The 102980-nt window shown below is 63.3% G+C and overlaps 5 protein-coding genes across 18 annotated transcripts; 2 read left to right on the top strand and 3 right to left on the bottom strand.

Moving 5' to 3' along the window:
• The first annotated feature begins 543 nt into the window (after window positions 1-543).
• RNF207 (ring finger protein 207) lies at window positions 544-11836 on the top strand. 8 transcript variants are annotated; one of them, XM_045570545.1, is made up of 17 exons: window positions 544-1464; window positions 2353-2485; window positions 3750-3894; window positions 3982-4063; window positions 4131-4206; window positions 4378-4503; window positions 4900-4946; window positions 5164-5259; window positions 5344-5412; window positions 7358-7426; window positions 7545-7645; window positions 8101-8284; window positions 8410-8595; window positions 8851-9085; window positions 9244-9361; window positions 10435-10515; window positions 11325-11836. In XM_045570545.1, exons 1-17 carry the CDS (start codon window positions 676-678, stop codon window positions 11494-11496), a joined length of 2709 nt encoding a protein of 902 aa, XP_045426501.1. In that variant the 5' UTR covers window positions 544-675; the 3' UTR covers window positions 11497-11836. The 8 variants fall into 8 exon arrangements, with proteins under 8 accessions (XP_045426501.1, XP_045426506.1, XP_045426502.1 ...); XM_045570550.1 differs by having other exon boundaries at window positions 8851-8902; XM_045570546.1 differs by having other exon boundaries at window positions 5191-5259.
• A 1455-nt stretch (window positions 11837-13291) lies between these two features.
• Window positions 13292-20448, bottom strand: ICMT (isoprenylcysteine carboxyl methyltransferase). 2 transcript variants are annotated; one of them, XM_036460919.2, is made up of 5 exons: window positions 20164-20440; window positions 19357-19445; window positions 17849-18018; window positions 16720-16937; window positions 13292-16221 (listed from the first exon to the last, which is right to left on the bottom strand). In XM_036460919.2, the coding sequence occupies exons 1-5, from the start codon at window positions 20356-20358 to the stop codon at window positions 16039-16041; spliced, it is 855 nt and encodes a 284-aa protein (XP_036316812.1). In that variant the 5' UTR covers window positions 20359-20440; the 3' UTR covers window positions 13292-16038. The 2 variants fall into 2 exon arrangements, with proteins under 2 accessions (XP_036316812.1, XP_045426508.1); XM_045570552.1 differs by lacking the exon at window positions 16720-16937 and having other exon boundaries at window positions 20164-20448.
• An 8079-nt stretch (window positions 20449-28527) lies between these two features.
• HES3 (hes family bHLH transcription factor 3) lies at window positions 28528-30486 on the top strand. Its single transcript, XM_036460920.2, has 3 exons — window positions 28528-28952; window positions 29048-29129; window positions 29534-30486. Exons 1-3 carry the CDS (start codon window positions 28872-28874, stop codon window positions 29902-29904), a joined length of 534 nt encoding a protein of 177 aa, XP_036316813.1. The 5' UTR covers window positions 28528-28871; the 3' UTR covers window positions 29905-30486.
• Window positions 30487-31491: 1005 nt separating this feature from the next.
• On the bottom strand, window positions 31492-40179 carry GPR153 (G protein-coupled receptor 153). 2 transcript variants are annotated; one of them, XM_036460918.2, is made up of 6 exons: window positions 40040-40179; window positions 35981-36398; window positions 35462-35879; window positions 34558-34750; window positions 33966-34147; window positions 31492-33598 (listed from the first exon to the last, which is right to left on the bottom strand). In XM_036460918.2, the coding sequence occupies exons 2-6, from the start codon at window positions 36334-36336 to the stop codon at window positions 33026-33028; spliced, it is 1722 nt and encodes a 573-aa protein (XP_036316811.1). In that variant the 5' UTR covers window positions 36337-36398; window positions 40040-40179; the 3' UTR covers window positions 31492-33025. The 2 variants fall into 2 exon arrangements, with proteins under 2 accessions (XP_036316811.1, XP_045426509.1); XM_045570553.1 differs by lacking the exon at window positions 40040-40179 and adding an exon at window positions 36895-37031.
• Window positions 40180-42389: 2210 nt separating this feature from the next.
• On the bottom strand, window positions 42390-99230 carry ACOT7 (acyl-CoA thioesterase 7). 5 transcript variants are annotated; one of them, XM_036460924.1, is made up of 10 exons: window positions 99082-99230; window positions 73992-74109; window positions 69832-69988; window positions 67104-67195; window positions 65589-65703; window positions 63907-63993; window positions 63474-63554; window positions 57495-57611; window positions 53751-53935; window positions 42390-42765 (listed from the first exon to the last, which is right to left on the bottom strand). In XM_036460924.1, exons 1-10 carry the CDS (start codon window positions 99210-99212, stop codon window positions 42667-42669), a joined length of 1182 nt encoding a protein of 393 aa, XP_036316817.1. In that variant the 5' UTR covers window positions 99213-99230; the 3' UTR covers window positions 42390-42666. The 5 variants fall into 5 exon arrangements, with proteins under 5 accessions (XP_036316817.1, XP_045426510.1, XP_036316819.1 ...); XM_045570554.1 differs by lacking the exon at window positions 99082-99230 and adding an exon at window positions 93027-93218; XM_036460926.2 differs by lacking the exon at window positions 63474-63554 and having other exon boundaries at window positions 99082-99229.
• Window positions 99231-102980: the final 3750 nt, after the last annotated feature.

Below are 102980 nucleotides of genomic sequence, written 5' to 3' on the forward strand. Positions count from 1 at the left end.
CTCTCCTATCCTCTCCGTAAAAAAATCAATAAAATATATATTTTTTAAAGTTTTTTTTAATATATTTTATTGATTTTTTACAGAGAGGAAGGAAGAGAGATAGAGAGCTAGAACCGTCAATGAGAGAGAATCATTGACCAGCTGCCTCCTGCACAACCCCCACTGGGGAGGTGCCCACAACCAAGGCACATGCCCCTGACCGGAATCGAACCTGGGACCCTTCAGTCCGCAGACCGACGCTCTACCATTGAGCCAAACCAGTTTCGGCAAAAAAAATATATATATATATATTTTTTTTTAATCAATCTTTATTGTTCATATTATTACAAAGGTTCCTCATTTCTTAAATATATATATTTTTAAAAAGAGTTTATTGAGCACTTTATGTGGGACAAGCTCTGGGCTTGGCTCTTTGATTTCAGGAAGGGCAGGGGCTGTTTCCCGGGGCTCAGCGTGCAGAGGAAGCAGACCATGACCCCGGGAGAAGGGCATTCTGGAGGAACTCATCCTCGGATGAAGGAGCGCTCCCCGGGCCTAGATGGGCAGAGGGGACCTTGCAGAAAAGGTGGGCCTGCTTCCTTGGAAGCCTAGTCTGAATTTCACTTCCTGAAAGCCTCACCCCATCGCTGGGAGGCCTGCCCCCTTCTTCCCAAACTCGGAGCTTCTGAGAGGTCCATGACCTGCCACGCCCTCCCGCGCCCTCGCGGTACCGGCGGTCTGTGGGGCGGCACCGCTCTCTGGCGCCCCCAGTGGGCCGCGTTGGAACTGGGGCCACGAGGACCCACTCCTGCCCGGCTCAGGGCCGATGGATACAGCCCCGCGGGCTCCGGCGGCTGCGAACTCAGGGTCCTGTCTGCCCGGTGGGGCCTCGGACCCTCGCGTGGCGCATCCTTCAAAGTCGCGATGTCGCCGCCGCTCCTCCGTCCAGACTGGGAGGCAGGGGCCGGGGCGGACCCCACGGCCGGGCAGGTGGGCGGGGGCACCGCGCGGGAGGGGCGTCGCCGGCGGGTCACCCGGAGGAGGGCGGATTCCTGGGGTGGGGTGCGGGGAGAGGTGGAGGCGGGAGGGAGCGGGCCGGTCCAGCCGCCTGACCTTCCAGGGCACCGCGGGGTGCGGGCGAGGCCGGAGCGCGGGCCCCGGACCGACCTCCGCCCGCCGCCTGCCCATCCGCCGCGCCCCGCGCCCCGCGCCCCGCGCCCCGCGCCCCAGCCTGGCCCGCTGCGCCCGCCCCTGACCGCCGCCGCCCCGCGCGGCCCGGCACCCCCGCCGGCGGATGTCGGGGGCCATCTTCGCGCCCCTGGAGGGCCCGGGCGCCCCGGACGCGGCGGGCGGACACCCGCTCGTGTGCCCGCTGTGCCACGCGCCGTTCGAGCGCCCGTGCCTGCTGGACTGCTTCCACCACGTCTGCGCCGGCTGCCTGCGGGGCCGCGCCGCCGACGGCCGCCTGGCCTGTCCGCTGTGCCAGTGAGTCCGCCCGGGGCCCCGGCCTCTCTCCGGGGAGACCCAGGGGCGGGGCGGGGCGGGCTCTGACAACGGCGGCTCCGGCCCCTGCTGCAGGTCAGATCCGCTGAGGTCTGGGGTTCCCGCCCTGGGCTCCACAGAAAGCCAAAGGCCAGGGTGGATGTCACCTCCGGACTTCGTGCTACTGGAGCACCCCAACCGAGCACGGCGCCAAACCCTCACTCAGGGGTCCCTGAAATCCCCCCGGCCCTCACTCAGGGGTCCCCGAAATACCCCAGGCCCTCACTCAGGGGTCCCCGAAATACCCCAGGCTCTCGCTCAGGGGTCCCCGAAATACCCCAGGCCCTCGCTCAGGGGTCCCCGAAATACCCCAGGCCCTCGCTCAGGGGTCCCTGAAATACCCCAGGCCCTCACTCAGGGGTCCCGGAAATCTCCCAGGCCCTCACTCAGGGGTCCCTGAAATCCCCTGGTCCTCATTCAGGGGTCCCGGAAATCTCCCAGACCCTCACTCAGGGGTCCCCGAAATACCCCAGGCCCTCACTCAGGGGTCCCTGAAATACCCCAGGCCCTCACTCAGGGGTCCTTGAAATCTTAGGTCAATAGGAGCAGGGGATGCCGGCTGGGTCACGGGGCATGGCCGTAAACTCCCCGAGGCCCCGAGAGGGGCTGGAGGGCGGACTCTCGCCTGGTCATCCCAGGTCCCGGCCCCTGAGCTCCCAGGACTCGCCCAGGACGGGGTCAGAGTGAGCAGTGACTGGGATATTTATAGCAGATGCCAGCCTGCTGGGCGGCACCCACCCCCCACCCTATTTTTAGTTCCCGGCTGGAAGGTGGGGAGGGGGTAGGGAGCCTGGGGAAGGGGCCTCTGATCTGGCTGCACCGGCTCCGCAGACACCAGACGGCGGTGAAGGGCCCCAGCGGGCTCCCCCCGGTGGACCGGCTGCTGCAGTTCCTCGTGGACAGCTCCGGGGCCGGCCTGGAGGTGGTGCGCTGTGCCAACTGCGACCTGGAGTGCGGCCTGCAGGCAGGGCCCGGGGAGGCGGGGCCCGGGGAGGCGGGGGCCCGGGAGGCGGGGCCTGGGAAGGGGCCTGGGGCTGGGGCCTGGGGGGCGGGGCCTGGGATGGCGGGGGCCCGGGGCGGGGCCTGGGAAGGCGGGGCCTGGGGCAGGCAGCACGCCTGGGAGGGGAGGGGCGTGGGAGGGGCAGGCAGGGGGTGGGGAGGCAGGGGGTGGGGAGGCAGGGGCCCCTAGGAGGAGGCAAGGGCGCCAGGTCGCAGGGTCCTGATGCTGGCGGAGTGTACCCATCAGGGGGTCCTCCACCACCTCCTTAAGTCACCCCGGATTCCAAATGTAGGCCCTCCCTTACAGGTGGGGAGTCAAGAGTGACCAGCCCATAGGCAGGTTAAGGCCACTCACTTTGGGGAGAGCTTCCTGGTCCCCAACTCAGAGTGGAGCTGAGAACGCAGGGGAAGGGGGTCTCACTGCTACCTGGGCAGCTGTGGCAGCACCCGTCAGCCCTAAGGGAGGTGGGGACTGTGTGCAGTGGGGAGGGGTGACCCTGCCCTGAGTCTGAGGAAAAGCACAAGGGGCTGGGGGCCCAGGGACTCTGGCGGGGGAGGGGGGTAATTCCCAATTCCGGGAGGACGGCCCTACAGCTGGGAGGAGGGGTGCGGGCAGCGCTAGGACGGGTATGACGACCAGCTGGAGGTAAGGAGAGCAGGGGAGGAAACGCCCTTGAATGCCCACGTCAGCACTTGTGCTTCAGCAGCCATTGTGGTCAGTGCCATGCTGCTGCCTGTCCCTGCCCCCGACTCTCAGCCCCGGTCTGGCCTGGGAAAGGGAACAGCAAGCCCTCACCCCTTTCTCCTCCCAGCTACCTCTGGCCCCCACGTGGCCAGGGCGGGCACCGCCTTTTGGCTACTAATGAGGGTGACAAGGAGGTCTACACTCACACCTACACACTCACACACCTTTGTTGTAGGTGAAATGTTTTGCAAATGCGTTTCTGCCCTCTCTCCAACTGCATGTAACCGCCTCCCCTAGCCCATCCCAGGCACCTGTCCCATAGGGAGCCTCGTTCCGCCTCTGAGCCTCGGGGTTCTCATCTGTAAAGTGGGTACACTACAGGGTCTCATTGCATGTAAGCGCTGCAGGAGCTGCGCGCCGCCCGGGCTGGGACTGGCAGGCTCCGGACGCGCAGCGACCGCCGTCCTGCAAGGCGGGACGGGCTGAGGCTCCCGGCGGGGGAAGGGGAAGGGGGGCGGGGGCTGAGCCGGCGCCGGGCCCGCAGGACGCGGACACCACCTACTTCTGCAACACGTGCGGGCAGCCGCTGTGTGCGCGCTGCCGCGAGGAGACGCACCGCGCCCGCATGTTCGCGAGCCACGACATCGTGGCCCTGGGCCAGCGCAGCCGCGACGTGCTGCAGAAGTGCGGTGAGTGCGGCGGGCGGGGGCGGGGCGGCCGAGAGGGGGGCACGGGCCGGCCGGCCCCAGCCTCACCCCGTCCCGCCCCCTCCCCAGCGCTGCACGCGGAGCCCTACATCATGTTCTCCACCGACACCAAGGCGCTGCTGTGCATCCGCTGCTTCCGGGACATGCAGGGGTGAGTAGGGGAGCGGGAGGAGGGGCGCGGGCGAGGCTCTGAGCCGGGCTCACGGGAGGCCCCGCAGGGAGAGCCGAGCGCACTGCGTGGACCTGGAGTCGGCCTACGTGCAGGGCTGCGAGCGGCTGCAGCAGGCGGTGCTGGTGAGTCTGTCCCTGTGCCCCTGGGCCGGGGGAGGCGGGTCCCTGCGCCCCCAGGACGGCTGGTGAGCGGGTTCCTGCGCCCCCGGGACAGGGCAGGTGAGCGGGTTCCTGCGCCCCCGGGGAGGGGGGAGGCGGGTCCCTGCCCCCGGGGCTGAGGCCGCCCGCCCCCAGGCAGTGAAGGCACTGCAGGCGGCCACGCGCGAGGCCATCGCGCTGCTGCAGGCCATGCTGGAGGAGGTGCGGCGCAGCGCGGCGGAGGAGGAGGCCTCCATCCACTCCCTGTGCGGCAGCCTGCAGGTAAGGGGGGACCGGCCAGCCACAGGCTGGGCAGCCCCGTCGGCGGTGACCCGGTGCCCAGACAGAGGGCGCCCCCCAGAGCCCTTGCGGAGCTTCGGGCACCCGCAGGGCAGCGGCCTTGAACTCCCAGGCGTGGGCCACAGTGGCCAGGAGAGGTCAGAGGGAAGCCGGGGCGGAGGTGGGTGGGTGGGTGGGTCGGTGGGGAAGGAAGGGGAGACAGGAATGACAATTATGGGGAGGGCCTGGGCTCTCATGCAGGGGGCGCTGCAGGGGGTGGGGCTGGTATTGGAGAGGGCACCGGCCTAGCCAGTGTGGCTGGCCCAGGGAGTGGACGTGGTAGGAGGGAGGTGGGAGGGGGCCGGGCTGGGGATGTGGTCAGTGCAGCCTTCCCTCCAGGACAAGCTGGCGGAGAGAAAGGCGCTGCTGCTGCAGGCTGTGCAGAGGTGAGTCCCTGGCTTCCGCCCTGCCCCTCGGCGCCACACCCCTGGCTCACAGCCCGGGCCCATTCCAGGGAGCAAAACACCAGGTGCCCACCATGAAGAGGGCAGGGGGTTCAGGGCATGGCGAGGGGAGAGTGGCAGGGGAGGATGCTCCCAGCTGGTGGGGTGATGGGACCCCTGGGTCCGGCCCCCTGGGGGTGAGAAGCCCTCCCCCTGGAAGCTGAGGCCGCTGCCCCTCCCCAGCCAGTATGAGGAGAAGGACAAGGCCTTCAAGGTGCAGCTCTCCCAGCTGGCCACGCTGCTGCCCACCCTGCAGGTAAGGGAGCCGGGGCGCGGGGCTGGGCACTCTGGCACAGAGTGCCCCTCCCAGGCCGGGCACCGAGCAGTGTCCCTCACGCAGGTTCACCTGGTCATCTGCTCCTCCTTCCTCAGCCTGGCCAGCAAGGCCGAGTTTCTGGACCTGGGCTACGTGAGTCCCCAGCCCCTGGGGGGCCTCCCCCTCCCACACGGGGCTTCCCAGGCCACCACCGAGGGCTGGCAGCCTGTCCCCTGGAGGCTGGACCAGGGTCTCTGGGCTCACCTTCCCCTCTTCCACACCCTCACCCACAAACTGGTCAGGGAACAGCTGATCCCATTTTAGGGGGAGGGTTTCCCACCCCCGCAAGGGGCTGGACCTATTGGTTCCATCACCTCCACCAGCTCTGGTGTGGCTCAGTGGATAGAGCGTCTGCCTGTGGACTGAAGGGTTCCAGGTTTGATTCTGGTCAAGGGCATATGCCTGTTTGCAAGCTTGATCCCCAGTAGGGGGCGTGCAGGAGGCAGCCGATCAATGATTCTCATCATTGATGTTTCTGTCTCCCTTTCCCTTCCTCTCTGAAATAAATAAAAATACATTTAAAATAAGCCCTAGCTGGTTTGGCACAGTGGATAGAGCATCGGCCTGCTGACCAAAGGGTCCCGGGTTCGATTCTGGTCAAGGGCATGGACCTTGGTTGCAGGCTCCTCCTCAGCCCGGGTCCTGGTAGGAGGGTCATGTAGGAGGCAACCAATCGATGTGTTTCTCTCACATGGACGTTTCTCTCTGTCTTTCCTTCTCTTCCATTCTCTCTCTAAAAAAAAAAAAAAAAAAAAAATCAATGGAAAAATATCCTCAGTGAGGAATAACAAAAAAAATTTAAATAAAAAATATACCCTAGATAATAAAATCCTAATGTGCAAATTGATAACCGAAGAAGTGACCAGCGGAACAACTGGTCGCTATGATGCACACTGACCACCAGGAGGCAGACACTCAACGCAGGAGCTGCCTCCTGGAGGTCAGTGCGCTCCCTCTGAGGCAGCTGCTCAGCCAGAAGCCCAGCTCAGGCTGAGTGCAGCGGTGGTGGCGGGGCTTCTCCCGCCTTCGCTGCAGGGGGCAGCAAGGAGCGAGGGGTCCCAGACAGTGAGAGCCCCTGACTGCGAGAGGGGTGTCTGACTGCCCGTCTTAAGCGGGAAAAATCGGGCCTAAGCCAGCAGGTGGACATCCCCCCAGGCCTAGTGGCTGCGGATTGTGAGAGGCACAGGCCAGGCTGAGGGACCGCCCCGCCCCCAGCGCACCAGGCCTCTAGCATTAAAAATAAAGAATAAGTAAAAGGACAGCACAGCCTGGAAGGCCAGTAGAAGCCTCTGCTCCCCCAAAGTGCAGCGTCTAGTGGCGTCCAGCCACCCAATCTTTCCCTTGAGGCCTTCCCCTCCCTATGATCCTCTCACCATGCGTGTACACACATACACACACACGCTCACACAACACACTCACACATACACTCACATACGCTCACACACACATACACAGGCTCACACACACATACTCACACACACTCACACAACACACACACATACACTCACACACACACATACACACACACACACTCACACACACATACACAGGCTCACACACACATACACACACTCACACACACACAACACACACACACATACACTCACACACATACACACACTCACACACACACAACACACACACACACACATACACTCACACACATACACACACTCACACAACACACTCACACATACACTCACACACGCTCACACACACATACACAGGCTCACACACACATACACACACACTCACACAACACACACATACACACACGCTCACACACACATACACAGGCTCACACACACATACACACACACTCACACACACTAACACACACACACAACACACACTCACACACACACACGCTCTCACACACACACACACACACGCTCACACACACACACACACACACACTCACACACACACACACACTCACACACACACACCCTCACACACACACACACACTCTCTCTCACACACACACCCTCACACACACTCACACACACACAGCCTGAGCGCCCCCCCCCCCCCCCAGGAGCTGATGGAGAGGCTGCAGGGCATCGCCACCCGGCCCCACCGCCTCCGGCCGGCGCAGAGCAGCAAGGTGGGCGCGGGTGCCCCCCCATCCCCCACCCCACCCCCACCCCTACCCCCCACCCCACCCCCCACCCCCCACCCCCCACCCCACCCCGGTCCTGGGCTCAGACCGTGTCTCCGCCCAGATCGTCAGCGACCACCGCGCTGAGTTCGCGCGCTGCCTGGAGCCGCTGCTGCTGCCGCCGCTGGGGCCGCGCCGCGCTGCGGGTGCCGGGGGCCCCAGCACGTGAGCGACACCCCTCCTGCCCCCTTCCCCCTCCGCCCCCCGCCCCCTCCGCCCCCCGCAGGGCTCCCCGGAGGCCAGGACTGGCTGGGCGCTGCCATCCACCGGGAGCCCGGTCAGGGCAGGACTCTGTCCGCAGCCTGGGCGCTGAGGGCAGGGCAGCTGGGGGTGGGGGCTCCCCCAGGCCGGACACCCGGAAGGAGTGAGGGGAGGGGAGGGCTCAGCGTTTCCGGGGCCAGCCTGACAGTCTGGTATGGACCTCCACATTGACTTCACCGGAGGGTTTAACATCCCCTGCGGTGTCACTGGTCCTGGGTGCGGATTTGCATCCGCTTTTCTGGGGCTCCCAGGGTGGTTCTGGGTGCAGTCTGGGGGGAGGGGGCTGGGGCCTGGGGGAGGGGAGAGCCGCCCTCCCGGCCCCCGAACCCGCATCTGCATCCGCGCTGGCTCTCGCCCAGGTTGGCAGGGGTCTCAGGCCCCAAGGTGCTGGTGCCCAGCTGCCCCTCCCCGGTGGGGAAGCTGTTGGGGTCCCCGGTCCAGAAGCCCACGCTGCACCGGGCCATCAGCACCAAGGTGCTGCTGGCGGAGGGCGAGGACACGCCCTTCCTGGAGCACTGCCGCCGCTACGAGGACTCCTACCGGGTGAGGGCCTGGGGGCCGGGCCCTCGCCTCCTCACGGGGGTGGTCGGAGGGGTGAGTGGGGGCCCCCCGGGGAGGCAGGGCCTGCAGCAGCCCCAGGCGCTCAGGGGAGGCCCGCCCGCCCGCAGCGCCTGCAGGCGGAGATGCAGAGCCTGAAGGACCAGGTGCAGGAGCTGCACCGGGACCTCACCAAGCACCACGCGCTCATCAAGGCGGAGATCATGGCGGACATCCTCCGCAAGGCCCTGCAGGTGGACGCGCAGATCGCCTCGGAGTACGCCTCCGCGGAAGGGATGAGAGCAGCCTTCCAGGAGGTACGGTACCCCTGCCCAGGACCTCGCTCCCGGCCGCTCACCCTTCAGCACGCACACGGCCACCCCCAGACAGGAGGGGGGAGAAGAGGGCATTGGCTGGTGCCCCGGGGGGGGGGGCCGGGGCGGGTCTTTGCTGCCTGGAACCCCGTGGACTGGCTGGGGTGCCTGTGGCTCTGGGTAGCTGGGGGACAGGAATGCCACCAGTGGAAATTCCAGCTTACACCACACGCGTGCCCACCCTCCTTTCTCTTTCAGATGTGGGCGGAGTCCTACCAGCGGGTAGCTAACGAGCAGGAGATTTACGAAGGTCCCAGGCAGCTGCTGCTGGGGCACCACCCCGTCTGTCCCGGAGCTAACCCACGTCCCGTAGGGCAGGAAGGCAGTTACCCACTAACCAGACACAAGAATCCCCATGCTCTTCCCTTAGCCCTTGGTTTGGCCTCCCAGCTGCTAACTGGCCCCCACACGATGCACCTGGGGCCACGATCCAGTGAGCAGAAGGCCCCCCCTCTCAAGTCTGACTCCGCTCTTTAAGGAGCCAAGTAGTGAGGGGAGTGGTTGGGATGTTGCGATGGTGTGGAGCTGGGGGGGGGGGTGAGAATCTGGATGGAGGCAGTGAGACCCAACGCTCTGGCCTTGGCCCCACAGCCCAGCTCTATGACCTCCTCCAGCTGAAGCAGGAGAACGCCTACCTGACCACCATCACCAAGCAGATCACACCCTACATCCGCTCCATTGCCAAGGTGAAGGAGCGGCTGGAGCCCAGGTGAGCGGGGTGGGGGTGGGGGCTGTCCTCAGGGGAGCCCAGACACTTAGAATGTGTGGGAAAGGTGCCCCATACCAGGAAGAGCCCTCCATGAGGCCGCATCATGAGGTTTGAGGGGGGCACCTGGGTGGCCCAGGTGCTGGACCATCTGCCAAAACACAGAATGAGCGGGTTGCCCTGAGTTCCTGCTTCTAGGCACACGCTCTCCCGCCCTCTGGCTCTGGCGAGTAGGTCAGAGCAGAACACACTTTATGGGAGAGCGGGGAGGCCCCTCCGCTAACCCAGCAGGACATGGAGAGCACAGACCTTCCTCTGTGCACGGTCACTCTGGGCAGGGAGCCACACCGGCTCCCAGCACCAGGCAGGAGCTTCGGAAGGTGTTCCAGTGGCAGAGGGATCCTCTGCAGGCCCTCAGTGTGCCCGCCTCTTCAATCACAGCCTCCAGTGGCTGGTTGTTCTTTACATCCGGTGCACAGCAGTCAGCCTGAGCTCTCCATCCATTACGCTCCTGGGGATCCATTTGCCTCATTCCTGCCAGATCTCCTGTGTTTTACATCTCATTTGCCTATTTTTTTTTTCTGATTCTGCTTTATTGGCCTCCTAGCACTTTTTTAATAAATATATTTCTTTTTTTAAAATATATATTTTATTAATTTTTCACAGAGAGAAAGGGAAAGGATACAACCAATGTACATGCCCTTGACCGGAATCGAACCTGGGACCCCTCAGTCCGCAGACAGATGCTCTATCTACTGAGCCAAAACAGTTTCGGTTGCCTATTTCATGTTTTTAAAAATATATATATTTTATTGATTTCAGAGAGGAAGGGAGAGAGAGAGAAACATCAATGATGAGAGAGAATCATTGATTGGCTGCCTCCTGCATGCCCCCCACCGGGGATTGAGCCTGCAAAACAGGCATGTGCCCTTGGCTGAAATCGAACCTGGGACCCTTCAGTCCACAGGCCAACACTCTATCCATTGAGCCAAACCAGCCAGGTTTGAGTGTTTGAGTTTGGCTCTGGTGCAGAGTGAGCTTCGGGACACGCAGTGGCAGCTCGGCTTCCTCTGCAGGTTCCAGGCGCCCGCAGACGAGGAGTCAGAGCAGCTCCAAGACCCGGGTGACGCCAGCACGAGCGACGAGGCGCAGGCCAGGTACAGCTGCCTTCCCGCCCTGGGCGGCCGCCAGCTCATCCAGAGGCACTCCCGCCGGTCCCCCGAGGCCTGAGGGGGCCTCCATGTGCAAAATAGGGGCCAGAGAGGTTTGTAATCTGGACAGTGACTCGTAGAGGATGGATGTGACTTTGATAGACGTGACCCACGTTTTCTAACCTTCAGTGCATGGCGGCTGCCGGGCGCCGACACCACCGAGCGCCGCCAGCACTCGGCCTGGCTCCTGGGCACTCACACGCGTGGCCCCCGCCCAGGGGCGAGGAGGAGCAGTGACTGGGGACCACTCTGGGAGCACTGCTGCCATTGGAGCCGCGGTGTTGGCAACACTGCCGGAGGGAGGAGAGAGGGCAGCAAGACAGGCACAGGCACAGCGGGCTCTCCGCCTTCCCTCGGGGTGAGACGTGCCATGGGGTGGGGGCAGAGAGCGGAAGTGAGGGTCAGAGCTGAGAGAGCCCGGAGCCCTGGCAGGTCTGCTGCCGTGGCTGGAGACAAGGCGCGCGCGCACACACACACACACACACACACACACACACACACCAGGCGCCACGGTTCCTTCCGATGCTTCAGGGGAGTGAACTGAGCTGCTGAGAGCCGAGCTGCTGTGTCTGGGCAGCTACCTCTCGTCATAAGTGAACTAACCCTGAAGGAGGCCATCGCTCTGGCTCTGATGATGCAGTCACCGCGCGGCCTCCTGCTCCGAAAGCCTGGGCCGGGTGGATGCCAGTGCTGGGCATGGTGAGGCGGGCGGCAGGGGGCGCCACAGGCTAGAGCTCACGTCCATGATCTTCCAGGAGTGACCCGGTGTGCGGGGCGGACAAGAGGGAGAAGACCTCAGAGCCGAGAGGGAATGGCCGGACCCCGCACGGCCTCACGGAAGAGCCTCCCCTGCAGAACAAAGATCCTCACAGACCCAAAGCGCGAACCGGGGGTGATGCCGCCCCACGGAGGGAGCGCCCCGCCTAGCGGATGGGGCAGGTCCGGGGCGGGGCCTGTCACGGCAGGTGGGTGAGCCGGGCCTGTAAGAAACACGCACTCCCACCGCGATGTTTCCCCAGGTGAAGGGGGATCGCTTATCGGCAGGAACACCCAGAAACTCTCCCAGGTCCTCATTTCAGTCCCGTGTTCACGTGACACAAAGTCTTGGTGCTCATCACGGGGACAGGGGATGAGTCCTAGCCCCACCTGGTTGTTCAGTGAAGGGACACCCAGCCCAGCTGGTGTGGCTCAGTGGTTGAGCATCAGTCTATGAACCAGCTCACAGTTTGATTCCAGGTCAGGGCACATGCCCAGGTTGTGGGCTCCGTTCCCAGTAGGGGGAGTGCAGGAGGCAGCCAATCAATGATTCTCTTGCATCATTGATGTTTCTATCTCTCTCTCTTCCTCTTTGAATAAATAATAAATATCTACCTACACTGATAAAGATGCAAATTGACCGTCCCTCCATGATGCTCACCAGCCAATCAGGAGTGAGGACGCAAAATTAACCCAACAAAATGGCAGGCTAATTTGCATATGCAGGCACGGAGAGGAAGACAAGGCTCCATCCCGGCGAAGACTGAAGGCTCCACTGCGGCCAGACAAGCCTGAAGGCTGAAGACTTCGCTCCGCTGCAGCCCAGGTCCTGGTGCCCAAGAACTGGTGCCAGCAGCCAGGGGAAGGAAGGCCTATTGCCCAAATCTTTGTGCAATGGGCCTTTAGTTTTAAATAAATAAAGCAACATCCAGCCTCAGGCCTCTCCCCGGCCCAGTCCCTCCCCAGTTCCTGTGCTGCCCTGTGTCAGGATTACTGGCGTGCCCGGAGGCGCAGACCGCTCTGGCGAGACTCCAGCCTCAGAGGAAGCCAGTTTCTCCCGAGTCACAGCTCCACGGTTAACCGGGTGCCACTGGGATGTTCTACCCAGCAACCTGAGCACTGCTCAGCAGAGGGAAACCCCGTGCCGGCTTCCTCCCAGGCCAGGGCTGAGCTCCAGAGCAGGTGCGAGGCGGGGATCCCCCCCCCAGCTCCTCGGCTCCTTCGCAGGCTGCTGCCTGCACCTGTGCTCGCCTTCTGCTGATTATTGAAGCAGATTCAGCAGCAACTTGTCTCTGCTAGCTTCCCATTCCTACATAGCACCCTTTCTGCAAGAGGAACGGAATGTTCTTTAAAACGGAAGATTGCCCTGGCTGGTGCTGCTCAGGGGTTAGAGCATCGAGCATTGGCTTGTGCACTCAAGGGTCCAGGGTTCAATTCCTGGTCAAGGGCACATACCTGAATTGCAGGTTTGATCCCTAGCCCGGGTCGGGGTATGTGTGGAAAGCAACCAATTGATGTGTCTCTCACATCAACGTTTCTCACACTCCCTTCTCTAAAAAATAAAACCAAATCAATGGGAAAAATGTCCTCATGTGAGGATTAACACACATAAAAAAGGAGCATTAGCCTACAGGACCTAAAATTTAAAGTTTTGAGGCAAATGTGCCTGGAAAGTCGCATTTTAAGCAAATGCCCATCTCGTCAGAGGTTCCAACAGCCAGTGGCTTTTCTGCACCAGCTGGGCTTGCACGTCAATATGCCAACCCCCTGGACCTGCCGCCTCAGGGTCTGCTGTGCCCGTGCCAAGACCTCGGGAGCCTGCAGGGAGCGAGCGCCGGGCACCACCAACTGCGCGGAGGCAGGACGGCAGCGCGGAGGGGAAGACACCCGGCTGATGCTGTAGGTCCTCTCCTCTGAGCCCAGCGGCAGGGCCTGGAGTGGCCACACCCACACCATCACACTGCTCTTCGTAGTGAAGCTGAGTACAGTTTTATTTCAGATTTGGAAAGAATATCAGTTTCTGTGAGAGAAAATCCAATTTAAAATATTTAAACATTTCTGTGTGTAGAAAGAAGAGTAGAATAATTACTCCAGTAAGTTCTCCTCGCTAGGCCGGCTTCCCCAGAGCGGCCGCCGGTGACCAGGCTGGGACGGCCAGTGCCCCAGGCCAGGAGCTCAGAGCAGGTCCCACCGAGCAGCGATGCCCGGGCCGCCTACCCTGGCCACGTCTCTAAGCAAACACGGTGGGAGGGGGCAGCCATCTAAGGCAGTGGGTGGGAAAGTGCAGAGAAGGGACAGTGGGTAGCTTAGTGCACCGTGACGGAGCGACGGTTACCACAGATGAGCCGTGGCGGAAGCCTCACTGCGCCTCGCCTGTGGATGCGATGTATCACTGGTCTGGGAATCCTCCCGTCAGTCATCCCCCGTGCGGAGAGGCTGGCGGGCCGGTGGCCTGCACTCCGAGGCTCCAGCAGCGCACCAGGAGGACTGTGGGAGCTGCCTTCTGCCTCCGGCCTGGCCGGCTCTCCCTCACAGCGTTATTCTGCGCGGTGCCTGTGTCCCCGTAAGAAGCCGCAATGGGAGGAGAAATCTCCTGGCGGTTTAATTCGAGGGCAGCGGCTATGGCCTTGGCCCAGGTAGGTGGGGGTGGAGGGGGAGAAGTACCCAGACAGCCTGCACCTCATTAATCCGATTCCCTGCCCTGTGGGCCGTCCTGCTACATCTGAGAGGTTAAAAATAACCGACAACCCAGGACCGGATGAAAGCCAGCCACTTGCCAAACCCTGTCCCTCCCCGGGTCACCTTCTATCCCGAGGTAACCCCACGCCGCCTGCCCGCCCGCCCGCCCGGGATTGCAAAGGAGGGCGCCATGTTCTCCCCGCCTCCCCCTGCCCTGGAAAAGCCCAGCAGAATGCCAGCCCCCAGGCCTGAGCTCCTGAACTCTGGTGGGGGAGGGGAGAACAGATCATCACACAATCCCCCCAGAGCCGGGCCCTCAGAGCTGCTCTCAGCTGCTCAGGAGACAGACCCATGGCCCAGGAAGTGTCATCAGATGTGGCTCCACGCGGCAGGAAGTTTACCTCAAAGAGCTGGGGGTGCCCCCCCCCCCCCGCCCCCCATCCTGCAGTCCTAAGCGGAGCTGACCTCAGCCAGCGCGGCCTGGGGAACAGGCTGGCCCGGACCCGACGGAGGCGTGGCCGTCTGACCACACGCCCTGCGGAGGCCCAGGGCAGGGGCCTGGTCCTCACACCAGTCTGCGAACCCGCACCTCTTTGGTACATACAATGACGGAAGGACGAATGAGGCCGTGAAATCTAGAAATGAATACTATTTGAGTTGGTAAATGCTCTTGCACACACATTCCGGCATCCGGTACTGTTAACCGAATGTCCTTTTTGCGCAGTCTCACACGGCACAGATTCCAGCGTCCTCTGTCACCTAAGCGTTAAAAACGTGGGACGTTCTTCTGAGTCTTCACAACACCCCTGAGGTAGGCGGTATTGACCCCATTCTCGATGGGGAGGTCTAGGCACGGAAAGGTAGTGGCTCCTCGGAGGCCACGGGTCTGTGCTCCGCAGCAGTCCGGCTCCACGTTCGCGGTCCCGGCGCTGGCGCTGCCGCCGCCCTGCGCGGAAGGATCCCACAGACCACGCTCCTGTCTAGTCCAGGTTAAACGAGGGTCTTCACAGCTCTGTGTTTAGGCTCCTACAGACAGCCACTCTCCCTGAACTGGAAAGACAAAGCTAGGACTGACTCTCGGTCGGGACCATCTGCTCTACGTAAGACTCTCCCGAGCCGCCTGCACTGTGTGGCTGTGCGAGCGCCCACAACCCTTTGGAAGCCCGTTTGGGACAATGAAATTGAGAACAGAACATAAAAACCAATAGTTAATAGATTTCAATCAAACATAAAACTACACACTGTGGTAAAGGAAGAACAGACCCCAATTGGCACAGAGCAGCACTTCCCGTGTGACCTGGCCTCGCACACAGCAGGCGCCCAGGAAGAACACATCTCGGACTGCCTGCCACCGACGGCAGCCCCACCGGGGAGACGGGCAGGGGCCCGGGGCACCTGGTGACACAGCGCCGCCTGCCTGGGTGTGGATGCTTCCTTTCTGCCAGGTAAGAGCTGGAGCTGTTGACGCCCAGCCACTCATACAGACAGGTGTGTAAAGAGGATAACCATGTGGAGCGCCTCATCAGGACGTGTCTTTAAAACTGGACAGATGCTCATGGTCCACGGAGGATGGGAATGAGGAGGTTAGGGCTGTGCTGCTCGTGTTCCCGTTAAAATGTGTCTCTAATGCTAGAAGGCCGGGTGCCTACGCCCCTTCCGGCGGAAGAAACCTGATTCTGGGTACGGGGTCCACCTCCCGGGGGGGGGGGGGGGGCTGGTTACAGCCCAAACCTGGCGAGGCCTCACGGGGCCGCTGGGCCCCTGCAGCCCGGCTCGCCTGGCGCACTGCTGACATTGCTATTAATCTGCTCCCAGTTCACCTCATCCTCGTCCCACCTTGATTCAGCCCGAGAACAGACTGCTCAGGGAAGTTGGGGAGGGTCCTTTGGTCCTAAGGCCTCTGACCTTTGGTCTTTGGGGATGTCCCGAAGAGGAAGTGGTGAGTATAAAGTGGTTAAGAAAATCCATCCTGCACCGCGGCCGGCGGAGGCCGTTCTGTCCGGCTGCGCAGAGTGGAGGCGCCGTGGCCCGGGGTCATAGCTCCACCTTGACCCCCTTGATGAAGGGCAGGCCCGTGGGCACCCGCTTCTTGTACTCCAGGTACTCCTCGCCGAAGAAGTGGATCAGCGAGATCTCCTCCTCCTCCGTCCGGTCGCGGAAGAACCGCCACACCGTCAGCGCGTAGCCCACGCCGCAGATGGGGTTGCAGAGCATCACCTGGTGAGGACACGGGCTGGTCAGGGCCGAGAGACCCACACTGTGCGCAGGAGCGGCACCTGCTTGTCAGACCCACAGGACTCCCTGCCAAGGGCCCGACAGACTCTCGAAAAAAGCGAGCTGAGGTGTCTAGCCGGTGTGGCTCAGGAGCTGAGCACAGACCTACAAACCAGGAGGTCACGATTAGATTCCTGGTCAAGGGCACACATCAGGGTGGCAGGCTCATCCCCCGTAGGGGGCGTGCAGGAGGCAGCCGATCCATGATTCTCTCTCGTCATTGATGTTTCTCTCCCTCTCTCTCCCTTCTTCTCTAAAATCAATAAAAAAGTATTTTTATATAAATAATAGACAGATAGGACCAACAACCTTGCAAATACACCGAAGCCCATGAATGGTACACTGTGAACTGGCGGATTTTATGGTAGGTGAATTACATGGCAAATAAAAAAATATGTGAAGAACGCTTAAAGGAGGCCAGGGTGACTGCTGATACTTTACCTGGGTTCCGATACTCCAGTAAAACCAGCCCACGTAAGAAGGGTGCCGGAACCAGGCGTACACCCCGCTCGTCACCAGCGTGTGCGTTTCTGATTTCTCATTCTGCACCACGTGGTTGAAGTTGGAACCGGCCGTAAACATCGCTGCTTTCCTCAGGCATTCTCCGAAGACCACCATCAGCAGGCCCATGGCGCTGAGCCAGGTGACCTGCTTCAGTTCTGAGGGGACACGTGACAAACAGACCTGAGTGCTCCCTGCGGATGCTTACACGAATCTGTTTTTCCAAGACAGGACCCGAGGACCGCGCTGGTTGGGCAATCAGCATTTGTCATCAGGTTAAAGTTTCAGTATAAGCAAAACACACGCCCCTAAGTTGTGCTGTTCATCCATTTAAGGTGCCAGCAACCGGCCCAGCTGGTGTGGCTCAGTGGTTGAGTGTTGGCTCAGGAACTGAGGTCGCTGGTTCGATTCTCAGTCGGGCACATACCAAGCAGGAGGCGTACAGGAGGCAGCCGATCGATGATGTTCCTCTCTCGTTGATGTTTCCATCTCTCGATCCCTCTCCCTCCCTCTCTCTCTAAAAATCAATAAAAATATATTTAAAGGGCCAGCTACCCAGTTAGAGCATCACAGGAAAGAGCTGCTGGGCTCCTGTCCTTCCCCGGAGGACAAGGACCACCAAGGAAGCCCGGCAGGACCCGGTGCTCCCGCTCCGGCCACGCACTGGCTCCTGGAACTCCACTGTGTGGTTAACGAGCTGTGGGAGGGCCACCTGGGAGCAGGCCCCGGGGGCAGTGGTTTTTGCTAATAAATCTCCGTGCGGAATGCCTCAGCCACAGAAAAGCCATGGGTCCGAGTCTCCTCCGACTGCGAAGTCAGGGTGGCAGCCATCAGAGGGAGGGCAGCCATCAGAGGGCGCACCGCGCTCAGCAAGGCTTAGCGCAGAGGTCGCCGTGCCCTCGGCCTGAACACCCAGAAGCGGGCACACAGTCCGGGCCTCTGTAAAGAGCTTAGCGAGGACTGAGGTCAGAGGAAATCACCGGGGAGATTAGATCCGAGAGGGGCCCCCGGACTCACTGCCGTGATGCCTGCGTGGCAGCCGCCCCCTGAGGGGCGGGCAGGCACTGACCTGGCCAGAGCAGGTTCTCCAGGGTGAACTCGACCCACGAGGACAGGGCCGCCACGGTGTACTCCAGGCTGTGGTTCAGCAGGAAGGAGTCCAGGGACAGGCTCTTGGGGTTGTTGACCGCCGTGACCAGGTACTCGGAATAGTGGAACAGGGACAGCGAGCACATGTACCTGTTCACAACCAAGGAGAGAGGGGTGCAACTTGAGTTTTGGGGGAGAAATTTTAAAAAGAGATAGAGGTGAGCGGGGGCAAAGGAATCGCCACCACTCCCAGTACAGGTTCCGGGCTGTGAGATCACCCCCGGGCCTAGGAGGAGGCCCTGCACCCCGTCTGAGGGTGGGCCTCAGGCTCCCATGTCACGCCCTCAGGTTTGCAGTGACTGGCTTTTATGGGTTTTTAAGATTCTTTATCGCATTTATTTGTATCAGAGAGGAGAGCGGAAGAGAGAGAAGATCCATGTGGGTTGGCTGCCTCCTGCACACCCCTTCAGGCATGAGCCCAACCGGCCAGCGCGCAGGAGGCCGCCCACCCAACTGGCCGAGCCACACCGGTGGGGACAGAAGGGGCTTTTAAAGGAACTGCACTTCTGATGCCATAGGCAAAACAAACAAACAAACAAACAAACAAGTGGACAGGAAGGCAAGATGGGTCCTTCAGCCTTTTTAAAATCACACCACACACAGTAAAACATGAAAGTGGGCCCTGGCTGGTTTGGCTCAGTGGATAGAGCGTCAGCCTGTGGACTGAAGGGCCCCAGGTTCAATTCTGGCCAAGGGCACATGCCCGGGATTCGGCCTCAGTCCCCTATAAGGGGCATGCAGGAGGAAGCCAATCAATGATTCCCTCTTATCCTTGATGTTTCTCTCCCCCCCCCCAGCCCACTCTTTTTCTCTGAAATCAATAAAAATACATTACAATAAAAAAGCTTTAAAAAAAAAAGTGGGAACTAGCAAAATAAAGTAGCAATATATGTCAAACACACACACACACACACACACACAAACACAACCAGTTCCAACAACAACGAATGAGACGGATCCGTGCTGATAACAGGAGACAGCGCCCTTTACCTGGAAGCCGGGTGCTTATCTAGGTCAGGCCAGAGGCTCAGGGCTGAAATCAGTGCAGGGAACAGTCCCAGCCTGGCCGTGGGGGGTGCACTAGGTGTGACCTAACAGAAAGGAGAGCCAGGGGCCCCCTCCCCCAGGAGCCACAGCAGCCGCCGCCGCAGGTGTGGGCACCTGTGGGGAGGGTGCCAGGGAGACCTGCTTCCGACCGACCAACGGGCACCAGTGCTCCAGGTCCCAGATGTAGGAACCAGGGCGGAGGCAGACACCTCGCTTCCACAGAACCCTGCCGAGCAGGTGACCCTCGCGGCCGGCAGGCTGAGGCATGGGGCCCGCACAGCTCCCGGCCGGCCAAGGGGAGACACGGGGCGCCGCAATGCCACGACTGCCCTCTGCTCTGCCACCCTGGCCTCAACCCCGCTGCTCCGAGGACCCCCTTACCAGCCAAAGTGATCCCAAGAAGACTGGCTGAAGCTCAGCAGCACCCCGCAGCCGAACACGAAGCCCAGGAAGCAGGCTCGCACGGCGATCTGCAAGAGACCGGAGCCCTCACCGGCCGCTCTGCTCCGGGACCGCGGGCCGGGCTCGCACCCGGTCTGGCTAACAGCCCAGCCCAGCACAGCTGCCGGTGTGGCCGCGGGCAGTTACTTAACCTCTCTGGCCCCCTCTCCCCATCCGTGCCACAGGGATGACAGCAATACCTACCTGTTAGCACTGCGGGAGGACTGCCCGTGAGCGGCACTTAGGAGCACAGGCTAGATAAGTTTCTGCGGCCATTACTAGTGATTGCTGCTATTATCATCCAGGGCTGTGGGGAAGCTGTGACCCTAACTTATTGGGAAGGTTCTCCCGGGTCCCCGCAGCGAGTCCGGGCCGAGCACCGGGCACTGTGCCCGGCCCCTCCACGGAACAGCGGGGCCTCTGACCTCGGACTAGCCAGCGGGCAGGTAGGTGCCCACACCTCAAATTACATAAAAGGACTCGGGATTTTAACCAGACTGGGTGCTCCCTGCTCACCCCCCGCGCCTCCGCCGCAGCTGCCGAACCGCACCAACTGCGTGCGATTCCACACCCGCCCCGCCGGGGGAGGGCCCGGCCCCGCGCCCCTGAGCCCGGCGAGGCCGGTCCCCGCTGCCGCCGGGTGACCCGGCCACGGAGCCCCTCTCCGGGCCCCGCTCCCCGCCCCGGTCCGGCCCCCGAGGGCGCCGCCCGCCGGCCCCCGGCCCCGGCCCCGGCCCCCGGCCGCACCTGGTAGCGCGGCGGCCGGTAGAGCAGCAGCAGCAGCGCGTTGAGCCCGGCCACGTAGAGCGCCAGCGCCGTGCGGCCCTGCAGGCCGGCGCGCGTGAGCAGCGGCAGCGCCAGCACCGAGGCGCCCAGCAGGAAGGCGGCCAGGCTGAGCCGCGCCTCGGAGCCCGGCGGAGCCCGCGCCGCGCAGCCCGCCATGGCGCCGGCGGCGGACAGCGGGCGCGGCGCCGGCCGTAGCCCCGGGAAACCCGCCCGCCGCGCCTGCGCGCCGCGCCGCGCCGCCGACGCCGGCCGGGAGGAGCCGGGGAGCCGCGAGCCGCCGGGAGCTCTCGCGATATCGCCGCGCTGCCGGGCTGCGGCCGGAATTTGGAAGGAGCGCCCGGCTCCTAAGCCACGCCCCTCCCGTAGTCCCCGCCCATCTGGACACGCCCCCTCTCGCGGCCCCGCCCCCGGCCTCCCGGGCCCGCGCGGCGGCCAAGTCCCCGCCGAACTCCAGAATCCCCTGAAACGCGGAGCGACCCCACCCTCGGCGGCCCGCGCACGCCGCCCCCAAAGTCTCACCTGCAGCCGCTCGCGGGGCCGATCCCATCCTCCACGTCTAGGGGTCCGCACGCGGGAACCGGGCTCGGGGGTCCCCACCGGCCCTCAGCAGGGCTCCGACGCGCCCTGGAGCCCCCGCAGCGCCGCCTGGGGCCCTGCCCGTGGGCACCCTCAGCGCGGAGGACCGCCCACTTGGTCGATGGCGGAACAATCAGGATGATGCTACGTTTTTAAAAGGTAGAGATCAGGACTTGACTGTGTGATCTTGATTTCCTTTGGGAACCACAGGATCATTTTTGTGATTTAAAATGATGGAAATAGAAGCCAACATTATGTAACGGCGGTTATCTGCAGGTGGTAAAACTCCGGGCGACTTCGATTTTCTTCTTTATAGGTGTTTGTATTTTCCATATCGCCCACAATCAACTTATAGTACTTTAAAAAAAATTTTTCTTGATTTCAGAGAAAGAGAGACATCAGTGATGAGAATCATCCATCGGCTGCCTCCTGCACACCCCACACTGGGGACCGAGCCGGCAACTCCGGCCTGTGCCCTGACCGGGAATCGAACCCTGACCTCCTGGTTTATAGGTCGATGATGCTCAACCACTGGGCCACGTCGGCCGGGCACCTTATATCACTTTTATGATCAGAAATTGTCTTTTACTTTTTAAAGGGTTAATAGTGCCTCCCCGTCCCCCGGGAGCGAAGAAGCAAGGGTGCAGGAGAAAGGCATGTCCACAAAGGACAGAGAGCCTGTGGGGGGTGGGAGTGGGGAGGCAGCAGGTAAGGACGAGAGAGAGGGACCCCGGGGAGGGGGGAGGGGAGGGCCGCGGGGCAGAGTCTGCCTGGAGGAGACGCTGCCACCAGGTCGTGGGGCCCCTGGGACCTGGCAGCCCGCCTGCCGCTGGAAAAGAGAACAGGGCGTCTAAGGGTAGGAGGGGGGTGGCACCGCGGCGGGATAGGGGACAGGCCCCAGGGGAGTGGGAGCCCGAAGTCCTGGGCCAGACGTCGCTGAGGCCGGGCGGGCTGTGAGCTGCCATCATCCGGGTCCCACTCTCCTCTGTGCCCACAGGACCCGGCGGGACGCCTGGTGGGTTGGCCGCTGGGCTCAGGGAAGGATGGAACCGGTGCTGGAACCCGGGCCCAGGGCTGCTGCGGTCCAGGGTTGTGACCTCGGGCAAATCAACTCTCACAGTTTGTGTAAAATGTTTCTGTAAAAACCAGGGGTCCTGATTTTACAGGCCTAATGCTATGTTCATGTGGTGCTCAGAAGACAGGTGCTAAACTCGGTTGGTCAGAATTAAAAGTTTTATTTATTTATTTTTAAAATATATTTTATTGATTTTTTTACAGAGAGGAAGGGAGAGAGATAGAGAATTAGAAACATCGATGAGAGAGAGTCATCGACCAGCTGCCTCTTGCACACCCCCTGCAACCATGCCCCTGACCGGAATCGAACCCGGGACCTTTCAGTCCACAGACCGACGCTCTACCACTGAGCCAAACCGGTTTCGGCTAGAATTAAAAGGAGTTTTAATGCTTTAAAATCCAAAGTCGGCCGGCGCCACGTGGGAAGGAGGCCTGGGTTTATGTTGAACCCCTCTCCTGCCTCTGCCCCAGTTTATCAAGGTCTCCCCCAAACTCAGGACTTCCCCTCGGTGCCAGGAAGTCATGAGGCCACTAGGGGGCGCCCATTTCATCTTCGGTCCAGGGGGTGAGTCTGGCCCTGGATTCCCCCGGGGCCATCCCCACGCTAGGGGCACAGAATAATGTGACTCACATTGGAGGGCCTCCCCTCTCCTCTGCCCATCACTGTCCCTAAACCCTACAGCCCCGCCCCAGAGAAGTTGAAAAGAAAGGGGGAGCAGTCCCCTCCTGCATGGGGCCAGTCAGAGAATTTCTAAAAGTCACTGGAGTGGCTTAACTTATCAGGGCCCACGGGCCCGTGACGGAGGAGAAAGCAAAGCAAATGTATTCACACTGACACTGACATCGGCCCAGAGAGATACACACAGACACACAGAGAAACAGACAGACACACAGACACACAGAGAAACAGACAGACACACAGGGATACACACAGACACACAGAGAAACAGACAGACACACAGACACACAGAGAAACAGACAGACACACAGAGAAACAGACAGACATATAGAGAGACACTCAGAGAAACAGACAGACACACAGAGAGACAGACACACAGAGAAACAGACAGACACACAGAGACACACAGAGAAACCGGCAGACACACAGGAATACACACAGAGACACACAGACACACAGAGATACAGACAGGAACACACACAGAGATATACACAGACACCCAGAGATACACACAGACACACAGAGAAACTGACAGACACACAGGTATACACACAGACACACAGAGAACAGACAGACACGCAGGGATACACACAGAGAAATAGACAGACACACAGAGAAACAGACACACAGACACACAGAGAAACAGACACAGAGAAACAAACAGGAACACACAGATACACACAGTCATACAGAGAAACAGACAGGAACACACACAGAGATATACACAGACACACAGAGATACACACAGACACACAGAGAAACTGATACACAGAGAAACAGACACACAGGGATACACACAGACACACAGAGAAACACACAGACACACAGAGAAACACACAGACACACACAGACTGGCTTTCCCTCCGGGGGGGAACGTGATCTCACACACTCACCCTGCACCCAGCGCCCCGGGTCACCCCCAGCCCACAGAAAATAGAAGAAAATGCAGGAAAGCTGCTCAGCCCCAGGACGCCCGCTGGCCTCTTGTAAATAAGCATTTGAATGTGTTTTGTTCTAAGCTGCGGCCGGCACAAAGGGCGCTCTTCCTCCTGCAGGAGGGCCCTCCCTCCGCCCTCTCCTCCGGCCGCCCGCCCGCCAGCGGGGGCGGCTCCGTCCTCGGCCCCAGCCGGGGTCCCTCTGGTTCAAAAGAGCCCTAAGAACCACTTGACTTCTCCCCGTTAACCTGCAGGCTGAGATGAAAGTAGGTTCCCTTTCTTCAACAGATTACTAGTTCTTTTTTAAAAATATATTTTATTGTTGTTTTTTTACAGAGAGGAAGAGAGAGGAGTAGAGAGTTAGAAACACTGATGAGAGAAACATTGATCAGCTATTTCCTGCACACCTCCTCCCAGGGATGTGCCCGCAACCAAGGTGCATGCCTTTGACCGGAATCGAACCTGGGGACCCTCCCGTGGGTAAGCCGATGCTCTGTTCACTGAGCCAAACCGGTCAGGGCAAGGATCACTAGTTGTTGAGCAAGAGAGAGTGAGGTGGAGCAGGGAGCTGCAAGGCTAGGCCTTACCCAAGCACCTCAGCCCACATCAAGCTTGGCACCAAGTAGGAAAACGTCAGGGAGGCGGGCCTGCCCCCCACTGTGTGTGCGGGTCCCCGGTCATGGCTGTCACTCACAGGCTCCTCCAGTTCCCTCGGGAAGGTGGCGTGAGGCTGTCCAGAGTGGCTGCAGCCCTGCGGGGGCGGGGATCCCTTGGACCCCGAAAGTTTCCTCTTCCCGCCCTGGGCCATTCCGGCCTCCAGGTACTGGCGCCTCCTTTCCCTGGTCTGGAGACGGTAAGTGCTGGTAATTTACGAGCACATCAGCGGAGTGCAGAAGTCAGGCCGCACAAAGCACCGGGTAAATATTTAAAGATCGGAGCCACAAAGGGGAGCGGCACAAAGGCCGGGACAATGGCTCTCCGGAATGCTCTCCCAGGGCCGGCCGGCCAGCGCAGGGTCCATGCACTCGCCGCGGTCCCAGCCTTTGTGCCTGGAGGACCCTTGACGGCGAGCTATTGGGAGCCCCAAGCAGCTAAAGGGAGTCAGACAATCGCAGCCTCTCCAACCCCATCCGGAGACAATTGGCTGAGTCATTCCAGCGCTTTCGCTGTGTCCCCAGAGTTAATTACTTGGAGCAATCCCTCCATTCCGCTTTGAAATGCATCTGCGCGGCCGGGGCCTCCCCCCAAAGTGGCCTTTGCAGCACTCACCCGTGATGGGGAGGAGAGGGAGCGGGCCTGGGCTGCTGGGGGGAAGGGGTTCCCGCCAGGCAGGAGGTGCCCAGGCCTGCAAACCCCTCCCCACCTCGTGTCCACACCTGACTCGGTCTGCAATTTTTATTTATTTCTCTACCTATTTATCTATTCGCTTGTTTACTTATCTACTTATTTGTTTTTGTTGTTGCCGAAGTCAAGAAGGCCAGCCCAGCTGGCAAGGGTCAGTGGTTGAGTGTTGACCTCGGAACCAAGAGGTCACAGTTCCATTCCTGCTCAGGGGATGTGCCCAGTTTGTGGGCTCCATTCCCAATGGGGGCGCGTGCAGGAGGCAGCTCATCAATGATTCTCTGTCGTCATTGATATTTCTCTCTCTCCCTCTCCCTTCCTCTCTGGAATCAATAAAAAATATATTTTTTAAAAGTCAAGATAGCCTGGCCGGTTTGGCTCAGTGGATAGAGTGTCGGCCTTTGATCTGAAAGGTCCCGGTTCGATTCTGGTTCGATTTGGTTTCTGGCACATCCCCGGTGTGCAGGAGGCAGCTGATGCTTGTTTCTCTCTCATCGATGTTTCTGATTCTCTATCCCTCTCCCTTCCTCTCTGTAAAAAAGTCAATAAAAATATCTTTTTAAATCAATAAAATATATTTAAATAAATAAATAAACGTCAAAGCCAGCTTTAACCGGTTTGGCTCAGTGGATAGAGTGTCGGCCTTCGGACTCCAGGATCCCAGGTTCGATTCCAGTCAAGGGCACGTACCTTGGTTGCGGGCACATCCCAAGTGGGGGGTGTGCGAGAGGCAGGTGATCGATGTTTCTCCCTCATCCATGTTTCTCTCTATCCCTCTCCCTTCCTCTCTGTAAAAAATCAATAAAAATCAATATATATATTTTAAAAGTCAAGAAAGCCAAAGGGGAGAAAGGAGGGCAGAGACCCCGTGCTCTTGGCCTTCCACGCCCAGCGTGGGGAAGCAGGCCCCGAGCGGCGCCTCAAGCTACCGAAGGACTGTGCTCCCTGAACGAGCAGGCAGCCTCGGCCCTCCCCACCCCCAACCCCACGCGCGGCCTGGACCCGGATCCCAAAGACCAAGGGGCTGCTGGCCCACACCCCCGCTTGCAGGAGCCCGGCCTAAGGTGGCCCAGCCTTTCGCTTTGTCCCGAGTGCAGTCTGAGAGGACTTGGGGTGAACCCTGGCGCACCCCCACTTCGGAAACGCCTCCCCCGCCACTGCGCGCCTCGCGGGCCAGGCCTGCGGGGTGTGCGTGGGCCTGGCCAACAGCCAGGAGACGGCGGAATGGAGCCCCAGCCCGGGGTGGGGTGGAGACCCGTTTAGGACCCTCTCCCAGGGCGTCCCTCTAACTTAGCCGGGAAGTGGCTGCCCACAGGAGCCCGAATTGGGGTCCAGTGGGGGAGGGGTGGGGGGCGCTGTCTGCGAGCCCCGAGTCTAGGGGAGGGGAATGGGGAGAGTAGATGGATCAGCCCAGGCGGCAGGACCCCCGGCGAGAGGGCCCAGAGGGCGTGCGGAGGGCGGGGTGCGGGCTCGGCGGGCGCGCCCTCTGGGGATAGAGGTAGGGCTGGAGTGGGGGTGTGGGGGTGTGGAGGTGGGGGTCTGGGGGGGTATGGGGGTGTGGGTGAGGGGGGGTGGGGGTCGCTGTCTGCAAGCCCGGAGTCTAGGGAAGGGAAGCGGGGAGAGTAGATGAGGGCTCAGCCCTGGACCCCGGCGAGAGGGCCTGCGGAGGGCGGGGTGCGGGCTGGGCGGGCGCGCCCTCTGGGGGTAGAGGTAGGGCTGGGGGGGTGTGGGTGTGGGGGTGGGGGTGTGGGTGTGGGTGGGTGGGGTGGGGTGGGGCCGCGGCGGCTCGGATGGGGAAAGGGCGGAGGCGGGTCTGGAGCCCAGACGCCCGCCGCCGGCCTCGCCCCGGCAGCCTGAGCAGAACGTTGCGAACTGGAGCATTTTGCGGTCAATTTTCCACCCGTTAGGCCCCTGAACCGCCCCCGTGAGCAGCCGGAGAGGGAGCCGGCCGGGGCGGGGGGACCGGGGCGGGGACGGGGGCCCTAACTGGAGGGGGCGGCCCCGCTCCCGCCGCGGCCGGAGGGCCCGCCGCGGGCCATGGGGTTGCTAATGGCCGAGTTGAAAGGCGCGGCGGCGGCTCCCGGGCGGGCGGTGATGGAGGACAAATTGCCGCGGCCCGGGAGCGGCGGGGGGGCGGGGGGGGGGGGGGGGGGGGGGGGGGGGGTCGGGGAGGGGGGAGTGCGGGGTGTGGGGGGAGGGGTGCCTGGGAGAGGCGGGGGGGAGTGAGGGGTGTGGGGGGAGGGGTGCCCGGGAGCGGAGGGGGAGGGGCGGCGGGGGGCGGGGGGGCGGCGGGGACGGGGCGCCAGGAGAGGCGCGCGCCGGGTCGGGCAGATGTGCGGCAGCTGGAGGCCTGCGCGGCGGGGCGCCCGGAGCTTGGCCCGGAGGGGGCGCGGCTCGGTGGGGCGGCACAAAGCCCTCCACGCCCGGCTGCTCGCTTTGTGCCGCCGCCCGCCCTCCCCGCCCGCCGGGGCGCCTGTGCGCCGTCACCGCCCCGGAGCGCGAGGGGGAGCCGGGAGCCGGCGCTTCAAAGCCGCCCGGCGCGTGCCAGCGCCTGCGTCCCGCCTGCCCACCGCGCCCAGCCCGGCCCGGATCCGGCGGGGGTCCCTGCGGCCCGGCGGCCCTGCGGCCCGGCGGCCCTGCGGCGCGGGCGGAGAGAACCCTGAGCAGCTGTCGCTGCAGCTTCGGTCCGAAAGGAAGGCCGGGCGCCCTTCTCCTCCCGCCTGCGCCTGGGAGCCGGGCTGCCCGCCGGGCCTTCCACATCTCAGGGCGGGGCCGGCGGGGAGAGAGGCCCCGCTGGAGGGAGCTGGGGGGCCACCCCCCAGGCGGAGCTCTGCGCAGGCCAATGTGTCCATCCCTCTGCCGCGGGCTCCACTGCGGAACCACAGTGCACAGACACTGAAACAGGCTGAAACAGGCTGGGTCCAGGAAAGGGAGCTGCTTGTGTTCGAACCCAGTGTCTCCCACAGACCTCAGCCTTCCGGTCAGCCTCAGCCCCTGCGGGCCTGCTCCTGGGGCCAAGCCCAGGCCTGCCCGAGTCCTCGCGGGCCAGCCACCAGGCAGGCCCTCCTTCCCTGAGCTCCGTGGTGTCGGAATAATGAGAAGAGGCTGGGGTCTCAGACCTGCAGAAGCGCAATGACGCTCCCCCAGGCGGGACAGGTTCTCGGAGCCTGAGTCTCACCTGCCCCCGCAGCCCGCAAACCCCGAGGGCGGGGTGGGTGGGGGGAGGCTGGGCCCTTCGGGCGGGCTGCACGCTCTAATGGGACACATGTCCCTGAGCGGCCCCTGGGGCCCGGCCTGCGCCGGCTTTGAGCTGCCACAGGCAGAAAATTGCTGCATTGTCCGGGCATTAGGCCACCACGGCCGGAGCGTTAAGCCCCTGGGAGGCCTGGCCGCGTGCTCCGGCCTCCGCATCTTCATCAGATCTCCTCAGGCCGAGGCCCGGCTCTGTCACAGGCGCTGGCAGGGCTCAGAGCTGGCTGGGCCCGCGCACCCCCAGTGCGACCCCAAGAACACTCAAAGGCAAGAGCAGCAGGAAGAGGCAGGCGGGCCTGGTGGAGGGGCCCAGAGCTTGGGGACACTGGGAAAGGACAGTCATGGGGGGAACGGGCCTGGAGGGGCCCCCAGATGTGGGAAGCGGTGGGATGAGAGGGATAAGGGAAGACTGGGGCAGGGGAAGAGGGTTGCGGGGGGAGGGCGGAGAGGCCCTGGGGCAGAGCTGAAGCCTGGGCGGCGGGGAGTGGGGGGGGGAGGGGCAGGGGGAGGTGGGGAATTCACTCCGTGTCCCCCTCTCTTCCCCTCCCACTCAGGGGTCCTGGAGCCCCTATTGACATGTAAACGAGGGGCCCCTATAAAGGCTGAGCCGCCTCCCTCGGGGCACGTACGTGACAACATGGGCACTGAGCCCGGGCCCCAGGGCAGCTCTGGGGGCCCTGCGGGCAGATTCCGAAAGGTGGGGGTGCTGAAGAGCTCGGGGTGGGGGCTCTGCCCGCCGGCAGGGGCAAAGGGCGAGAGGGCCTTGAGCCCGCCCTCTAACGGCCCCTGGTCCGCAGATCTCCAAGCCGCTGATGGAGAAGAAGCGCCGCGCGCGCATCAACCTGTCGCTGGAGCAGCTGCGGGCGCTGCTGCAGAAGCACTATTCGCACCAGGTGAGCCCGGACCGGTGGCGGGTGGCGCGATCCACCCCTCGCCCCTCCGGCTGCGGGCTCCCCGCTGAGAGCCCCCCCCGACCCCCGCCCCCCAGATCCGAAAGCGCAAGCTGGAGAAGGCAGACATCCTGGAGCTGAGCGTCAAGTACATGAGGAGCCTCCAGAGCTCCGTGCAAGGTAGAGGGGCCTGGGAGGCTGGGCGTGGGGAGCCCTGGTCCCCCAGGGCCAGATCGCAGAGGAGCGGGGGGAGAGGAAGGCGCAGGGAGGTTTGGGTAGCAGAGGAAGAGGAAGCGCAGGGAGGGGCCGCCGGGTGAGGCGGGGCCAGACCACTGGCGGCGGGAGGCAGCGGAGGCCAGCGGGCTGCGGAGTTGTAATCCTAGTGGAAGGCGGTCTGGACGTTCAGGCGGCCTCGCCTCCCGCCCGTCCCTGCTCTTCCTTCCCCCTCCCCGCTTCTCCCCTCCCTTCCTCCCTCTTCTCTACAACCCCCCCTTTTCCTCCTCTTCCCCCTCCCCTCCCCTCCCCTCCCCTCCCCTCCCCTCCTCTCCCCTCCCCTCCCCTCCCCTCCGCTCTCCTCTCCCCAGGGCTCTGGCCGGTCCGCAGCGGCGCCGAGTACCCGCCGGGCCCCCGCGGCTGTCCGGCGGGCGTCAGCCAGCCCCGGCGGCGCGGGGAGGACGGCGGCGGGAGGACGGCTCCGCGGGGGCCGGCGCGCGCGGCGGGCAGCACCATGGACAGCGCCGGCCCCCGCCCCGAGGCGCCCGCGCGCTGCGGCCCCTGCGCCCCCGCCACGTGGGCCCCTGATCCGGGTGCGGGCCGCTCGCGGGGCCCGCCACCCCGGCTCCTCCTCCCCGGCGGCCTCCCCGGCCCGTCCACCGACCTCCCGGCGCCGCAGCCGGCGCCCCGTCACTGCGCCCAGAGCCCGGGGCCCGGGCTGCGCCTGTGGCGGCCGTGGTAAGGCCCAGGCGTGGCCTCGGACTCCGGGGTCCCCCGTCCGGTCTGCGGCGCAGACACAGCTTGGGGCGCGCCCGTGGGACCACCCGGACCTCAAACGTCCGTCCCGCCCCGCGGGGAGGGTGGCCGGGGGGTGCCCCGTGCCCGAGGGAGCGCGCAATGAGACGCGCGGAGCCTCGGTGGACCCGGGTCTGCGCTTCTAGGCAGCATCTGCCCCGGCCCCGGCCTCACCTGCTCAGGCAGGACCTGCGCTCTCCTTCTCCCGCCCGAAGGGGCCGGGGCGGTGTCCTGGGCGCCCCTCCCCAGGCCCCGGCGGCAGCCCGCCCAGTCCCGTGGCCGCGCGGTGGGAAGGCCGCGCCGGCGGCGCGCAGAGCAGACCCCTCGCGGCGAGGAGAATCGCGGCCCCGCCCCGGCCCATTCAGCCGCCTGGGGTCGCCCGGTTCCCACCGGAGCAAAGGGCGAGGGGCCCCAGCAACCCCCGCCCCGAGCTTCTCTGCTCCCACGGACCCCACCCCTCCGCGCGCAGCCCCCTCGGAGCTCCGCCTCGGCCGCGAGCTGCTCGCCCACCGCCCCAACCACCCGGCGCCCTGCCCGCGCGGCTCCGGGGGCCCAGCGCCGGGCCGCGCCTATTTGAGGGGGGCTGGGAGGAAGCTCCTCTCCCGGGAGGGCCCCCTTTCCCACTCGGCACGGACCCCGGCCCTGGCTCCGCAGAGCCCCGCCTCCGGGTTCTGGGCCGCCCAGAAGCCTGCATCCTCCCACAGCCCCCGGAGGGCTGGCACCTGTTCCCCGGGTCCCAGCGCGCGAGGGGGGCCTGGGGTGGGGGATGGGGTTCTCGGGCTGTGCCCAGGAGGAGATTCTGACACCTCCTCCCCCAGTTTGAAATAAATTCAGAATAAAGACAGTGCGAACCTGAGAAATGGGCTCTCCTCCATCCCACGCGGCCCACCGAAGTGCAGCTTTTTGAATTGCAAATAGCAACTTTGTCTAAAATTGTTCTCCTTTTAGGCTGCCCCTGTGCTGCTCCTGTGCTAAAAACCCACACAGGTCAGATCATAGCCGGGAGAGCGCGGCCGGGCCCCCCACCCCAGCCAGCCGCGTCTCGGGGCGAAGGTGGGGGCGGGGTTCCGGGCTGTAGGGGTTTGGGGGCGGCCTGTCCGGGTCTCGGTTTCCCACCTTCCTCCATGTGGCTGGTGACCCCAATACCTCCTCCGGACACCAGGTGGCGATCTCGCATCGCAGACCCAGGAAGCGGCTTCCAAACCCCAGCCTGGGCCAGGGGTGTGGTCCCCCGACACTCTGTGTCACATCCCGTGCCACATCCCGTGCCAGTAAGAAGGGGCAAGCCCAACCCTCAAGAATGCCGCTGGTAGAGGAATTCGAGAGACAGGTTTGGGGGCAGGCGGCCAGGTGGGTGCTGTTAGATCCTAGGGAGGTGTTTCCGTGAAACCAGCATAGAAATGCGAGGTGCAAACCCCAGGAGGTTTTATTGGGTCTGTACAGAGAGAATGCTTAGTTGTCAAAAACCAAAAAAACCAAATGGATCCCTGGCTTTGGGCTGCGGGGGTGGGGGGGGGGGGTGTGTGTGTGGGTGGGTATGAAAACAGAACCCTCCCCCTTAAGCCCAGGGTCAGGCTGCTGTCAACGCAGCCAGGGGGCCTGGGGCCGCACAAAGGATGAGAGGGATCCTGCCCCCAGGGCCCTGTGCTTGGGGTCCTCCCTCTTATTTTTGTAAAAACCAGGAGTAGAGAGACTCTGGGGTGCCAGGCCCCCCCTGTAAGTATTGCTGCTGGATAGGAAAGTGAAAACCCCAAGGTGACCAATGGGCCAGCCTGAGGGGGGAGTGGCTAGCCGACGACCTCACGATGGGTCAGTCCTAGAAGGCACGCAGTACTGGCCGGGCTGGACAGCAGTCCCCTGCCTTGCTCGCCCGTGGCCACCTCAGGGGCCTCGAGGCAGAGATGGAGCCAGGCAGTCCCTCTGTCCTCTCCCAGGGGCCTCCTCTGGGGCCGGGCCCAGTCTGGGGTGTGCGGAGGGAGGCCTGGCCCCAGGAGGGGCAGGGGCAGAGCGGAGGGAACGTGAGCAGGCAGGCTCCGCGCTGGCCCGCCCCTGCTCCAGGCTTCCTTTGTCCGGGCCGCTGCATGAAGGCCCGGCCAGGGCGAGGCAGCCTCTGCACTTGCCCTGTCTGTCACCCAAGGTCACAGCTGCCCGGGCCTCTCCTCAGCCTGTGGCCAGGGCTTCCCCCATGCGAAGCCCAGGCCTGCGAAGGGTCTGCCAGGAGGGAGAGCAAAGAGCCCTGTTCACGGGGGTGGGGGACCCCGGTCAGAAGCCAGGCCTTAACCCCAGAGCCTGGGAGGCTGTGGGCCACACCTGTAGGGCGGGGGACGGGCAGGGCAGAGTAAGGAAGCCCACTCCTTCGCTTCAGTCTGTCCCACCAGGCACCCACGCTTCCGGGTGGTAGTCAGAAGTGGCCACCGTGTGGGGACAGGCAGTGAGGACGTAACAGTGGCGGGTGTGTGTGTGTGTGTGTGTGTGTGTGTGCTAATGGTGAGGAGGTGTGCGTTGTGCTTTAGTTGGGTGTGGGGTGAGTGCCCAAGGGGCCAGGGCAGGGAGCAGGACGCCGCAGGCCTGGGGCCCCAGCCCGAGACTGCCTCCCTGCCCTGTGCGCTCCGTGGTCGGAGCGTCGGGACCAGCACTTCTTCGTCCTGAGAGTGACCTGGCCACCTGCCTCTCGGGGGGGACGCAGAGGCAGGACCGGCAGGGAGGCTGCTCTGAGCTGGGACTTGGGCCCGAAGACCCTGTGCTTAGACCTCCGCGCCCACCGCAGAGGCGGGACGGGTCAGTGCCGGGTGGAGAGCGGCGGTCGTGGCTCCCCTTCCTGCAGAGCGGGGCTCTCTTCTGTCTGGGGGTGTCCTGTCCGGGGGCTCCCCTCCTGGAAGCGCTGGGCACGTGCAGAGCCTCCTTTGCCCAAGCCCAGTGACCAAGGGCCCAGCCCCGCAGCCAGGTCAGTGTCCCTCCGCGCAGCGACCACATCATCCATCATCCCGGGACAATGCTTCGCCCCAGGCCCGGCCCTGCCCCGAGCCTGGGGGCAGCGGGCATCTTTGGTGCTTTGGCCCCGGGGCGGCCTAGGTCGCCGAGCCCAGCGAGTCCGAGTGCAGCGTGACGTAGCCCGAGGACTCGGACGGCGAGCTCAGGACGCTGCTGGCGCTGCCGCCGCCGCCCGCCGCGCGCAGGCCCGCGGGCTCGGCCCACGACGCGCTCGGGACCCTCTGCAGGGGCCGCGCGTGCGCATGCGCGGCCGGGGGCGGCCCGGGACTGCGCTGCGCGCCGGGGCCGCCAGGGGGCGCCGCGTCCTCGCCGGGCGCGGCGGGACCCGGGGCCGGCGGGCGGCGCAGGGCCTGCGGCTCCCGCTCGAAGGCCGTCAGCGCGAAGGCCTCGGGCAGCCGCGAGGCGGAGGCGGCGCGGGCGCCGGGCCCGGGGCGGCGCGGGCTGCCGGGGCGCCGCGGCGGCGGCAGGCTGTCGGCGGAGCGGCGGCGGGGGCGGAACGGGGGCGCGTCCTGCGGGGCCCGCGGGCCGTCGCGGCGCCGGGGCGGCCCCAGGGCGGCCAGGGTCTCGCCGGAGCCCCAGCGCGGCAGGAAGGCGGGCAGCACGGCCCACAGGCCCGCGTCCTCGTGCGAGAAGCGCCGCGCGGGCGGGACCTGCGGGGACGGCGGGTTAGCGGGTGCCGCTAGCAGGCGGGCCCACGGGGGCAGGGCGCCCGTGGGTCAGCCACGACCCATACCTGACCTCACACCTGACCTCTAAGAGCAGGTGCCAGTCCCTCTGAGGCCCAGAGTCCACCTGAGTGGTGAGGACACCCCTGGATTGGGGCACCGAGCCCCAAGGGAATACAGGCGCCGGGCGGACACTCCGGAGCCCCGGGGACGGGGCAGGGCCCAGGGTGCCCCCGCACAGGTCCCCCTCTGGCTGCCCGGCTGGAGGTGCAGCCACCGGGGCTGGCAGGCTGGAGAGGCGCTCAGAGGGGAGAGGCCTGGGACCAGGGACAGGATGCCCGCCCGCCCCTACCTGCAGGTACTGCATCTTGTCCTCCTGCAGGGGCGCCAGCGGGTAGAAGTGGGGCAGGCCCCCCTCCAGCGGCAGCTCATAGCTGGCCATGGGGTCCAGGGCCACGAAGTCGCCCCCGCAGCTGTAGTCCAGGGAGCGCTCCAGCACCAGGTCCTGGGGCAGGCCCCCCTCCAGGCTGGTGTCTGCAGGGCGGGTGAGGCTTAGGGTCAGGGGTCAGAGCAACCCGAGGGTACCGGAAAGCCAGCCCACGGTCCCCACAGGCACACACAGGGCAGAGGGCTGGTTCGGGGGGAAGAGGAGGGGCAGGGTCCTGGGTACAGATCCTGATTCCCCACCTTTTCCAGCTGTGGAGCTGGGGCTGGGGCTGGGGAGCCATTTTCTTGTCAGTGGGGGTGCGGCCTCAGGGCTTAAGTACCCACAAGGGGCTGACCGTGCCTGGCATATAGCAGGGTCTTGGCTGAGATGTTCGGGGATGTTTGGGGCTGACAGTGGGACCTCAGTGCCAGGGGTGGCCGCCTTACCGTTGTTATCCCAGTGACTCCAGGGACCGCCCCCAGGTGCCCCCTCCTCAGGGGCCCTCTGGGGTCCTCACCGTCGTCCGAGTCCTCGCCGTTGGCCATGAGGGCGGCGCACTTCTCCCACACGGCCCGCAGGTCGGCGCGGTAGCGGGCGCAGGCCCAGAGGAACACCGGCAGCAGCAGGGCCTGGGCCACCGAGCACCACAGCACGCACAGCACCATCCAGGGCGCCACGGCGTCCGCCCGCAGGCTGCTGACGCTCACCACCTGTGGGCACAGGCTCGCCTGGCACCGGCAAGACCCTCCACCGCTTCCCCTCCCAGACTGTCCTCCCGTCTGCGCCCGCCTGCCTGTCTGCGCCCGCCTGCCCGAGGGAGGGGGTGGTGGAGACAGCGCCAGACTCCGGGGCAGGAAGGAGGCAGAGGGTGAGGGCGGAGTCCCTGCCTGAGAGCTGCTGGCTGCCATGGTACAGGCACAGCCCAGTGTGCCTGGCCCCGCGCCATGTGCCAGCAGCCTGGGCAGCCTGAGGACAGAGGGTCCCACTTCCTTTCTGGGGGGAGGAGACGGGCTTGGAGAACTAGGTTTCCAGCCGCCCAGCTCGGGGACCGTTCTGTCCTGCTCACTCCTGCCCTGGCCTCCTCGGCCCTGCCCTGCTCGGGGGGTGAGGCCACAGGCGCAACTCCCCAGCAGACGTCCCACGCCTGAGGGCCAAAGCCTCACTCCGCACAGCCTAGGGCCTGGAGCCGGGACCCCATTCCCTCCTGCGGCCCTGACTGGGCCCCACTCAGCTGGGAAAGTCCGGCCATGTGGCAGGAAGGCCTGGGCTGAGACGTCCCTGAGGTGTCCCGCCATGTCCCTCTCTGAACCTTGTTCCCCAGGCCTTTAAGTGAGGATGGGGATAACACCCCCCCCCCCCCAGGATCGGGTGTGAGGACCCAAGCACCTAAAGCCCGCAGTGCACCTGCCCGGCTCACCCACCAGCACGGGAAAGCCCATGAGGCAGTCGTAGATGAAGACGATGGCGGCCACCAGGCCGGTGACCTGCAGCGAGGTCCTGGCGGGCTCGGAGCCCTCGATGGAGGAGCGGCGCTTGCCCTGCGCATCCTCCACCACGATGGCGGGCACCGTGAAGGCCCGGCGGCCCGCCCGCGCGGCCAGCGTCTGGAAGAGGGCGATGGCCGTGCACACGGCGCCCACGGCCACGCTGCCCCCCACCAGCAGCAGGAAGCAGACGCCGAAGCCCAGGCCGATCTCGGCCGCGATGAAGCGGCAGCCATGGGTGTAGAAGCGCTCCCTCGTGTCGTGCCAGCCGACGGCGGGCAGGGCCGCCAGCACGAAGGACACCATCCAGATGCCCATGACCGTGTGCACCGCCTGCTTCTTGGCGTTGCTGAGCCTGGCATGGGGGGGTGGGGCAGAGGGAGCCGTGTCACTCACCAGGCCTTGGGGCGCCAGGGCCCCCGCTCCCCCGCCCGCGCCCGCACCCACGGGGCTCACCTGTAGTTGACGGGCCAGCGCACCATCCACATGCGGTGGTAGGACAGCGAGGTGACGGAGAAGCAGGTGGCCAGCGTGAGCGTGTAGAAGGTGGACACGAAGACCTTGCAGAGGCCCTCGTTCCACTCGTAGCCGGGCCGCTGGCGCCGCAGCTGCACCACGGCGTAGGTGGCGATGGGCACCGCCACGTTGAGCATGTGCGTGGCCGCCAGCGCACACAGCAGGAACTCCAGCGGCTTCCACTTCTTCTGCGTGGCGCCCACGCTGAGGATGCCCCACGCGTTGGCCAGCAGGGAGAGGCCCCCGCACGCCAGCCAGCCCACGGCGCTGCCCGGCGGCCGCTGCTCCTCACTCATGGCGCTGGGGCATCCTCCTGGCTCACAGCCCGAGGCCCGGGGGCACCAGGGACCAGGAGCACCTGCGGAGCGGGGAGGGGCGGGGGGGACAGTGAGGCTCAGCGGCTCTCCCTGTGGCTGCAGGGTCCTGGGGAGGAGAGGGGAGGTGCCCAGGTGCCATCATGTTGGCCCGGCTTGGGTTGGGCTGCTCTCGCTGTGGCCTTCTGCCTGTCCCCGGCCCCAGGGCCATGGGGAGGTGCCTGATAAGTGCGGGTTCCTCCCTTCCAGCCACTCCTTCCAACCACCTGTGCCCTCAGGGAGCCAGCAGCTGGCTCAGACGGGCACTCTTGCCAGCGCCCTGGCCCTGGCTGGCAACAAGCCCTCTCGCCAGCAAACGCCCCAGATCCCAGGGCAGCCCTGGCAAGGCCTTCACTGTGCCTGGGAGGCTGAGTCCCCTCAACCCCTGTGCGAGGGAGGGGGGACAAGGCCCCATGTTCCAGCTGCTGATTCCAGCGAGGTCCCTGCACCACGGCCTACGCCGCCCCAGGACAAGACTTCTTCCCGGAGGGCACGTCTTACGCGGTGGGTGCTCGGGGTGGAGGCAGTCACGTCACAGACGCCTTCGGCGCAGTCCAGGGGTAGGCCCGGATGCAAGAGGAACTGCCGACGGCCTGGATGTGAGCCGGGAGAAAGGATGGTGGCCGGAGGCATGTGTCTGGAGGCGCAGTGTCTGCCGGAGGGAGGGCTGGGCAGGGTCCCTCCCTCCCCCTTGCCAGCCCACAGCCCTCAGCTGCCTCCCGTGGGGAGTGCTGGCCCCGAAGGCCCTCTGGCACAGCGGGGAGCAGGCAGCGCGGGAGAAGCAGCCGCTGCCTGAAGGCCCACTGTGCGCTCCGCCTACGCTTGGCCCTTCTCCCCCGGGAGCCTGATGGCCCACACCTGCGGGTGCCTCCTGTACCCCACACATCACGTGACCCGCAGGGCCTGGCCCAGCTTGGGAGGGAGGGACAGGCCACTGCGGGCCCCCAGCATGGGCTCGGGGCAGAGGGCACGCCTCCGGCCGCCAGGCTGCTCTGGTCGGGCTGTGGCTGAGCCCAGGACCCTGAGGGACCTGAGGGGTGTATCCCCCCCGTTGTGGTGTCTCTGTGGGCCTGCCCCAGCCCCGGCCCAGCGGGGAGGCCACTGGATCTCACCCCGGGGGCCGGGACTTCCTTCTCCACAGGAGGCGTCTGCGGGCAGACGGCCTTCCTTCCCCATCCCATGGCGGCCCCTCCAGCCCGCTACTCCGTGTCCAGCAAACCTCCCTGACCTCAGCGTGCAGAGGCCACCGTGTGAGGGACGGGCTGCCAGGCTCCACGCCAGCTCCCCGCCCGTTACTGCTCTCCGCTGGGCCCCTGTGCTCATATCTGCAAGCTGGCATGGCAGCCCCTGGCTGGAAAGCCCTGTGGGTGGTCAGTGAGCTCTGCCAGGGACGTGCTCAGCAGACTCTCGCCACGCAGACGCCTGCACCAAAGCGGCCTGCCTCTTAGGGGTGGGACACTGAGCGTGGCGGTGTGGGTGACCCTCAAACCTCAGACAACGCTGACTCCCTGACAGCACTTGGGACAGCCCAGCTTTGGAGGTGAGGTAGCCACAGGCCACCCCCAGCCCCACGGGGTGCCTGGCAGCCTGCTGGGGGCCCAGAGCAGGCAGATGTGGGTGCCCCCCTGGTCCAGAGACTGCCATCACCAGTGAGTCTCGCCATCAGACAGGACACTGGGACCAGCATGCCCTGTGGGCCAGCTCCTTTCCCATCTGCACAGCTGTGCCAGCCGGCCAATGGGAGGCCTTCCCTGGGGTGTCCACACAGCTGTCTGACCCTGGGGCCTCGTGAGGGGCGGGGAGTCCACAGGCTCCCACGGGCACAGCCCTTCCCGTGCCAGGTGATCCCCTGGCATCACAGTGGCTCCCTGCAGGGCGCGGCGGTGTCTGCAGGCGGGAACGCGCCCTGGGTGGAGGAGTTACCTTCCCATGGACAGGCACACACTCAGCGCCAGGGGTTCTGTGCACTGACACTGTCATCGTCCCCATTTGACAGATGGTCAAACAGAGGCAGGGGAAGGTAAAATCATTTGCCGGTCTGTTATGTGCCTGAGCGGGCGGAGCCTCGTCCGGATACACCCAGGCTGCAGGTTCCACCTCTCCTCAGGGCGCATACAGAAGCATAAGTGAGTGGAACACAAGGCCACAGGTTTCTCTCTCTCCCTGCCTCTCTCTCTAAAAAAACAACAACAACAACAACAAAAAAAACCACAAAAAAAACCCTGACCTCTCAACCCCCAAAATGCTCAAGGAACAAATTATTATTATTATTATTATTATTATTATTATTATTATTATTTTGTTCCTCAAGTTAAGAGGGCTTTTCTGAGCCTCCTACTTCTGCAGGGTGTGCCCTGCTGTGCCCATACCGCGGAGGGGAACACTGAGGCTGGCAGCCCGTGCAGAACAGGGGGGCAGTGTGAGGCCGCTTTGGGGCCCTGGGATGGGAGCGGAATGGCACCGGGTGAGGGTGGGGAGTGTGTACCAAGCACTCAGGGGGGCTGGCTCTGTGTGACCACAGAGCACACCTGCACAGACAGGGGCCATCGGGCCGCTCCATTGGGGTCCGCTCCCAGGGCGGGAAGCTTCTCCTGCATCACCCATTGCATCCCGCGGCGTCTCAGGATGGAGCTCCGGCTGCGCCCCGTTACCTAAGGGCAGGCTGACCCCCATCTAAGGGCAGCTGCACCCCAGGCCTGGGACCAGGGCAGGGACCACGGCCTGAAGGCCCCTCCCAGGGTCTGCGGGCGGCCGTGACGTCACGCCCACCGGCCAATGAGGCCGCGCGGCCCCGGCCGGATTGCGCAACGAAGACGAGAACTTGAAAGGATTCCCCGGGCCGCGGCGCCCCGCGCTCCCCCTCCGCCCGGATCCGCCGGGCCCGCCGCCTGTCCGGCCCCCGCGGCCAGCCCTGCCCGCGCCGAGGGCGTGTCCGCGGAGCCCCGCGGAGCCGGGCGCCGGGCGCGGGCCGGACCGCGGTCCCCGGACACCCCCCCCCCCCTCCCGGCGCTGCTCACCCGGGGGCCGGGGAGGGGACCGGCCTCTGGCGGGTTAACTCCCAGGCTCCCCAATTGGGGGTGCGCAGCCCTGAGCGGAGTTCGGGCCCCTCGGACAGAAGCCGCGACCGACCACCGCGGACAGCCGCTCCCCGCCCGGGTCCCCCCGCCCGGGTCCCTCCTGGTCCCCCCGCCCGGGTCCCCCCGCCCGGGTCCCTCCTGGTCCTCCCGCCCGGGTCCCTCCCGGGTCCCTCCCTCCCTGGTCCCCCCGCCCGGGTCCCTCCCTGGTCCCCCCGCCCGGGTCCCTCCTGGTCCCCCCGCCCGGGTCCCCCCGCCCGGGTCCCTCCTGGTCCCCCCGCTCGGGTCCCTCCCGGTCCCTCCCTCCCTGGTCCCCCCCCCGGGTCCCTCCCGGGTCCCCCCGCCCGGGTCCCTCCTGGCCCCCCCGCCCGGGTCCCTCCTGGTCCCCCCGCCCGGGTCCCTCCTGGTCCCCCCGCCCGGGTCCCTCCTGGCCCCCCCGCCCGGGTCCCTCCCGGGTCCCCCCGCCCGGGTCCCCCCGCCCGGGTCCCTCCCTCCTGGTCCCCCCGCCCGGGTCCCTCCCTCCCTGGTCCCCCCGCCCGGGTCCCTCCCGCCCGCGCCGGGCGGCTGCTCACCGTGCGTTCCCGCGTCCGGGGCGCCCGCCCGCCGCTCCCGCCTCCGGCTCCGGCCGCGCCTCCCACGCCCCCGGGCGGAGCGCGGGCCGCCGGGGCGGGCGGGGGTGGCTGGCGGCGGGGCGGCCCGAGGCCCGGAGCATCCCGGCGGCCGCCGTGGCCCGAGCGCCTGCTGGGCTGTGCGCCGGCCGCGGTCCCGCCCTCTCCCCGCCCGCGCCGCCCGCGCCGCCCGCGCCGCCGCTCCCGCCGCTCCCGCCGCTCCCGCGGCCGGCGGGGGCGGAGCGGGCGCCTGTCTCCGCGGGGCCTCCGCGCCGCCCCTCGGCCGCCTCGCCCCAGCTCCCGGTCGGTCCTGGGGAGAGGCCCCCATCGCCGCCCCTCGGGGTCCACACTCCGGCCTGACTCTGAGGACCCAGCGGGGCGGGAGGCTCACATCGCAGGTGAACGGGTGAGGAGAGGAGCAGGCGCGACTTCTAGGAACTGGGGAGTCTTTCGGGCCGGGCTCCGCGGCAGGGGAGGGAGGCTGGGTCAGCTGAGGGGGCAGGGGCTGCTGGGGGGCTGTCCCTTCCTGGCTCCCGCTCAGAAATGTTCTCAAACCGACTACTGACTGCGCAGCCAGGGGAGGCCAGGCCCCTGCATTCAGCACCCCTGACCCCCGCCCTTTCCCCCAGAGCCCCCCATTAGTGCTCCTGAGGGGGGTACAGGTGCCACCCACAGGCGGGGGAACTCTGGGGGTCATCCAGCTGGTCCCCTCGATAGGGGCCTTGGAGACCCTTGAGTCCCGAGAGTGGCCACTGGCCTCCTGTCCAGGCAGAGGACCCACCTGCCTCTTCAGGCCGCCTGTGGCCACCACACCTGTGACCACCACGCCCTGGGCCAGAGCCTCGGAGCCACTGGCGCTGCCTGGCTCCGGACCCCCTTGCCCAGTAGCTGGGACGTACCCGTGAGTGGCAGCCCTGTGCCTGGAGGAAGGCAGGCACCTGCCCAGGACACTTCCACAGCCTGGCTCCTGCCCGCGGCACACCAGCCTGGTCCACACGCTTAAGCAGCGAGAGAGCGAGGAGCAACTCCTGGGGAGGGGCTGGCGGGGACGGGTGGGGGGGACTGGGAGCCAGTCCTCTGCGGCGATGAGGGTGTGTGCATAGGGAGGCTGCAGTGAAGGGGGGCTGGGCGGGCGGCCATGTGCTCCGCGTGTGTGGCTTCGGGGTGGGCAGGCCGCTCCCTGCCCCGGTGGCCCTGGTCAGAGGCCACCAGCAGGGAGACCGGCAGGGAGCATGGCGTTCCTAAGGCAAACAGGCGATCCCGTCCTCCCAGCCTCGGGTCCCAGGGCTGCCCTGCTCCCCCGCTGAGGTCTGAGTGCCCCTGCCCGGCTCCCCCGCTGAGGGCTCCGCAGGCGCAGGGGCAGGTGGGCGGGGCCCCCACGGCTGCCCTGGGACCTGGGCCGAGTGCTCTGCCAGCCTGGGCTCTGCCCATCTGCCTTGGGGCGGCCTCCGAGTCCTAGCCCTGGCACTGCCAGTCTTCAGGAGGCTGGCACAGGGCGTGGTGGGCTGGGAGGCCCTCGGGCTGAGCAGGGTGGGCTGCTGTGGCCTGTGGCTCCCCTCCCCCCCTCCCAGGCAGGAAATAACCCGTCAGCGGGCCCGGGGCCCGAGACATTCCGAAGCTCTTGGCCCGGGCTCTGCACATCTGGAGCCCAGTTCCTCTCGGGCCTCGGGGACGAGCTGAGGGAACATCCTCCCCGGTCCAGCTCCAGCTGCTGGGGGAGGGGCCTTTCTCAGCTGGCGGGACAGCTGCCCCCGCAGTGGCCTGGGCGGTTTATCTGCCCTGAGGCGGCTGGACCGGGTGCAGACACAGATGTACACAGGTGTGCACACGGGCTGTGCACGCACACAAGCGCCCACCCTCACACTGGTACCGCTAACATACCGGCCCCCAGACCCTCACCCCACAGCCAGCCCCCCCCCCCCCCCCCAATGGCTGGGGCGTTCCTACATGCGCCTCGGGCCTACAGGCGGCTTCTTGCCTCTTGCTCTTGAGGAGCCCAGAGGCCACCGCGGTGGAGCCCAGCTGCCCCTGCTCCTGGGCCCGCCCCCCCCCCCCCCCGCCCCTCACACCCCGCCCCAGCCACGGAGGCCACACAGACTCGGCGTCACCGCAGGAGGAGCCAGATAGACCTCGGGGCCAGGACACGGAGCCAGGGCCGAACGGGGCTCTCCTGGGAGTGGGTTGCTGTGCCTGAGCGTCCGGGGCGCCCAGGCACCGGCGGCCAAGGGGCTGGGGTGCTGTCAGGCGGGAGGAAGCTCAGGAAGGCAGGCGGGCGAGCCCACGGAGCCCCAAGACAAAGACCACCGGGCCAAGGTCCAGCTGAACAGCAGCTTTATTGGTGAGGCTGGAGTCCTGGCAGGCCGCGCTGCGGGAGTGCTCCCCAGCCTTGGGGATGTGGGGGGGGGGGGGCGATGTGAGCACGGACATGGGTTATATAAATAAAGCTTTGGTGTATATTCAGGAAGGCAGGTTAACACTGCGAGACGACACTGCACGCCACACCAGCTCATGGGGAGTGGGTTTTGGCCAAGGGGTAACTTCTAAGTGATGGGGTGTGGGGCTGCTCCGAGCCCAGCGGAGGGAGGAGGTGCCTAGGCCTGAGGCTCCACCTGGCCCTGCCGCTTCGCCTTCATCTGCAGGTACCGCCCTTTGCCTTCCTCAAAGCGCTTCTTCTCGTCCTCGGTCTCGGGCTGTGGACACAGAAACAGCAGGTGAGAGACAGCAGAGCCCGGGACCTACCCAGTCCGCTGGCCGCCTGGGACCTCCCGGGCGCCCGGAGAGGCCTGCCAGCCAGCCGTGCCCCCTCGAGGCCGGATGCCTCCAGGGCAGAGCGCTGCAGCGGGGACACAGGAGCGAAGACAGCGGGCACCTCCAATCGCCGTTCCCACAGCCACACCTAGTCCTCTTGGTAATGAACTTCAGCTGATCTGGCCGTGGAGGGAAGCCCAGAGCGGAGCCGAGCGAGAGGAGGGAAGAGGTTTGCTCCACAGAGGATGCCAGCTGCAGGCAGTCTCGATCCCAAAGGACAGTGGGACAAACGTGGCCACGTGGCCTGGGGAAGGCCATTTCGTTGCACTGTGGGCACGGACACCCAGGAGGTGGCACTGAGGTCTGCGTCGCCTTGTCTTCCCTTCCTCTGAGCAACTTGAGAAGCAGGTCCCCACACGGAGAGGCGGAGCCAGCTGCCAGCGGGTTTGCAGGGGCCAGTGCTGGCTCAGGCCTGCTGACCTGGGGAGGGTGACCGGCGCCCCTTCATTCAGGAGCGGCCCAGCTGCTCACTGCGGGGCCCCTGGGCGGAGGGGCAGAGGGCACTGCCCGAGCCCACCTCCTGTGCTCAGTGCTCTCCGCTGGCAGCCCGGCTGGGATTTAGGATTAAAGAGCCGCGTGGTTCCCCTGGGAAGACGCTTGGAGTCTGAAAGCCGCCCTTCACCACAATGACACGCCAGCGGCTATTTTCAGGCCCGAGGTTTTAAGACGGCGTGTTGGAGAGAGCAATCCCCCAGGACGAGGAGCAATGTCAGGACCAAGCGGGCCCCCCCCCTGCCCGGCTGGCTCTTTAAGACGGAACTGGAGGCCCTGCATTGATGGGAAGCCACCCAGGAAACACGCCAAGGGCTCTTGTGGCTCAGGGAGCTGGGAGGGGCTCAGGAAGGGCGGCGAACGGCCCTGCAGAGCTGACGTCATGAGCTTAGGCGCTGGCACCAGGGGCAGGCAGCTGGCACTGGGGCTGAGGAAGACCCCAGGGGTCACCTCACTCTCTGCAGCCATCACTGTCCACCTGTCCACCGGCCGTCTGTCCATGCCACCACTTCGGTTCTTTCTCTTGGGGGCATGTCACTCTTGCACGTGTGTCCCCGACTCTGGACGGGACATGGGGCCCTCCTGAGGGTCTGAGGCCACATGTGCTTGGCCCCTCACAATAAACACGGCCTCTGGTCAAGGCTCTGAAGATCTTGAAGGTAAACCTGCTGACTTTGTGTAATCGATTCCCAAACTGACCTGGCAGGGACCCTTTCCTAAGAAACCCTTCTCGGCAAGTGCTAACCACACACTCCGCCATCAGCTGGCCAAGCGGGCCCTCAAAGTTGGCCTCACCGGGCAGTGGCAGCTCTGCCAGCCTCCAGAATTGGGTCACTTCAAACAGGCCAGCAGGGCAAGGCCAGGGCACAGCTGGACCACCTGGGTCCCCACACACCACAGACCTTCCTGGGGGGGGGGGGCTCTTCATCCTGCCCCAGCCCAGCCTCCCCCCAGGGCCAGCCCAGGGGACCAGCAGCCTCCCCCACTTCTCTCTTCTGGAAAATGGGCCAGTGTCCACCCCACAGGGTGCGGTGGGGACCAATGTCCTCCTAGCTTGTCCCTGTCTGACATCAGGAGTTAAAACTCAAAGCAGCCCTGGCTGGTGTGGCTCAGTGGATAGAGTGTCGGCCTGCAGACTGAAGGGTCCCAGGTTCGATTTCTGTCAAGAGCACATGCCCAGGTTGTAGGCTCAATCCCCAGTAGGGGGCGTGCAGGAGGCAGCCGATCTATGATTCTCTTTCATCATTGATGTTTCTCTCTCTCTCCCTCTTCCTTCCTCTCTGAAACCAATAAAAAACAAAAAGACACACCTCAATGCAAATGGCAGACTGTACGTGTGCGAGTCTCAGGAAAGCTGTTCTGAACCACGGCCGCCTCGGAGGCCAGGGCACGCTCCGCAGTCACAGCCGGCTAAGGGAAGGTTTGGGCAGTGACCCCCAGCAGAGGGGCCAGGGTGGAGGGAATGCTCACTCAATAAAACCAAGTACCGTCAGCCCTCGGCCGAGCCTTCACTGCCTCCCTCCCCATGTCCCCGCAGGCACACGCCTCCCCTGCATGTATGTCCCCGCAGGCACACGCCACCCCTGCATGTATGTCCTCCCAGGCACACGCCTCCCCTGCATGTATGTCCTCCCAGGCACATGCCTCCCTGTGCACAGGCGCCGGGGACCGCCTCTGAGAGTGGACCTAACTGGGCAGGTTCTGCACCGCAGAGAGGGGCAGCCGTGGCCCCAGGACGAAGCCCAGCAGTGAGGGGCCAGGCGCTGGGGTTCCTGGAAAGGTCCTGACCCAGGGTCCCCAGGGTCTCTGTCAACAGCAAATGGCAGAGCCAGGGCCTCCAAAAACAAGCCACAGGGCAGCGTGTCAGGCGCTCAGGGCAGGCCTCGGCAGCGCCTTTCCCGTGCTGTTCCCTCGTCTGTCCGGTGAGTGCCCCTCCCTGTCCACGTGGCCCCGAGGACCAGGGAGAGCGCCCACGCGGCCCCAACGGCAGGCTCCAGCCCGCGGTGCCCGGCAGCGGCCGGCGATCTGCCACTGGGGTGACCTCAGGAGGCCCAGGCTCCTGGGCCCTGCAGCCACCAGAGCAGGAGGCCCAGGCCCAGGCCCAGGCCGGCCACAGCCCGGTGCTCCGGGGAGGCCCAGTGCTCCGGGGAGGCCCAGTGCTCCGGGGAGGCCCGGTGCTCCGGGGAGGCCAGCCGTGGCCTGGTGCTCCAGGAGGCCCAGTGCTCCGGGGAGGCCCAGTGCTCCGGGGAGGCCCGGTGCTCCGGGGAGGCCAGCCGCGGCCCGGTGCTCCAGGAGGCCCAGTGCTCCAGGAGGCCCGGTGCTCCGGGGAGGCCCGGTGCTCCGGGGAAGCCCAGTGCTCCGGGGAGGCCAGCCGCGGCCCGGTGCTCCAGGAGGCTCAGCCAGTGACCGGAGCCCTGCTGCCTTCGGACACCCTCACTTTCGCCTTTGGCGCCGGCCGCACAGACAGAACCGCTGCCTGGACGGTGTGATGTGAGCTGGCAGGAGGCGGCCGGTGGCCCATGTTGATGACGACGCACTCTTGTTTTTGCATAAACGTGAATTCCTACTGTGAGAGGAAAACTGACTAGACAGAGGGCAGCTGCAGCCCAGGAAGCACGGCCCTCGCCGCCCCGGGCAGAGGACACAAGCTGGGGTGCGGGGCAGGCTGGGGGCGTCTGTAAGCGGGGGCAGCACAGCGTGGGTCTGGGGGTGAGAGGGCCCCGTTGCACCCGCAGGGTGGGCACCTCGCTCATCTCCCTTGTCCCACCTGCTCCCGAAGCCCGCTCCCCACCAGACCAGCTAGCCGACGGGCCACTCCCCCTCAGCACACACGAGTCCCAAGACTCTGGCTGCGTCTCTCGCTGGAGGAGGGGCAGGCAGTTCCAGTCTGTGCTGCTGGCGCCAAACACACCAGTCCTGTGTCCACCCCGTGGAAGGGGACACGTCCCAGCGCCAGGCCCACAGCTGCTCGGACCCATCCCAACACCCATCAGCCAGGATCCAGCCTCAAACAGAACCAGAGTCGCCAGTGATGGGGGTAGAAGCAGATGGATGCACTGGACACCAAGTGCCTGGAGGAGGGGTGGCTGGGCTGGATGTGGCCGCTTGAGGCATCAAGCCACCCCAGGGCGCTGCGCCTCCAGGTGCTGACAGCTGCCCCTGGGAGGTGTCTGGCGGGGCAGTTCATGAAGATGGCCAGGGCAGCCTAGCCCCGGGACAACGGAAGCACAGGGCGGGCACAGCCTCCCCAGGCGAACAGCCCGCCTGCCAAGTGACTAGGAGGGTCCCCACTCCCCGCCGGGTGTGGAGCTGACAGCGACACATGGCTCCCGCGCGCGCGCACACACACACACACACACACACACACACACACCCCGACCCACGGCCCAGCTGCCAACTCCTCCCAGCCGCAGCCGGCTCCCTCCACCCCAAAGTAAATAAACACTCAGTTGCTGGTTGTTGCTGTTTTTAAGGGAGAGGAAGGGAGAGGAGGAGGGAGAAGGGAAGGAGTAGGAGGAGGAGGGGAGGAGGAGGGAGAAAAGGCTCCTTGTAGGAAAGGAAATCACTGTTTCCAGGGCCTGAAGCTGGGCAGGGGGAGGGCGGGGGCCACCTGCAGTCACCCCACCAGTGTGAGCAGGTCCACAGCTGGGAGTCCCCGTGCACAGGCCCAGAAGCGCCTGCTGCTGGAGGGCAGTGAGGGGTGGAGACACAGGCGCTGGCCCCAGGAGCTGGCTGTGCCCCTCAGGGCGCTGCCCGCCTTCCCAGGCCAGCTGCTCCCGCTGACACGGGGACTCACAGGTGCTTTCTCCCCGCGTGGCGGTGCTCCTGGCTCCGCCACGGCTCAGCCCTGGGAGGAGGCGGCTCCGAGGCCATCCTAAGGGGGCAGGGCCTTTGGTGCCTCACACCCACCACAGGGACAGGAGAAAGCGCTCCTCCTGGCTCAGGGGCCCCGTGGCCACAGGGCCTGGGCCTGCTTATCCCCTTCCACCCACTCCTCCCGCAGCTGCTGCCTCGGCTCCTCCCGGGAGGGGGGGAGGGGGCGCGGGCGAGGCCTGTGGCTTCCAGAGCCGAACGGCGCAACCAGATGCTTTCACTCCCACCCTCTGTGCGGAGAACACGCATCGCAGCTCGGGGCCGAGGGCGGTGGCTGGTTCCGCCCTTGGCAAAGCGATAGCTCGTCCTCTAGTGACTCGTGGGAGTCTGTCTGGTGCAAAGGGGTCCCAGCGGTGACAGCTCCCCGAGAACGGACGCAGGCCTTTCTGATCAGACAGCCGCGCAGGCATTAGGTCTTCAGCCTGGCGAGCGCGCGGTGGGAGGCAGGCGGGATGGGCTCGGCCCCGGGACCCGCCGGCTCACAGCGGCCGTGGCCCTGAAGGGCCCGCCTCCTGGACCCTGAGCTCCTTTGGGAGCATTTCCACGGGCGGCGGCGGTGGCCCGCGCACTCACGCTGCCTCATCGGCCTTTCCTGCCGCTGTCCGAGGCCAGCACGCCGGGGACACGGAGTGGGGTGAATGGACAAATGGTCACAGAATGAAGACCAAACAAAGCCCGCACTCCAATCCCAAACCGTGTGGTGTCTGTGCCACCGGCGCTGTGCTCAGCGGCCACACCTCCAGGCTCCGCCATCCCCACTCCCAGAGGTGGCAGGGCTGGCGCTGGGCCACCGAGCGCTGGTCTCCACGTGGCAGCCCTGCCCTCCCCCCGGACACACAGGCCGCGCTGGCGCTGCTGGAAACCCTCTCGGTCCAGGGACCCCTCAGGCCTCTCCCGACCCCCAATTCACCTTCCAGGGCAGCCACCGAGGAACACGGATGCCCCGACTCCAGGGAGGCCCCTCTCTGCCGCCCCCTCTGCAGGCCCCCCGCCCCCGTGCAGCCGCCTGCGGGCACCACTCGGGCCTCACGGCGCAGGCCTCCCAGCCGCTCAGAGGGGTCCTGGTGGGGCCGCTTGGGCGGGCTGGTGCTGACGCTGAGCGGGGTTCTCAGGTGCCCAGGGCCATGGACCCTCAAGGGGCATCTGCAGAGGCACACGTTCCGCTGCCGAAGGGGGTGGAGGGTCCGGGCTCCCGGCCGAGCAGCGGAGAGCAGCGGGTGGGGGTGCGGCTCTCACCTGCTCCCTGTGGCCCCCACTCCTGGCACCAGGGGAGGCGGATGCGGGCCCCGGAAGTGGGTTCCGGCATTTCCCACCACAGGCAGGTCTGTGCTGAGCCTCCAACCCAGGAGGCACGGCGGTCAAGGAGCGTCAGGACCCTCCGGTCCGGCTCCCGGAGCACCGAGCAGGCCCACGCCAGGAGCAGACCCATCCGTCCCGGTCAGACCTGCCGCCCAGTCTGTGCGAGCTTGTTCAGGGAGCGGTCACACATCACCGCCACACAGAGTCCAGAACGCCGAGGCGGAGCCCCAGGTGGCACCGCCCTCCCAGACCCTGGGGGTGGCAGGAGGGTGGGAGCCCGCCCCGCTGTGGCCTGGAGAGGGGGTGGCTGCCTCGGCTGCTGATGGGCCGCGGGAGGACTCAGGGTCAGGCCGGGCCCAGGGAGCTTCCTGTCCGGTGCGTCACCATGACAGCATGACAGCCCGCAGAGCACCCGCAGCCGTGGGCTCCAGCGGGGAAACCGAGGCTCGGAGACAGGGAGGGGCCCGCCGGGGCTGGGCACAGAGTCCTGCAGGAGGTTCCGTGGCCTGAGGTGGCCGTTCCGTGACTGCGGGCAGCCGATCCCTTCTCGTGTCGCAGTCGCGTCCTCGGTCAGCAGCGGAGAAGCGGTGGCGCTCGGACACCCGCTCCCGGTGGCCCATGCGGTCAGGAACCAGGGCTCCGCCCGCAGCCGGCGCAGAGGGCTCAGCACCGGGACCCGCGTGGCCGGCCCAGGCCCGAGGACCCCCCTCAGCGTCCGCCAGCCCGCCAAGCGGCCCCACCAGTGACCCCAGAGCTGCGGGAAGCCTTGCTGCTGAGAGTGCCCAGCACACGTGACGGTTCCTGGTGGCCCTGTCGCCCAGCGGCCCCGCTGGCGGGCTCACATGTGACAAAGCAAACCTGCGAGGGCTGCCCCGGGGCTGCTGAGCGATCAGCCCTCACGGCGGCATCTGACCCCATCACGATCCACGGAAGCTGCTGTTCTCCAAACCACATCCTCCCGAGCTTGACAAGAGTCTGGGCTCCTCAATGCCAAGGGCGGGAGCGAACCCCCGTGTCCACGCTTCCTCCTGGCACCTCGCCCCTGACGTCTCCCGGGACCCTCAGCCCAGCAGCCACGGCTGGACCGGACGGCACTTGCTGTGGCTTCAGCAGACGCCACTGAGTTCTCATGCTCCTGGGGGGACACAGCCCCCGCCCCCCAGGCTGACAGATCACCCACCGGAGGTGCCAGGCTGCCAGGGAGCCACTGGGTGGCTTCCCGTGTCCCCGTGCACAGCCACTTTCAGCCTGGATCAGAGGGCACGGCCCCAGGGAAGCCGGTCAGGGTGGCAGGGCGGGGCCTGGCCTGGGTCAGAGGGCGCCTGGCTCCTAGCTCTGCCTGCGCCTCTCCTGATAAGCAGCCCGGAAGTGCCGGCAGCTGCAGGGAGCAGCGCCTGCCCTCCTCCACACCCGCCACCTCCGCATAAAATATTCACAGGAACCTCCAAACAGCACCGCTGCCTCCTCCGTGTCAGCGGCCCTGGGGACGGAGCTAAAAATAGGCAGGAGCTTGAAGAACTGCTGACAAGAGGGGGCGGGGGAGGGAAGAGGCAAGGAGAGGGGAGAGGCAGGGGGGAGGCAGGGGGAAGGGGAGAGGCGGGGGGAGGGGAGGTGGGGAGAGGAGAGGTGGGGGAGGGGAGAGGCAGGGGAGGGGAGGCGGGGGGGAGGGCAGGCTGGCGCTCAGGCCCACAGAGCACACGTGTGCTGAGACAGACGACACTCTCCCCGGAGGCGGCTGGGCCGAAACCCCTCTGGGAGGGACCCTCCTCCCACAGAAGCTGTTTCTATGAGCAACGGGGCCCAGGCCCTCAGTGAAGGCAAAGATGGCCGTTAACTGGTGAGGATGGGCCCCACCGGAGCAGGAGGCCCGGTCACCGCCGCTGGCCCCTGGAACTGAGACTTCGGTCACCTTCCTTCAAGCAGGTGTCGCTCCCCATCCCCTTCCTCCTCCCCACCATGCCCAGCACCCTCCTCCCCTCCCCACCGTGCCCAGCACCCTCCTCACCTCCCCTCCGTGCCCAGAACCCTCCTCCCCTCCCCTCTCACCTCCCCACTGTGCCCAGCACCCTCCTCCCCTCCCCTCCTCCCCTCCCCTCCGTGCCCAGCACCCTCCTCCCCTCCCCTCCGTGCCCAGCACCTTCCTCCCCTCCCCTCCGTGCCCAGCACCCTCCTCACCTCCCCTCCTCACCTCCCCTCCGTGCCCAGCACCCTCCTCCCCTCCCCTCCGGGCCCAGCACCCTCCTCCCCTCCCCTCCTCCCCTCCCCTCCTCACCTCCCCACTGTGCCCAGCACCCTCCTCCCCTCCCCTCCTCCCCTCCCCTCCTCACCTCCCCACTGTGCCCAGCACCCTCCTCCCCTCCCCTCCGTGCCCAGCACCCTCCTCCCCTCCCCTCCGTGCCCAGCACCCTCCTCCCCTCCCCTCCGTGCCCAGCATCCTTCTCCCCTCCCCTCCGTGCCCAGCACCCTCCTCCCCTCCCCTCCGTGCCCAGCACCCTCCTCCCCTCCCCTCCTCCCCTCCGTGCCCAGCACCCTCCTCCCCTCCCCTCCGGGCCCAGCACCCTCCTCCCCTCCCCTCCTCCCCTCCGTGCCCAGCACCCTCCTCCCCTCCCCTCCCCTCCGTGCCCAGCACCCTCCTCCCCTCCCCTCCTCCCCTCCGTGCCCAGCACCCTCCTCCCCTCCCCTCCGGGCCCAGCACCCTCCTCACCCCCCCTCCCCTCCCCCACAGGCCGGGAGCCCGTCAGGCCGTCCACAGGTGGCCCAGCCCAGGCTGCTCTGGCTCCGTGAAGGGCGTGGGCCCCCCCAGAGGCCCCGACCACAGGCGCTCCGCGGAGACCAGGCCCTGGGGCGAGGCCCTCCTCCCAGAGCCCACAGCTCCGCCAGCTGAGTTCTGGGGGTGCTGGGGAGCGGGCGTGGCGGGGCACCTCCGTACTGGGCTGTGGTGGGCACGGCAGACCTGGCCAGAGGAACTGTCAATCATTCACTCGGCAGGAGCCTTTTCAAAATGAGACATCACCCCCTTGGCTCTCTCTGGTTTGCCCACTTGGGGACCCGGTGTCACTGGGGGCGCAGGTGCCTGCCTGCTCCCCCCCTGCCCCCAGCCCTCGTGTCTGTGCTCCTTCCACCGGCCGGCTCCCGGTCCCCACTCCAGGCCCGACTGAGTGCCCTCTTCTCCCTCCGTATGAACGTTACGGTGTCCCCCAAAACATCCCCCTCCTGCTTTCCCTTTGCCCCTATCACGCTCTTCTCCCCCGTGGTGACTGCCTCTTCCCCGTGGGCGTACGCTCCAGAGGGTCCGGGAAGACAGTGAGGAGCCGCTGACAAATCAGCTCGGGGGACCGCCCCCCGCGTGGCCCACGGGAAGCACCTGCCCGAGATTACAGAGCAGGACTCCGGCCTGACAGCAGGGCAGGCCCACCGAGGGGGGGGGTGGGACGGAGGGACCTGCGGCTGCCGCTCCGATGTCTGCGAGGAGCCAGTCCGGATTCTAACTGACGCGCACGCCGGAAGGAGCCCCGGTGCGGGAAGGCCCTCCCCGGAGGAAACGTCGAGAAAGAGTGGAAGGAGCTGGCTCCCTGCCCACCTGCGGGGGGCTGTGCAGGCAGAAGAGCACACGCAAAGGCCCTGGGGCAGGAGTCTGGGGCTGAGGAGCAGAGGAGGCGGCCGGGTGGACCAGCCCAGGCTTGGGGCCGCTCAGGTGGCGAGGGGACGAGTCTGATTTGTTTTAACAAACTGGACGGCTGAGTGTAGAGGCGGAGGGAGGGCGGCTCGGGGTTGGGCACAGGGCCTGCGGGGAGCAGTGCGGGCCGAGGAGCAGAGAGCCAGCCAGATTCTGGGCACGAGGCACGGACACCGGAGGAGGGGGTTTCTCGGGGAAGTAAGACCTCAGTGTGGCTCAGTCGGTGTGAGACGCCCGCAGAGGCCCAGTGGAGAGAGGCAGAGCTGGCAAAGCCGAGTGGGAAGGGACAGGGAGGGGCCTGTGGGAGCCTCATGCTGGGGGGGGGGGGGGGGGAGGCGAGGGGTGGCCCGGATGAGTCATTCCAAAGGCAGGGAGAGGCGGTGAGATGAAGACGGGGTCGGGGACGTCCTTGGATGTGGCCCCCCTGCTGAGCCAGAGGCGGGAGGCCTGGGAGGAAAGAGGCCCAGGACCCTGGGTGGCGGGACTGAGCACACAGGACGGAGGGGCCGGGGGCAGCCTTGCACACAGTAGGACGCATGCATTTTTCAGAGCGCTCCCACTCTGCGCCAAGACTGTTCCAGGCCTCGTGGCCCATCAGGAGCAAACCCGTCCCAGCTTGGGGGAGACGCTACCAGCTGAGGACCGGCTCCCCGTCCTGCGGGGGCCGGGCTCCAGTGGAAGCAGGCGGTATGGGAGCGGGGGACGGCGTGCTGGATGGGTGTCCTCTGAGGAGGGGACAGTGGGGCTCCCGTGGGGCGGGGAGTGGGCCGGGGGCGGCAGGAGGTTAGGTACACGCACCGGGACCCAGTGGCTCTCAGCAGGGAAGGGAGCCGATGGCACAGCTGAGTCGTCCCCTGTGCTGAGGCAGGAGGGCGTGGGCAGAGGCTGTGGTGCCCGGTGCCACCAGATGGGCAGGGAGGAGTGAGGGGTGGAGCCTGGGCTGTGGGCTCAGGGACTCAGCTGCCCACGCGGACTGGGCTGGGGTGTCAGGGGGAAGTCATTACGGGCCCAGGAGCCCAGCCTCCGTTCAAACAACCCCAGGGAGCCCCGCCCGCCCCAGCACCCAGCGGGTCCCCATCGGCCCGTCTGCAGCCTCAGGTGAGGTGAGCGGCCAGTGACCTGGGCGGTGCCCTCCCGCCGGCCAGAGACTGTCAGCGCCAGTGCGGCCCAGACCCCCATGAGGAACCAAATGGCCTATAACTGGTGAGAAACCACAGCCATGGACACGCTCGGCTGCCCCGTCTCTTCTGCACACCCGGCAGAGCCCAGCCAGGCGCCGAGGCAGCGCGGGGTTGGGGGTGGGGGGTCCCCTGCCTGAGCGCCTGGGGGGTCCTCCCTCCAACACATGCGCTGGCAGGTGTCCTTAACACGGAGTTACCCCGAGGGGAGCCCAAGCGGGGGCGCAGGAAGGGGGCTCCCTCTGAGGGCCCTGGCGGCTACCTGCACCCAGCCAGGCCGTGGCTCAGGGTGTGGGAGGAGGCCCCGCTGCCCAGAACGGGAGCCCAGGGCGGGGCGAGGGGCACTCACCAGGAGCTGGGGCACCGGCAGCGACCGGCCGTCCTGGCTCAGGGACACGTAGGTGAAGAAGGCGCTGGCGGCCCGGTAGTGCCGCTGAGTGTTGTCCACCACGGGGTCGGCGTCCACCAGCACCTCGATCTCCATGGACTTATTGCTCGTGAAGGTCATGCGCCCCGAGATGGTGATGACGCAGCCTGCGGAGGGGACAGCGTTAGGAGGGCGGGACCGGTGGGACTGAGGCCGCTGAGACACTGGTTGGGCAGCGCAGGCCGCTCAATCGCTAGGACGTTCACACGGCAAACGTTAGCCCCGCACGCTCCCCAGCGGCAGGACACTGGTCTCACTCAGGGGAGAAGTTCGAGTGGCCCCAGCCCCTGCGAGGCAGTGTGTGCGGGGGCGGGGGGTGCCTCCCCACTCCTGCCCCTCAGGGCCAGCCCCACCCACCTGTGGGCAGCCCTGGGGTGCTGGCTCCGCCCTGAAGGCTAAGGCCAAGTCTGCAACCAGCACTGTCCACGCTGTGGCCTGTGTGCCCACTGGAGGCACAGGGCTGCTCCCCACGCTGCTCTGAGCACCACTAGGTGCTGTCCTTCACATCCCACAGCACCCCCTCCCCGGCTGCCATGTCCCAGTGCCAGTCTGAACGGCTCAAGCAGTGGGTCGGGCCAAGCTGCCACACTGACCCGAGTCCTGCCTCCCTGACTGCTGCTCCAGCCCCGCACACAGCCGCCCGCGTCCAGGCAGGCCCTCGGCCCTCCCGAGAGGACACCTGCTCAGAGGCCCCGGCCTCACCCTCCCGCGGTCTCCCCCGTAGAGTATGACTGAGTCTAAGTCACGTGGCCCCTAACCGTCCGGGGTCCTCTCCCCCTCATCCCCACCGCCGCCTCCACACCGCCCAGGCCCCGGCTCAGGAGCATCCGCCTGGCAGGCGCCTCTGCCCCCCGCCTCCCCTAACCCTGCCCCTCACGGAGAGCCCCGGGGGGACACGAGCGGCCGAAGTTGGGCCTCGGGCCTGGCGTGGCAGGGGGAGGCGCTGGCACAGCCACGACCACCTCATGGGCTCAGGACCACGCGGCAGCACTAGCCCTCGGGACACCGGCCCCTGTCCCCCCATGGCCTCCCGCTGGCCAGGCTCAAGGAGGTGCCTGCAGAGGCTGCACTGCTGGGACCTGCTCCCCAAGAGCAGTGCCGGCTGTGGGGCCCCTCAGGGTCCCCCCTCAGGGTCTCCCCTGCAGACATGTTTAGAGACCCCACCAGACAGACAGGTCGGGCAGCGGGGCAACTGTTAGGGGAGTCAGCGGGCTACAAGCAGAGCAGTTATTCCAGGTTATAAAGTTCCAGAACGTTCCATGCCACATTCCACGGCATACTTACAGGGAGCTCTGCGGGTCGGGCACAGCCATTTCTGGGGAAGGAAGGCCACGTGGTCAACGACGGTGGCATTGGGTGGGGGACAAGGGGACAGGCACACCGGGTCGTCCTGGTGACGGCCAGACTGGGACTGGTCAGCCAGGCCCCGCCGCCCGCAGCCAGACCCGCGCCAGAGCCCGGCTTCCGGAGGGCGGAGGCCAGCTCCTCCGAAGGCACGTGGCTGGGCGCTGCCTGAGTGTCCGCCTTTCAGGAGGCAATCGGTTCTGCCCGTAAGGGGCACCGCGTGGGGACGCTGACACTCGGGGCCCAGCACACGGAGGACCGACCCGGGAGGCTGTGCTCAGTGCCTGTCGGGGCTGCCGCCAGGCGGAGGGCGGGTGCGGCCTCGTTCACGCCTGTGGTGAAGGCCCGGATCACAATGGGCACCCGTCTCGCTGGGCTGGGGAGGGCTCGCCCGGGCCCGGCGGTGAGTGGGGTGAGGGTGAGAGCCAGGTAGGGGGGCTGCGCCTGAACCCTCGCCAGTTTCTGTCTCTCAGTCACTGCTGAGCTGCCCGCAGTGCACGGCCGGGCAGCTGGCAGTGCCCACCCTCCCCAGCAGGGTGCCAGGGTTGGAAAAAGCAAACAGAATAAAAACTGCTCTCACCAGGACCGGGAAGTTGCCAGATATTTCAAACGTTAAGAGCAGCTCAGGTTTAAGCTCCGAACAGCCAGGGCTGTGTGTCTCTTACTGACACTCCCAGCGCCCTTTCTAGAAGGCTCTGCGTTCCCGTCTGCAGAGACCATTCTCCACAAGAAAATGCAGCTTTAGGTTCCCGCTTCCAAACCACCACGTCTCAGGGCCCTGCTTTCTCCTCGCCCGCTCCCCCCGCTGCCTTGGCACGTTAGCGTCTCCACTAACAAACGCAGAAACGGAGCAGGTGCCTGTAGGAGCGCAGGACGTGGGGGGGGCGGGAGGATGGAGGCCTCGGCCCGTGGAACTGGACACAAACGCACAATTCTGGGTCTGAGGCGGCGCGGCCGGGGCACTGCCAGCGCTGAGCCCTCCACGTGGACGTGACTGTGGACGTGACCGAGAACAGAGCTGTGGTGCAGACCAGAGCCCACCCCTCTGGGCCGTCCCTCGAGGACACAGCAAACACGGCGTGACAGGCCACCCGCCCTGGACAATGCCCAGAAACAGGCGGGTCCGCTGCCATGTTAGCTCTGCCCCAATTCCTTCCACCAGAACAAGCCGTGGCCTGAGGAACAGACGGGCCTGCCCCGAGGACCCGGGGGCAGCCCACCTCCCCTCAGCGTCTGCAGGGACCCTTCCTCTGGGGAACCTGCCGGCCACCTGGCTGCCGACAGAAAAGACCCTTCCCCGCGTTTGGGCAGAGGAGCTCTGAGAAACGGGAGTCTGTAGCAGGCCCCACGCCGGCTGCCCCGGGCCCAGGCCGCTGAGCTGATCCCCAGACAAGGCTCCTCTGATTGGCGTCCCCGGTGGTTCCTGTGGAGCCTGAAGCCTGGACCAGTACTCCCACCGGGAGTCGTTCCGGACAGAGCGGCGTGGACCCTTCCCGCGTTCGCCGCGCCCCCGCAGCCATGGAGGACGAGCCAAGGACCAGGCTCGCTCGCTCGCTCGGGGCAGATCCCTTTCCGGAAGCCCCGAGTCCCAGGAAGCAGCCTAACTCGCTCTCAATGCGGCCAGGCAGGGGAGGAGACCTCTGCCCTTCCCGTCGCCACCCTAGTGCCCCCAGGCTCAGGTGCCAGGCGTGTGCAGGGCGAGCACCCAGGGTCGGGAGGCCTCCGCGGCTCGGACAGGCCTCGCTCCGGCCCATGGGCTGCTTTCGCGACGAGGCTCTTTCAAATCAACGCAGCCTGACCCCCCTCAACCTGTGAGGCTCCTTCTGGGGGCGCAGGCCTCACCCCAGGAGACACAGGACAGAACGGCCACGTGTCGGGGGGGACTCGCTGCTCATCTTCATGCAGCACGTGAGCCGGGCCGGGACCTGCGCCCGCACAGCCACATGGAGGCCGAGACCAACAAGGCTTCCCGGCCGGTCACCGGGCCGCACTGGTGTCCAGCACGGCCAGCACTGCCCCGGGCTCCTCTCCCCGGCCCTGCCGCTCACCCACCAGCGCCTGCTCCTCCGGGAGCGAGCGATGCGGGCTGAGGGCCAGGCCACAGGGAGCCCACATCTCCGCCGCCTCCGCCGGTGGCGCTTTAAGAGCCCAGCTGCTGCCGCTCCAGCGGGACGAGGGCTCCCCCACCGGAGGGACGGGCTCACCGGACGGAGGAGTTGTCGGGCGAGCCCTGGGCTCAGAGCCGCCCCCGCAGAGCGGACAGAGCGGAGGCTGGGTGAAGCAGACGCGAAGGCGCCGGACAGGCCCCCGCGGCAGCGTTACCTTTCCTGATCTTGTCGTGGAAGTTGATGGCGTCCACGGAGGCGGTGACGATGTTGGTCTTGCAGTGCCGCGCGGCCACGATGCCGGCCACCTCGTCCATGAGCTTCATGGTGACACCTGCGGGGAGAGGAGCGTGGCGGTGAGCCGGGCAGGACTGCTCCCCCGGAACACGTGTGAACACGGAGCCCTCCCCTCTCCGCGGGGGCTGCACGGCGCTGGGGCCGGCAGGGTGGGGGCAGGGACCGTGAAGCTTCCTCAGGAGCTTTATAAGATTGCTTTTAAATGTTTTTATTGATTTTACAGAGAGAGGAAGGGAGAGGGAGAGCAAGATAAAAACACTGATGAGAGAGGAACATCGATGGGCTGCCTCCTGCATGCCCCCTACTGGAGATCCAGTCTGCAACCCGGGCAAGTGCCCCGACTAGGAATGGAACTGGGGACGATGCTCAACCACTGAGCTACACCGGCTGGGCCTTCAGGAGCCTCTGATAACGACCCAGCTGAGGTTCTTGGTCAATTCCAAAGCCAGTCCCTTTTCCCGCCCTCTCCAGACATCCGCTGCCAGGAGGGTTTCCTTCCGGGGGCCCGAGTGCTGGGAGACGCGGTGGAGTGACCCCTCGAGCTGCTGGGGATGGGCAGTGGTGCCGCTGCAGCCACGGGGAGGCGAGGGGAAGTCCCAAAGGCTGGTTCCCTCCCCACTCCCCAGCGCCCCGAGAGCGGAAGCATGTCCCACCTGCGTGCAGATCGAGTGACGGCTCTCACACAGCCAGACAGGGATGTCACCCACTGATGTGGGGACAAAGGACTGAGCCATCACACAACCAAAACAGACAAGAACCGACACGCTACAACACGGATGAACCTGAACACACGACGCTGAGTGAGAGAAGCCAGGCACAAAGGCCAGACACTGCGTGACTCCATGTCTGCGAAGTGCCCGGGACAGGCAGGTCCAGAGACAGGAAGTGGATCGTGGTGTCAGGGGCTGGGGAACGGGGTAGTGCGGAGGGAGTGGGTATTGGGGAAGGCCTGCTCGGGGCAGCGCAGTGACTGCACTAAAACCAGTGACGTGCAGTGTGACTTGGAAGGTCTGTGAGTCCCACCTCCCAAAGCTCTTCCAGAAACACAGCCAGAAAGGCAGGCGGCAGGTGCTCTCCCGCCCGTTTGACAGAAGCCCGACAGCACACCTGCTGGCACCCGACCCCGCCTTGCACCCAGCACAGCTCAGCAGTGCGCACTTTCTTATTCACCTCAACACGCCCTTCGGTGAGCTGAGACTGCTGCCCTAGGAAAGCAGCAAAGGGCACTGATCAGCCCACAGCCACCCAGGACAGAGGTTCCTGTCAGGGCAGAGCCAGCCCCCCCCCCCGAAAAGCGGGCTCCCAGGGGGGCTGGCAGGGGCCTGGCAGACAAATGCCCACTGCTCACCCCCACCCCCACCCCGGGGATGAGGCCGAGCCTCCAGCCTGGGCTTGGCAAGCTTTGAGGAACCTGCCAGCTTTCAGACATCGGACCCGTGACACCTCTTCCCGGTGGGAACAGACCACGTCACGGAGCCCGGAGCCTGTGCTCCCGGCCCAGAGCCTCACAGGCATCGGGGGCCGCCGCTTCCCAGCAACGAGGAGGCGGTGGCCCGCCGGGCAGCAGCGGGCGGCATGGCGCTGCGCCGTGTATCACAGCGGGAGCCGGAGGCCCAGGGGCCCGGTCCAAAGCCACAGAGCTCCGCGGGCAGCGTGGGGCGAGGGCACAGGGCACAGGCAGTGAGATGGGCTCAGGCGGCTTTCCCGTCTGCGACCACGGAAATGGACCTCAAGCCCGTGGCGATGTGTGTGGGCAGCACACGGAGTGCGGGGGGAGGCCCAGCCTGCGCGGCAGCTCCAGCCCCCAGGAGGCATCATGGACTGGGGGCCTATTAGGCAGGAAGAAGGCGAGGAGGGGAAAGGAAGGAACACGGGGTTGGAATGGACGTTCAGGACAGAAAGCACAAGGACCCTCTGTTCCTGGAGGCAGCCCAGTGAGGACGGAGGGCTGAGGGGAGGAGTCAGAACCAGCACTGGGAGCTGGGGTGCCGCCTATTTACAGGGGGCTTCGCTGTTACTGAGAACACACAGGGCCGAGGGTGCCAGAGCGCGGCTGCGAGTCCAGGGGGGCGGGAGCTGTGAGCAGGCCCGGGCCAGCACCCAGGCCCCGCACCCAGGCCCCGCACCCAGGCTGGCACCCAGGCCCTGCACCCAGGCTGGCACCCAGGCTGGCACCCAGGCCCCACACCCAGGCCCCACACCGAGGCTGGCACCCAGGCCCCACACCCAGGCTGGCACCCAGGCCCCGCACCCAGGCCCCGCACCCAAGCCCCGCACCCAAGCCCCGCATGCAAGCCCTGCACCCAAGCCCGCGGCTGCGAGCCCAAGGGGGCGGGAGCCGTGAGCAGCCCCGGGCCGGCACCCAGGCCCCGCACCCAAGCCCCACACCCAGGTCCCGCCCCCCCGCCCCCCGGGCCTGCACCCAGGCCGGCACCACGTGTGACAGAAGCCCTCCAAGGGGCGAGCCCTGGAACCCACCGCGATTGCCCGTTGGCCGCGGGAACTGGCGTTGGAGGCGCTGTGCTCCCCGGGTCACGGGAAGAAAACAAGCCTGCGTGGCCAGACATATGGCCAGACACGGCACCAAAGGGTTCCGGACCCCACAGCCGACAGCTAACCGCACCTCCAGGTTTGTGTTGTGAAGCATCAACCACGCTGAGGGGCCTATGGAGGCTCTTCCCTCCCGGCCCGCTGGCTGCCGGCGACCTGCCCCGCCCCGCCCCGCGCTAATTCTGGCCGGAGTGTGGGCCGCCTCGGAGGTGAGGGAACGCAGTAAGTGCAGCCATGGCGACCAGCCCCGCGGTGACCAGAGGGTCACTCCAGGGGCCGGAGGGACAGCCGCCTCCCGAGACCTCTGGCCTCCCTCCCAGCTGCACACGGACCTGCGGGCACCTCTGTGCCCGGACGAGGGCAGAGGACACGGAGGTGGTTAACAGAGATGACTTTGGGCAACTGACAGGCAGTGCGGTGAGGATGGTAGGTTTCTAACCTCATACCATCAACAGCGGGAAGTCTGTGAGGCCGGCAGGCCCAATGCGTGCGAGGAGAATGGCGGTCAAGGGGAGGAGGGAGGAGGGAGGAGGGAGGAGGGAGGAGGGAGGAGGGAGGAGGGAGGTGCCCTGGCTGGAGGGGGCCCAGAGGCACCGGGGCAGGTGGAGCTTGGGTGGAGCAGTGGAAGCAGAAAAGCCGTGGGCACGTTCAGGGAAACAGAGTCACAAGTGACTAAAGGGAGGCCGTGGTGTGGGAGCAACACTGACCTGGCTGTGGGGGTCAGGGAGGGGAGTCCCCAGGTGGGACCAGGACGCAGTGAGGGGTGGGGAGGCGGGCGGGTGGTAGGGCTGAGGGCTCAGCATGCACAGGCTGTATGTGGTTGTGAGGACCTGCCGGGGATCGGTGGGGACCATGGGGCGGGGGCAGGGGCACCACCCCGCCTGGTACATGGCTGTGTGCGGAGCATCTATAGCGTGGCTGACAGGGCGGGGCGGGCACACGCGGCCACACTGAGCTCGGCAGCACCACCCACACCGCGTCACCACGGCTGCTGTGGCTCGGCGCTGGCTGTGGACGTGGCAGCAGCTGGGATTTCTGACGGGAGAGGCCCAGGCTGGAGCCCCCCTGCAGGGGAGAGGCTTGCTGGAGGAGGGGGGAGGAGCAGCTGTGTTCTGTCAGAAGCCATCTGGACCAGTTCCATAGAACACTGGGGTTTAAAATAATTCAAAATAGAAAATGACGTGCCGAAGAAATAGCCAAGGCTCAGAAAGCTCAGGAGGGGGAATTCCATTGACATTGGAGTCCACGGGGCCAACCCCCAGGAAGCCACCCCCACCCCCTCTTTGGGGCCTGCCAGGCCACCGGACTTGGGAGCGAGCGTGTCTCCGCTCGTCCTCAGCTGGCCCCGAGCAGGGACTGCCCGCCCCATGGGCACAGCCGGGAGGCCAGGCCGGGGAGCCAGAGGGAAGCCTGGGGCCAGGGGCAGCCCGGGGCCTCAGCAGAGCGGACGCTCCAGACAGTGAACCCGGCAGGCGCCACGGCAAACCCCACCTTTTACCAAACGACCGAAAAGTGGCGTTTCACGAGACAGTTAAAATGTACGACATAAAAGCACATTTGAAAACAAACATACCTACAAAGATGATGAAAAAACGGTTTGTCTATTTCAGGCGAGTTATTTTAAGTATTATTCACCCCGCAGGCTGCTACCTTGCTGGATTCTCGCATTATCCGAGTTAATTTTACACCGGGACCCGGTTCTCCGGGTGTGTGTGCCATCTGCGAAGGCAGACAGCCCTGCCTCGTCTGCCAATCCCTGCACCTGGCAATGCTCCCTCTTGTTTGGCTGCAGCGGCTAAGTAGCCACAACAATGCCTCCCGGGGAGGGGGGCTGCCTCACTCCTGGGCTCGGGGAAGGTCCTCCCAGGCCTCGGATGCGTTTCTCATGTTCAGTTGAGTCCCATCCTCAGTGCGTGTGTCATGGGGGATGGGGTCTGGGTGGACCTATAGGTGTGGACTGCTGCGTGTGCCTAGCCCACCCTCATGCCCAGTCCCTCAGCCCTGCAGCTCCGGGGAGGGAGCAGAGGGACGCGGCCTTGAGGAGCTGAGGGCCAGCGCCCTCAGAGGAGGAGGGAACCCCGCCCAGTTCACCCAGAGGGCAGACGCCAGAGCCAAGCTGGCACCTGTGATTTCCAGCCACGCAGCACTGCCAACACCTGTGTGTGCCCGCCTCGCCCCGCTCCTGTGGAATCAGCGGCCACGTGCCGGACGACAGGCTCGGGAACATGAGGCCGTATGTAAAGCCGTGGAGCTGGCAGCGCACACACTTCTTAAACCACAGGAGCCAGCATGCCTGGATCACATGGCGCAGACGGGGCGCCGTGGGAGACAGGAGCTCCGGGAGCTGCGGCCCCGGTCCCCGCAGGTCTCCCCGCCGCACTCACTGCGCCTGCGCGGAGCAGAGACAGCTCGGCGTGGCCTCTGCCCCACTCGCGTGAACGCCCAACGTGTGGGCGACACAGCAATTCCAGCCCCGAGTTCCGCCCGGTCAGGCCGGTCAGGCCGGTGGTGCTCGCGGGGCTGCAGGCCGGTCTCTGAGTCCCAGAAGCCGGGGCTTCTGATGGTTAGGGGGGAGGGGGCCCCACTCCCAGGGGAGTAACTGAGAGCCATACTGCGCCCAGCAGAAAGGCCCTCTGATCCGTGGGCCTGGGAAGAGCTGTTGGTTATAACAGAGCTTTCCTGTGGAGCCCAACCTGACCAGAGCTCAGGGCACTGCAGCCGGCATCTCGTTGGAAGAGGAAAGCAATCACAACATGGAAAAAGAAGTAGACAAGAGCATCCGTTAAAAGGAAATGACCTTTAGAAATACACCAAGTCAGGGCCATCCTCGGTTCTGACAGGCCCAGGGCCCATTGTCCCAGCTCACCTCTCATTCACGGAGCAACCCGAGCGCATGTGCCTCTCTCACTACTTGAGGCCCGGGAGCCAATACGATGAATAGGATAAATATCAATGCACTCCTGCAGCATGGGGCCATTTGCGCTGGGTTTTGAAGGATGAATAGGAGTTTTCCGAGAGGAGAAGAAAGGAAAGCCCAGCGTTCCGGGCAGGTGGAAATGAGAGGGCAGATGAACAAGTGCCCATTCTGCCTGGGAAGCAGGACTAGCTCCGGACACCCGAGCAGCCCAGCTTCCGGCACCCACACACCACGCCACATTCCGCCATCGTCTGTGTCACTTCCTCATCCCCTTATGCTTTTCCTTAAATAAGCTTGTTTTTTAACGTGTACTTTAATGCCATCTGAAATGATAATACCCATTAACTTAGGAGCTTGATGTGATACTTAAATTTTCCCTAAATCACAAAAAGTAATTACACATTATTCAAGTAACAAGTTCCCGCCAAGAACCTGGGTCTAATAAGTCCTCTTGTGTTCCCACCGTGTTCCCCCAGCTAGGAGCTTCAAGGCGTGTGTTGTTTAAGCTGGAATCTGACCAGAGGAAAACATAAATGCAAACATCAGCGGCAGGAACGGCTCTCATTGGCCACTCAGCTAGCGCGTCCTGACTACTCCTGAGGACTGGGCGTCCCCTCAAGGCCCGCCAGCTGGTGGCTGAGCTCCGAGTGGGCTAACTCTGTTAGGACACTTCCATCTGACTTTCATTCCCAATCCTACAAGCAGGCACCAACAGTGCTCAGTGTTTGCTATGCAATCCCTAAAGTCTGCATGTGCGCTTCACTGAACAAAGAGGCTGAACTGGGTCAGACAGCGTGACTTCCCGGGGGTCACGAGGGCCTGGCACGTGGGCGGGAAGGGGGCAGTGACAGCCCGGGACCCTTACCTCCGTGCACAAAGCCGTGCAGCGTGCAGTCCGAAGGCCCCACCAGGTGGATCAGGCTGGACTGGCTGTAGCTGACCGTGTTCGGCTCTGGAATGGAAGGAGGCAGGTCAGGCCGGGACAGACAGGCCCCGGCCGGACGTGTGACCGGGCCGCCACACCCAGCGTGGCAGGGTCCCCGGGGCTGACCAAGGCTTAGACCTGGGGTCTCAGAGGAAAACTATGGCCGCAGAACAAGCTGCCGTTGGCGCAGGAGCAGGCTTTCGAGGACTGATCAGCCGCTCCCTTAGCGGCCATGACGTCACCCTAAGGGGACAGTGTCCCCGCAAGGCCCTGCCCCGGCCACAGGCGGCCACTGAGCCCCTGGCGGCGTGTGCCCAGGGCTGCATGTGACTCTGGGAGGAGGCTCGCCGCCTGACTCATTGCCAGGATTGTAATGGTGCCAACAGTCTTTCAGGAATCTGTGTGTGACTCCCAAACGCGTCAGCTTCCCCTTCACCCCGCACCACCTGGGCCTGGCGCCCGGGAGGCCTCGCCCCGCTGGGAGGCCTTGGGCGGGAAGACCAGCATCGCTGAGCCAGGAGCCGGGGCAGAGGCAGAGGCCCGCCCGAGGCCCCGTTGGCAGCTTCCCGTCCAGCCTGCCTTCTGCCCGTGGGCCGAGTGGTCCTCGAGTGTGGGCAACTCCACCAGGGGGTGTGGGTATCATCAAAGGTCCCGGGAAAGGCATCGGTGTCCCCTGGGACAGTGGTCAGTGCAGACGCCTGTGGCCTCGGCCTCAGGGTGTCCAGACAGCTGGGCTGGCGGCGGGCACGCTGGGCCTCAGGACAACATGGCACCCGCGGCCCAAGGAAAGGCCAGGGCTCTGCGAGGCCGTTCCAATATCACGTGTGTTGTGAGGGGCGGTGACAGTCCCTGCCGGTGAGGGGCACCCAGTGCCACACCCACCTCCAGCCTCAGGGGCTGCGGGTGCCCAGACCCTGCTGGGCAACCGGGCAAAGGGCACAGCCCAAGAAGCCAGGAGGCTGCCCGGAACATCTAGCAGCCGTGCCGACCTGTTCCCGGGGCCTGGCCCTCGGCCACGCCTGGGCCCACCTGTTGGATGGGTCCCGCCCAGAAGGACAGGAAGGACAGGAAAGCAGCCACACACAGCCCCACCCTGAGGGCGTCCGTGCAGCAGGGGCCTCCGCATTGCTGTAAGAACTCGGGGCGCAGAGGCTGGAGGGGACACCGCGACCTAGTTTGGTTCGGTGGACGTTCTGTTAAAGCAGGGCCACCCGGACGGGAAGGAGGAGGGACAGGAAGGAAGGCTGCGGCCCAGAGCTCTGTCCCCGACGTGAGGGAGCTGCTGTCACTGTTCCCCGGTGGGAATCACACACACACACACACACACACACAGTTACACACACACACACACACACAGACATACACACACATGCACACACGGAGCCGGTTCCTGGGTGGGCAGGGGAGCCCATGTGGGCACACAGGCCCCGGCCATGCTCGGCCGAAGCTTCTCCTACGGGACCACGGCCGGAGGCCTCTGGGACTTGCCTGGCCCCCAGTCACCTCAGCTGGCTGGGACTGGGAAGGGCTCGGGGTGGCACACTAACCCCAGGAGGACGCTCACGACCGGCCACCGCTGTCACCTGCTGGCGGGCGACAGCCACCGCCCCGGCGCCCGGTACCTGGGTTCAGGCTGGGCTGCACGATGTCCCCGTTCCTCCACTTGGTCTCCATGCGCTCCAGCTTCTGGGCCTCGTAGCGCCGGCGGCCCTCCTCCTCCTGCTCCTGCCGCGAGTACTGTGGGGCGGACAGGGTCAGCGGCCACCGCCAGCCCTCCCTCCTCTCCCCGGCTCCCCTCCCTGACAGCACAGGGGTCAGCGGCCACCGCCAGCCCTCCCTCCTCTCCCCGGCTCCCTCCCTCTGACAGCACAATGTGTGTGAATGACAACGTCACAGAGACGGAGAGAGCTCAGGCCGCCGTGTCCCCCCATCACATCTGGCCCAGGACTCTTTCCGCCCCCTGTATGTAACAGCTCTATATGCTGCTCGTCGACTTTAAACCTGACAGCGTTTTAAAAGAAAGGAACAGTACTTCCCCGCTTGCTTATCAACATAACATAAATGCTGTGGCATCTGAAGTTGTCAGTAAAGACAACTGGGTTGGGATAGTGACATGTGATGTGGCTAATGCAGCACCAAGGGCTTCATGGGGAAGAGAAAGCGAGGCGGGTCCACCATCTCTACCAGGGCAGTCCCTGCGCCTCCGACTCTCCTGGCTCTTGGTCTCAGGACCCGTTAGTGCAGCTGGAGAATGAGGAGCGCCCGCCCAGGGAGACTCGGCGCCCAGCCGGGCAGCAGGAGGCGGGGAGGGGCCGGAGGGGGGGTTCCGGTTGCAGCGCCGGCACATCCCGTCCGCCTGGACCCTGCGCGTGTGGCCTGATTGGAACAGGGTCTGTGCGGTGTAATGAGCGGAGCTCACACCAGAGCACATGGGCCTGAGTCAAAGGACTCGTGTTTGCATGAGAAATAAGGAGACTCACACACACAGGAAGGGGCCATGTGACAACGGAGGCAGAGACTGGAGTGATGTGGCCACAAGCCCAGGAGTGCCAGGGGTCAGTACTGTCCGGTTCGTTTCGTTATTTTAAAAACATGCTCTACAGACACTCACGGCAGGGAGGAAGCGGCCGTGCGGGGGCAGGTGCCACGAGGGCCCAGCTCTGTCTGCCTCTAGCCCTGCTTTCTCCTCGCCTGGCAGCCACTCAGCCAACGAGCAGCAGCCACACTGTGGACTCCCAGTTTCCCCAGCCCCCCTGTTCCCCCCCTGCACCCCCCATAAAAGAGCCCGCCCCTCCTTTGTTCTCCGGACTGTGGGGGGCTCCCCATTAGACTGTATGTCCCAAATGGCCATTGTTTGCTGTTCCTGAGTAAACCAGTTTGGGGAGCAATGTCCAGCTGTCTGTCTGTCTGTCTGTCTGTCTGTCTAAGGTCAACAGGCGGAAGGGCCCCTCACCAGGCATGGCCGTCACCGGCCTGCTGTCTGGTCAGAGTGGGATAAAGGGCCTGGGAGGAGGGCCGGGGCCAGGCCCGCCACCCTCACACCCCCAGCCTGAAGGAAACGCGGACACAGGGCCACCTCCCGCCCCGGGCTCTCTGGACGCCTGCATCTGCCCCTGGGAAACGCAGGGCCTCCTTACCACCACCGGGGGCACCTCCAGGACCTTGTCCACGTTCTTCAGCGACAGGGGCACGTACCACAGCGCAGCCTTGTTGGTCAGCTTTTTGGTGCCTTCGGAGAAGCAAGCCACGGGTGAGGCACCACCGCCTGACCCCTGACCCCTAACCCCAAGGCCCTCAGCCCTGAGGTGCAGGCGAAGACCCCCGCAAGGGGACCCTCCCCACAATCCTGCCGCTTGCAAAGGCTGCTGGGAAGACTCCAGATCACCCGGTTTACGGGATGTGTGGGGGGACAGAGGGCCCACGGGTTCCCAGCCTGTCGGCTTTCTGGCACTTGCTCACACAGAGGCCCCGAAACCAGACAGGCTGTCTCTGAAGGGGGTAAACAGAGGGCAGAGTGGGGCTGCCCATTGCCGAGAAACTCGGGCCAAAAGAAAGCTCTTGGTCCACCCCCTCGCTTGTACAGGAGGAGCCTGATGCTCAGAGAGGTCAACGCGTTTGCCCAGGGTCACACAGCAACTCAGTGCCATTCCGAGTTCAGACCTCGGCCTCCCGGGTCCCAGCAATTTCAGGGAAGTATTTGCAAGGATGCCTTTTTAAAAATTGGCTGGGGTGGCTCAGTGGTTGAGCATCGATCTATTCCTGGACAGAGCACAGGCCTGGGTTGTGGGTTCCATCCTGGAGAGGGCATGCAGGAGGCAGCCAGTCAGTGATTCTCTCTCATCACTGATGTTTCTCTCCTGCTCCCTCTCCCCTCCTCTCTGAAAGCAATACGTTGTTTTAATCGCCTCTCCAGGGGAGACCCAGCGAAGGGAGAGGCAGCGGGGAGCAGCCCAGCGGTGCCTCGGGTCCCTCCGGGCGCTCACTCCTCAGTTCTCCGGACCCGCCTCCCCCAGGGGAGTCCAGGGCTGCGGCTTCCTGCCCTGGACCAGCAGCGCCCAAGGGGGTTGATGAGAACCATTAGAACGAGAGAGAGAGAGAGAGAGAGAGAGAGAGAGAGAGAGGGAGAGAGAGAGAGAGGCGCCACGGGGGCAGCCTGGTCCACAGCACGGGGACAGCAGGTCGGCGTGCGGGAGCCACAGGGAACAGGGGAATCTTGTCCCTGCACTTGGACGGAAAGTGAATCTGACAGCCTGCTTTTGGCAATAAAGACTTCCTGTCTGACTCAGCTAGCGCCCGCCTGACAAGCTGGTTTCCATGGAAACCCAAGTGGCCCTCTTCTAGACCCAAATGAGCACCACGGAGCAAATGAGGCAAAACACACTAATTGCACTTTTCCCATCATTTAATGAAACCATCAAGGCAGCCGCGGCGTCAGAAACGTCTGTGTCAGAATCCTAGGCGCTCCCGCCCCGCTCCTTTCTGGAGAGCCCACAGCCGTCACCCCGGGAGCGGGATGTTGTGACAGGAGCCGCGACGGAGAGCCGCCGCCGCCCGCCCGCCCGCCCGCCCGCCCGCCCGCGTGTGCTGCTCCAGCGCCTCCGACAGGCAGCGCCCGCGGGGAGGGACACAGGACGGGGTGAGAAACAGAGATCAAACAGCTCACATTCTGCCTGCCTGCCTCAGTTTCCCCACCTGCCAGAGCTCACCGCCCTGGCAGAGTTCCTGAGGGCCGGGCACCGAGCTGGGCGTCGGGGGCTGCGGGGGACGGGCGGCCACTGCCCTGTCCCCAGAGGGCTCACACCCAGGGGGCACATCTGGCCAGGGAGGCCTTGGGAGACCAGGGTCCCAGAAAAGAGATGCAACCAGACCCAAACACGGGGGCCCAGGCGGGCATAAGCAGGGGCGGCTCCAGCGGGTCCAGGGCAAGAGGCCCGGACGTGGGGAAAGCCCGGCCGGCCGGAGAGCTGGCAGTGCCGGCCGGGCTGCGAGGCCCCTCGCTCTCCTCTGCGGGCAGCTCCGGGCCTGAGTGCCATCTGCAGGTCGGGGACGGGAACGGGCGCTCAGGGAGGTGGCACCCTCCTCAGGCAGGGCTGTCTCCTCGCCCACTCTGCCCTCATGCCAGCGAGGGCTCCGGGCCACAGCTGGGACCCACAGAAAAGGTCCCTGTGACGCAGAGCCGCCTGCCTGTCGGGCTGGGCCACTGGGCCCTGGCTCAGCGGGAGTGTGCGGCGCTCACTGTGGCCGGGCTTGCCGAGGCCACCATGTCACAGTGCCCCCTGTGCTGTGCCCTGGGCTCTGAGCCCAGCGCCGCGGGCAGCCTCAGCGAGGGGGGCGGTGGGAGGAGGGCGAGGCCCAGGCAGCGCCTCCTCCAGAACCGGAGGGGCTCGGCTCTCCGATGCCTGGGTGCAGGGGGGGGCGGGGGGGTGAGCAGCCAGGGGATGGAGGGGCCGTGTTCTCGGCAGCAGCCGGGCTATAAAAAGCAGCCGGTGCCAGTTAGAACCACAGCCACGCTCCCCTGCAGCGCCCAGTGGGAGGATGAAAATGGTTTCCATGGTTACCACACCCAGGAAGAGAATATTCGGATCAAACCAGAGTCAAAGGTCGCCCTGTGAGCTCCAGCCTAAACCTCTTGGGGCAGCGGAGGGGGAGAGCAAGAGGCGCAGGGGAGAGGCAGCAGAGGGAGCGGAGGGCACTTGTGGTTGGCATGAGCTGCCAGAGGGGCAGGGCTCCACGCTCAGACCTGGGCTGGCTGCCCACACAGGCGGTGCCCTCTCCGTGGCAGGGCACCTGCTCACTTTGTGGGGGTGCGAGGACCAGCCCCTCCCCCAGCACTGCCGTCACAGCCACACACACACACACGCTCACCTGTGAGGATGTTCTCGGACATCACGTGCACCTGCACCTCCACCGAGTGCTTGGAGGCGTAGGTGATCTCTGCGCTGACGTGCGCCACCTCGCCGATGCACATGGGCGACAGGAAGTCAGTGCGCTCCACCCGGGCCAGCACGGCCACGCAGCGTTCCTGCAAGACCGGACGCCGTCAGCCCGCCGGGCCCCCCCCCTCACCGAGGTGCGCCCCCAAACTGCCCCTAAATGTGACACAGGGAGGTGGAGACGCGCCCCGGACCCTCCAGAGATGGCGCCGATGGCGCCGTAACCGCATGGTGGAGCTGCGACCGGCATTTCCTTTTCCCCAGTTTTCCTACAAAACACGTGTCACTCGCCTGATGGCGGTGAGAGGACACGCGTGCAGCTGTGGGAAACTCGGGGAGCAGACAGGGAGGCAGAGGAGGGAGCCGCTCCTCCCCACAGATGGCCGTTCCTATTTGGAGACCTTCCAGTCCCCGCTCTTCCCTGAGAACAGGGGTTCGCTGGCTCCGGAGCCGGGACCCGTCCTGCAGCTTCCACCCTGAGTGACTGTGTGAACCTAACTGACGCTCACGCCCTGCTTCTCAACAGCGGGAAGGACCTGCGGGGACACAGCTCCCAGCACCAGTTCTTTTACTGGAAGTGCACTCGTCTGGCAACCGGCAGCCCATCCTCATGCCCAAAGCTCAAGAGGAACCGAAGGCCCAGCCCCCGGACGCTCCGGTGACCACAGGGTCCCCCCCTCCCCCCCAGGAAGCTCATCTCCTGGGATGAGGGGCTCCCTCGCTCTTTTCCAGGATCGCCTTTTCCCACTCGCCATGGCAGACAGAGCCCCTGGCTGGCTGGACCGGAACCCCACCCGTTAACTGTACGTAGTTCAGTGCGGAGCATCCTTTGCCTGGTTTTCTGAGGTGGGGACTGCGTCCCACGTGGGCGGACAGACACGGTGACGTCCTCAGCACCGCTCAACAGCCGCAGCACCTGGCCTGGCCCTGCCCTGCGTCACGACGCGAAGGACACCCTGCGCTGATCGTGGCCACTCAGCACTGAGTGCTGGGCTCCCCACAGGAGAGCAGCCGCCCACCCAGGAGCCGGCCAGCAGCACGGATCTGACTGGGGGATGGGGGGAGCCGGCCCGTCAGGCCCTGGCCCTGCAAGGCTGGAGGTGGAGGCCTGCATCAGGCCTCAGCAAGGCAGGGATCAGGATGACAGTGAAAGGGCCATACCTGCTGTCCCCACTCCGCCCCCCCCACACACACAGCAGACACACAGATACACACACACATAGCAGACACACAGACACACATAGACACGCACACACAGCAGACACCCACACACACATGCACACACAGCAGACACACACACACAGCAGACACACACACAGCAGTCACACACACACACACATAGACACGCACACACAGCAGACACACACATAGACACACACACACATAGACACACACAGCAGACACACACTCACACACAGACACACACTCACACACAGACACAGACACACAACACACACACAGGTACACACACACAGCAGACACACAGACACACATAGACACGCACACACAGCAGACACACACACACGCACACACAGCAGACACACACACACAGCAGTCACACACACACACATAGACACGCACACACAGCAGACACACACAGACACACACACAGACACACACAGCAGACACACACACACAGACACACACTCACACACAGACACAGACACACAAGACACACACACAGGTACACACACACACACACACACAGCAGCCTCTGGCAGCACAGCATGGCAAGGAACACAGGGAAGTAAGTTCGTGTGGCTACAGCACCACCCACTGGCGGAAGGCTGGAAAAGCAGCTCAGAGGCGCGGGCAGGAATGAGGCGCCAGCTTGCAGAGCTGAGGGCAGTTACCTGTGGCATGGATATGCCACACAGATGCCACACACACAAGTGTCTTTAGTGGGACCGCTGGCTTCTCGCACACGCACATGCACATGCACACGTGGGCCATGGACAGACCTGAGCTTGTCTCCGGCTACAAGGGCAGGGCCTTCCTCACAGCGTCTGCGGAGCAAGCACGGCGCTGTGTGCGTGGACAGAGGAGGGAGGAGGCATGCCCTGGCCTGGGTGTTGGTTGGAGGCAACGCCACACGGCGTGGCTGCTCTGAGGAGGGTGGTGTGGGGTGAGGTAGCTTCAGACGGGGGGCGGTGAAGGCATAGGGTGGAGGGTGAAGGAGGGCAGGGCCCAGGCCGTCGGGAGACTGAGCCCACACATCCAGAGCTGCCTGAGTCTCCAGCAAAGGGCACTGGTGCTCCTCCCGGGACCAGAGCACGAGTGGGATGGCACCTCTCAGCACAGACCCGTCCAGAGCACGCAGGCCGGCGCGGGCACCTGGGAGCCTCGGGCCTGCTGCTCCGGTGGGAAGGCCACATAGACCTTAAGCCTGGTCCTCTCCCGCTAAAACACTCGGGATCCCTCCACTCCTGTGACAGACCCTGGCCGTGGTGAGGTGAGGAGGCCTGACTGGGAGTGGCTGTTTCCGGGACCTGGCAGGCGGGCACATGCAGCGGGTGGAGCCCAGAGTGACCGACATGCCCGTGGGGAGGGCACCTGTCCCCGGGGAGGGCCCATGCCTGCGGGAAGGGAACAGGGAGCAGCAGAGGCTCCAGGCTCTGAGCCTGAACCTCGGCCGGCCGCCTCCCAGAGGGAGACTGGAGAAGCAGCCTGGGTGGGCCTGGGGGTCTGTGGGCCCTCAAGGTCAAGGGGACGATGAAGCACCTGGGGGAGCCAGGCCTGGAGACGGCACCTCACACTGTGAAAGCCACAGGCTGGGTGAGACCACCAGGCGGTGTGGATGGGGGTCCCCGGTCCCACCCAGAGCCCAGCAAAGCCCCTCAGAGCCCAGCCCCAGCCTCTGCAGCTGCCCTGGGCTCACAGCCCCCCTTGAGCCTGGATGCAGCCCCCTCTCCTGGGACCCCAGCCCAGAGGCAGCACCAAGCCGACATGTCCAAGCTGTCCCCCTCACAGCCCAGCTCACTCCAGGGAAGGGGGGGAGGGGCCAGGGCTCAAGGCACGGGTTCGACCAACCACTGCCTCCCTGTGCGGCCTCAAGGAACCGGTCAGCCTCCCTGTGCGTTCGTTCCTGCCCTAGGCAGTGGGGACAGTAGGGCAGCTGTGTCTCGGCCCCGTGAGGCCCACACAGACAGCACTGACAGAGGCGTCACTCTCCTCCTCCTCATGCCTTAGTCCTGGGGCTCCTCCCCCCAATTCCCAGCCTGTCCTGTCAGCCTGCCCTGGACCCTGAGTGTCTCCCTCGGAGGGTCTGCCAGGCACCTGGCCCCCATCCCAGCCTCAGCCCCCCAGGCTCAGGCTCTCCTCCCCATGGCCACCAGAGGGCGCGCTCTGAACGGGACAGATTGGCCCCAGAACTCCATGGGCACCAGGGTACATGCAAACTCCTAGCCAGGCAGGGAGCCTCCTTCCCCGCCCAGCCACTCCCATCACCCTGAGCCCAGGCCCCAGGCATGTCCACACACACACACACACACACACACACACACACACGGATCTGCCAGCACAGTGGAGGCTACCTGGGCCAGGGGAGGGGCACCTCAGGCACACAGAGCCACACGCTTCCTGCTGGCCCCAAGGTGACGGCTGTAGTGCAAGACAGAGCGTCCCCACCCCCCTGCCCCGCACCCCAGGTGGCTTTTCCCGTGCCGGCAGACTGCAGAGCAATGCCAGGCCCCACAGATCTGGGCGAGGCAGTCGCCCCTGCAGTGAGGGCACCCCTGTGGGCGCCTGGGGCTTCTGGGGCACCAGGGCTCAGCCAGGGCCAGGGAGGGACAGGCCAGGGGGTCTGATGTCCACAATAAACTGCCACTATGCAGGAGTAGCTCTGAGGTCTGGGCTCCAGGAAGATTCTAGAAACCATGACTTCCAGAAAGGAGGGCAGGCCCTCAGCTGTCTCTGGTCCCCACTCCGCCAGCTGAGCCCCACCCAACGGCGTCCCAGGGGCCCTGCCCGGTGACCGGGCCGCAGCCTCCGGAAGCCCCAGGCCTGGGTGCGGGGGGAGGGGGGTTGACTCCCACCAAACTCCCCTCTGACCCCCAGTGGCAGCGCCCCCCCTCCTGCCCAGAGGCCGCTCACCCCGTTCTGGCTGTTGCAGTGCCGGGTGCTGATGATGACGCCCGCCTCCTCGATCATCTTCAGGATGGTCCCGCCGTGCACGTTGCCGGCCACGTTGGCGTCGTCGGGCCGCATGATCCTGGGGGAGGGAGAGCAGGGAGAGGCCTCTGGGAGGGCGTCCTCTGAGCAATGACAGCCGCGGGGGGACAGCCCTCCACAGGGGCCGCCGCTCCCAGAGGAGGAAGAGAACTCTGGGAGTTTGGTCAGGGGTGCTGACCTCACGGGCCAGGGAAGCGGCTGTGGGGTCCTCTGTTTCCATGGGAGAGAGGGGGCAGGGGGGCTGCCCCTGGAGCACTGACCAGGAAGGGGGGGTGGTGGGACCTTTGAAAAGGCAGCGAGATGTTGGCACGACCCCTCCTAGTCCCCATCCCCCAGCAGAGCTGAAGGGGCACAGGACACAGGCTGCAACCCCTCGGAAGACAAACAGACCTGGGGCCACCACCAGGGGGAGCCCTGAGGCGCAGCTCCGAGAAGTGAGAATGCAGCGGGCGGACGCTGCCCACTGGCCCGCCCTCACCTCCCCCGGAGGACGGCACACCCTGGCCGCGGAGCCCAGGCAGGGAAGCTCCACGGAGCTTCCGAGACACCAACCATCGCTGGATGAGCGAGTGACACACGTGGTACACAATGGAACAGCCATGAAAGGAGATGCTGCCATCTGCCACCACACTGACAGGCCTGGAGGGCATGATGCTGAGTGAGGTAAGTCACAGAGAAGACAGACCCTGTGTGATCTCATTCACATGGGAAACCTAAAAACTCTAAATCAAAGGTACAGAGAAGAGAGTGGTAGTTGGGGGGAGGGTGGAAAATGGGTGAAGCATGCCCTCGTCTACCAATGGGAGCTCAAGTGGGCGCAGCCGGATGGAGGCTGGACCTGTCCATCAAAACTCCCCGCCCAGATGTGCTCTGATGCCGTGATGCCAGGGCAGGGTGTACCCATGATTAAACCAGGGGTGTCCAAAGTCACTCTCTGCAAAGCAGGTCATGGTTCGATTCCAGTCAAGGGCGCATGCCTGGTTTGCAGGCTTAACTCCCAGTAGGGACCGTACAGGAGGCAGCTGATCAATGATTCTCTCCCATCACTGATGTTTCCAGCTCTCTCTCCCTCTCCTTTCCTCTCTGAAATCAATCTACATATATAAAAGGCTAATATGCAAAGTGTCCCCTAGGGAGTTCAACTGGGAGACTGGGAATTCGATCGCTCGCTCTGAAGTACCAGGGGGCGGCGCAGAATGGAGGAAGGCCCCGGCCAGCAGCCGGAAGGCCCCAAAGAGCCCTGATTGACGCCTGGTCTAGGGGCCCTATCTGTGCATGCATTTCACACCGGGCCTCTGGCGTACGGTATATTAAAAAGGACAGGCATATAGACCAATGGAGCAGAACAGAGGCCCTAGAAATTGGCCCACACTATTACAGTCAATTAATATTTGACAAAGGAGTAAAGACAGAGTCTCTTCAACAAACGGTGCTGGGAAAACGGGACAGACACATACAAAAAGATGAAAACAGACACCAACTTACACAAGAATAAACTCAAAATGGATAAAAGAGGAGCGTTGATATATGTTGTTAGCTGGGTTCAAATAAACTCATTACATTTTACTAAAAAAAATAAAAAAGAATATAAGACTTAAATGTAAGCCATGAAACCATAAAAATCCTAGAATAAAACACAGGGGTAAAATCTCAGATATGTCACATAGGAGAATCTTTGCTAATATATCTCCTAGGGCAAGAGAAAAAACAGAAAAAAGAAACAAATGGATGACAACAAATCACAAGGCTTCCGCCCAGCAAAAGCACCCCCCCACACAATGAAAAGGGAGCCCACAGTGTGGAAGGACATATTCCAATGACAGACTGATGTGGGGTTAATTTCCACAATATATAACGTACTCATGCCACTCAACAATAGGACAAACACTCCGATAAAAATGGGCAGAGGACCTGCACAGACACTTCTCCAAAGAGGATATTCAAATGGCCAAGAGACATATGCAAAAATGCTCAAAGTCACTACTCATCGGAGAGATGCAAATTAAAACGACAATGAGGGATCACTCACACCTGTCAGAATGTCTACCCTCAACCAACGACAGTGCTGGTGAGGATGTGGAGAAAGGGGAACGAACCCTCGTGCACTGCTGGTGGGAATGCAGACAGGTGCAGCCACTGTGGAGAACAGTATGGCGTTTCCTCAAGTTAAAGATGGAACTTCCTTTTAACCCAGCGATCCCACTTCTGGGATATATCCTAAAACCCCGAAACTCCGGTCAGAAAGGATATGTGCACCCCTGTGCTCACAGCAGTGTTGTTCACAATAGCCAGGCTCTGGAACAGCCTGAGCGGGTAAAAGCCGGGAACATTTGCACCACGGAACACTGCACAGCTGTCAACAAGAGAGATCTCTTACCCTGGGGACAGCATGGAGGGACCCGGAGACTATTGTGCTGAGTGAAACAAGCCAGTCAAAGAAAGACAAATACCTATCATTTCACTTATATGTGGAATCTAATGAACAAAATAAATTGACCAATAAAGTAAGACCCGAAGCCAGGAGACATGGAACAGACTGACATACCTCAATGTGGAGGTGGGGGCATGAGGAGAGATAAACTTATATACTTACCAGGGGCCCAGTGCCTGAAATTCGTGCACAGAGGGGTGTCCCTCAGCCGGGCCTGCACCCTCTCCAATCCAGGATCCCTAGGGCAATCCAGGACCATTGGTTCCTAACCACTTGCCTACCTGCCTGCCTGATCGCCCCTAACCGCCTCTGCTTGCCAGCCTGATAGCCCCTAACAGCTCCTCTGCTAGTCTCATCACCCCCTAACTGAGTCTCAGGCCACTGGGCAGGCGCCATTCCTGGCTTGCCTGAGCCTCGGGCCAGCCCTGGGCGGCTGGGCAGCCACAATCCGCAGCTTGCCTGAGCTCCCAGCCACCATCCCGGGCTTCCATGAGCTTCGGGCGGCCCTGGGCAGTGGCAGCCGCCATCTGCGGCTTTCCTGAGCCTCAGGCAGCCACTGCGGCTTTGTCCGAAGGACGTCCGGAAGGTCTCCGGTCTCGCTAGCATATTACCCTTTTATTTATAAATATGCACAGCCCATGGGCTCGGGCAATAGGGTGGTGAAAACCTGGGGTGGGTAGGGGCTGGGCGAAGGGAGGCAAAGGGGGGAATGGGAGACATCTATAATACTGTTAGCAATAAAATATATATTGAATAAACAAATAAAACAAAACTATTACTAAAAAAGAAGAGGGGAATTTGGACCCACAGGGAGAAGGCCCTATGACAATGGAGGCAGACTCGGGCAGTGTGTCTGAGGAACAGGGCGTTGCCAGCCAGCCCTGCCAGCGCCTGGATTTGGGGCTCAGGGCCCCCAAATGAGAGCATGCATTCTACTGTTTTACCATATGTTACCTGTCTGTAGTCGTGTTATGACACCCCCAAATTCACATAGCCCGTCCCCTCTGCACCCCTGTTCCACCCCAGAAGGCAGCAGCCTTGGTGGCCGCTGCGCAGGGGTTGACTCCTGGCCGCCCCTCGCAGCTCCCTGGGCGCCGGCCAGCATCTGCTCTGACTGGGAAATGTCAGCGCTAAAATTAACACGGCCGTGAGCGCCATGGCAACGGTGCGGGCCTGTTTATCCACAGCGAAGCCAGAGCATCCATCTGTCACAGGAGGCGGCAGCACAGCCCGCCGAGTGGTGCATCTCAGCTTCCCGGCACACCAAGCCGCGGCCCGGGCCCTGAAGGCCAGGCGGGCCCCGGGGCACAGCTCCCAGGACCCCCCGATGGCGGATGGCGCTGGCGGCTCCCTGGTCCTGTCCCCTCGGAATTAGGCTCAAACCAGAGAGACAACCACAGCCCCTCGCCCCGCCCGGAGAGGCACAAGGAGGGTGTGGAAGGCCCCCGAGGCAGGCTCTGCACTGGGCCTGAAGGAGGGTGGGAGCAGAAGCGGGTGCCGTTCCCGGCGGGAAAGGTGGGGGAGGAGGGGCTCACAGCAGACGGCTGACCTCGGGTCTGGAGGGCCAGGGCCAGGCCCACAGGGGCACGTCTCCCCACGGAGTCCGAGGGGAACGACACTGCTGTCCTCTCCACGTGGCCGCTCCGAAGGCTCCGGCAAAGTCCCCTCAACCCCCGAGACCCACCACCGGCCCCAGCAGAGGCAGGGCTGGGAACAAGCCTGGGTCCTCCGAGGCCCCCCGGCCCCGGGCAGGGCCAGGAACCAGGGGCCCTGGGCCGAGGCCAGCAGCGCAGCTGCGCCCGGCACAGCCATAGACCCGCCGGTGACCACGGACAGTGAGACCGGGAAGACAGCCGCTGCGGTCCCCGCTCCCCGGTCCCGGCTCCGCTGTGACGGACCCACTGCAGCGCAGGTGGTCTCTGGAGGGGGGCTCCTGCCCTGGCTTAGCTTACCCACCTAACGCCAGCGGGACTGGGCGGGAAGCTACCCTGACGGCCACAGGGCCACCTCCTCCACCACCTGACCCACCAGACCCCCACGGCCACAGTGCCCACCCAGGGCGCCAGCGACGGGAGGTCCGAGCTGGCTGGGAAGCGAGCGGCTGGGACACCGAGGGCCAGGGAGGCGGGGGCATTGCAGCTGGCATCACTGAGTCACCTACCCTCCCACCAAGACCGCTTCCTGCGGGCAGGGCTCCAGGGAGCGCCCTGGCCTCCGCGCTAAGCAGTCCAACCAGCAAGCGGCTGCCTGGCCCTTCTGAGGAGCTGACCAGTTGTCATGGAAACCTCACTTTGTAAATAATGACAGGGAAAAGCAAGTCTACAAGCCCTTCCGCTGCCCTGTCAGGGAGATCGCAGCCCCGGGCCCTGGGGCCTCTGCGAGGCCGTGGGAGAGGGCAGCCCTGTCTGTGTGGCTCTCGGCAAAGGCCAGGCCCTTCCACAGCATCCGCACAGGCGGAGGGTGGAGGGCTGGGCCAGTGCAGCTCAGGGGGTGGCGTCCCGACAGGTGCTTGCCCAGCTTCCTGCCCAGGGAGCTGGCAGCTGAGAACTCCCCAAGGCCACCTCCCAGCCCCAGGGAAAGGGGGGTGTCCGCCAGCCCAGCTCCCCTCGGCTGGCACCCTATCCCCAACAGCCAGCCTCACTTCCCTGTCCCGCCTGCTCAGGAGTGTCGGCTGCCAGGAGGGGCCCATCCCGCCCTCCAGAAGGGCCTGCCGCCTTCTCCTGCCACACCCTGCCCTCCGGGCGTCGGGAGGAAGGCAGTCCAGGGAGGGTGGCCCTGGGGCGGGTGAGAGGGGACGGGCGTGTACTGATCAAGGCCGCCAGCACCCCCTCCGCAGGGCCTCTGCCTGGGAGCTGCAGCCCGCAGTAACACGGAAAGCCCATGTGCACGGAAAGCCCATGTGCCAGGGAGGCATGCTGCCGGCAGGAATGAAGGAGCCAGTCCTCCCAAACCTGCCGTCCTGCCTGGCCCTGGGCACCACTCCACGGCCTGTGGGCAGGTCTGGCAGGTGCTGGCAAGAGATAAAGTGAGGACAGGATGCCGCGCGGCTTGGCGTGCACGCTGCGTTCTCGCTCACAGCCCATCCGCGGGGCACACACTTCCGCTTCTGTAAAGGGCCGCGGCCCCAGCGCTTCCTCAATCCAGACCATCATCTGTGCCCTGCCCCACGCCCCACCCTCTGCCACAGAGAAAGGAACCAGACTGAGCTCTCACAGCCCTGGCTCCTGGCGCTGCCCCAGCCCGAACCCAGAGCCGGTGCTGCCGGCCGGGGAGGGCAGTGGCCAGGCTGCCTGGGCTGGGCCGCAGGGATGCTCAGAGCCCGACCACCCAATGTGCTCCCTGGGAAGTCAGGGCGGAAAACCTGGCCCAAAAGCCTTCCCCACCCCCATCCCTGAGTCCCCTCAAGTCCCTGTGTGCCTGCCTGGCCTGCCCAGGCAGCAGCCGCCCCTTCTTCCTGCTGCCACCCCCCCTGCACCCTTCCCCTCCTGAGCTCGGAGGCCTGCAGCGCTGCTCCCAGCAGTGGGCTGGGCGCCCCAGGAGGCCGCTTGCTGGGTCTGGTCAGTCCAGGATCCCCTCAAGCAGAGAAAAGGCCCCGAGCCTCGGGGTACCCCAGAGCTGAGCTCTTCCCCACCTGGTGGACCAACCAGGGTCTCCCCAGCTTCTCGCAGCCCCCCAACTCACGGCTGGGTCTTCTCCCTGGGAAAGGCCTCGTCGACTCGCCTCCTGAGCACCTTCAGGGACAAGCCGCGCCGGAGCAGCAGCGTGAGCATGGTCTCCAAGTCTGCTCCTGGCCCTCCCGCAGCCACAGCCACAGCCGCAGCCACAGCCACAGCCACAGCCACAGCCACAGCCACAGCCGCAGCCACAGCCACAGCCACAACCACAGCCACAGCCACAGCCACAGCCGCAGCCAGGCGACTGGAGAGGCCCCGGCCCAAAGCGGTGCCCTTTGGACTTGCCCCTCCCTGCGGTGTGGATGCCGGGCCTAAGCAACCCTGGCTTCTCCTCTCGGCATGCCCAGCACACCTCCCACCCCGAGGACATACCGAACCATCCTGCCACACACGGTGCATGCCTGACCTTTACCTACCCAGAGAGCACAGCCACCCAGACCCTGACACCCCAGGGAGCACAGACACTGACACCCCAGGGAGCACAGCCACCCAGACCCTGACACCCCAGGGAGCACAGCCACCCAGACCCTGACACCCCAGGGAGCACAGCCACCCAGACACTGATACCCCAGGGAGCACAGCCACCCAGACCCTGACACCCCAGGGAGCACAGCCACCCAGACGCTGACACCCCAGGGAGCACAGCCACCCAGACACTGACACCCCAGGGAGCACAGACCCTGACACCCCAGGGAGCACAGACCCTGACACCCCAGGGAGCACAGCCACTCAGACACTGACACTGGGCGCTTCCCTTCGCTCCCCACAGAGCCGTGCGCTCACAGGCAGCGCTCCTGTCTCCAGCACCCGGGACGCTGTGTGTCCAGGACTCACGACCTGGCCCTGGGCCCCAAGGTTTGGTTCTGTTCCAGCCAGCGTACTGGGCGGGGACACTCCTGGGAATGAACCCCAGCTGAGGGGGAGCTGTGTCACTTCCTGGCACTCCGGTGAGGAAAGGTGAGGGGGCACTGATGCAAATCATACGTCCACTGATTTATCGTTTTGTTCCATGTGGTCATTAGGAAAACAGGTGAGGCAGACTAACTGTGGAGGGCATTTTGTCTTCATCTGTCCAGAATGCATATTCTGCTGCTCTGGGGTGAAATGCTCCAAATATATAAACACAACAAAATAAAAATCACAGGAAATAGGAGTTGAAAGAGATCTTGGAAATTAGCTGGTTCGAGTCCCAGCTCCCACCTGTGAGGAGAGCGGGACTGCGGGAAGGAAGCCTGGCCCGGCCGAGGGCGGGCGGGATGACGAAGGGCACGCACGGAGCTGGGTCGGAGGAAGAGCTGCCGAGGGAGAAGCCATAGACACACTGCCCTGCCCGGCCAGCGGGGCTCAGTGGCTGAGCATCGACCTATGAACCAGGAAGTCCCAACTGAATACCCAGTCAGGGCATATGCCCCGGTTGCAATGGGGGCCATACAGAAGGCAGCTGATCAGTGATTCTCTCTCACTATCACTCTCACCCTCTCCCTTCCTCTCGGAACTCATAATAATAATAATACATACGTACTGTCCTTGCTATCAAAACACCAACCAGAGAAGAGGGAGAGCAAGATACTGAAAACCTATTTGAAGAAAGAATAACAGAAAACTTCCCCTTCCTGATGAAAGAAATAGACTTACAAGTCCAAGAAGCACAGAGAGTTCCAAACAAGAGGAACCCAAAGAGGCATCATTATTAAAATGCCAAGTGTTAACGACAGAGAGAGAATCTTAAAAGCAGTTAGTTACCTACAAGGGAGCACCCGTACAACTGTCAGCTGATTTCTCAACAGAATCTTTGCAGGCCAGAAGGGAATGGCAAGAAATATTCAAAGTGATGAATCTTTGCAGGCCAGAAGGGAATGGCAAGAAATATTCAAAGTGATGAAAACCTACAACCAAGATTACTCTACCCAGCAAAGCTATCATTTAGGATTGAAGGTCAGATAAAGAGCTTCACAGGCAAGAAAAAGCTAAAAGAATTCATCAACAGCAAACCAGTATTACATGAAATATTGAAGGGCATTCTCTAAGAAGGAGAAGGAGGAAGAGGAGGAGATGGAGGACATGCAAGAGGAGGAGAAAAAAATATTTTTTAAAAATATGAATAAAATAGCAATAAATACATATATATGAACAATTAATCTAAAAATCAAAACAAACAAGGAGTCTAATGAACAAAATAAACTAATGAATAAAATAGAATCAGAGGCATGGAACCAGCTGACGAATATCAGAGGGAAGGGAAGTGGAGGGTTGGAAAAGATTAACCTAAGATTTTATTTGCAGGAATGCATTACCCATGGACTCAGACCACATGGTGGTGAGGGTGGGGTGGGGCAGGAACTGGGTGGAGGGGAACATGAGGGGAAAGGGGGGACATTTGTAATACTCTCAACAATAAATATTTTTGAAAAAGAAAGAAAATCTATATATAACTTGTTGGCCCAACAGCAGATTGAAAACACTAGATGAGCCCCAGCCATTTGGCTCAGTGGTTAGAACGGTGGCCCACAGACTGGAGGGTTGAGGGTTCAATTCCTGGTTGAGGGCACATACCTTGGTTGCAGGTTCATCCCCGCCCTGCGAGTAGGAGGCAACCAATCGTTGTGTCTCTCTCTCTCATCGATGATTCTTTCTTTCCCCCTCCTCCTCCTTCCCTCCTAATTTCTATAAAAGTCTATGGAAAAAATATCCTCAATTGAGGATTCAAAAACACAAATGAAAACACTAGATTTTCGTTCAGAGCAGTGCTCCCTATTACAGCCCAAACCGGAACCAGCTCCCATGCCCACACACAGGCGAAGGGACCGCGTCCGCCCTGAGCAGGAGCACTGCTCAGCTCGAGAAGGGGACGGACTAGCCGTCAGGCGGCAGCACGAACCAGCCCCGGAAGGAACACATCCTGGGCCTCCATATCACAAGCTCTAGAAACGTAAGCTGCTCCGCAGCCTCGGAAAGGGCTGGTGGTGGCCGGGTGGGAGGCGGGAGGGAGGGACTCTCTCCGAGGGGCGTGCTCCTGGCTTTAATAGCGGTGAAGGCTGCACAGTGTAGACATGCGTCAAGTTTATCTGGTTCCTCAAACGTGAGCAGTTACAGAAAGCACACCTCAGGAAAGCGCTTAGGTAACTGTACCCTCCAGCCCTGCCAACGCCTGCAGAGAATCCGTTGTTGGCACATGCCGTGGGCTCCTCCCTTAGCCGCTGGCAATGAGGACACCCCACTGGGACCCAGCCCACTGCCCCAGGAGGTAACACTGTCTCCCGGAGCCAGCGGAGCTGGTGCCCCAACTCCCAGCCACCAGCATTGTGCGAGCCCAGCAGTCAGGAGGGAGGCAGCAGCGCCCTCTGGAGGGAGCTCGTCACCGGAGCCCTCCCGGCCCAGCAGCCAGGCCCCAGGCGGCGGCAGCGAAGGCCTCTCACCCCGGGACTGGCAGAGGCCCTGGTGTGCAGACAGCTGAGGCCCAGGTCTCCCCGCCACAGCAGGATCACCGGGAGGGCGCCCAGACTCCCCAGGGCACGGAGGACACCCGAAGGCACCCGGGGGCACCGGGCATGACGGCCATGGGAAGGAGTGGCCCTCAGCCCTGAACGGGCCGGGGGAGAGGAGAGGGACCCTCAGCCTCTCGGCCCTCCCAGCATCCTGGGCATGGAGCAGCCCACCCGCCCAGCACCGCTGCAGGCCACGTGCTGGTGCCCGGGGCGGTGCGGTGCAGGGCCAGCTGGCCCAGGACAAGGCCTGCAGTCGGGGTCCTGGTCGACGCTCTGCCACACTTGCCACATGCCCCCAAGGTGGCCAGTTTCTTCCCCTGGAACAAGGAGGCTGACGCGGGGCCGAGAGGGCCCCCCCACACACATACACACCTTGTCTCCCACGCCCCCAGACCTGGCAAACCCCGCAGCTCAGCTCCTGGCCGCCCTGGAAGGGAGCAGCCATGACGCTGCTAAGAGAACCCAGGCGAGCTCAGGCCGGAGGAAGGGCTCACACAACACACGCTGATTTAAAAACGACTTGTATTCAAAACGCACGCAGATCTCCTAAAACTTAACCAGAACCGGCAGCCCAGGAGGAAAACGGGCAAAGCCCTGAACACGCCCGGGCAGGGGCGGCTGCACGCCCTCCTCCAGGACCAACCGAGCGACCGCTCAGATCCGAGCGGCCAGCCTGGGCAGCAGCCGGCCAGGAGCCTCCGGCCAGGAGCCTCCGGAGGAAGCCGCGTGGGGAGGAGGGACAGCTCGGAGGCGGCGCTGGCGGACGGCTGGGCCGCACCCTGTGCAGCAGGCCCGCTAGGTCCTGCTCGAACCGGGGTCCTGGGAGAGGTCCCGGAGGGCGACGGTCGGGGGTTAGGGGCTGTGACACGGAAGCAGCAGAACCGGAGGGACTGTGGCTTCTACCAGGGTTCGAGGCGCCGGTGCAGGGCGCTGTGGTGCTGTCTTGTTTGGGGGCTTGAGCCCCACCACGAGCGCCTGTTACCCAACCGAGGAGCCCACTGCCCACCTCCAGCCCACTGTGGGCAGGGACGCAGGCTCTGAGCGCCTCTGCCCTGCGGCACCGCGGGGGAGGGCACCGCGGGGGAGGGCACCGCCGGGACGGCATCGCGGGGGAGGGCACCACGGGGGAGGGCACCGCCGGGGAGGGCACCGCGGGGACACAGGGCGTGTGGCCAGCTGCTCTGTGGGGATGCGGGAGCGAGAGCAGGAGGGATCGATGCGTGTTCTCGCGGTGCAGGGCGTGCTCTCTATGATAAAATTAAAGAATTCCTCAACATTGGGTGGGAGGCAGCTCCTCGGGAGATTACATTGAGAAATGCAAATATTTAACTTATTAAGTACATAGATGACCTAGCTGCCATTTGTACACAGTGTGAGTGTGTTATCACTGCCGGTATTTTCTAAGTGGCAATTCTGCAATGGGGCACAAGCTGTTCAAGGAGTTAATTCAGGGGTCCTCAAACTTTTTAAAGTGGGGGCCAGATCACGGTCCCTCAGAGAGCTGGAGGGCCGGACTATATGAACTACTAATTCCTACTGTAACACCTCGGCTGCGCTCACTGCCCAAAAAACCTGGCGGGCCGGATCAGACTCCTCTGCGGGCCGCATGTGGCCCGAGGGCCGTAGTTTGAAGACGCCTGACTGAGTCAGCCCAGCCAGATAGCTCAGCGGGTAGCAGGCTGTCCCACTACCCTGAGGCTGCAGGTTTGATCCCTGGGCAGGGCACAGGCAAGAGTCAACCACTGAGAGCATAAATGGAGGAGCAATAAATCGCATTTCTCCTTCTCTCACGTCAATAGATTAAAAAATTAAAATAGATAAAAATAGGTTTCCTTCAAACTCACTTTAATGCGAGTTTATTTATAATTAGTGTATGTTATTTCTATTAAAGTCCTTGTGATGAAAAATCAAAATGTATCATGTTAAAATATAAGAAATGAAACTATGTTCTTTTAAAAGGTTATTCTTTTTTTAAAATATATTTTTATTGATTTTTTTACAGAGAGGAAGAGAGAGGGATAGAGAATCAGGAACATCGATGAGAGAGAAACATTGATCAGCTGCCTCCTGCACCGCCCCGCTGCGTATGTGCCTGCAACCAAGGTACAAGCCCTTGACCGGAATCGAACCTGGGACTCTTGAGACTGCAGGCCAATGCTCTATCCACTGAGCCAAACCGGTTAGGGCTAAAAAGGCTATTCTTAAAAACAAAATAAGAATAAAATAAAATAAAATAAAGATAAAGGCTATTCTTGTCCAGCCAGCGGGGCTCAGTGGTTGAGTGCTGACCTATAAACCAGTCACGGTTTGATTCCCAGTCAGGGCCCAGGCCCAGGTTGTAGGCTTGATCCCCAGTGTGGAGTGTGCAGGAGGCAGCTAATCAGTGATTCTCTCTCATCATTGATGTCTCTTTCTCTCTCCTCCTCCCTTCCTCTCTGAAAGCAAAAAAAACCCCATATTTTAAAAAGAATAAAAGATAAAAGAAGAGCCGAAACTGGTTTGGCTCAGTGGATAGAGCGTCGGTCTGCGGACTGAAGGGTCCCAGGTTCGAATCCGGTCAAAGGCATGTACCTTGGCTGCGGGCACATCCCTGGTAGGGGATGTGCAGGAGGCAGCTGGTCGATGTTTCTCTCTCATCGACGTTTCTAGCTCTCTATCCCTCTCTCTTCCTCTCTGTAAAAAGATCAATAAAATATATCTTTAAAAAAAGACACTCAGCACCACAGGGTCATAGGCGAATTGCAAACTGCAGCCCATGTGCCCCACGGCCAGACTCCATGCTGAGGCCGGAGCACGCGGAGCGGCAGGAGCTCACCGGGACCCAGGCACAGCCGCCCCTTTGGAAGGCAGTCTGGTCATTTCCTAACGAACCGAACATCCTCCTAATTACCTATATTGCACTCTATAGTCCATTAATTATACTAAAATAAATGTAAAAATTCAGTAGGTACATGGAAGCAATTAAAGCAAAATCAAGTAAAAAAAACTGTCATGGACAAAAGCCCACCAACTCCAGAAAAACCGTTATGCTGGCTCCGGCCGCAATGCAGAGGCCGCGGCCGGGTAACTGGTCAGGGAGGCGCCCCGGGCTGTGGTGTCGCCGCCCGGCGGGCGGTCTCAGGCGGCACAGGCCAGGGGCGCTGTCCTGAGGCAGCACAGAGGGTCCACCACGCAGACCCGCTCCCTGAGGAGCCGGGCCCGGAGGCCCGGAGAGCCATCAGGCGGCAGAGCTCTGGACTCCGAGGCCACACGGAGCGAGCAGGCCCGGGCTGGGAGGACCCAGGAAGGGTGCCCCTGGCTGGGACAGGGCGCACATCGCTACCCGATTGGCTGCCCGGCTCGGGTTTCCACCCGCACGGCGCCCACGGGCATCGGAACACCGAGCTCAGCCAGCTGGGGGCGGGGGCGGGAAGCCTCCTCCAGGCAGGAGGGGGGCGGGCGGGCGGGCGGGCGGGCACACCTCCAGTATCCAGCGTGCCCCCTGCCAGGGCCGTGCAGGGCGGCCGGACAGCGGGGCGGGGCCAGAGCCATGCCCAGTGCCCCCCAGCCCCTCATGCACGATGCCCCTCCAGCAGTTCTGTGGGAGTCACTGCGAGGCCTCCTCCGAGCCCAGCACTGGTGGCATCTGGCACGCTTCGCTAGGCACCCCGCTCAGAGAAGCACTCAGCCTCAAGCCAGGCTTGGGAGACACACTGCGCCCTAGACCTCTCCCGCCTTCCAAAAGCCAAGCAAGCCTCCATCACCCACCCTCCCTTACACAGCGTTCGCCCTCGGTCAGGCATGTGATGGGGCACAGAGAAGAGTCCTGGGTTCTAGTGTCCACTGTGCTGACCTTGGGCAAGGCACCCTGCCTCAGTTTCCCCATCTGTAGCACAGGCTGAGAGCTGCCTGAGTGAGCGTGAGGGTGAGGATGCAGGAGGAGCGGGCCAGGGCTTCTCCCTGCAGCGGTGGATGCTCCGCGCACACATCGTGGTGGTGGCAGCGGCGGGGAATTGGTTTTGTGAAAGCAATTCTTTCTCCCTCGACATTAACTCCCAGCCGGAGAGCTGCCTCCGGTGGATGGAAATTCCGTTTTCCTGGCATTTCTGGCGCCCAATCCAACGTGCCTGCAGCCGCGGCGCAAGCTCAGCGCGTGCCCACCGCATGCACCCGCCCAACCGCCGTGATCCAACACGTCTCAGACGGCCACACGCATGTTCCACAGGAAACATGGGGGCAAACCTCTGTGGCCTTGGATTTGACAACGGTTTCTTACTATGACAATAAAAGTACAAGCAACCAAAAAAAAAAAAAAAGAAAGAAAGAAAAGAAAAGTTAAGCTGTTGGACACCAAAACTTGGACTTTTGTGCTTCCAGAGATAGCATCGAAGTGAAAAGAGCCCAAACCACAGTGAGGCTCGCTCACACCCATCCGAATGGCTGTCATCAGAAGGCAGCGCAGCCCTAGCCGGTGTGGCTCAGTGGATGGAGCATTGGCCTGTGGACTCAGAGGTCCCGGGTTCAATTCCAGTCAAGGGCATGTCCCTTGATTGCGGGCACATCCCCAATGGGGAGGGTGCAGGAGACAGCTGATCCATGTTTCCCTCTCATTGATGTTTCTGACTCTCTATCCTTTTCCCTTCCTCTCTGTAAAAAAAATGAGTAAAATTTATTAAAAGAGCCAAAACCGGTTTGGCTCAGTGGATAGAGTGTCGGCCTGCGGACTGAGGGGCCCAAGGTTCGATTCCGGTCAAGGGCATGTACCTTGGTTGCGGGCACATCCCCAGTAGGGGGTGTGCAAGAGGCAGCTGATCAATGATTCTCTCTCATCGTTTCTAGCTCTCTCTCTCTCTCCCTTCCTCTCTGTAAAAAATCAATAAAATATATTTTAAAAAATTTATTAAAAGAAAGAAAGAAAGAAAGCAGGCGGCGCCCAGGTGCTGGGTGAGGGAAGGGGCGGCCTGTGGGACGGCAGCCGGCGCAGCCTCTGGGGCCACAGCCGGGGCCCCCACAGGCCGCCAGGTGCCGCAGGAGAGCCAGGGAGCCTGGCACGTGGCACACGGCTCTGAGACACACGGTCAGGCCACGCCGCTTCCGGCCACCGAGCACATGGCACACTTGTCTCCTCCTCGAGGGCACTTGGGAGTGAAAGCTCCATTTCTCCTCCCTCCGGGTGAGCAGCTCACACCACCCGCCAGGAAGCAGAGCAGACACTCCCTCGGTGCCCTGTGCCAACCACACCCGGACGGACGCAGTCAAGGAAAGGCGTCTCATCTGGCTCCTGAGCACAAAGCTAGTGACCCCCAGCCCCCCTGAAACCCCACCTTGGGAGACAGGTGCGACCCCAGGGCTCTCTGCGGGCACCAGGCCTCCCTTCCTCCCGGTGCATCACTTTTCTCCCCAAACTCCAACGCCCCCCCCACTCCTGCCACGGGGAGCAGCAGGCAGTGGCGGCTCTTCCAGGCTGCCCTGGTCCAGCCTCCAGGCCCTTTCCTCTCCTCTCCAGGGGCCCCCCGCACCCCGCCCTGGCTCGCCGCCTTCCCGTGGCCCGCTTCCCGGGAGCCACGCAGCCCGCGGACCACGCTTTCCGTGTTTCCCGGACCCAGGGGCCAGCCTGGCTCTCCTGGCCCATCCACCCTAAGCCCTCCTCACTTCCCGTCCGCTTCGATACACATCGCAGTCATTGGGCTCCTGTTGTGAAATCCCTCCCACACGAAGTCAAGAACTCACACGCGACCGGCCGTGCGGAGGCAGGTGGCTCGGGGCCAGGGGGCAGTATGACCTGGCAATGCCTCTTCTGAGCTGGTGGGGGTTTTGTTAATCCTCACCGAGAACATTTCCCCCCACTGCTTTTCAGAGAGAGGTGGTCGGGGGAGGATAAGAGAAAGAGAGAGAAACATCCATGTGAGAAAGACACATCAACTGGTTGCCTCCCCCACGCTCCCTGACCAGGAGTGGGGAGGAACCACAACCCAAGTATATGTCCTTGACTGAGAATCAAACCCTCCTCGACCCTTTGGTGTGTGGGCCGATGCTCTAACCATTGACCCACACCGGCAGGACTGGGTTGTTTTTTAATCCTCACCTGAGAATATGTTCTCATTGATTTTTAGAGAAGGGGGAGAGAAAGAGATTTTTAAAAACCCATGTGAGAGAGAAACATGGAGAGGATGCCTCCCTCAGGTGTCCCGACTGGGGGTGAACCCGCAACCCAGATCCATGCCCTGACCGGGAGCTGAGCCCGCACCTTTGGGTGTACGGGATGATGCTCGCACCAACCATGGCCACACAGTGCCACTGAGAACAGCCAGGACTGGGAGCAGCCGGTGTCCACGGGTTAAAGGGCAGTAAGGCGGTCACGAGCACAGGGGAATATGCTGCTGTGAGAGAATGGCATCCTGGGAGCAGACCACGCCTTTCCGCCCCCCCCCCCCTCGCTGGCACGTCACGGTCACCATCACCTTCCTCGCTTCCAAGCTCCAGCCCTTCCTTTGCCTCTGCAACTCGCTTCCTAAGCCCATGTCTTCTACCAACTACTCCCATATCTGTGATGTTATAGAAGAATGTTCTCTCTTTTTAAAATATATTTTTATTGATTTCAGAGAGGGATTGAGAGATAGAAACATCAATGATGAGAGAGAATCATTGATCGGCTGCCTCCTGCACACGCCTTACTGAGAATCCAGCCCGCAACCAAGGCACATGCCGTTGGCTGGAATCGAACCTGGGGCCCTTCAGCCCACAGGCCGACTCTATCCATTGAGCCACACCGGCCAGGCGGAAAGGTGCTTTTCTGTCAGTTACACCTGGGAACAGAAACCACTGGCCAGAGTGGGCGTGGCCACTGCCGGAGTGTGAGGCCTTGGGAGGACATCATCGAAACAAAGCAGCGCGTCCTCTCTCTCTCCCCCCTTCCTCTCTGAAATTTTTTTTAAAAAATGTTTTTTAAGTGACAAGACAGCCCACTAAATGGGAGAGAATCTTTGCAAATCATACCTGAGAAGAAACTTGTATCTCGTACACTATCTAGAAGGAATTCTCCACCTCAAAATGAAAGTGAGGGGACTTATAATCTGATAGAGCACCCGGCTCATCTGAAAGTACTCCCAGACCTGTAAGTCCTGGAACACAGACTCCGGGAACAGGGCTGAGCTTTCCGCGTCTCCGTTGCCAGGCCGGTGCACCCACAGGCCCGTGACCGGAGCGAGTGAGGAGGTGGCCCGCTGTGGACAATGGACAACGGGCACTGCCCAGCCCGCGGGCAGAGCATGAAGCACGGTCAGGCCGACCCCACCAGGAGCCACGCCGTCTCTCCTCACCGGTGACCGGGAACAATGGCCGGGTCCTGCTGTCCGGGGCCGTGTGATCACTATCCGTTCCCAGCCTCCCCGGCCCAGTGGTCGGCAAACTCATCAGTCCACAGAGCCAAACAACAGCACAACGATGGAAATTTCTCTGGAGAGCCAACTTTTTTAAACTTAAACCTCTTCTAACGCCACTTCTTCAACATAGACTCGCCCAGGCCTTGGTGTTTTGTGGAAGAGCCACACTCAAGGGGCCAAAGAGCCACATGTGGCTCGCGAGCCGCGGTTTGCCGACGACTGCCCAAGCCCACTCGCCAGTGGGACCTGGCCCCGCACCTGCTGGAGGACAGGGTTGGATGCTGTGAGCGCCGTCCTCTTGGTTGGCTGGCCTCTCAGTAAGCCTCATAGGATTCCACCCGCCTCCGTTATCGGGCATCGCGACAGGCAGCCGAGCCCACCGGGGTTTCCCGGTCACCGAAGGACAAATAAGCCCAGTGAGAGCAGGTGGTGAGAACAGACGTTTCTCCTGAGCTCACAAAAGGTACGCAACATCGTTAGTCATCAGGGAAGCTCAGACCAAACCACAGTGCGACGCCACTTCCCGGCGGCTAGGGGGGCTAAGACCCAAAAGAGGGACAGCGGAGTGCTGGGGGAGCGGGGGGCCCTGGGGGGTCTGAGGCTGAGGCTGCTGGTGGGAGCGTGGAGAGAAGCAGCCTCTGGCAGACAGCTGGCAGCTCCTCAAAGGCTAGCACAGCCGAAACCGGTTTGGCTCAGTGGCTAGAGCGTCGGCCTGCGGACTGAAAGGTCCCAGGTTCGATTCCGGTCAAGGGCATGTACCTTGGTTGCAGGCACATCCCCAGTAGAAGGTGTGTGAGAGGCAGCTGATCGATGTTTCTCTCTCATCGATGTTTCTAACTGTCTATCCCTCTCCTCTCCTCTCTGTGAAAAATCAATAAAATATATTTTTAAAAAAGGCTAGCACTGCCGGCAAAGGAACAGGTTCATGAAAAGTGACCTCCGGTGATCTTATCCTAAGTTTCCTGCGCAGGTCACGGTGGTGGCCGCCTCAGGCCTGGAACTCCCTGTGCTGTGCCTCCAGGCTCCCAGACCTCGGAAATGCGGAAACAGTCTACGGCCAGACCACCCTGAACGCCCCACCTCGGCTGAAATGCGGAAACAACGACCCTGGAGAGAATACAAGCCCTCAGGGAGCGCTTATCTGTCACGTATCCTGTACTCCAATCCTGCCTCGCCTTCCCTTCACGGAATCTTCCTCTGTTCCTTCCTAACGTAAACCATAAAGGAACTGGCGTGGCTCAGTGGCTGGGCATCGACCTGTGGACCAGGAGGTTACAGTCAGGCCACAGGCCCAGGCTGCAGGCTCCATCTCCGGTGTGGGGGGTGCAGGAGGCAACCGATCAATGATTCACTCTCGTCACCGATGCTTCTCTCTCTCTCTCTCTCTCTCTCCCCCTCCTTTCCTCTCTGAAATCAATAAAAAGATATTAGAAAAAAACGACGACAAAAACTGCCTCCCTGACATTTGTCATCAGTTTGGCTCAAATAAAATAACAAATTTCTCTACAGGTTTGAATGTTTCTTACTTCCACACAGAATTACCATATGACCCAGCAATTCCATTCCTGTTTGGCCACATTATTCCCCTTCCCGGGAGCCACGCCTCGGAGCCAGCAGCTGGCCGCCCACAGTTCAGTGCAGTTTGACGAGGAGGAACCAGTGAGCACAGACTCCACCGTGGACGCAGTCACAGGTCCCGAGCACGGCGATGTGGCTGTGCTTATTATTCTTGTTAATCCTCACCGAGGCTATTCTCCCATTGATTTTTAGAGAGAGAGTGGAAGGGAGGGGGCAGGGGCAGAGAGAGAGACATCAGTGTGAGAGAGACACATCTATTAGTTGCCTCCACAAACGCTCAACAGGGTATGCGCTGGATACACTTGGGACCCTTCAGTCCGTGGGCAAATGCTCTAATCACTGGGCCAAACGGGCATAGGTGGGGGCCCACCCCCTCCCAGGTAGAATGATCTGCTGGAGCCGGCATCACCGGGCTCAGGTCACCCTACCTCAGAGAGACAGGGGGTCCAATCTTGCTCCCAAAAGCGCGGACCGGGGCCCAGCACGGCGGCCGCAGCCCTGCGGAGCCCCGGGGCCCCGGACCCTTCCAGGCAGGCGGCCGCCCGGCCGAGAGCCCGCGGAGGCAGAGGCGGAGGCGCAGCGCCCAGGCCAGCAGCTTCATCCCACCAGAGGCCCGTTCCCAGTCCCTCTGGTCTCCAGCGGCCCTGCCTCCCGGAGCTGGGCGGGTCTCCAGAGGCCTCGGGGTTGCCCTCCCTCGGCAGCAGGGCCTACAGGATGCTCCTGGCTGGCAGGCCAGTGATGCAAGTAGAGCTCATGACTCAGCCTGAAGTCACACAGCCAGGCAAATGAGGCAGAGAGCAGGGCCCGGCCAGCCAGTGGGGCGGAAATAGGTGGGGCTGTGCCAAAGCCACCAAGAACGCTGTGCCAGGCACAAGCCAGAACCAGGCGGCAGCTGCGCCCACAGGCCAGAGATTCTGATCAGACCGTCGAGGTGAAGGGGTCTGTACTGTGGGTAATGCCAGCGCCTGGCCGGGGCTTTGCCAGCCAGGGCACCCACTTCCGGGAGGCATCCGCTTCAAGCATGATGCCAGCGGGCTGGAGGCTGCAGAAGCCCGGCCTCAGCGCCAGGTCCTTTGTTTGAGATCGGGGCTGATTTCACTGACCATCTGAGCCACTTGTTCTTTCCTCTCCAGACTCTAAGTTCTCCCTCTTACCTCATCGTCCACCGCAGTGAACACAAAAAAAGCAGAACCGGCCAGCCTCACGCTCAGGCTGGCCCCTAGCTTGCTCGCTCCCCCTCCCCCCACCCCGACCTCACTGAGGCCTGCTGCGCATTTCCAGATCCTGTGAGTAATAACTTCCAGAGTTCCCCGATGGTTATCACTGAAGACACTTGGCAATGGCAAGAACCAGTCGCAACACTGGTGTCTGATAGGCTGAGAGAGCAGGAGCAACCAGGCCTCTGGGTAGGAGCAGCCAGACGGGAAGACAACACACACCTCCCCCCGCCCCCCCGCCCCCCCGCTGACACACACACACACACACACACCCCGTCCCCCCGCTCACACACACACACACACACACACCCCGCCCCCCCCGACACACACACACACACACACACACACACACACACCCCACCCCCCCCCGACACACACACACACACACACACACACCGCCCCCCCCTGACACACACACACACACACACACACACACACACACCGCCCCCCCTGACACACACACACACACACACACCCCGCCAGCGGCTGTCGGCGGAGGAGCGGAGACACACCCACAGGCCCAGCTTCAGGAGTGGCTCTCAGCTCCCAGCAGGCGCGTTCTCCTTTTCACTTTAATTGTGGAGAGCACCAAAGGGTCCTGTGGGCAGAGCAAAGGAAATGGCTCCCGCCCCACCAAACAGCTCCAACAATCAGCTCTGCTTCCTCTGCCCCACGCTCCCCTTCCACAGCGTTCGAGAACACGTCAGCCGTCACAGCTGAGCATCCACACCCCCTCCCCCCGCCGGTCCCTCTAAAGATAAAGGCCTGCCCGGCCGCCGGCTCAGTGGCTGAGCGCTGACCTGTCAACCAGGAGGTCAGGGTTCAATTCCCGGTCAGGACACAGGCCGGGTTGTGGGCTCCATCTTTGGTGTGGGGCGTGCAGGAGGCAGCCGGTCAATGACTCTCTCATCTTTGATGAATTTATCCCTCTCCTCCTCTCCCTTCTTTTTCAAGGAAAAAAAAAATCATACATATGTGTGTGTGTGTGTGTTTAAAATAAACAAAAGCTAAAGACTCACTAAAATACAGTATGAGTCCCTTCATATCATTAACCATCAAGGGACTACAAATGCCTCAGGAATGTTTTAAAGCTGCTGCTGGGGATTCTCTCTGCAGGGGGAGCCTGCGTGTGAGCGGCTTCCGCGGTGACTCAGCTGTCAGGAGCCAGGATGGAGGGCAGCGTGCCCTCCCAGGACCCCCTCAGGGGACAGCAGGTGTCCGGGTGTCACAGGCCGGCCCCTCCAGCGGAGCCCTGTCCCCGAGAAAGCGCGCGTGGCCTCCTGGGGCCAGGGAGCTGGTCAGGTGGTGCGGCCGCTGGCCCACTTACAGGAGCCGGAGAGCGAGCAGCACAGCTTCCCAACCACAGCGCTGCATTGTTTTATGGAATGTTCCAGAATGCTACTTCCAAATGTGGTTTCTGTAAATTAGGTTTGTTCCCATTAATTGCGCTGCAAACCCAATTCAGAGCCCAGAAAGTCCAACCCCACGGCGTACTCCCCTCCAGCCCACGCACCAGTGTCCCCGGCGTGTCTGCTGAGGCCGGGCCGTTCCTGGCCCAGCGAGCCCCTGCCTCCAGCACCTCCTCCTGCACCTGCATCCGGAGCCATGACCTTGCAGCCTGCACACGGCCTACCCACAGAGGGCTCCAGGCTGCCGGCCTGGGCCGTGCCACGGCCCACCTCCATCTACAAGCTGGCTGCGGTCCCCAAAGAGCCTGCACGTCCCTGAGGGAGCCACACCGCTCGCCCACCCCCCAGCACCTGCCATAGGCCACGCCCTCAGCCGGACTGACACAAGCCCTCGGGGCCACACCGCACAACACAGACCTGCGTGGGGTGAGCCGTGGAAGACAGGGCGTCAGGGCGCCTGGCAGAGGGCACCTCCAGCTGGCAGAGGGCATCCTCAGGCGGCCTCCTCAGCCAAGTCTCTAGCTGTGAGCCTCACTGGCCCCGGGATAAGTGACAGAGCCGGCCTAACACTCCACACACTGAGGGCGACCAGGACAAGTGCAATTTGCTAACTAAACGTCAATTATGATTCCTCAAAGCAAACCAAAGGAAAAATGCTCTTCTGAGAGTCTAAATGCCATCCCCAAACCTGCATCTGTAGGGTGGGGCCAAGAGGAGGAGGGGCAGCGCCCCACAGCGGCCTGGCCACCCAAAGCTGGACCCTAGCGGTCGGGGTTCCCTCTGTGAGTCTCGTTCACGTGGGCAATGCTGGGCTCTGTGCCAAAGGGTTCATCCTGGGATCTCCAACTCACAGGGTTAAGGAAGGTCCTGAAGGTGCACACCCACATGAGGCAGAGTGGGATTCGAACCCAGGACACTGGCCTCCTGAGCCTGCGTCCCACTTTTCCCACAAAAAGAGCTGCCATTCACTTTCCAGGAGCCAGTTGTGCTGCCAGGTGCGGATGCACTTTCTTCTCTTTAGCGCCCAGAACCACCCACGAGAAACAGGCAGAGGGTGGACACATACCCAGGCCTGGGGCTGCAAAGCTGGCGCTAACCACTGCCCTCACCAGCCTTTAGAGCCCCTATCCCTTCAACACCTCCTCCAGGAGCCAGAGCACTGACCACTCTTAATTGTGCAGGATGGTGGGGCTGGGGGCTAGGGGCGTTCTCTCCCTGAGGGACTGGGGAGCCCCTGGGCAGGGACCATATTCTCCAGGCCCTGTCCCTCCTCAGGGCCCTGCTCCTCGGAGCTCAGTGACACTCGGTAAGTTCACGGGCGTGGCTGTCCGGCCGGGAGGCTCCTCTTTCCAAACAGGGGTCAGCTCAGGTGTCCTTAAAGGGCCCCACCCCGAGGTGGCCGCGCTCCCAGTGTTTCTCCCGGGGCTTCTCCGGGCCACGTCCTCGTGACCTCAGCCTCGTCACGGCCTCCACTTTGGCAGTTGTTCTGGGCACGTGAGCCGCCTCAGCCAGGTATCCCGCCCGGCACCCTCAGCTACTGAAATCCAGCACCTGCTGAAGCTGGGGTTTTCTAAAGAATTATTTTCAAAATTAAGTGTATTGAGGTAACATTGATAAAAAACATTATATAAATTTCAGGTGTATTTTTATTTTATGTTTAATATTTTAAAGAATATTTGGTTTTATTTTATTTTTTATTAATTTTACCAAGAGGAAGGGAGAGAGAGAAACACTGATTGGCTGCCTCCCGCATGTGCCCCAATGGGATCAGACCCCCCCTCTGCGGTACAGGATGACGCTCTGTCCAGCTGAACCATGCCGGCCAGGGCTAATTATCCATATTAAAGTAAATTTATGGGGGTAACACTGGTTAAGAGCCTTATGTAAATTTCCAGTAAGAAGCTGGTTTTTAAAAGACGAGTATGTATAGAACTGTTATTCATGCCCTGGCGGGTTGGGCTCAGTGGACAGAGCGCTGGTCTGCGGCCTCAGGGGTCCCGGGCTGGATTCCGGTCAAGGGCACGGACCTTGGTTACAGGCTCCTCCCCAGCCCAGGCCTGCTCACGGCACGTGCAGGAGGCAACCAGTCCATGTGTTCCTCTCACATGGAAGTTCCTCTCTGTCTTTCCCTCTCTCTTCCACTCTCTCTAAAATCAATGGAAAAAATATTCCCAGGTGAGGAGGAAGGAAGGAAGGAAGGAAGGAAGGAAGGAAGGAAGGAAGGAAGGAAGGAAAAAAGGAAGGAAGGAAGGAAGGAAAAAAGGAAGGAAGGAAGGAAGGAAGGAAGGAAGGAAGGAAGGAAGGAAAGAAGGAAAAAAGGAAGGAAGGAAGGAAGGAAGGAAGGAAGGAAGGAAGGAAGGAAGGAAGGGAGGGAGGGAGGGAGGGAGGAAGGAAAAAGGAAGGAAAGGTACTGCTATTCATCAGCATCAGGAGTGAACAAAAGCCTGGCTCTCCACGCAGACTGAAACCAGACCTCTGCTGGGGAGGAGGGTGCAGTGGAAAGAACGGCCCTGGGGACAGAAGCCTGGTAGAGCTGTCCCGGCTCTCGGGGTTGGATGACCTACAGAGGCACTGGGTCTCCCGAACTCAGCCTCCTCCTGACTCAGCTGGGCGGTGAGACCCGGCCTCCCTCCCAGGGGAGGTGGGCAAACCGAGTGAGGCGAGGGCTGTGTGCAAGCCGCGTGCACAGCACGGACCCCAAGGTCACCAAACATCAGACACTCCTATTGTTCCTGCCCCTGGCACTGGGAGTGGGTGGGGCCCAGACAGACCCACGGCCAGTAACAAAGCAATGGAGCAAGGCCCCCCAAAGATCCCTCCCCCCAGAAAAGCCAAACCTGACCTTGAGGTCAGTAACGGCCCTGGGCTGGGCTGGGCCAGAAGGAGGTCTGCGGTCAGGGCGCCCCACGGAGCCAGCGCTTACTCTCCCCGGCAGATGTCAACATCCACAGGAAGCTCATTTGGGCTGGACCCAAGGTCAGAGCGATGTCCAGTGTGATATCCAGCCCAGACCGAGGCAGGAAGGCCCTCGCTGCCAGTGGTGCCTGCGCAGCACAGGCCCTGCTGCAGGCCCGGCGCCAGGGAGGCCACCCCGGGCCCTGGCCACCCTGAGCTCAGGCTCAGGGGCCCGCTCCCGCTCCCGATGCTGCCCCCGGGGATGGGGAGCCACCGGAGGCCGCCCTCCGTCCTGGCAATGAGCCAGCTCCCCGCTCCGCTTCCTCCGGGGCCTCCGCACCGGGCCCTGAGGGAGCGGGGTGGTGGGAGGGCTGCGGGCCCCATTGTGTGCGCTGCTGCCAGCGCCGGGCCTTCCCCTCCATCAGCTGCTCCAGGGGGAGGCATTCCGTCCCTCCCGTGGGCGCCGGCTCTCCCCAGACCCGGGCAGGTGCCCGAGGCGGGGCCGGACCCCGCAGCCGCCGCCCACGGGGCGCCCATCCCGGGGCTGGCCGAGCTCCGGAAGCCGAGCCGCGAGCGAGCGGGCCCCCGCGCCCAGAGGACCACCGAACCGGGGTCAGGGGCTGAGGCGGCCCGGGCTCCGGGGCGGGGCGGGGCGGGGCGGGAAGGGGCGGGCGGCACTCCGACCCCCGCCCGGAGCGGGCGCCGCCGATTGTCCCGCAAACGGCCCGCGTGGCCGGCGCCGCCGGGGCTGTGCGGGGCCGGCGGGCGGGGAGGCGCGGGGCGGCGGCCGGCGCTGCGGCACATCCCGGGGCGCCCCGGCCGCGGGGGCGGAGGTGAGGGCGGGCGGAGCGGCGGCCGCTGAGGGGTCGGCCGGAGGCCCGGCGGCGGGTGCGGGACCGGAGGTGGCGGGCGCGGGGCAGGCCGGGCGGGGTCCGGCGCCCCGGCGCCCCGGCCGCGCTTACCGGCAGATCTGGATGGCGGACGGGGTCTCTCCGGTGGGGCCCGACATGCTGGCGGCGGCGGCGGGCGGCCTCCCGAGCGCGCAGGTGTCCGGCAGGCCCCGCGGGGAATGAATGAGCCCGGGTCGCGCCATGCGGAGGGAGGGGAAGGGCGGGCCCCGGCGCCCGGGGGCGGGGCCTGCGCGCCGCCGGCCAATCAGACGCGGCCTCCCGCCCAGGCCCCCGCCCCGCGCGCCCCGCCCCCCGGCCTCTCGGGCGTCCCGTGCCGGCGGCGGGGCGCCGCTTCCAGAAGGTTCGGCGGCGGTTGGGCGGCGCCAGCGAGGTGGGGCCGCGTGGGTGGGCCTCGCCCCGCGCGGCGCGTGTCTGTGCGGGGGCTTCTGGGGGCTTCCGGCCGCGGCGCCCGGCCGCTCGGTCTCTGGGGTGTTCCTTCGGGTCTCGCAGGCTAAAATGAGCCCCGAAAAGAAATAGTAAATAAAATAAAATAATAAAATAAAATAATAAAATACAGCCGAAACCGGTTTGGCTCAATGGATAGAGCGTCGGTTTGGGGACTGAAGGGTCCCGGGTTTGATTCCGGTCAAGGGCATGTACCTTGGTTGCGGGCACATCCCCAGTGGGGGGTGTGCAGGAGGCAGCTGATGGATGACTCTCATCGATGTTTCTAACTATCTCCCTTCCTCTCTGTACAAAATCAATAAAATATATTTTTAAAATAATAATAATAAAATACAATAATAAAAATACAATACAATATAAATTAAATTAAAATTAAATAATAATAAAATAAAATGCACCCCGAGAGGAAGTGGGAGGCGGCTTCCCGTGGATGGGCGTGTGGGCGGAGCTGCTGTGCGGTCCCGCGGGGAGGCCCGGGGCTGCACCGGCTGGAGAGGCAGGGCCCCGGGGCCTGGGTTCCGCAGAGCCGAGGGCTGCGGGACCAGCGGCTCCCATTTGGCCACCGTGGATGGTGCGGCTGCCCTCGGTTCCGGAGGATGGAAATGGGGAACCAGTCCCTCAGCAAACACACCCTGAGTTCTTCTTACCCTCGTGCTGGTGGGCTTACAGGATCCCTCTCCGTACAGTCTCTCTCCTTCCCATTTTGGGGTTGGGGGGGGGTTCCTACTTTCTAACCCACTGGGCCACGCCCATCCCTCTTGGAAAAACTTCTCCCGCAGCTGTTCATACAGGCACCCTCTCCCCCACCCTCCCAGCGCTCAGGAACCCACTCCCTCTGGGTTTTGAAATTCAGTTGTCGAGATCACGAATTCCTTCCAAGTTGCTAAATCCAACAGTGCCGGTCAGAAGCCGTCTTGCATCACCTCCACCAGCGCCAGCACCCCCACACCTCTCCTTCTGAAACGCCGCTCCTTTGCCCTCCCCACCCCACACACACACTGGCACCACACACTCCTGTTCTCCCAGCCACGCCGCTCCGCCTTCCCTGCAGCCCTCTGGGCACTGGGGAGGGGCGGAGGTGCTTGCTCTCAAGGTCCCTCCTGTCTTGTGGCTTCGGGTCCCATCTTTGCGATACCTGCCCCACACCTGGGGCCCTGGCCCCTCCCGGAAATCCCAGACTCCGGTGCTCTCGCCCAGGCCACAGCTCAATGGGTGGTGCAGGGCTAGGGTTAGGGTTAGGGTCAGGGTTAGGGTGTGTGCAGGCATCTCATGCTCCCTGGGACGTGTGCTGCTCACAGCCTTCCCGGCTCAGCAGGTTCAAATCCCAGAGCCCGAGCTCACCTCGGAGTCGTTCTGGACACTCTGTCCCTCTCACACCGATCGCAGATGATTGAACCAGTGGGGGGTCACTTCTGGTTCTGCATTCAAAGTAAGTCTAGCATGGGGTGACCGTGGCATTCGGAAATCTGCCCACAGCTGCCTCCATACATCTGGCCTCTGCCACTGTCCCCCCTGGTCACTGAGCTCCAGCTGCTCTGACCTCCCTGGTCCTTCAAATATGCTGGGACCACTCTTCCCCAGGGGCCCACAGAGCTCAGTTCTTCCCTCTAAACTTACAGTTCACTGTCTGGCCAGTGTGGCTCAGTGGATTGTGCATCATCCCACATACCAAGAGGTCACTGGTTTGATTCCCCAGTCAGGTTACATGCCCTGGCTGCTGGCTCCATCCCCAGTAGGGGGCGTCCAGGAGGCAGCTGATGGATATTTCTCATCGAGGTTTCTTTCTCTTCCTTCCCCTTCTCTCTCTCTAAATAAATAAATAAATAAATAAATAATAATAAAAACATTTTTTAATTACAATTCCTAACAATTCCTTATCCCCTCCCCTGGTTTATTTCTCTCCTGGCATTTAATAGCATTTAACATATATTTTACTCACCTATTTACTGTATCACCCCCAACTGGAATGTGTGTTCCAGGCAGGCATGAGTTTTTTACTATTTTGTTCATTGCCATATCCCAAGTTCCTAGAAAAGTGCTTAGCACATAGTAGGTGCTCAATAAATATTTTACAAATGATTGGCCCAGTAGGAGGCTTCCAACAGAGATATATTTAACAGCAGCAGATATTTAATTTGCAAACTCTCTTTGGATTAGAAACAGTATCCACAAACTGTCATCTTATTATAAAAACTTAAATATATTTTCAAAGCCTGTTTGGCTCAGTGGATAGAGTGTCGGCCTGCGGACTGATAGGTCCCAGGTCCCATTCCAGTCAAGGGCATGTACCTTAGTTGCGGGCACATCCCCAGTAAGAAGGGAGAGGGAGAGGGGAATAAAAACATCAACAATGAAAGAAAATCATTGATCTGCTACCAACTGCACACCCCACACTGGGGATCGATCCCACAACCCAGGCAGGTGCCCTGACCAGGAATCGAACCATGACTTCCTGGTTCGTAGGTCAATGCTCAACCATTGAGCCACACCGGCCAGGCTGCTCAGTGTTTTCTATTTTCATGTCAATAGGAGTATCAAACATGAAGCTCTGAACTGTTACCCCCTCTTTGGAAGGTAGCTAAAGATAGTTACTGAGGTTGAAAATAGCCCTACCCTTCACCCAGCAGTTTCATTTCTAGGCATTCTTCCTGTGTATGAGCAGTGTGAGTGCACCCGGACATGCTTCCGAGGGGTTCACAGCCACACTGTAACGACCCCCAACTGGCAATGACTCAACACCCACCCACAGTGGCTGGGCCGGTGAACTGCAATCTACTCGTCAGTGGAGAGGCCGGTGGCCATGGAGATCCATGGAGTTCACATACGTGTACGTACAACAGGGAGACTCGCAGCGCTGAGGGAAAGAGGGGCCGGGAGGCAGCTGTGCTGCTGCCACACGGGAGGGAGCAGGACCTGGCGGGGCTGAGGGAGAAGGGGACGCGAGTGCAGGGGGAGGAGGCACCTGGGGCAGCGCCGAGGAAACCAGCCTGGCAGTTCCTCAAGAAGTCACCGACAGAAGCCGGTGTGACTACAGCCCCGCCCTGGGTGTGCATGGGCAGGAAGCAAAGCCCTTACTTATCTCCGAGAGAGAAAGGGCTCTCGGGCTCCGGGCAGGGTTTTCGCCGCAGCCCGGTCCCAGCCCGCCCGGTCTCCTGCAGGTGGACGGAGAGGTGAGCGCACAGTCAGCCCTCTGCCTCCGTGGCTCACCCCGTGGCGACAGAAGACTGACCGTCTGTGCCTTGGGGATGGGATGGGGAAACAACAACATTTGCCCCATTGGATTTGCGTTAAGTTTGAATTTATAACTCAGGAGACATCCTATCTGGTAAAGAGGGACTGTGCTAATCGATCATCACTCCGACGCAAAGATGGCTGCACCCACAGCTGAAGCCAAGTTCCCATCAGGAGCCTTAAGGAGCAGTCAGCAGGAGCCTGAGGCTACGCCCTCCCCCGCCCTGGAGGGCTTGACAGGGGACCTCAGACCGCACCCCCACCCTGACAGCAGG

This window comes from Pipistrellus kuhlii, unplaced genomic scaffold (assembly GCF_014108245.1).
Source record: "Pipistrellus kuhlii isolate mPipKuh1 unplaced genomic scaffold, mPipKuh1.p scaffold_m20_p_34, whole genome shotgun sequence".
NCBI lineage: Eukaryota > Metazoa > Chordata > Mammalia > Chiroptera > Vespertilionidae > Pipistrellus > Pipistrellus kuhlii.

Bases quoted from the DNA above. Each gene is read 5' to 3' on its own strand.
- RNF207 (XM_045570545.1), top strand. From the start codon at position 676: ATGACCTGCCACGCCCTCCCGCGCCCTCGCGGTACCGGCGGTCTGTGG. The intron at 2,486-3,749 runs GCAGGGCCCGGG...CCGGGCCCGCAG, and splicing joins ACCTGGAGTGCGGCCTGCAG to GACGCGGACACCACCTACTT. The intron at 4,947-5,163 runs GTGAGTCCCTGG...TCCCCCTGGAAG, and splicing joins CTGCTGCAGGCTGTGCAGAG to CTGAGGCCGCTGCCCCTCCC.
- ACOT7 (XM_045570554.1), bottom strand. From the start codon at position 93,199: ATGAAGCTGCTGGCCTGGGCGCTGCGCCTCCGCCTCTGCCTCCGCGGG. The intron at 63,555-63,906 runs GTAAGGGTCCCG...TCCTCTGGTCAG, and splicing joins GCACGGCTTTGTGCACGGAG to ATTCCAGCTTAAACAACACA. The intron at 53,936-57,494 runs GTAACGCTGCCG...TCCCCTCCGCAG, and splicing joins CCACGACAAGATCAGGAAAG to GCTGCGTCATCACCATCTCG.
- HES3 (XM_036460920.2), top strand. From the start codon at position 28,872: ATGGAGAAGAAGCGCCGCGCGCGCATCAACCTGTCGCTGGAGCAGCTG. The intron at 28,953-29,047 runs GTGAGCCCGGAC...CCCGCCCCCCAG, and splicing joins AGAAGCACTATTCGCACCAG to ATCCGAAAGCGCAAGCTGGA. The intron at 29,130-29,533 runs GTAGAGGGGCCT...TCCTCTCCCCAG, and splicing joins CCTCCAGAGCTCCGTGCAAG to GGCTCTGGCCGGTCCGCAGC.
- ICMT (XM_036460919.2), bottom strand. From the start codon at position 20,358: ATGGCGGGCTGCGCGGCGCGGGCTCCGCCGGGCTCCGAGGCGCGGCTC. The intron at 19,446-20,163 runs GTGCGGCCGGGG...GGTCTCTTGCAG, and splicing joins ACCGGCCGCCGCGCTACCAG to ATCGCCGTGCGAGCCTGCTT. The intron at 16,222-16,719 runs GTAAAGTATCAG...TGTCCTCACCAG, and splicing joins ACTGGAGTATCGGAACCCAG to GTGATGCTCTGCAACCCCAT.
- GPR153 (XM_036460918.2), bottom strand. From the start codon at position 36,336: ATGAGTGAGGAGCAGCGGCCGCCGGGCAGCGCCGTGGGCTGGCTGGCG. The intron at 35,880-35,980 runs GTGAGCCCCGTG...CCCCCATGCCAG, and splicing joins CGCTGGCCCGTCAACTACAG to GCTCAGCAACGCCAAGAAGC. The intron at 34,751-35,461 runs GTGGGTGAGCCG...CTGTGCCCACAG, and splicing joins TCATGGGCTTTCCCGTGCTG to GTGGTGAGCGTCAGCAGCCT.